The 143229-nt window shown below is 40.1% G+C and overlaps 5 protein-coding genes and 1 long non-coding RNA gene across 24 annotated transcripts; 3 read left to right on the forward strand and 3 right to left on the reverse strand.

The window, feature by feature from the left end:
- Positions 1-15889: 15889 nt before the first annotated feature.
- Positions 15890-17369, reverse strand: LOC140705414 (uncharacterized). Its single transcript, XR_013542883.1, has 2 exons — positions 17234-17369; positions 15890-16189 (listed from the first exon to the last, which is right to left on the reverse strand). It is a non-coding gene; the product is annotated as an uncharacterized LOC140705414 (long non-coding RNA).
- A 3452-nt stretch (positions 17370-20821) lies between these two features.
- CCT8 (chaperonin containing TCP1 subunit 8) lies at positions 20822-46961 on the forward strand. Of its 2 annotated transcripts, XM_020796220.3 has the most exons (16): positions 20822-20976; positions 24634-24724; positions 27856-27935; positions 28408-28557; positions 29963-30143; positions 31378-31439; positions 32758-32895; positions 35820-35998; positions 36812-36878; positions 36960-37047; positions 37146-37261; positions 37543-37614; positions 38427-38591; positions 43656-43775; positions 45038-45136; positions 46762-46961. In XM_020796220.3, the coding sequence occupies exons 1-15, from the start codon at positions 20917-20919 to the stop codon at positions 45128-45130; spliced, it is 1662 nt and encodes a 553-aa protein (XP_020651879.3). In that variant the 5' UTR covers positions 20822-20916; the 3' UTR covers positions 45131-45136; positions 46762-46961. The 2 variants fall into 2 exon arrangements, with proteins under 2 accessions (XP_020651879.3, XP_020651880.1); XM_020796221.3 differs by lacking the exon at positions 45038-45136 and having other exon boundaries at positions 20823-20976.
- Positions 46962-47498: 537 nt separating this feature from the next.
- USP16 (ubiquitin specific peptidase 16) lies at positions 47499-78573 on the reverse strand. Of its 11 annotated transcripts, none has more exons than XM_020796219.3 (18): positions 78443-78573; positions 76655-76755; positions 74837-75015; positions 73903-74006; positions 72809-72912; positions 71240-71427; positions 69762-69857; positions 67995-68125; positions 64623-64710; positions 63465-63543; positions 60410-60501; positions 59460-59516; positions 55497-55658; positions 53752-54424; positions 51816-51910; positions 51060-51146; positions 48029-48185; positions 47499-47912 (listed from the first exon to the last, which is right to left on the reverse strand). In XM_020796219.3, exons 2-18 carry the CDS (start codon positions 76713-76715, stop codon positions 47788-47790), a joined length of 2478 nt encoding a protein of 825 aa, XP_020651878.3. In that variant the 5' UTR covers positions 76716-76755; positions 78443-78573; the 3' UTR covers positions 47499-47787. The 11 variants fall into 11 exon arrangements, with proteins under 11 accessions (XP_020651878.3, XP_020651877.3, XP_020651876.3 ...); XM_020796218.3 differs by having other exon boundaries at positions 47499-47915; XM_020796217.3 differs by having other exon boundaries at positions 47499-47915; positions 74837-75018.
- Positions 78476-86178, forward strand: RWDD2B (RWD domain containing 2B). 3 transcript variants are annotated; one of them, XM_020796223.3, is made up of 5 exons: positions 78476-78609; positions 79787-80024; positions 80117-80184; positions 82874-83236; positions 85805-86178. In XM_020796223.3, the coding sequence occupies exons 2-5, from the start codon at positions 79818-79820 to the stop codon at positions 86037-86039; spliced, it is 873 nt and encodes a 290-aa protein (XP_020651882.3). In that variant the 5' UTR covers positions 78476-78609; positions 79787-79817; the 3' UTR covers positions 86040-86178. The 3 variants fall into 3 exon arrangements, with proteins under 3 accessions (XP_020651882.3, XP_020651881.3, XP_020651884.3); XM_020796222.3 differs by lacking the exon at positions 78476-78609 and adding an exon at positions 78612-78858; XM_020796225.3 differs by lacking the exon at positions 78476-78609 and adding an exon at positions 78612-78858 and having other exon boundaries at positions 79796-80024.
- A 7679-nt stretch (positions 86179-93857) lies between these two features.
- On the forward strand, positions 93858-131286 carry LTN1 (listerin E3 ubiquitin protein ligase 1). Of its 2 annotated transcripts, XM_072994062.2 has the most exons (30): positions 93858-94088; positions 95320-95523; positions 96837-96935; positions 97323-97553; positions 98605-98657; positions 100433-100613; positions 102484-102657; positions 103555-103745; positions 104099-104246; positions 104709-105482; positions 106558-106599; positions 106980-107172; positions 107375-107614; positions 108047-108200; positions 110906-111053; positions 112375-112576; positions 114249-114408; positions 114539-114643; positions 115663-115805; positions 117246-117378; positions 118923-119064; positions 119937-120150; positions 121144-121381; positions 122267-122341; positions 123028-123214; positions 124886-125057; positions 126812-127032; positions 129271-129465; positions 130538-130705; positions 131107-131286. In XM_072994062.2, the coding sequence occupies exons 1-30, from the start codon at positions 94047-94049 to the stop codon at positions 131167-131169; spliced, it is 5292 nt and encodes a 1763-aa protein (XP_072850163.2). In that variant the 5' UTR covers positions 93858-94046; the 3' UTR covers positions 131170-131286. The 2 variants fall into 2 exon arrangements, with proteins under 2 accessions (XP_072850163.2, XP_072850164.2); XM_072994063.2 differs by lacking the exons at positions 124886-125057; positions 126812-127032; positions 129271-129465; positions 130538-130705; positions 131107-131286 and adding an exon at positions 124696-124878 and having other exon boundaries at positions 93917-94088.
- On the reverse strand, positions 120327-138576 carry HEMK2 (HemK methyltransferase 2, ETF1 glutamine and histone H4 lysine). 5 transcript variants are annotated; one of them, XM_072994064.2, is made up of 7 exons: positions 138502-138576; positions 138269-138429; positions 137037-137123; positions 135725-135815; positions 135235-135318; positions 134537-134678; positions 131036-132377 (listed from the first exon to the last, which is right to left on the reverse strand). In XM_072994064.2, exons 2-7 carry the CDS (start codon positions 138397-138399, stop codon positions 132271-132273), a joined length of 642 nt encoding a protein of 213 aa, XP_072850165.2. In that variant the 5' UTR covers positions 138400-138429; positions 138502-138576; the 3' UTR covers positions 131036-132270. The 5 variants fall into 5 exon arrangements, with proteins under 5 accessions (XP_072850167.2, XP_072850168.2, XP_072850165.2 ...); XM_072994066.2 differs by lacking the exons at positions 131036-132377; positions 138502-138576 and adding an exon at positions 120327-120400 and having other exon boundaries at positions 138269-138493; XM_072994067.2 differs by lacking the exons at positions 131036-132377; positions 138502-138576 and adding an exon at positions 130656-130734 and having other exon boundaries at positions 138269-138493.
- Positions 138577-143229: the final 4653 nt, after the last annotated feature.

Here is a 143229-nt window from a genome sequence, read left to right on the forward strand (position 1 = left end):
GCATACCATGCTTATTTGCATGTTGCACAGTTATAATGCTTTAAACTGCAGTCCAGCAGACAAAACTCTGTTCACAACCCAGTTTCAATCTCAGGTATCTCAGTATTTAATTAGCTTGCATAATTAAAGTGTAAGCCGCCCAGAGAGTGATTTAAGCACTATGCTTTATTGTAACTGCTGGAGTAAGTTAAATCACTGGTTCTTAACCTTGGGTTACTCAGGAGTTTTGGACTGCAACTCCCAGAAGCCTTCACCATCAGCTGTCCTGACTGGGGTTTCTGGGAGCTGCAGCTCAAAAGCATCCGAGTAACAAAGGTTAAGAACCACTGAGTTAAATAATTAAGAGTTAGGTCACTTGCGTTTTTGTGTCATCACGTTCACCCTGGAAGAGGACAGCTTGGTTCATCGCTATTTTTGTGACCTCCAGAGCAGTGGTCCCCAACCTTGGGCCCCCAGATGTTCTTGGACTTCAACTCTCAGAAATCCTGGCCAGCAGAGGTGGTGGTGAAGGCTTCTGGGAGTTGTAGTCCAAGAACATCTGGAGGCCCAAGATTGGGGACCACTGCTCTAGAGCATAGGAGTCGCACATTTGGATAGAAACAAAAGGAACAGATGGGCGGATGGAGGAGCCTTTTCTCTTTCCTGTTGTTAGGAACAGAAGAAATTGAACTAAAATAAAGAATTGTCTTACTACTAGCTGGAATCACTCTGCTGAGTTCCCTTTGCTCTGTAATCATACCTGGTTTAGCAACCTTTGTTGCCTCAAAGCTGAAGAACACTTGCTGGAGATTTTTTTCCCCAAGACATATCTTGGTTTCTGCATCTTTTCTAGTGCACCTGCTGGAACTCTTGTCTGTGATACACCTGGGGACTGCTAAGACCTATGCACCCAGTTATGTGCCCTTGCTATTGTCTACTGAGACAAGTGCTTGTTACCCCTGAGATGCTTGTGAGTAAGGACTAAGGAAGCAGACTTCCTCACTGTGTGTCGATTTTGGGACAAGGTGTTATGTATTAGGCTATTATTGTGTGCATTAAGATGACTACTCAGAAACCAAAAGTGGGGAGCTCAAGTCAAAACTGAGTCACAGCATACCTGTAGATACTGAAGCTGTCCCTGGGTTATAATAGATACTAATATTAAATTATTTTAAAAGCTGTAATACAAGCAAGAACAAAAATACTGTGGCACCTTAAAGTCTAACAGATTTATTTCAGTGCAAGCTTTCATGGATTAAAATCCACTTCCTCAGATACATGGACTGAAATATTTAGGCATAGGCTTGTATATGAAGATGATGTTCAGGGACTCTGTGAAGATATACGCAGACACAGAAATGTCAATTCACAGCCCCACAGTGCATTATTAACACAAGTAATGGGAATGTAGATTGCACATCCTGTCATAGCTAGAGTTGTTGTCATGTGCCTCCAAGGAGCTTCCAATTTAATGGTAACTGTATGAATTACTGACCCCTGAGAAGTCCTGTCAGTGACAGTGCTGCTCACATCTTGCAAGCTTCAGGCTGTACCTTCCTTTACTGAATTGGAGCCGGCAGAATAGTTTGTATCCATTGTGGAGCCCGAGAACAGGGACCGGAGGCGTTTATGGGAGTGCCGTCGCTCCCCAAGATTTCTAGGGAGAGTCAGACTTCCCCACCACCTTCCCCCCCCCAAGAAGGAAGACAAGAGCGTGAATATGGAAGAGGTGGCGGTAGATCTGAGACAGGAGAAACATCAACATCAAGGGGTAGACACCAAAGATTTGAAGTCAGGCTTTCAAGGGTTAAAGATATCTACCCGGGCTGGGGAGGTTTTGGCGGGAGAGAAACAACGGCCACTTGTAGAGGTGGGAACTGGGGATATAAAAGAAGCCCAGAACGAGATTCTGGGGGGTTGGGAAACCATTTGGGTGCAAGACTCATGGACTGGCAAGTGGGAGCAAGTGAGGGTCTCTCACGAGGAGGCGGAGAAGCGGAGAAGGAAAGGTCTACCTCAGCCCCCATCTTACTGGGGTGAGACGAGACAAAAGAGTGGAGGCGCTGCTTGTGTGAGGAGAAGGAGGCGATTGCCCGTGAGGTAGAGTCCAAGAGAGCATGGCATCTAGCGGAACTCCAGAAGATGGGATACTTCCTGGACCGTGGCTGGCCAGTCCGGGAGAGGGGTCCCCACTCTGGGGATGGACAGGGGATGAGGAGACCCCACCGCTATTAGCAGCTGAGGGAGAAGAAAACGAACCCATAGAGACAGAGAAAGTTATATCTGGCCCTTGGGACACTGACGAGTTAAACCCCTTTGGTAACAGTTTATGGACACCCTTGCATGCACCGTTCCAGCCGCAAGAGCAGTTGATGACACAATCTGTTGAAGTTCCTGTTCCTGTTAAACAATCAATAAATCAAGACAACGTGTTTGAATTTAAATGGTCTCAGCCTTTATTTGAGATGAAAGAGGCCCCTTTTAATGAACCTTCACATTCATATATTCTTTTGTACACAGATAGTCTTATTTGTCCTATGTAGAATGCAGTACAGTCCTGCTGTTAAATGACACTAACAGATGAAGAAGTAAACAAGACCCTGATTTTGTTGGTGACCTGTAATAGTGTTTTAGAGATGTGAGGGCGCAGTTGGCAATTTGCTTTGTAGTAGGGTTTAGGCTCTATCTCTTTATCTATGTTATGTGGGTTTGCCATCAGTAGTTGATTAACGGGGAAAGCTGTCTGTGGACAAACATGCACCTGCCACCCAGAGTCAGGGAGAGTGAAGCATTACTGCCTGTGTTATCTCAGTACAGAATATGTTGCATATACTTGTTGATACATGTGAACATTCTCAGCGGCAAGCTGTAAGTGAACTGGCTGATACTAAAATAAAGCTGTTGGTCTTTAAGGAGTCATATTTTATTGTTCTTTACATATGTTGAAACAAACTAAAATGGCTACCTCTTCAAAAACTTAGAATATGCTAATTAATCAGTAATTTGCTTTTAACTACAGTTTAAAATATACTGTAACCTATCAACAGATAGACTAAATATTACAGGTATTCTGTCGTGATTCTAAGGAGCTTAAGGGCATCTGGTGGCAATGCCATCTAGTCGGTAAATCCAGAATTACAGGCCCGCAAAGAACTCCACATGGTTTTGGAATACAAAACAAGCTTTTCACCCTTCTCACTCCAAAAGATTCTGCTCAGGCCTGACCTCTTCCTAGGGTCTTGGGTCCCTTCATAGGAAGAAAAGTGGCATACAAATGAAAATAAAAGGAAGGAAGGAAGGAAGGGAGGGAGGAGGGTGCTGGGTTAAAAGGATCAGTATCCTGGCTAGGAGCCTAGCATTCCATTTGTTTCCTGTGTTGTTGTATCTACTGGCCATCTGTAGAAGTTCCAGGTTTACGCATGGAAAGGTTGTTAATTCCTCAGTTGAAAAGATTGCCATCTGTGGAGGTTCTCTTGCTTGACAAACACTGGGTCAGATACTCTTTTGGGGGCTCTACCTGGGCTAGACACTTCGATACAGTTCTTGAGTAGCATTTCCTGTTGGTAACTCTGGTCTGACAGGCCTCTGCATTTAGGCTGGTGTGCAAGCAGCTATCCCAGCATGATGGCGATAACAAGAAAACATTATTTCTTTTTATGTATATGAGTTTTTGTCTTTAATAGTCCTATATGTCATTATTTTCCCAAAATTTAACAAGTTTGGGTGAGTGAATGCTTTCATGAATAAGATCCATCTAGGAGTTTTCACGTACAGTGGTGCCTCGCATAACGTTTGCTTCGTTTAACGTTTTTTTCGCTTAACGTTTATTTTTTCAGAGTCAGATTGTGCTTCGTATAACGTTTTTCCCTATGGGCGATTTTCGCATAGCGTTTTTGGGACCATGCTTCGCTTAACGTTTTTTGTTTTAGGTCCCCTGCTTCACTTAACGATGTTTTTTTTTTCAATTAAAAACGTGTCTTAGAAGGGTCAAAAATGGTTCTAAATGCTTGGATTCGTTAGAGGACCCCTTAAGACATGTGCAAACCTGATTTGGCTTTGATCTGACTTTTCGTTAATTTTTTGTGAATTTTTGTTTTTTGGCCCATAGGAACCAATGGACCTGTCAAAATCTGACAGCTCCATGCTTTCCTATGGGGGAGAAAACAATTTACAAAAAATTAACGAAAGTTCAGATCAAAGCCAAATCAGGTTTGCACACAACTTAGGGGGTCCTCTAACGAACCCAAGAATTTAGAACAGTTGCTGAGTCTTCATTAATTTTTTTGTGAATTTTTCTTCCCCCATAGGAAATAATGGAGCTGTCAGATTTTGACAGCTGTCAAAAGTTGGGGAAAAAAAATTCACCATTAATTAACGAAAAGTCAGATCAAAGCCAAATTAACTTTTGCATCCGTTTTAGAGGGTGCAGAAGCTAATCCAAGCATTTAAAACCATTTTTGACCCTTTTAAGACACACTTAATTTTGCAAAAATTGACTTCGCAAAGCCATTGAAACATATTGAGTCAGCTACAATACATTCCAATGGAGGATACATTGTATCGTTTAACGATGTTTCCTATGGGTTTTTTCGCTTAAGGACGGCAATCCGTGCCTATTGGAACGGATTAACCGGTTTCCAATGCATCTCTATGGGAAATGGTGTTTCGCATAAAGTTTTTTTCGCATAAGGTTTTTTTTTTGGAACCAATTAAAAACGTTATGCGAGGCACCACTGTATATTTTACATTTAATTTCCCCCCAGATTTTTAACAAAGAATTCCTTATTATATTTCTTTCAAAATATTTATGGGGTTTAGTTCTCCCATACCATAAAAAGGCGTGCCAGCCTGCTTGCAAGTCGTGTCCTTCTAAATATAATATTCTCTTGTTTTTTTTTTATTTTATCCATGCCTTAATCCCAGTTAAAGACTCGCTTGATATAAATTCCAGTTTGGCAGATCAAATCCTCCCCTTTCTTTTGCATCTTGTAATAATTTATGAAGAAAACATGATTTCTGATGTTAATGTTCTGGACTTCAAAATACAGTAGGACACCCGCCCCCCCCCCCCCCGCACACACACATACCCATGTGGTATCAGTTCTAAGCCCTGCTGTGGATGCTTATAAACGCAGACTATAATGAATGCTGTTTTAATAGTGAATGCTATACACAGCATGATTTCTGGCTGCCTCTAGTGACCAGTTCTGGTAATGGCATTAAATATACTTCTCTACTTAATGCTATATATAGTATGGTCTCTGGCCCCCTCTAGTGGCTATTTCTGGTAACTTCACCCTTAGATATACATATTTCTAGGATTGTTCTTGTAATATTTTTAATATTTTCAGACTGTGAATAAATGAATTAGCAGATCCTGATTCTGCGGATAAGGGGGTCTTGCTGCATACATATCAGTAGTTTTGCGACTTGTCCCCAAATAAAAAATTATGGGTGCCATTCTAACTAGCCAAGATGGCTGACAGCCTGCTGAACTGACACTAGACCAACTAAAACTGTGCTGAGTCCAAACATTCCCTAGTCAAGGGATGTTGGAAATTACTTTGAATTCTCTCCTATTTTGTCTTTGTGATGGCAGAGTGGCTGGGACTTGTGACAACCCCAGACCTACTGGAGTATGCCACACTCTAATTATGCTGCCACCAACCATTCCCTATAAGAAGTCACACTGACCAGGAATGGATTTTACTAAACAAAAGAACCAGGTTTATTTAAACAACAAACAGGGTAAATAAAAAGATCAAGTAAATAAGATACTGTAACGTGGCTTAGTCTCAATCATACATACAACAGTTTGGTTCACACAGAACACTTTAAAGTAAAGCACAGACCCTGAACCTATCAGTTCTGGCTACCTATATAGAAACCTGAACCTATCAGGTAGGTACTAACTGACACACAGTTGTACCCAGTCTGACACACAGACTCCAACTCCTCACTCTCCACACAAGCTCCAAATATATATACAGTACAGCTCCTCCCCCTGATGTCCCGCCTTCCACTCCCCATAGGATGGAACTTTCCCTCCAAACCCATGACAGACAGGTACCATCAGTGCTGTATGTAACACCTCCCCTCTTTATAAGTTGTTTTGCAGGGGAAAAGCTAAAGTGCTTTTCTCCAAAAAAACAACCAGGATCAAAACACACAAAAACAGTTAAACATTATCATACACAATCCCATACTTACACTCTATGTTAAACATATTACTTATGCATTTAAACATTAACATTTACAATACATTAAGTCACCTTTATTAATACAAACCAAGACTGATCAATAAACAGGTACAATTAACTTTTGGTCACCAAAATATACATAGTCCATATTTCTTCGCCGTCTTCACTCTTCGGGTCTTCTTGACAAGGCGTCAGCAACACAGTTCATTGACCCTCTGACCACCTTCACTTCAAAGTCATAATCTTGCAGGTTTAAAGCCCACCTCATAAGTTTACTATTGTGGGTTTTCATTGTCTTTAACCACTGCAGTGGTGAGTGGTCAGTGCACAGAACAAAATGTCTTCCCCAGATGTAAGGCTTGGCCTTCTGGATCGCGTAGACTATGGCCAGGCACTCCTTTTCCACGGTTGCCAAATGTCTCTCACCTTTCTGGAGTTTCCTACTCAGGTAGGACACTGGATGCTGGTCACCATTTTCATCCTCCTGGCAAAGAACTGCTCCTACCCCGCTGTTAGACGCATCGGTGTAGATGATGAACTCCCGGTCAAAGTCGGGAGCACGCAGCACTGGATAATTGATGAGCGCCTCCTTCAACCTCTGGAACACCTCCTCACAGTCGCGGGTCCACGGGATGCGGTCATCAGTCTTCTTCCGCGTCAGATCGGTCAGCGGAGTCGCCATCTCGCTAAACCTCGGGATGAACTTTCTGTAGTAGCCCACCAACCCAAGAAATGATTTGACTTTTTTCTTGGTGTTGGGTCTGGGCCAATCACGAACGGCTTCTATCTTGGCCTCTAGGGGTTTGATCACTCCTCCCCCTACTATGTGTGTGTGTGTTTAGTCGTTTAGTCGTGTCCGACTCTTCGTGACCCCATGGACCAGAGCACGCCAGGCCCTCCTGTCTTCTACTGCCTCCCGGAGTTGTGTCAGGTTCATGTTGGTTGCTTCGCAGACACTGTCCAGCCATCTCATCCTCGGTCGTCCCCTTCTCCTCTTGCCATCACACTTTCCCAACATCAGGGTCTTTTCCAGGGAGTCTTTTCTTCTCATTAGATGGCCAAAGTACTGGAGCCTCAGCTTCAGGATCTGTCCTTCCAGTGAGCACTCAGGGTTGATTTCCTTTAGAACTGATAGGTTTGTTCTCCTTGCAGTCCAGGGGATTCTCAAGAGCCTCCTCCAGCACCACAATTCAAAGGCATCAATTCTTCGGCGGTCTGCTTTCTTTATGGTCCATCTCTCACTTCCATACATCACGACAGGAAAAACCATAGCTTTGACTATTCGGACTTTTATTGGCAAGGTGATGTCTCTGCTTTTCAAGATGCTGTCCAGATTTGTCATCGCTTTCCTCCCAAGAAGAAGGCGCCTTTTAATTTCAGGGCTGCTGTCTCCATCTGCAGTGATCATGGAGCCCAGGAAGATAAAATTTGACACTGCCTCCATATCTTCCCCTTCTATTTCCCAGGAGGTGATGGGACCAGTGGCCATGATCTTAGTTTTTTTGATGTTGAGTTTCAGACCATTTTTTGCACTCTCCTCTTTCACTCTCATTACAAGGTTCTTTAATTCCTCCTCACTTTCTGCCATCAGAGTGGTATCATCTGCATATCGGAGGTTGTTGATATTTCTTCCGGCAATCTTAATTCCGGCTTGGGTTTCTTCCAGTCCAGCCTTCCGCATGATGTATTCTGCATATAAGTTAAATAAGCTGGGGGACAATATACAGCCTTGCCGTACTCCTTTCCCAATTTTGAACCACTCAGTTGTTCCATGACCAGTTCTAACCGTTGCTTCCTGTCCCACATATAGGTTTCTCAGGAGACAGATAAAGTGGTCAGGCACTCCCATTTCTTTAAGAACTTGCCATAGTTTGCTGTGGTCCACACAGTCAAAGGCTTTCGCATAGTCAATGAAGCAGAAGTAGATATTTTTCTGGAACTCTCTGGCTTTCTCCATAATCCAGCGCAAGTTAGCAATTTGGTCTCGAGTTCCTTTGCCTCTTCGGAATCCAGCTTGTACTTCTGGGAGTTCTCGGTCCACATACTGCTGAAGCCTACCTTGTAGGATTTTGAGCATACTATGTGACCCAAGTATTTTATTTCTGGGCTACCCAGCTGCAGTTTGTTCTCTTTGCAGGGCCTAGGCCAAAGCACTTCCTCCCCTGGGTTAAAGTGCCTCTCCCTGGCTCTCTGGTCATACCAAGTTTTCTGTCTAACCTTCTGAGCTTGCAGGTTCTCTAAGTTTCTCTTTAGGTCATTCATTAAAGAGTCTATATATGTCACAACATCTTGTGGGTCATCCTGGGTGATCTGTTCCCAATTTTGCTTGATTAAATCAGGTGGCCCTTTCACCCTTCTCCCAAACAAAAGTTCAAATGGACTGAACCCGGTACTGGCTTGTGGCACTGATCGATAAGCAAACAAAAGGGATTGCAGCTTCTGGTCCCAATTGTTTGGATTCTCTGCCAAGTAAGCCCTAATCATGCGCATCAGAGTCCCATTGAACTTCTCCGTTAACCCATTACTTTCGGGGTGATAGGCAGTGGTTTCCTTGTGTCTAATTCCACAGATTTGCCATAACCGTTTCATGAGCTTCGATGTAAACGATGCGCCCAAATCTGTGATTATTTCTGAGGCAAATCCCATCCTGGACATATACCCCACCAAGGCATCTGCCACTGTGTTAGTTTCGATGTTAGTCAAGGGAATGGCTTCGGGGTACCTCGTGGCATGGTCCACAATGGTGAGAATGAACCGGTTCCCCCTCTTTGTGGCCTTGGGCAAAGGTCCCACAATATCCACTCCTATACATTTGAACGGGGTGTCAATCACAGGCAAAGGGCACAACTTCGCTTTGGTCCTGTCACGGTTATTCCCCTGCCTCTGACACACATCACATTGTTTACAGAACTCCTTGATCTGCTTCCCTATTTCAGGCCAGTAAAAATTTTGTGTGATTCTCTGCTGTGTTTTGTTCACCCCTAAGTGTGCAGCAAACATGTCAGAGTGCCCCCTTTGTAAGATCATGGGGCGATACTTTTCAGGTACCACTAGCTGACTTCTGATCGCATCTCCCCCTTTTGAGATATTCCTCAGGGTCTCTCTATATAAAATTCCCTTTTTCTCGTGAAATCTCGCTGGGATTTCAGGTGTTAACTGGGTGTCTGTCACCTTTTCAAAACACTTTTGGAGAGTGGCGTCTGCCTTTTGCTCTTGGCCAAATTTGCTGTCTGTGGTTAAGGTTTCCACCACAGCTTCAGAACTACCCTCATCTGCTTCCGCCTCGGGCTCTCCAATACCCCCCTGAACTGTCCCCATGGTAGCTTGTGAGCGTGGAATCACTAGCACCCGTTTCACATGTTCAGCCAGGTCATTTCCCACGAGCACGGCTGCTGGCAGAATCGATGAAATCGCTAGCCGCCAAACTCCCTTCCAGCCTTGATAGCTCACAGGTACCTCAGCTACTGGCAGTGAGATCACCTGCCCCTCAATCCCTGCCACCTTCAAGCTCTCATTCGGGATTATATACTGCCTAGGAATAATGTCTGGATGGCACAGGGTCACCTGGGAACAAGTATCCCTTAGCCCCCTATACTGATGGTCAAGTATTCCTACGTCCACCCCTGCAGTCTCAAACAACTGCGAATCTGTCCTCACTAGTAAGCAGCGCTTGACCTCCACAAGAGGACCATTTTCCCCAGCCTGATCAGCAGATGTAACTGTTCCAGATTGAGTGGCCATGGCAACAGGCTCCCTCAGTGACAATGAGCCTTGCTCTTTCTGGACACAGAACACAGCTTTTGGCTTGGTTCCACTCAAATCATGAGGCAAATTTCCCTTTAGCTGCTTTACTTTCTCACACTCTGAGATTAGATGGCCCTTTCCTTGACAGAAATAACATTTTCTGCTGTATTTTGAGTCTTTCTCATCTGGTTTTGGTTTTCCCTCCAAAATCTGAGGTCTTTGTGTTTTCATGTCTGAGGGCTTCCCTTCAACATGGGCCCCTCCCCCTTGCTGGTTTTTCCCTGGTCCCTGAGAGTACTTGCTGTAGGTTTCTTTGGGTTTACCTACAGATTTCCCCTCAGCACCTAAGGGCTTTCTTATTTGGTAAATAAAATCTGCGATCTCTGCCGCCTCTGTCACAGATTTCGGTTTCCTCTCCCTCACCTGGAACTTCAGTTCCCCATGCAGGACTGAATAAAACTGTTCCAGCGCTATCAGGTCTTTGAGCTGCTGGAAGGTCTCTGTCCCCTCCTGAGACAGCCATTTCTCTAGCAGCCTCACCAGTTGGGCCCCCACTTGGGTAAAAGTCTGCTCTGGTTTCTTGGTGAGTGACCTGAATCTTTGCCTCAGCTGTTCCGCATTTATCCCATGTCTGGCAAACACCAGTTTTTTAAACTCAGCGAAGTCTTTCATCAGTTCCACTGGCATCTCTGCATAGACTTCTGCCAGGCTGCCACTGATTAAAGATCGCATAATGGTCATCTTCTCAGTTTCCCTTACTGAGAAGTCCACAAACGCTCTTTCCACGAGGGAAAAGAACACCTGAGGGCAATCTCCCTTGTGGTACACAGGGAATTTCTTCAGGTCAGTTTTAGACAATTGGCCCACCTCAGAATCTCTATTGTTATTATTGTTCTGATTCATCATTTCCAATTTTCTTAACTCAAACGCCATTTTCTCTTTTTCCAGAGCAATTTTCTCTTTCTCTAATCTTTCTTCTTTTTCCATTCTCTCTCTCTCTAATTCGAATTGTCTCTGTTTCTCCCTTTCCTCCCTTCTTTCTCTCTCTAATCTTTCCTCCATTTCCCTCACCCTCAGTTCATGCTGTTGGGCTAGGAGCATTTTTCTGAGTTCTGGGTTCTGTTCTCCCGTGCTCTCATCCTGCACTGAGCCAAATTCCTCCTCAGAACCTTGGTCTACCTGTGGGTCTCTTACTTCACCCATTTCTGCCATTTGGCTTCAAGTCAAGGGCATAATCCCCCCCCAGAACAGGCTGCCTTCAAAAGTCAAGCCTCAAAATAAAGCGACGACTTTTTTCCTTTTGCCTCAGGAACAGCCTTCTATAGATTGCTGCTGTTCCTTCAGCACTAACTTGCTACTGTTGCCAGGCAGAATCCACCCCCTCTGCTAGGCCTCTCAGCAGACAGGCTAGATCACTGTTACTTCACACAGCTTTGCCTCAGCTCTTTCCCGCCAAAACAGGTTGCCTCAGAGCTCCCTAATCTAGTCCCCAATCTGAGTTGGCACGTTCTTCCACTAGCATACCTCCCCGTGAGGTAAGCCTAGAAGATTACCTACGCGCTCTCAGATTTTCCCTGACTAGACCCCCCTTGCTCTGGGCACGCCTGCCAAGGCTTTGCTGGACCACTGGACAACTGGACCAGTCGTATCCCACACGCTGGACACCAATCAATGTGACAACCCCAGACCTACTGGAGTATGCCACACTCTAATTATGCTGCCACCAACCATTCCCTATAAGAAGTCACACTGACCAGGAATGGATTTTACTAAACAAAAGAACCAGGTTTATTTAAACAACAAACAGGGTAAATAAAAAGATCAAGTAAATAAGATACTGTAACGTGGCTTAGTCTCAATCATACATACAACAGTTTGGTTCACACAGAACACTTTAAAGTAAAGCACAGACCCTGAACCTATCAGTTCTGGCTACCTATATAGAAACCTGAACCTATCAGGTAGGTACTAACTGACACACAGTTGTACCCAGTCTGACACACAGACTCCAACTCCTCACTCTCCACACAAGCTCCAAATATATATACAGTACAGCTCCTCCTCCTGATGTCCCGCCTTCCACTCCCCATAGGATGGAACTTTCCCTCCAAACCCATGACAGACAGGTACCATCAGTGCTGTATGTAACAGGACTCTGGGTGGAGGAGACTTAGGCCTCATGCGACTCAGTTTCTCCACCCCAGCCATTCTCTACCCCTTTCTTGGCTTTTCTGCTAACTGGTCTAAGCATAGCAATTGTGGTCACAAATCTTTCTACTAAGAGATCTCTGAGATTAGCCAGCACAAGAGGTTTCTTCTGGCAAAGGAGCCGTTGTACTGGCACACGAGGCTTCTGTTCATTCCTTATCAACTACACTTGCATCAGTTTTTTCCTTAGGAACTGCACGGCACAACTACGTTCAGCAACATATAGTGCAGTGTTAAGCATGACAGCTGAAAAAAAAAAATAACTCAACATTTTATCTTACAATCTCAGTTTCTGAAACAAAACATGGCTTCCTCTTATATTTATATCAAGCCAGTACTGCTCTTAAACTTCCCCAAATCCATTTCATACTTCGAGAATACCATTTCATACTATTTTCTCATATACCTTTTTCAGCTTTTCGGCTACAGTGAGTCCTGGATCATGCAGAATACTGTGAAATAAGGTGCTTGCCATACTTTAAGAATGCATTATTTCTGTGCTGTCAAGCTTATTCCGATTTAGAAAGCCTTGAGAAGGGTCACCCTATGTATCAAGCACTCAGAACTGGTTTACCAGTCCTCCTTTCTAGTGGCACTCGGGGACTAGGCACCTTGACCAAGGCCACACAGCTGGCAGGGCATGCAATCCCATCATCCCCACAGGCTCTGAGTGATCTTGGCTGCCCTCTTTCCCAGGAGACACAACGGGGATTCACTCCACAGCCAATCACTCCAACCCACTGAGCTACACCAGCTCAGATCTATAGCACTTTATCATTCCTAAAATTTTGCAGATGTTTGTAAAAACATTAAGGGACATTTGTGATATTTGTCAAAATGTGTGTGCAGATGAGGTGGGGATTTCCATCTGTACAGTATTAGATTCTGGCTGGTAAAAAGAGGACAAGTGCCAATAGCCAAGCCTGTGACCTTTGGATGGTCCTCAGTCAAAGCCAACCACCCTGTAGAATATAAACTGTGTAGCTAAATAAAGATCAAGGCCAACTCAAAGTCATGAGCAGACGATGAGCCCAAATAAGCATTCAAGACACATTCCAAGTTTGTGGGAACATATGCTTTTCAGTTATTTTAGTCAGGCATTATTGGGGAGGCATTTTGGAAAGACACCTTGATATTTAAATATGACATCCAAAACCTAACACATCTGTTCAGTTTATTTGATCTGTACTATCTTGAAATGGTAGCCAGTGGAGCTACCCTCAGAGTGTGGTCACATCACACATGTTGCTTTGATGTATTCATTTATAGCAGGTTTTGAGTATAAATTTTATTGCAAACATTATGATAAAGCTCTGGAATATCACCTCAGTTATTTATTTCCTAAAATTGTTCTTGATATTTGCTCACTCTGCTTCCTTGAAAGATAAACAATTGGTGTTAATTGTAAAGTTTCTGCTTCCACTGTAGGTGGAGAAGAGTCTAGAGCAGATAAGTTCTTCCTACTTCTCCAAGAGGGACAGTCCTGCAGTGAATCACGCTTAACTGCCTTTCCTGTGTGGAGAGCGATCACTCTCAGTTCCACAGCTGAAGAAAACATTAACTCAAAATGTGCACTATTAACTAATTCAGTTTTCAAGATATGAGATTCTCTGTATATAGTGTGAAAATAATTAAGGGAGGTGTAGAAAACGTAGCCCTGAAAATGTACACTGTGCTTTAAAAATGAGACTTGAACAACAGCTTACCAAAAGTCATTGTAAAACAATTAGCTCTCCAGCTGAGTCTGGTCACTGTACACAAACATTGCCTTACAAAATAATTTATTTTGTGGTTGACAGTACAGCATGGAAGTAATACTGTACTTCTAGTACAGCATGGAAGTAAATAAGGGTATTGAGATGGTTAATTTGTATTGTGGAGAATGTTGCAATATGTAGTATAACCAGAGATGGTGTAATTTTCTCCACTATTTAATTTTACTTCAATCCACTGAAATCTATAGGCTCTGAAACCGTTAGACAAAAGAATTTCACTTATCATTATAGTGGCAGCTTGCCAGATTCTCACAAGTATGTTGTGTTACAGGAGGTGCAAAAGTAATGGAACTTTCTTTTAAACATTTTCTGCTGGTGCATCAAACTCTATAACTTGCAGGAAAAGCAGACATCTCTAAAATGCTACACTTAAAAGTAGAAAGTGTTATAACTTTAAGTAATCTTTAGCCTTTAAGCATATTTACAACACACACTTTAAAAAAATATGAAATAATGTTCTTAGCCAAGCCAGATTGAACCTATGGAGGAAAATCTTTGTTTGCTTGTTATTAGCATCCACCGTGTTGGGGGCAGGGAGGTGGAGACATCTGAGAGAAATATAAATATGGGGGGAGGACACACATCAACTCATAAACACAACATGCTACCCCTGCCCCGATACTAACCACGATCATGTAGTAGTAGCAGTAACAACAGCAGTAGATGAAGACAATATAGGTTTTCCTCCATAGATTTAAACTGGCTTGGCTGGGTGAGAACATTATTTCATATTTTTTCATGTGTATGCTGCAATATGCTTAAGGGCTAAATATTAAAGTTATAACACTTTTTACTTTTAAGTGAAGCATTTTGGAAATGTATTCTCTACTTTTCAATGTGCCTCTTTAGGCACCTTTAGGGGGCTTAAATGTGCCCCTTTAGGCTATAAGCTCTTGGCTTTTTAAGAGTTTAATTAAACATTCTTTATTGTACTATTTAGGGACGTGGTGGCGCTGCGGGCTAAACCGCAGAAGCCTGTGCTGCAGGGTCAGAAGACCAAGCGGTCGTAAGATCGAATCCACGCGACGGAGTGAGCGCCCGTCACTTGTCTCAGTTCCCGCCAACCTAGCGGTTGGAAAGCATGCAAATGCGAGTAGATTAATAGGGACCACCTCGGTGGGAAGGTAACAGTGTTCCTTGTCTAAGTCGCACTGGCCATGTGACCATGGAAGATTGTCTTCGGACAAAACGCTGGCTCTATGGCTTGGAAACGGGGATGAGCACCGCCCCCTAGAGTCAAGCACGACTGGACAAAAAAAATTGTCAAGGGGAACCTTTACCTTTTATTGTACTATTTATGTTCCTGTTTTTTGGACTGAATTCTGACTCGAGTATCTGCCTGCAACTTAAGTTTAGTTTTCATATATTTCTAGGTATTTGTGCCTACAGTTTTTCTCATAGTTGTAAGAATGTTTTCAATACATTCTAACTTCTTCGTTTTTGACAATTTTTTTGTGCTTGTGGAACTTAGAAGCAACGAAGATAAACAAAGCCTGAAGAATTAGCTAAGTTGAGGTTGCCTGGAATTAGTGCAACAGTGAATAAAGTTGTACCTTGATACCCAGATTAATTTCAATATGATTAGAAATGATTGTCTGATTTCATTCTGGAGTTAACACTGAAATGGGATAAATGTCAGCTGTGATGAACATGTGTTCTGATTTTTTCCTAGAGGTTTGTAAAGTTTTACAGGGTTCTCAGAGGATGTCCAGACATCAGACTCTGTGACACAACAACTTTTCAAATACAAATCACTTCCCATCGCCACTCTAAAATATCACATAGTATAACAATCATGGTGGGACACGTTACTCTCTTTCCACTGCAGAAAAAGAAATTATAGTACATGGTAGATTCAACATTTTTTTTCTTGCAGTGCAACAGAGTAGCATAGAGTGGGGCATGCACAAGCAGCCCAAGTTTAGGATGTCTGGTTCGCACCACGAAAATATGCAGAGTTAATTGATTGAAGACACAGACATGTTCTTCTTCTATAGCAAGACACGTGTATTATACAAAATGTACAAATATACAGACCGGCAGCACTTCGGCGTAGCAGGCAATCATCAGACAAACTGGCATAGAGGATAGCAGCAAGTGATAGAAGAAGAATACATTATGCACACACTGTTCTCTTATATACACTTACAGAGCTTCTTCTGTCCAATCACTGGACACATTACATCATCTTCTCCACCTGGGTGTCATCTTTTCTTGAGACATTGCATCATCCTCTTCTCTGTCACAGTGACTCAGCAGTCACACATCTGTTCATTATGGAAGCTGATAAATATCATATTTAATCCAGGTTCAGGCCTACAAAAATTACAATATCCTGACATAGGAGAAGCCACTTTCTGTAAATCCCAGATAAAATGCATCCACTGAATCAAAATCATCAGAAGTTCATAGATCTCTAGCTATAGGAAGATATGTTTCAAGTGTCCACATGTCACAGAGCGCCCCTCCTTCCATACTTGCTGAGGCAAAATTCAAGTCCTCTTTGTCAAGTTAACTGGATGACTTTGGGCCTGTCACTGTCTCTCAGTTTAAAGTACCCCCATGGCTACTATGGAGACAAAATTGATCACAACTAGTGCTGTGCAGACAGTTTCCATCACCAGCTGGTATTCATTATATTGATGAAATAGTCTTGAGATTTATACCCTACCTGAATTCACAACTGAATTTTCACAGCAGAAGTAGTTTGCAGTTTTAATAGATTAAAAGATGACTGACAATGAAACTGTTAGGCTTCTTTCCATCCCCCACTCCTGCTCAGATGCAGCCTGATTGAACGTTGGTTTAATTTTAAAAAAATGTCAAGAAGGAAGATTCTCATGTGACATGTTTGAGACAGATGCTACTTCCTTTTGCAGAACCTTACAGATGCTGCCCAAAACACAACATTATAAAGACAAGTTCACCCTCTTGTGGCTGCCTGGATGTCACTTTATTAATACAGTAATAACAAAAATACATACAAATGCAGACTCAAGATTTAACATTTTGATAATTTGTGCTTATATTCTATAGATTAATTGCCTGAGAACAAAAATATATTGAGCTTAATGGGACATATTTCTGAACAGACATGTATAGAATTGTAGTGTTAAATATCACTAAATGATCCTCAGTGGCAAGCAGAACAATATCCTGTGCTGGAACATGAGACAATAGACATACTATAAACTAAAATTAAACAACCACATTTCAGATTCAAATGTTCAAAATAAATCTCATTTGAAATATCTACAATTTTTCAGACAACTGCTCATCCCACCACTGCTACCTGTATCAATTTTAGGGCCACATTCCTATACTTACTTATAGTAGTAACTGTGTTCCGTCAAGTCAATTCTGAATTATGGAGACCCTTTTCAGGGTTTTTAAGTAGGGAGTATGTACTCAGAAATGGTTTATCATTCCTTTCTCCTGGGGGGCTGCCTGGGACTGAAGAAGTAATTCTCATTGAAAGCAGTGGGGCCTCTGAGAAGACATGGACACAATTAGTTTTCAGATGGCACACCACTACTGCCTTTGAAAGCGTTCTCATGCAGTGACATAGATTTAATGATACTTAGAACAAAAATACTGCTCTCTTTTTGCTTTAATCTTAAATTACATAACCAACTATAAGAACCATCAGATCCCATCCATGAAACCCTTCGAGAATACAACTACAAGTTTTCTGCGCCATCAATAAAGGAGGTGTGCTTAGCCTGAGGAAGTCAATTTCACCCATGAAAGCTTGCTATTTGTTTAATTTTGTGTGTTTGTGTTTAGTCGTTTAGTCGTGTCCGACTCTTCGTGACCCCATGGACCAGAGCACGCCAGGCCCTCCTGTCTTCTACTGCCTCCCGGAGTTGTGTCAGGTTCATGTTGGTTGCTTCGCAGACACTGTCCAGCCATCTCATCCTCGGTCGTCCCCTTCTCCTCTTGCCATCACACCTTCCTAACATCAAGGTTTTTTCCAAGGACTCTTTTCTTCTCATGAGATGGCCAAAGTACTGGAGCCTCAGCTTCAGAATCTGTCCTTCAAGTGAGCATTCAGGGTTGATTTCCTTTAGAACTGATAGGTTTGTTCTCCTTGCAGTCCAGGGGATTCTCAAGAGTCTCCTCCAGCACCACAATTCAAAGGCATCAATTCTTCGGCAGTCAGCTTTCTTTATGGTCCAGCTCTCACTTCCATACATCACGACAGGAAAAACCATAGCTTTGACTATTCGGACTTTTGTTGGCAAGGTGATGTCTCTGCTTTTCAAGATGCTGTCAAGATTTGTCATCGCTTTCCTCCCAAGAAGAAGGCGCCTTTTAATTTCAGGGCTGCTGTCTCCATCTGCAGTGATCATGGAGCCCAGGAAGATAAAATTTGACACTGCCTCCATATCTTCCCCTTCTATTTCCCAGGAGGTGATGGGACCAGTGGCCATGATCTTAGTTTTTTTGATGTTGAGTTTCAGACCGTTTTTTGCACTCTCCTCTTTCACTCTCATTACAAGGTTCTTTAATTCCTCCTCACTTTCTGCCATCAGAGTGGTATCATCTGCGTATCGGAGGTTGTTGATATTTCTTCCGGCAATCTTAATTCCGGCTTGGGTTTCTTCCAGTCCAGCCTTCCGCATGATGTATTCTGCATATAAGTTAAACAAGCTGGGGGACAATATACAGCCTTGCCGTACTCCTTTCCCAATTTTGAACCACTCAGTTGTTCCATGACCAGTTCTAACTGTTGCTTCCTGTCCCACATATAGGTTTCTCAGGAGACAGATAAAGTGGTCAGGCACTCCCATTTCTTTAAGAACTTGCCATAGTTTGCTGTGGTCCACACAGTCAAAGGCTTTCGCATAGTCAATGAAGCAGAAGTAGATATTTTTCTGGAACTCTCTGGCTTTCTCCATAATCCAGCGCAAGTTAGCAATTTGGTCTCGAGTTCCTCTGCCTCTTCGGAATCCAGCTTGTACTTCTGGGAGTTCTCGGTCCACATACTGCTGAAGCCTACCTTGTAGGATTTTGAGCATAACCTTGCTAGCGTGCGAAATGAGTGCAATTGTACGGTAGTTGGAGCATTCTTTGGCACTGCCTTTCTTTGGGATTGGGATGTAGACTGATCTTTTCCAATCCTCTGGCCACTGTTGAGTTTTCCAAACTTGCTGGCATATTGAATGTAGCACTTTAACAGCATCATCTTTCAAGATTTTAAATAGTTCAACTGGAATGCCATCACCTCCACTGGCCTTGTTGTTAGCCAGGCTTTCTAAGGCCCACTTGACTTCGCTCTCCAGGATGTCTGGCTCAAGGTCAGCAACTACATTGTCTGGGTTGTCCGGGATATCCAAATCTTTCTGATATACCGTATTTTTCGCTCCATAAGACGCACCTTTCCATAAGACGCACCAATTTTTTAGGAGAAGAAAACAGGAAAATATAATCTGTTTTCTTCGCTCCATAAGACGCACATACTTTCCACACCCCTGTTTTGTGGGAAAAAAGTGAGTCTTATGGTGCAAAAAATACAGTAATTCCTCTGTGTATTCTTGCCACCTCTTCTTGACGTCTTCTGCTTCTGTTAGGTCCCTTCCATTTTTGTCTTTTATCATGTTCATCTTTGCGCAAAATGTTCCTCTAATATGTCCAATTTTCCTGAACAGATCTCTGGTCTTTCCTTTTCTGTTATCTTCCTCTATTTCTTTGCATTGTTCATTTAAGAAGGCCCTCTTGTCTCTCCTTGCTATTCTTTGGAAGTCTGCATTCAAGTTTCTGTAACTTTCCCTATCTCCCTTGCATTTTGCTTCCCTTCTCCTCTCTGCTATTTCTAAGGCCTCGTTGGACAGCCACTTTGCTTTCTTGCATTTCCTTTTCTTTGGGATGGTTTTCGTTGCTGCCTCCTGGACAATGTTACGAGCCTCTATCCAAAGTTCTTCAGGCACTCTGTCCACCAAATCTAGTTCCTTAAATCTGTTCTTTACTTCCACTATGTATTCATAAGGAATTTGGTTTAGATTATACCTGAGTGGCCCAGTGGTTTTTCCTAATCTCTTCAGTCTAAGCTTGTTTAATTTTACTGGTCCAATAAAAGGTATAACCTACTGTTTCCCTTGTGTAATGTTCAGGACCACATTGCCTTTCCCATATTCACTCTACAATAAAAGTTAGAAGCATTTATCTTGTCTACAATACATTGCCACTTATTTAATTTTCACATCTCAGTTTAGCACATAGGCTGTACATGTAGTGCACAAGTACATCCTGATCAAGGTCTCTAAAGCAATCACCCAAGGGCTTCTCAGCTAGGCTTAGCCCCACTGAGGGTCCAAATCTCTTTTTTTACTAGTACAGTACTGTAAAGTCTTTTCACTTTGGACTGGTGACTTCTTTTACCAAGGTTTGTTATTTTGCCAGTTTCTCCTCTTTAAACAGAAACCTGAAGTGCAAAACTACCCCTCTGCAAAGTGCAGTGCATTTTTTAAAAAAAATTTAAAGAGACCCCTCCACGTATATAAGATTTTTAAAACCCTGTACGTGGTCAGGCAGCGAGGAGTAGTATATACCAGATGGGCGAGATAGAAATCGAATAAATAAAAAAAAATCCTTCTTTTCTTCTTTTTAAAAGATACAGGCAGTAAAAAAGTCACAAATGAGCCCGAAATCGATGGAGACTTTTCAAATACCATTGACATCGGGACACCTCATCTGTTTTAGGCTACATGTCATATTATATTATATTATAACATATATTATATTATAATTATGTTATAATATATAATTATTATATATCTAATCTAATATTAATGCATTGCACTGTCCCGCTATTAAATAATTGGAGGATTCATTGGACATCCGCTTGGACGAAAAAGGAAAATAGGCACGCATGCTCAAATCTATCCTCTTGCCCCCCCCTTTGCTGCTGCGCCTGCGCCCGCACGTCAGTTGCGCGCGCCGCTGCCGTTGCCTCCGCAGGGGCTCCTGGTTCTTTTGGTGTGTCCGCGCGTGGCCCGAAGCAGCCGAAGATGGCGTTGCACGTGCCGAAGGCCCCGGGCTTTGCCCAGATGCTGAAGGAAGGCGCGAAGGTGAGGAACGGGAGCCCTCGAGAGCCGAGGGGAGGGCGGGGGGGGGAGAGAAAGAGAGGGGAAGCTAGCGACGGAACGTCGAAGATTCCAGAAGCGAAGCCTCCCCGGCCGGGCCCGGCCAGTTCCCTTCCCTTCATAGGGCGCCGGCTCCGCGCGCTCCTCAGGAGGCGAGCCTCGGAGGCCGATCCGCGCGGTTGCTAAAGTGGAGGCGCAACGTGGTTGGGGTCCCTCTTTCCGGCGGGTGTGGGGAGGAGGTCGACAGGCTCCGTCGGCCCCCTTCCCTCCCCAAAGGAAGAAAGGGATACGCCCAGGGCTTTGCTTGAAGCGTCTCCCTACTGACTGACTGACTGACTGGGCCTTTCTCGCCCCCTCCCCGGGGTTGCACCCGTTGCCTAGCAACGGGGGGAACCTCTTGCACGGAAAAGGCAGGGGGAGAGTTTTAGCATTGAATAAAAGGGAGCCCTGTGGCCAGTATAAAATACAGATACAAGAGTAGGCCATTCTTTTATAGACCACTAAAAAAGAAAGAGGACATACAATACGTGAGCTTCGTGGCCTTGATCCAAGAATACTCAGGGATTGTATGTTGATTTTTCTTAGTGGTCTACAAAGGAGTTGCCTACTCTTGAATAATCTTAGCCATACTCGCTTTTGTGTGTAGGCCAACCTGGAGGCATGTTTCAGGCGAGGGGAGTGGGCTTCTTTTTCCTTCTAGGAAGAACTTGCTGGGTCCTGATTCTGAAGTATGACAGTCAGCAGTGGATGAGACACAGACTCCTGTGGTGGGTCTCTCTGGTGTAATGGAATCCCCGCTCCCTCTGAGAGTGTGTCTACTCAGATCCAGTCCTTTGGCCTAGCGTTGAACAAGTATTGTTCCAGTCCCCAGGGTGCTTGGGATGCCTTGTTAGAGAGCCTTAGTCCTTTCCTTTGAACTACAGAATTGCAACCCTGTGGCAGAGAATTCCAAGCATGGCAGAGAATTCCAAGCATGTACCAAACTACAGATCTCAGGATTCTGCAGGAATGCACCATAATACATCTACAGTATCTGTGTGTCCTGTCTACACACTTGCTGTTGGTGACAAGGCTAGCAGTGCCTTTGTGTGGCTTGCTGACTTCCCTTTGACGTTTCCTTCTTTTCTTCTTAAGAGATACAGGCAGTAAAAAAGTCACAAATGAGCCCGAAATCGATGGAAGAGCTTTCAAATACGATTGACATTGGGGCATCTCATCCGTTTTAGGCTACATGTCATATTATATTATACTGTATTATATTATAATGTATCATATTCTATTATAATTATATTATAATATATAATTATTATATATCTAATCTAATATTATTGCATTGTCCCGCTATTAAATAATTGGAAGATTTAGGGCACCACAGGTTGTGAGAGTTTCAAAAGGAGTACCTGCTTAAATCTATTGTAGCAAAAGCAACAAAGAATTTTGTAGCATCTTAAAAACTACAGCCCACAGCATGGGCTAGAAGGTTACAGTACTCAGACCATATAGAAGACATCCTGATAGTCCAAGTCCAAAATGCATACTGTATCATAATCCACAGCTATAAAGGCCATCTTCAGTTCTTTGAAGTAGATGTGGGAAGCATTGAAGCAAAGTGCAACTATGCAGTAAGGGCATTACTATTCATTATACATGGCTTCTGTTAACAATCCGACTGTTAGGTTCTGAACCAGTTCTAGATACTCTCTATAAACAGCATTATATAGAACATGTGATATTAGCAAGGGAAGATGTGCCATATGGCACAGCGTGGTCGGGCAGCAATTGTGTCTGTTAGAACCTGGAGATAATCACTTGGAATCCTGTGAGTTCTTAATTAAAAAGCATGATGTCTCTAAACATGCCCCTGAGTTCAATCATGGCTTTCTTTTGATTATTTCTGTTAAGGGTAATGTGGGGAAGATAAGGGCTAGGAGAACTTTATAAAGCCCTAACCTTCAGAACATTCAGCATCTAATGATACACTTGGAAGAGCTGTGGTGTGATACTATATCCCTATGAGCATGTTAAAATATGGAGTGGCATTGGCACTATGTTATATATTTTTGGGGAAAATATTTAGAGTTTACTTTTCCTAGAGGACGAATGTGTAAAAATCTTGAATATTTTGGATAAAAGTAAATGAGTTATGCTCATCGTCAGCCAACTGAATGAAATTCCAGTATCCATTCTGCTTTTTGAACTCTGAGCTGTAATGGCAGTCATTAACTATCATTCTCTATGATTGCTTGTTTTAGTTCACACATTTTGTTGAAGAATCGACACAGAACTAGACCTGTAACCTAGACGTTCTGTGACATTGCCACCTGAAGAGTGTTAAGCAGTGTTGCAAGGTTTCATCCACTGTTGTACACAATGTTTTTTTTTTCTCAGAAAGAAAACAAATGTATAGCATTTTGCAATGGGGTAATTTTTTGTCCCATCCAGCATCCTTTTTGGGGGGATGGGCAGGCGAGGATAAAGTCAGGGTAGAAGTAAAATCAATAATTGAATAAAACGGAACAAAATACATGGGAACGAAAATGTTCCAGTATTTTGTTTTTATCGGTTATTTGCTCATTAAACCTTCCAATGAGCCCTGGGTGGTATACATGAGTTTTATCTTCCCTGTTTTACCTTGACAATCACTCTGTGAGATTGAGGTTGATTAGACTAGAGTGTGGATGGCTCAAGGTTGTCAGTGCATTGACCTTGTTGAAAACAGAAGTTAGAATTATTAGCAATGTTCCCTCTAATTTTCAGCCCTGCTGGGTGGGACTCTGCCCGTCTTGTGTGCTAGTGGAACCAAAGGGACTGAAAACAATTGCTGTGGGTGCAAGAGAAGTCCTGTGTGAAGGGGGCAGAGTCATGCACATGCAGGCGTACACTTTAGAGGGAACATTAATTACTAGTGGGTTTAGCTAATATCAAATGTGTATACATGAAACTTTAATTGTAGTCCTAATGCTGATTCTTATGATTCATATGGAACAGAAAATACTCCATTAACTCATTCTGTGGAAGGTTTTTCATTCAACTTGGTGATGTTAAAGCAGTTCAGATTAGGTGAAATCAAAATGTGTGTGTTACAAGCAAATTCAAATTGCTTGAGGACCTAATTTCTTCCCCAGCAAAAAGTAATGTCAGTTCTGTTCATCAGCTGTTAACTAAAATTTCTTCAATTTCTCAAATCTGGAATTGAATTTCTGAGTGCTCATTGGAAGATCCTGAAGCTGAGGCTCAAATACTTTGGCCATCTCATGAGAAGAGAAGACTCCCGGGAAAAGACCCTGATGTTGGGAAAGTGTGAGGGCAAGAGGGGAGGACAGAGGATGAGATGGTTGGACAGTGTCATCAAAGCTACCAACATGAATTTGACCAAACTGCGAGGCAGTGGAAGACAGAAGGGCCTGCAATGCTCTGGTCCATGGGGCCATGAAGAATTGGACACGGCTTAACGACTAAACGACAACAAAAGATGGAGACACTTTAAATGCAAACAGATTTGTGGTACTTAAACCAAACAGAGAGAAGTGCTTATGAGAGTAACTTCTAATTTTTATCTTTGAAACAATACGCTTGAAATTTGGATGTAGTTTTGTGTTGCTTCATAATGTCTCTAATTCTCAGTTAATTTTGTGCCTATAGCATTTTTCTGGTTTGGAGGAAGCTGTGTATCGAAATATTATGGCATGTAAAGAGCTCGCCCAAACAACTCGCACAGCCTATGGACCAAATGGTAAGACTGTTATAATTTTCATAAGTACTACCATGTTTTCCCGAAAATAAGACAGGGTCTTATATTAATTTTTGCTCCAAAAACGCATTAGGGCTTATTTTCAGAGGGTTTTTTTTCATGTACAGCCATCTACATTTATTCAAATATAGTCATGTCATCTTCTTTGGGTTGCTGCACAATGGTGGAGGGCAGGGTTTCACTTAACTGGGGCTTATTTTGGGGGTAGGGCTTATATTACAAGCATCCTGAAAAATTATACCAGGGCTTATTTTCAGGTTAGGTTTTACTGTATTTTAGGGGAAACAGGGTATGTCTGATCTTCCTGATTTTTAAAAAGTGACTGCAGTGTATGCTAGAAAACATGCAATAACTTTATTTTATATTTGTTAATGTGTCAGGTAGACAGTGCTGTATCTAGAGTGGATCTGATTTAAATCCAAGTCGATTTAAATCATAATTTAAAATGTAAATACACAATCTTGTTTGTAGTTATAATCTTTAATATTTGCAACGAAGTGAATGTTTCATATTTAGAATAATAACCTGTGAGATTAGTAAAACAGCTATATCAGAACAGATTTGAGTTTAAAAGGTTAATCACTCATGTATGGAGAACTACTTTATTTATTTATTTATTTTTCTTAAACTACAACATAAACATAAAATGCATAAACCAAAGTACAAATCACCTGTGTTTCCCACCACCATAGTTGGGACCTCTTGCAATAATCCTCTTCTTCCTCTATCTTTATTCTTCTTTCTCTATTGTCCTCTTCTCCAGAACTGCATTGATTCTTGATTTGGAGCTTTCCCTTTTCCTTTTGTTAGCACATATTCAAGAAATCTGCCCCATATATCATAGAAATTATTCTTTTTCCTCTCTCATTTCTTAACTTTTAAGTTACAAGTTAACTTATCATTTATAGCAATGTTCCATATTTCATTATACCATTCTTCCATTCAAAATTCAGAATGGAATTTCCAATTCCTAGCTGTTATTAATCTGGTTGCTGTTAATAAATTGGTAATCAATTCTCTAGTCATCTTATCATATTCCACATTCTCAAATATTGATAACAGAGCTATCTCAGGATTAAATTCTATATCTTTTTCACATATGTCATTTAGTTCTTTAATGATTAGTTTCCAAAATCTTTGTACTTTTTTGCATTCCCACCACATATGAAAGTATGTACCAATTTCCTTCTCACATTTCCAACAGACATTCAGATAACTAATGTTAATTTTATTCAGTTTTGTCGGTGTCAAATACCATCTTAAACCCAATTTGAAATTTTTTTCTCTTATTCTCACCAACATAAATTGTAAAACCCTGGTTTTCCACATTTTCCTCCATTCTTCATCATTTATTCTTTTTCCTAAGTCTTGTTCCCACACTGACTTCAATCCTTCTTTCTCAGTCTCTTCTTCTAGATCAAGCAGGAATCTATAAATTTTATTCACTGCAATCAGTCATCTGAATATCTTCATATGATAATAGAAATTGTTCATACGTAGTATATTCTCTACCTTTATTATATTTCTTTATCCACTCACTAGTCCATCTTTCTAATTGCATATAATTCAACCATGATATATTCTTATTCTGAAGGATTTGTTTCATTTTATCTTAATAAAAACTTAACAAGCTAGGGTTGCTCAAACTAAAAGATCAAAAAAGACTGGGTGACCCCAGTTGTATCTCCAGCCATTCTTGATTAGAATTGATGTAATGGGTTTCAGCGTTTTTCTCCACTGTATTGATTCGTTGCTTAAATCTTGATAAATCTGTATTGGGGTTGACCTATAAAATAATAGTTCCGTTTTTTTAGTGACATTGAGAAATTACTCCTTTTTAGCATAGTTGAAAATTTTCAATATTATAGGTCTTGGCCTCTTATTTCTGGGGTTCCCAACAAAATGAATTCTCTATATCCTCTTCAGCCACATGCTGGGAGTTCATAATAGAATTTATCCAGGTCACCACTTCCTGCTTAAGGTCAGCTCCTTTTTGCAGCTTCAAATTCATTATTTTGATGTTGTTGCATCTTGACCTATCTTCCAGATAAATCACTTTCTTTTGCAAATCATCTATCTTCTGTTGGTGTGTCTTTGTTTTCCCTTCATTCTGTTTTGATAGATCTTCCATTTGCTTTACTCTGTCCTCCGTTTTTACTATGCTTGCTCTCATCCCCTGTACTTCTCCCAGGAGTGCTTTTATATCCTTTCCCATCTGTTGACATTCCTTCACTAAAGAGTCTATTTTGGAAAGAATCTGTTCCAATTTTCTATCAATCTGGCATGGTATATCTTTAGCCAGATCTTTCACACAAGTTGTTAATTCCGCAGTATTTTTCCCCATGCTGGCTTCAGTAAGACTGCTCAGAGAGGTAGCCTCTAACTCCTCCTTTCCAGCAGCTTCCCGAATCTCTTTAGAAACTTCTTTAGGAGTGGGGGATTCCACCTCTATTCATCTTAAGTGTTTGAGACTATGATCTGATGTTTTTTTCTCTGATGGCTTTCATGTCCAACTTTTAGAACTCTTATCTCTATTTTTTTCTCGTAAGCAAAGCAAAAAGATTCATAGCACAGAAAACAAAAGTAGTTTTTTACACCTCATTTGCTGTTCAACTTTCACTGGTGTTCTTCTAAGCGAAAGCGAAAGTGCATTCCCCAGATAAGCAGCCAGGCTTTTACAGTTTAAAACGCACTTCTATCTTCTTGACCTTTTCACAAAGAATTTAAGCAGATTTACTCACATTTCAAGAAGGGAAAAGGCATTTAGCAACTTATTTACATTCAGCAGCACGAGGAGACGAAGACTCAACTGTGTATCCCGTCCCGGCAGAAGTGATGTCTCCTTAAATTTTTTTTATTTAACTAAAACAATAACGTTAAATGGCATACATATTCTTTTATGTACTTAAACATCAATGTGTTCATTGTTTGTACATAGATTTGCAGAATAACAATCAGATAAGTCTTCTTCTGAACTTTGTTCATTTTATACTATTTTCACTGTGAAAATCTCAGCTTTGATAACTTGGATTAATTGAATTAGTGTACGAAAATGTAAATACTGCATGAATATGCATAATGGACTTTGATGTTTTTTATTTTACTTATTTTAGGAATGAACAAAATGGTTATCAATCACTTGGAGAAGCTTTTTGTTACAAATGATGCGGCTACCATCTTAAGGGAACTAGAGGTAAGTTTTTGCCTCCCCCTCCCCCCGGAAATCTGTTTGATACATGCTGAATTGTTCATGAGAATGATTTCCTGAAACACTTTGTTTACTGTGCATTACCAGTCTTTTGTGTCTTACATTTTCCCGTGAGAAGGATGTGAAGTGCACTGTTTTGGGCAGGCGAGATAAAAAATAGGACTGCATAGTGGTTTGAAGTTCAGACAGTTGTGTGTCTGCAACTGAATTGAGCTAGAATATATATAAGGAATATGTGGTGATAATGACGGGTACTGAAATATGAAAACACTAATACAAATCTGTTGAATATTGGTGGTAATTGATATTTAGATCTAGCCCAGTATCTTTCAAACATTTATTAGCAACATATTAATAGCTTATATTTATTTAAAAGTGGAATATGTAGTAGAACATGCTAATGTTTGCTATTTACTGCTATTCTTAATAGTTTTTCTTCATGCAACATTTTGCATAGGTTCAACATCCTGCTGCAAAAATGATTGTCATGGCTTCTCATATGCAAGAGCAAGAAGTTGGTGATGGAACAAATTTTGTTCTTGTCTTTGCTGGAGCCCTTCTGGAACATGCCGAGGAGCTTCTAAGAATGGGACTTTCTGTTTCAGAGGTGATTTTTCTTTCACTCAAGATAGTATTCTAGGACAATATGCCTATGAATAACCTCATACGTCTATGTCTCAGATGTGAGGCCCAGTAGCCAGATTTCTGTTACTCTTTTCCAGTTATGCAAAGGGACGTTTGGCACAAATGGTTGTTGAAACCGCCAGTTGCTTAAGGAGGATGTTCACTTTTATTATTGCCTATTTATTTAAAATATTTCTACTCTGCTTTTTGTAAGAGGATTGAAGGCAGCATATAATATGAAACAATATAAAAACTGGAAGGGAAAAAAAACCCAAACACCATCAGACCACTTCTCAGGCAATGAATTACTGAGACAAAGGCTGCCTGAAGAGAAAAGTCTGGTTGTCAAAGGACTTCAAAGTTGTGGCCTCTTGTGGCAGGTTGTTCTATAGCTTGGGAGAAGTGACAGAGAAGACCCTCTCGTGTCCTCATTGAATGCACGTGTGAGGTTTGTGGGACCGAGACGAAGGCATCCCTTGAGGATTTTAACACCCAGGCAGGTTTATAAAGGAAGATGGCTGGTGGAGCTCTAAGCATTTATGTGATCCTAGTAGCCAGCCCCAGTTAACATTCTGGCTGAATCATTTTCAGACCCCTGCAGTTTTCTAAACACTTTCTAAAGGAAGCCCCACATAGCGTGTGCTACAGTAATCCAAACAGGATATAACCCCACTGTTTCCAGGAGAGGTGATCTCTGGCTTATGTGATTGCAAGCTGGAGACCACATGAGATTTCTGCAGCACTTTGCCATTGAGTTAAGGTACTTATAGTTAGAACTGTAGCTGAGATCTCATCCTCCTTAGCTTTTCAAACATTATTGCACTTTGATCTTGTTCCAGTATAGCTTGTACAGGTTTTTTTGACACACTAGTACAGAAATCTATTTGCAAGGTAAAAATATCAAACTGATCTGGAACTCTTAGCAGCAGCAACGTACAGTGGTGCCCCGCATAGTGAGGTTAATCCGTTCCGGATTAACCCTCGCTATGCGGAATCGTCGCTAAACGGGTAGGGAAACGTATTTAAACACATTAAACTTAGTTTAATGCGTTCCAATACCTTGCTTACTTACCCGTTCAGCGAGGATTCCCCTTGCCGGCAGCCATTTTCGCGCCCTCGCTAAGCGAGGGCAGGGCGTGAAAACGGCTGCCAGCAGCCATTTCCGGGCTTCCGGCGGCCATTTTGGAGCCGCCGAACAGCTGTTCGGCGGCTCCAAAATGGCCGCCGCAATACCCGATCTTCGCAGTGCGGGGTTTCCCCATTGCGAAGATCCGGTATGTTTCCGTATAGCGATCCCGAAAAAGGGATCGCTATACGGTGCACTCGCTAAGCGAGGCACCACTGTATATCATAATACATACAGTACATGTTTGTGTGTCTAATTGCAGGTGATTGAAGGCTATGAAAAAGCATCCAAGAAAGCCCTAGAGATTTTACCCGATCTAGTGTGCTGTTCTGCAAAAAATCTTCGAGATGTTGAAGAGGTGGCATCTTTGCTGCAGACTTCAATAATGAGTAAACAGCGTGGCAATGAAGTCTTTCTAACTAAATTGATTGCTGAAGCATGTGGTGAGTACATTTGTATTGTTTTATCTGAACTTACAGAAGGTTTGTTTAGTAACACATGCAATATTTTATTTTCATATGAGCATACATCCCACTTAGTTTTGTAATTGAAGTCCAGGTTAAAACTACTCGCTGATATCCTCTTGACTGTATTTCTTACTGTCAAGTTTTGCATTTCACTTACAGGCACTTGTGTCCCTGCACTGTTAGATCCGCAACAATGGATAAAAGTATCTTTCAACATATAGGATAATACAGTGGTGCCCCACAAAGCGAAGTTAATCCGTTCTGGATTAATCGTCGCTGGGTAAAAATATCGCTAAACGGAACAGAAAACCCCATAGAAACACATTAAACTTAGTTTAATGCGTTTCTATGGGGCCCTAAACTCACCGTTCTGCGATGTTCCTCCATAGCGCTGCCATTTTCACGCCCTCGGTAAGAGAGGGCAGGGCGCGAAAATGGTTGCGGCTGCCATTTTGGGTGTCCGGCGGCCATTTTGGAACCGCCGAACAGCTGTTAAGAAAAACCGCAATGCGAAGATCAGTAAGTGAAACGCTTACCGATCGTCGCAATGCGATTTTAGCCCTATCTAAACATCGCAATGTGATCGCTTTTGCGATGTCGCTATGCGGATTCATCGTTAAACGGTGCACTCGTTAAGCGAGGCACCACCATACAGTATTTTTACTGGATAAATATGATCATTACAGGCAGGGCTGCTGAAAGTTTGACCCCGAGAGAGACCTGCAAAACAGCTACCAGAAATTGGGCCTTCTCGGCAGTAGCCCCACAACTGTGGAATACTCTCCCACCTGAAGTTCACCTGGCCCCTTCACTGGGCACTTTTAAAACCCTATTAAAAACCTAACTATTTAGACAGGCTTTTCCTGAACAAAAACAGCCTGATGCAACAATGCCTCCAATAATATAACATTCAACACACCATCATGTTTTTATGCTTTTAATTGTATTGTTTCCACTGTATTTTATGGTATTTTGTTTTGCGCTCTTTAATTTATTGATGTTGTTTTATTCTGTTATTTTATTGTTTTGTCAAGTTGTTGTAAACTGCCTAGAGTGCCTTGGCTGCCAGATGTTGGCAACAACATCTAAACAAACATTGTTTAATATACCATTAATTGAAGTAGCTAAATTAATAATTTGAAATATTGGAGTTTTATATTGTGGTAGCCTTTTCTAAAATCATACACTTCTGTATTTCATTATCTTACAGTGTCAATTTATCCTGAATCGGGCCACTTCAATGTTGACAATATTAGAGTGTGCAAGATCTTAGTAAGTCATTGCTTGTATTCCTTTTCAGTAGTATCTGTGTAGATCCTAAAGTTGCCCATATTCAGAAGTGTAAGGTTAATTGTGTTTTATTCATTAGAACTTACTTCTTGCCTATTATATTTAAGAGGGCTTAGTGCAACTAAGGTAGGAGTTTTAAGCATCAATATGTGTAAGAAAAACCCAACACTTAAGCTATCAAATATTAGTATTTAATTTAGTTTATAAAACATTTGGATCTTGGTGGTATTCAGATAGAGGGGAAGAGCCAGTGTGATGAAGTGGATAAAGTGTCAGATTAGGACTCAGAAGACCTGCCTTAAAATCCCTAGTGGGTTGTGGAACTCACCAGGTTGTATGTGAGTTTCCACAAAAATTCAGCAGACGGTTACATTTTCAAAATTTTCCTCAAAGGGAAAAAACCATCAAAGATAACCGATTAAGTAACTTAATATGTAAAACAAGGAATATATAGAGAAAGAAAAACTACTGTATTTTTGCTCCATAAGACGCACTCCCCCCCCCAAAATGTGGGGGTGAAAGTCCGTGCGTCATGCAGCAAAGGCAGCAATTTCGTCCCCGATGGCCCCGTGGGGGGGGGAGTGTCGCAAGGGTCCAGGTGAGCCTTCCAGGACCTTTGCGACGCTCCTCCCACGGGGCCAGCGCGGGCGAAATCGCCAGCTTCCAGGTGGGGGAGCGTTGCAAGGGTCCTGGAAGGCTCACTCGGACCCTTGCGACGCTCCTCCCACCCCCGCATGGGACCAGTGTCGACGAAATCTCCAGTTTCTGGGAGTCTTTTGAGGCTTTAGAAGCCTCAGAAGACTCCCAGAAACTGGCAATTTCACTCCCCCTGGCCCCGTGGGGGGTGGGTGGAGCGTCGCAAGGGTCCGAGTGAGCCTTCCGGGACCCTTGCGACGCTCCTCCCACCCCTGCACGGGGCCAGTGCCGGCGAAATTGCCAATTTCTGGGACTCTTTTGAGGCTTGGGAAGCTTCAGAAGAGTCCCAGAAGCTGGCGATTTCACCCCCTCTGACCCCTGGGGGGCAGGGTGAGCCTCCAAAGGGTCATAGGGTGTGTTCCATAAGATGGACCTCTCCATAAGGCTCAGCAATTTTTAGGAGAAGAAAACAGGTTATTTTTTCCTGTTTTCTTGTTCTAAAAATTTGGTGCGTCTTATGGAGCGAAAAATACAGTAAGTGCTGCCAATAGAAAGAAAATGCTTTTAGACTCTGTATTGCTTAGGAAGTGCATGTAGAGTCCAGAAATGATAAATCTATATAAACGGGCAGAAATTAAATGTGGTTTTACTGTATTCTTTTCAGGGTTCTGGTATTTGTGCCTCTACAGTATTGCATGGCATGGTTTTTAAAAAAGAAACAGAGGGTGATGTGACTTCTGTTAAGAATGCTAAAATAGCTGTATATTCTTGTCCTTTTGATGGCATGATAACAGAAACTAAGGTAAGCTATTAGAATATTCTGGAAATTATTATTGTTATTTCTTATTTAAATCCTTTACATCCTAGGAATATCCTAGAGTAGTTTCTAGATCAGTGAAACAATCTTGTTCTCTAGCCTGTGTACAGTCTAATAAGAATTGACAGAAAAAATAAAATTGAAGAGGAGTAAACCGTTAAATAGAAAAACTGTGCCATCCATTCTTAATTTTACTCTTTTTTTGTAAATCACTAGTTATGTACACTATATCATATGCTCTGAGGCAGAGAGATGAGTGGCTAAATTTTTTTTGAGAGTTTATATTTATATATTTATATTTATAGGCTTACAGGGAGCTCTATCACAAGAGATTCCCATTAGCCGAGGGGTGAAACAAGGTTGTATTTTAGCACCTTTTCTCTTCAACTTTTATATAAACAGCCTTATCCCTCAAATGGCTTCCCCCACGTTCTTCCCTCCAACCATTGGCTGTAGGAAGATCTCAATACTGCTCTATGCTGATGACCTGGTCTTACTATCTTTGAATAAAATTGGTCTCAAAAGAATGCTGTCCAAATTTGGGCAGCTCTGTAAAGAGGAACGGCTAACAATCAACTACACCAAAACAAAAATCATGGTCTTTAGGAAGAGAGCACCTAAGTATAACTGGTCAGTGGATGGGCATGCTATCGAGCAGGTACACTCATTTAAATACTTGGGCCTTCAATTCTGTGAGAAACTCTCCTGGAGACAGCATTTAAATGCCACCATCTTACTGAGCACCAGATCATTAGGGCAATTAAAAAGATTTTTCTACAGCAGAGGAGGCCAGCTGGTAAATCCTGCCCTCAAGGTGTTCGTTGTCAAAATTCTAGCACAAATGCTCTACGGGACAGAACTTTGGGGAGAGACAGTCAAGCCCAAATTAGAAATCCTGCAGAACAAATTCATGAGGTGGATACTGGGGCTCCCCCCAGGAACCCCCTCGGCTCACCTCAGAGCTCAGCTAGGCCTACCCTCAATTGCAGCTAGAATCGATCTGGCCTATCTTAGTTAGATATTGGCATAGACTGAACAATTTGGAGGACTCCTCCCTGACAAAGTGCTGCTGGCTAGAACAACTAAAGTCTGGTGGATGGGCACAACAATGTCACCAAAAATTATAGGTCCATAACCTTCCGATGGAAAAGTTCCTTAGTTTAAGCTCTCGCGACCTCAGGAACTGGATCTTCGATCTTGACACTAGTCAGGATAGGGCGGCTATTGTTGGGTCCCGTTTCTCTACCTGGTATCCCCAACTTCAGGTGAATCATGCAAAACCAAATTACTTTGAGTTATTGACTTTTCCCCAGATTCGCAGAGCATTTACAGAACTTAGATTTGGACAGATGGCCTCAACATATCTGGAAGGGAGGTATAAAGGAATCCCAGTTGAGGAACGAAAATGTGTCTTTGGCTGCAACCAGATTGAGGATCTAACTCACTATCTACTGTTCTGCCCTCGCTACAAAAATCCTAGGGAAAGATTTCTGTCACCCATCATTCAGATGTATTTTAACTGCACCACCACTGAAACAGTAGTAAGATTGCTTGCTGATACACAATTGAACATTACATATGCTGTAGCAGAATTCGCACTAGCAGCTAAGAATCTGAGGCTTCGATTAGTGAGGGATCATAATGCCACATAAATGCTGAATACAGTGGATTGACGTTCTGTGCTATGACAATATTCTTACACCTGGCTTTATTGGTTTTCTTAGTTTTATTGGTTTTAATTGTTTTAAGGTTATTACCTGTTTTAATCGGATTTTATATGCTATAGTAGTCAGTACGTTGTAAAGGTCTATGGCCAGAAACAATAAAGTTTATATGTACAGCGGTGCCCCGCATAGCGAGGTTAATCCGTTCCGGATTAACCCTCGCTATGCGAAATCGTCGCTAAACGGGTAGGGGAAATGTATTGAAACACATTAAACTTCGTTTAATGCGTTCCAATACCTTTGTTACTTACCCGTTCAGCGAGGATTCCAATTGCCGGCAGCCATTTTCGCGCCTTCGCTAAGCGAGGGCAGGGCGCGAAAACGGCTGCCGGCAGCCATTTCCGGGCTTCCGGCGGCCATTTTGGAACCGCCGATCAGCTGTTCGGCGGCTCCAAAATGGCCGCCGCAATACCCGATCTTCGCAATGCGGGTTTTCCCCATTGCGACGATCGGGGATGTTTCCGTATAGCGATCCCGAAAAAGGGATCGCTATACGGAAACATCGCTATACGGTGCACTCGTTAAGCGAGGCACCACTGTATATGTATGTATATTTATGGTCAAGTTTCTCTAGGCAGTGATAAAGGGTAGATTTCTATCGTACTTTTATCTAGTGCCACAGAAATTTTGGATATAGTAGAATTAGCACTAGTGCATATTGCTAATTTCAGTTTTCCAATATACAAGGAAGTAGTCTGTAGTGAAGCTTTGGATATCTTTGCAAGATGGGTTGGAGAAGATATTTTGGTACATCTGAAGTCTTTTCAAATTAGACTGTTTACTTCTAGGGGGGTTACATTATAAGCTATGGAAGGTTGCCAGTCACCCCTCCCCCTATTTTGAGGAGATGGAAGGTAAGGGGAATAATGCAAAATCCACTCAGTTGGTCCTCCAGAAATTGGTTGAGTCTGAGGTCAAAGGGAGCTGCTGTTAACAGATTAGATATTTTGGATGTGTGTTATTTGAATCATGATTTTGTCTGCTGTGGCACTTGTCACTTCTGGAATATTCTGTTCTTTCACTCTTCATCTTGCATATGTTGCAGCTGGATCAAAAACAGGATAATTAGCTTCATTTTTTTAAATGGCAGAAATTTGGTATATGTATTTATTTAAAATATTTTTATCCTGCTTTTTTTCTTTAAAAGAAAGTTTTGTGAGTGATACGAAAAACGTATGTTTGCAGGGAACTGTTCTGATCAAGAATGCTGAAGAACTGATGGATTTTAGCAAAGGAGAGGAAAACCTAATGGAGTTACAAGTCAAGGCCATTGCTGATGCTGGTGCAAATGTTCTAGTTACAGGTGGTAAAGTGGCAGACATGGCCCTTCATTATGCTAACAAATACAATCTTATGATAATCAGGTAAGGTTTATAAAGCTCTTAGTTATATGAATGAGTGTAAATTAGACACAGTGTCAGAGTGAGACTGTGTCAAAATCAAGTGATAATGTATGCTGAAATTAGAGAGACAGGAACATGGCACAGGAGTGTTTATTCATTCTCCTGTGTTGTTTACTCATTGATCCCTTCCCCAGACAGTGTGGTGCAAATTTTGTTCATAATTATAAGGCAGATTTTCCAGTGGTAATTGAGTTTTTGTTTGCTAAGTCCAATATATATTTGTAACAGTTAACAGATAGAGTTTAGATTTTAAGGTATTTGAGATGCACTATATGGGGGAAATGTGGTACTGGTGTATACTTGTGTAACATACTATAGTACCTTGAGATGTATCCATTTGCCAGTAGTTCTCCTTTTCTTCAGGAATGTCACAGATATTTATCTACAGGTTGCTGTTTACAGATCAGGACAAGGTGCAGGAAAGACATTGTACTCAGTCCTTTAACTAGAATCCTCCTACTTGTGGTGAACAGGTCTATGAGACATGTGGTGATCCATCAACAGTGCATTCTATCTGTTGCTTGCTAATCATTGGAATTATTGCAAAGTTTGTTTTGATTTAAACCAGGAAGACACCACTTCTGTTCTTTAGCAAAAATATATATTCTTCTTTGTGGTCTCTGTGAATTACACATTCTTTTTATATTATCTCTATTGGCCAGTTAAGTGTGTTAATGAATATCTCTAAAAGTTCAATTCTGTTATGCTTTCAAGAATTAGCAGATTATGGAGAGTGTTTCCCCCTCTGAATGCTTTTTCTTTATATTTTTAAAGGCTGAATTCTAAATGGGATCTCAGAAGACTGTGTAAAACAGTTGGTGCTACAGCCCTTCCTAGACTGGTATGTAAGTAATAACAAAGATTCTTTTAATAAAAATGCACTTTTTGACACAGGCATAATTCTGTTCCTTTTCCTTTCTAGACCCCACCCAACCTGGAAGAATTGGGTCATTGTGACAGTGTATACTTATCAGAAGTTGGGGAAACACAAGTGGTTGTGTTTAAACATGGTATACATTTTTATTATTTTAGTCTGTTAAATTTTTATTAACAGAAATCTTAAATTTGATCATGTTTCAAGAGTCAAATCTTGATATTTATCTTATAGATAAAGAAGATGGTGCCATTTCTACAATAGTAATTCGTGGCTCAACAGACAATCTCATGGATGATGTAGAAAGAGCAGTTGATGATGGTGTCAACACTTTTAAAGTACTCACACGTGTGAGTAAAATTATATCAATAGGAAACATTGTGCTCTAAAATGAGTTTTATTAAATGTATTGTTAAGTGCAAACATGATCATGTGCAATTGCCAGAATGGTAAGATAAATGACACTACATATATTGCACTTACTATACTGTGTGTATCTATTGTATCATCACAGCAAATCCACTGTGTAATTAACATCCTTTAGAAACAAACTCTTCTGAAATTGTTCCAGTTGAAGTTAACAGCTGTTGCCCAAGTTTTTGAAATGAGTTAGTGCCACTTTTTTTTAAAGGATAAACGCCTTGTTCCTGGTGGTGGAGCAACAGAAATTGAGTTGGCTAAGCAGATCACTTCATTTGGAGAGGTAAACTGCAAATATTTTTTCTTTATTAAGCCTTGGTATGCAATAACATTGCTCTGGTCGATGGGGTCACAAAGAGTTGGACACGACTTAACGATTGAACAACAACAATGCAATAGCCTTTGGTTTCAACCTCTTTCACTTGTGCTGCTTCTGAAAGATGAGGCTAATAGCTTGGGGATATTCTTGGCTCCAACACTGCCCCTGGAGACCCATGTGGCTTCTGCATCCAGCAGTGTCTTTGCCCAGTTTTGACTGACCCACCGTTTCGTTACTTCCTAGGAAAGGCAGACCTGACCATAGTGATTCATACCTTAATTATATTTTGACAGACTGCTGTAAGGTGCTGTCTGTGGGGCTGCTCATAGGAGTGTTTGAAAAGAACTGCTGCTGCAAAACACAGAATGTGGTCTGGTTTGTGCCCAAGAGACCATATGTTGATGGTCTTGATCAAACTACAATATTTCCAGTTTGTTCCCTAGTCCAATTCAGGGTGCCATTTTCAACCTACCAAGTCCTAAATGGTTAAGGGTTAGGGTATCTGAAAAACTGTGTCTTCTTATTTTAAGCCTTGCCATAGTTTGCTATATGCATCAGAGCCCAGTTGCATGCCTCACTGTCCAGAAAGGCTAGGTTGGTAGCTGTACAAGATCAGGCTTTCTCTGTAGCAGCCTGTAGTAGTGGAGCTCCTTCCCAAAGGCTGCCAGGTTGGTTCCATCTCTGTTGATACTTAAATGATTTAAGTAGATTTAAGATTTTAATATAATAAAAATGATGTCTGTGTAACAGTGACAACTACCCCCATCTTTATTTAGACTTGTCCAGGTCTTGATCAGTATGCTATCAAGAAATTTGCTGAGGCATTTGAAGCAGTTCCCCGTGCTTTGGCAGAAAATTCAGGAATAAAGGGAAATGAACTTATTTCCAAGCTCTACGCAGTACATCAAGAAGGCAACAAAAATGTTGGGTTTGATATTGAGGTAAGTCTTTAACTTGGCATGATACCAAGCTATAGTAGTTACTTCGGCAGTAGAACTTTAGATTGTTCTTTCTAAGCGGAGGCAATCTCTATATCTTTTTATTGGATAAGTCTTGTTTTATTAACCCTTTTCCAGTTAAAAAATAAACTGAGCCAACCTGACATGGTGGTACACATATACTAAGAAAACCAAAACTAAAATAATTTGCAGAAATTATTAACAGTTGAATTTTAAAGAGTCTTTAATGAAAATTCCTCCTTTTTCCAGAAAAACACTGTAAGCAGTTTGGACTAATAATACCCTATGGTGTGATGTACAAAAACTGTGTGACTGCTTTGTGTGAGCAAACAGATGGCAGGTTTTTTAAAATGTAAAAATCATTGTTCTTCTTTGTGGTCTCTGAATCCATACAATTGGGTTGTTCTTTGCCTGTGCAGGACCTCTCAGAGGTTTCTAGAGCTTAAAGATAATTGATTAGTGGGACTTTCCACTGTGGAACGCATGCTCCACCCACCCAAAGTCCCCTCAGTTCCTTTTAGTTGTTGCTTTCGTTGGACCTATTTCAGAACGTTAGAGCGATTGAGCTTTTTGTGAGTATTTTGTGAGATCATTCCTTTTTCTTCTTCAATCATCTCTTCTGTTGGACGTTTCCCCCTTTCAGATTATTCAAATCTATTTTTTTCTTCCTGCAGTTTTCTCTTTCCACCCACCCCATTACCTCTCACTGCTCCCCTTTTCCTACCTTTTGTGGCCCCTCCAGGGCCTTTCAAGCGGTGCGTGCTTTGCACAAATAAGATCCCGCTCACAGATGGTCACGGTCGTTGCCTCTTTTGCCTCAGAGAGCAACATCAAACACACTCTTGCCCCGGGTGTAAAAAACTTACTAAACCCACCCTTAAACTGCAACTACAAAGACTTAGTTCATACCCCTGGGAAAAATCTCTTAATTTTAATATCTTAATAATCTCAGAAGGACCATTCAAAGTTGGCTTAGAAATCGAGCTTGACATCCATGTCGAAAACTCTGATCTGTCCTGATGACTTTTCTAAGAAAAAGGGAAAAAAAGAGTAAGTAATATTCATAGACTTTTCATCTTCTTTTCAAACTAGACTACATCCTTTCCTCAACTCCTGGCGTCGAATTACTAACGACCAGTGGGTTCTTTCTGTTATCCAAAACGGTTATTTTTATTGAATTTAAACGCACTCCAGCTCCTGGCGGCATTAAGACCATTCATTGGCTCTTCGACAAGAAATTTCCCTTCTCCAAAAACAAGCTATATACATAGTCCCTTCGTTTGCTCTCCATGAAGGATTTTATTCAAGATATTTTACAGTACCAAAAAAGATGGACTTCGCCCTATTCTTGACTTTTAAAATATCAATAAGTTCATTCAACCTAAACACTTCAGAATGCTGATGCTGGACACTATTATCCCTTTCCTTTCACAGAGGAATTGTTTTGTTGTCATCGACCTTCAAGACACATACTTTCACATTCTGTCCATCACCACAAATTCCTCCGATTCCAATTTGACAGTGTCTCATACCAGTTCTGTTCCCTCCCATTTGGTCTCTCTACAGCACTGAGGACCTTCACCAAATACATGGCACCGGTCGCCGCCTATCTCCGTCTTCAAGGTATCACCATATTTCCTTATATTGACGACTGGCTGATAGTTGCCACTTCCTATCACAAAGCCATCAGAGCCACCCAATTCACTCTCAGTGCTCTTTGAGACCATGGACTCAAGATGAACCTTGCCAAATCCCATCTCGAACCGTCACAGACCGCCACTTACATTGGAGCGTACTTTGATTCCCTACAAGCCAGAGCTTTTCTCCCTCAGGAGAGGATCATCAAACTAATAAGAACAATACAACGATTCCGACGTCTAGCCTCGGTATTGCCATATCAAATCCAACACCTTCTCAGGTTCATGGCTTCCACGACTGCCATTATCCAACATGCTTGGCTGAAAATGTGGTCTCTCCAGTTATGGTATCTGTCACTCTTCGATCCCATGAAAGACCTCCCGTCCAAACTTCTCACAGTAACTTACGAGCTTGCGCATCAGCTCATCTGGTGGATGCTTCTTCCACATCTACTCATTGGAAGACCTTTTCCACCACTTCAGCTCACAAAAGTCACCACCGATGCCAGCCTGTTGGGCTGGGGGCATATTGTCGAGATCATAGAATCCATAGTCTCTGGACAAGACAAGAACAGTTAATACACATAAGCCACCTCAAACTTTTAGCAGTCATCAAGGTTTTCCTCACCTTTTTACCAATCATTGCATGGCAAGCTGTACAACTAGCTACAGACAATACAACAGCCCTTTATTATGTGAACAAACAGGGAGGCACACTCTCCCTCTCATTACTATACCTGACTGTCGAGCTCTGAGAGTGGTGTTAGCTACACCACATTTTCCCAGTAGCAGTACACATCTCCACAGACGACAATCTACTAGCAGACCATCTCAGTCACCTCAGCATGTGAACACACGAGTGGTCATTGGACGACAAAGTTTTCAATCTCCTCTGCCACCGGTGGGGTGTCCTGTTCATCGATATCTTCACCTTTGAAACCAATGCCGAGTGTCACAGATATTGCTCCCGTGCCGGTACCAGCAAGAACTCACTCGGAAATGCCTTTATGATAGATTGGAATGACAAATTCCTCTGTCTCTTCCCTCTGATACCACTCATTCAACACACTGTCCTTTAGCTTTTGTCAATTTTGCTCAAATGCCATACTTCTTGCCCCATGGTGACCACAACAACCATGGTTTACCCACCTGAGGTCGAGGTTGACAGACGTCTTCCGTCTCCCCTTGATACCCAGTCTACTCACCCAGGATAACGGGAAAGTTACCATCCAGACATAGACTCTCTGAACCTGACAGTGTGGAGAACACTCCTACCATAAGAGACATACTTGATCGAGCTCAAAAACCTTCGACCAAGCTTCTATATCAGAATAAATAGAAGGTTTTCCTATCCTTTGCCAACTCCCACAACTTACCTGCGGTCCCTATTTCTTTGAGGACTGTACTGACCTTTGTCCTTCATCTCTTTCATCTTGGACTATCTCATTCTACCCATTATATCTCTACTATTGTGGCACACCAGCCACTTCATTCCAATTCCACTTAACTTTTTTCCAACCCAACTTTGAAAACATTCCTCAAGGGACTCCACAATATTCGCCCATCACGTCAGTATCCTCTTCCACAGTGGTCCTTGCAATTTGTCCTCAGTGTACTTACTTAACCGCCCTTTGAACCAATGGCTGTTGCAAATTTTAAACTACTTTCTCTGAAGACATAGTTCCTTCTGAGGTTTGGAAAGGGTCCTGGCAATTTTGCCCCCGCTAGCCCCGCAGGGGGGGCAGGGGTGCCTCCAAAGGGTCCTGGAAGGCATTCCCGGACCCTTCCGAGGCTCCCCCCCATCCCCATGGGCCCAGCGGGCTGAAATTGCCAAAATATTTTTCCTGTTTTCCTCACCTAAAAATGAGGTGCGTCTTATGGAGAGGTGCATCGTATGGAGCGAAAAATACGGTAAATCATTTAGAAAATCACGACTTTTTCTGTGTTTCCATGGCTCTCATAATGGTGCTCCAGCTTTACCTCAAACTATCTTGATTGATTATTCAAACTATCTCACTGGCATATGAAATGACAGGCAAAACACCGCCTGAACATCTGAAGGCCCACTCTACTAGAGCACTGTCCACCTCTACTGCACTTCACCATGGAGTTCAGCTTCCTCACATCTGCCATGGAGGTACATGGTCTAATCCATTGACCTTTGTGAGTCATTACCATCTTGATATCTGGTGAAAAATGATGCTGCTTTTGGCAGAGCTGTTTCGACTTCTCTTCTACTGTGATGTCCCACTATCTGGTAAGTGAGCTTGCCAGTCACCCAATTCTGTGCATTCACAGAGACCACGAAGACGAAAGAGGTTACCTACCTGTAACCACGGTTCTAGTGGTCCTCTGTGAATCCACACATCTCACCCATCCACCCCTCTGTCCGTCACATTGTCTTTTTAAATAGATCTTTGACAGCGGCAGACTCTTTCAGGAACAGGGGACTTTGGGTGGGTGAAGCATGCACTCCATGGGGGGACGTCCCACTAATCAGTTATCTGATTAGTTATCAGTTTCTTCCGAGTGGTCCTGCGCAGATACAGAACAACCCAATTGTGTGTATTCACAGAGGACCATTAGAAGAACCATGGTTGCAGGTAAGTAACCTCTCTTTCTATTAAGTTACATAAATATAATGCCAGCTTTTCATTTTTATAATGAACATTTCTCTGGCTCAGTTTGTTGTTCAAGAGTTGTTTAGGTTTTTGTTTTGAACAAAGGAGAATCACAGTATTTTGGCATGTAACTTAAGTATGACTGGTGTATAATGAGAGAGAGAAGTGTTGGCTTTTTAACTAGTGGTGATTGCTACTGCAGTTTACATCATTAGTGTTATGCTGATGTAACTACAAGGATTCTAATCAGTAAGTCACTTGTCCATTACTAAGCCAAAGTTATTCATTCACTTTTGTGTTACTTTCTTACATAAAGTGGACATAACAGGTTATTATAAGTTTTGTAGCGTGGCTTCAGAAAAACCATTTTAGATAGAATGTTTATATAATTTTAGGTACTTTTAAAACAATAACAAAAATGTTATCTCATTTGTTAGCATTCAGAGTTTACTTGAAGTTTGTATCTTAGTGTAATTTTTGGTGCAAATGCAAAATAGATGTTGCTGCAGTTAATGTTGAAAGAAGCTGATATTAAATGTCTTTGACAGATATTTTTGAAGTTGAGACTTGTGTAGTTGCAGAGTGGAGCATTTCATTAATAGTTGAATTAATGCAACATGACCTATTCATTTTTTTAAAAAACTTGTGGTTATATTTGAATGGTGGTCAGGGAAATTGACAAATGTTGATCAGGGAAAGTCAGGGAAATGAAAAATAAAATTTCAGTGGCAACCCTGCAAGGGCCAAGACATATTTTAGCCCTAAAACTTCAGCAATGGTTTTGACAGGCTGAAGCTGCAGCTGTAAAAGACATGTTGGAAGCTGGTGTACTGGACACATACCTTGGAAAACACTGGGGAATCAAACTGGCTACTAATGCTGCAGTAACTGTACTCCGAGTTGATCAGGTAAGTTGGCATTATAACTCTTGTTTCATAATGATTGATTTGCTATGAAAATAAGAGGTTTATTGTAACACCAATACATGCATCATAGCACTGTTATGATTAGAGGTTCTGCTTTGTACTTAATGTCATACCAGTATTGACAAGGAATCTCTTGTCACCTTAAGGTATATCTAATCATCATAAATACCACATTTTTCCGTGTATAAGACAACCCCCACTTTTCTAACCCCAAATTTGAAAATTTGATCGCTGCTTTCCTTGCCACTTCCTAAGCCCCATGAGACTTGGCAAAAGGAGGGGGAAAGCAGCAATGGAAGTGATGTTGCAGCCCTTTGATCCTGCTTTCCCCCTTCTTTTGCTAAGTCCCATGGGGCTTCGGAAATGGCAGGGAAAGCAGCAATCAAAGTGATCTTGCAGCCCTTTGATCACTGCTTTCTCCCTGCACTTGCTAAGTTCTGTGGGGCTTAGGAAGTGGTGGGGAAAGCAATGATCAAAACGATCCTGCCGCACTTTGATCCCTGCTTCCCCCTTCCTTTTGAAAAGCCCTGCAGGGTTTAGCAGTTGGAGGGGGAAAGCAGGGATCAAAGCATGGCAGGATCACTTTCATCCCTTTCCCCCTCCACTTGTTTTTGTTCTCCTCAGCTTACTTCCATGTATAGGAAGTAAGATAATGCTTAATTTTTAGTCTAAAGATTTTATACAAAGGTATCATCTTATACATGGAAAAATGGTATCTCTGGCTCAGATTATTTAAGAGTTTTATTGTTTTGTGTATTGAACAAGGTTCCTTCTAAGCTGTGCCCCTGCGTGACTCTGTCTGCTTCTGCACAGGGCTCTTCATCCTCCGGGCACCCACAGCAATTTTTTTCAGCCCCTTTGGTTCCAGTTGTGACAGAAACGGGGGGGGGGAGAGTCCCACTCAGGAGGGCTAAAAATTAGAGGGAACGTTTGCATTGAAAAAAGGAGAATCACACTCATCAACTAGCCCACTTCAGATGTCTTATCAGTATGTAGATTAGGGTTGGTACAATCCCAGGTACCGTGGATTACAGCATTCATCAGCCTTTGCTGTATAGCCAGTACTGAGAATTTATGGGTGTTGCAATTGAACATCTAGAGGGCCAAAGTTAAGTACCGGTGACAGTTATTAGGTTTAATGATCAGAAGTACACATAGAGAAGCATTATTGAAACTCATGTTCATATGGAGGGATGTTAAGTGAAATCTGGTAGAAATCTGTATTTGATGTGAAATTTCTGTAGATTATTATGGCAAAAGCAGCGGGCGGTCCAAAAGCCCCTAAAGCAGCAGGACACTGGGACAAGGATGACTGGAAAGATGACCCTGAACAATAGAGTGGAGTAAGATTTGGTGTCATGTCTCTCACTGTTGAGAAAAGACACTATGCATGAATGCGTTTACACTGCCTGAAGCTGATGGGTGGTTTTTTCCCATCGAAATCACATATGTGTGCTGTTACTACTAACAACTTGTTTGAGATGCTAAGTATGTAAGAACATTGTATCAATCCACAGTGTAGGATAAATATTGTTTATTTGTACAGTATGCAAGATTCCACTTACAGTATCATAAGGCAAATGGTCAAGCCTTCAGATTTTTGACCTGACTGTTATCATCCATATACAGTGGTGCTTTGCTTAATGATGTTAATTGGCTAAAAAAACCACATTGCTATGGGAAAACATCGCTAAGCGAAACACCATTTCCCATAGGAATGCATTGAAAACCGGTTAATCCGTTCCAATGGGAACGGATTACCGTCCTTAAGCGAAAATCGCCATAGGAAACATCGCTAAGTGAAACAATGTTTCCCCCATTGGAATGCATTGAAGCCTACTCAATGCATTCCAATGGCTTTGCGATGTCCGTTTTCGCTCATTTAAAAGTGTCTTAACATGTTTGAAACCTGTTTTAAATGCTTGGAATTGTTAGTGCACCTTGTGAAACCTTTGCAAACTTAATTTGGCTTTGTTCTGAGTCTTCGTTAATTTTTGGTGAATTTTTCCCCCCATTGGAATGCAGTGAACTGTCCGTTCAATGCATTCCAATGGGGGGGGAATTCACCAAAAATTAACGAAGACTCAGAACAAAGTCAAATTAAGTTTGCAACTGTTTCACAAGGTGCACTTAACGATTCCAAGCATTTAAAACAGGTTTCAAACATTTTAAGACACTTTAAAATGAGCAAAAACGGACATCGTTAAGTGAAAATCGTCCATAGAGAACATCGTGAAATGATGCGGAAAATTCCTCAAAAAAAGCTACCGCTAAGCGAATACATAGTTAAACGAAGCAATTGCTAAGCGAGGCACCAGTGTATCTTGAGGATAGTAATGCTGACAGTGTATCTCTGGATAGCTAAATGCATAGGATAAGTCACTGCCTTTTCAGGGAAACTCGTGTGATTTTTGTACAGAAACCTCTGCAGAGAATTTGTGGCTGTATCCAGAAACATTGAATTATATGCAACATTGCAACAATTTTTGGAATGTATTGGAATTATTGGATGAAAGCAAAATTGACCATAGCTGGCCATTTAAGTTTTTGTATGAAAATGAAATGGCATGTGAAGAGAAGCTAAAAATTTCCTGTTTCATGAAGACATTGATTTTTGTTGCAAGAAAGCATGTTTTGAAATGCACCTTTCTTTAGTGTTATAGTTAATATGTTAATACACTGTATGTATAGAATAATAGCAAAGGGTTGGTCTGCTCTGCTTTAAACAAATAGTTCTGTTATGATTGCTGATTGTTTTATAAAACACCTTCTTAAAGTGTTGCTAGTCCACCATGTAACTAACATCTATAACAATGAAATAGATTATTAACTACTTAGCTGTTTGTAATACTGTTGCTGACAGTATGTAGGGGAGGACTATAAAATCAAATTATGCATAAATTTGTTGTCGCACCTTAAGTATATGATACATACCGATAGGTACAAGTCTAATTTCTGTCTCTTGCAGATAATTATGGCAAAACCAGCTGGTGGCCCCAAACCACCCACAGGGAAGAAGGATGTGGATGGTGACCAAAGTGATTGAAATGATTCAGTGTAGTTCTTGTGTGGTCTGTGTATCTTCTAATGTGTTACTTTAAATTATGAGACTAATCTTTACTAGATGCTTGTCCTGTCCTATTTCAATAAAGCAATTTCAACTATTCAGCAGATTGCACTGTTTCAAGCTGAGGAGGTTCTTGCACACTTTAAAGCAGATGTAAACAAACACAAATGCATCCAAGGTAATTAGGTAAGAGGCCCATGGGCCTGAATTTACTACCTGATCAGGCAAATCTGTAGATTTTTTTACTTTTTCTTGGAACATCATTGTGGTAGATTTAAGGTATGTAGGCTTTAAGAAAAACCTTCTGTGACCTTTGAAAGCAGGGACTATTTCAGTCCATTTAGAAATGTCTAGTCATGTTCTGACTGAGTAAAAGGTAGTATATATATGGGGGTGGAGTGATATTTGCCTCTAAAATTACAAAGGCCAACAAGTGAGAGGTACAGGCATCTTTTAGATTATTTTGTTATCTTTTTATCCATATGGGGAAACAGAAGCACAGGAAGCAATACCTCTCTCTATATATGTAGTACACTAGTAACCAAACCAATAATAAATATTCGGAAGGTGATCAGGTATCTTATATCCTAGAAACACCATGCATTTCAGAATACTCAAGAGTCTAAAGTACAACAAAGTGCTACAAATACACCTCATTTTTAATGTATATGTACAGGCTAATGGGTACATGGGGCAACAAAAACCAATGAAAGGCAATGAGTGCAAAAATCCTTGTAGTACCTGTAGAACAATATGGAAAATTGATGCCACATTTAGTTCTAAAGATAACTTTTTTATTATTAAAGTACACTGAAGTATGTCTGAATACAGGTATAGTCAAAACCAGTTGACTGAACACAATCATTTTCAGGGGTATAACTTTCTTGGTTGCGAATCAGTTTCTATAAGAAGACTTGATTAGTTCATTTATAGTAGTCGTTCATAAAATAAAAGATATGCTTGGGAATTCAGCACTTTGGATATAGGCACTGCTTGTACATGAGTATCACTGATATGAAACCACTGTCCTTTAGATGATTCACTCTCTGCGACTGCTGAAGAGAAAAAAATGCAAATCAATTTCACTTCATTATTCCATTCTGAGAATTTCATGGGAAATTAGCTGAAGTTAAGTCTTTGGGGATTGAACAGAACTGGTTCTACTTACTTTGTTGAATCTTCCCATGAAGAACAAGATCAGAAAGCTGGTTGGTCATAGCTCTCATCTTAACGTATGCAGTGTAGTGACCAGATCTCATGGTACCACTGTGCTCAACAATACCATACAAGGAATACAGGACCTTTGAATTCCCTTCTGCAACATTCTGTGAAGAACAACAAATCCTCAGAACATTTTAAACAGCTTGACTTCATTCAGAAATGTTGACTCACTGTAAGTGCATCAGGGTAAACAGGTTGCCACTTTAGTCTTTCAGTGAGCCATTGGAGTCAGTAGTGCTTGTATCTCTTGTCACACAACATTATGCTAACTAGTAGGAATATATATTTAGGATGGGAAGGGGAGTTTTAAGGCTAATCAGCTATGGAAGGTTCTGTGTGGTATTCTGCAGAAGGCATAAGACCTATGTATATAAACCACAAGGACCAGGAAGAACTAAACAGTCCAATTCTACCTACTAATATTTCGAGGTATGCATTAACTGTGTTGATTCCTAAGTGGCAATTTGCTAATAAATGAAAGATTTAAAGACTATGTATGTATTGAATTTGTACCCCACACCATCTGGCAACCAGGTCACTCTGGGCGGCTAACAACAGTATAAACAATATTAAAACATAATAAAAATAAATTAATACAAGCCAAATAGGGTAAATTAAAACAGATGGCGATAAAGGTGATAAAAGGGTGATGGAGAGGATGACAACAAGGATGGTAAAAGGGAAGCCAAGATCTTAATGCTCCAGGAAAGCCTGACAAGAGCCGAGTCTTCAATGATTGTTTAAACTCATCCAGTGAGGGTGCCAGGCGGATCTCAATGGGCAGGTTGTTCCAAAAGCGGGAGGTGACCATCAAGAAGGCCCGGTTTCTTGTTCTTTCCCTCCAGGCCTCCTTCAGGGTCAAGGTCCTCAACCGCTCTGCCTGTGAGAAACGGGTATTACGGACAGATCTGGCTGGGAGCACGCGTTCTGATAGGTACCAAGGTCCTAAACCATTTAGGGCTTTGAATGTTGTCATAACATTGGAAGTCCATGCGGAAACAAACCAGTAGCCAATGAAGGGTGGCCAGAGTAAGGAAGATGTGCTGGAATTTCTTCACCCCAGTTATTAATCTGGCCGCTTAATTTTAGACCAGTTGGAGTCTGCATCACCCTCAAGGGTAGCCCCACGCAGAGAGCACTGCACTAGTCTATTCTTGAGATTATGATGGCATGAATCAACGTTGTGAGTGCCCCCATGTCTAGATAGGGATGAAGCTGGGCAATCCTCCGAAGATGAAAATGGGCTGTCTGGACTACAGATGCCACCTGGGTTTCCATGGTGAGATACGGCTCCAGGAAGATGTCCAAGCTGCAAACCTCACTCTTCATGGGAAGAGTCACTCCCCCAAAAGGAGAGGGAGTTTTCCAACCCACGCGCAAAATTTCTGTCTTGTCAGGATTCAACCTCAGTCCATTTGCCCTCATCCACTCCAGAACTGTCCCCAAGAAGCACTCAAGGGTCAGAACAGTATCCACTGCAGTTGGAAAAAACTGGTAGAGCTGGGTGTCATCAGCATACTGATGACACCGGACCCCACAACTCCAGATGACTTCATCCAGCGTAAAAAGGGACAAGCTTAATGTTTCATTGAAAATACTTTTTCAAACCAAATACAAATTCAAATTGTTGAAGTATACATACAGTATACTGAAGCTTTCCTACTATATTTAATCACATTAATTACAAAGCAATATACTGTGCATTAAGAAGTAGAGTTCCTAAAAGAACAGCAAAGTTTGCTTTTGGATGTATTATTTCTGAGACAATAGCCCTATACAGCTGTTTTGCCATCAATGTGGTTACAACCCCATGTTGCTTTGTTCATGTGAGCTGTGGTGCATTTGAAGAAGTTCTTGCCCACAAGTAGGCTATACACATGAGCAAGAACCCTAGAAAATTGATTCCTGCTTTTGTATATAGAACAGCCCTGGAGAGATGTTGCTACTGGCATGAGCAAAGTAATAGTGGGCAAAAGATTCCAGATACCACAACAACTGAATAGGTCTGATAATTAAGCATCAAGTGGAAATACCAGAGAGGTACTTGGAAATGCAAGATGGTGTGTGTGTGTTCTAGCACAGAAAGGTAGTTATATGTAATCTGCATATAATTAGTACTAAAACCATGGACTATGAGGAGGTTATGCTGTACCCATACCCTGAGGGTGTTCAGAGAGTCATGGACAACGTCTTAAGGTTATATATGTGAAGATTCTCAGCCATCCTGGTGAGGTTATCTGGAATTTGAGTCATGGCAACTGGACTTCTTGTTAGGTTGAAATGTTTCACTACGCATCCAAGACTGAAGAAGCTACTTGGATGAGTAGCGAAACATTTCAACCTAACAAGAAGTCCTGTTGCCATGACTCAACTTCCAGATAACATCTTGAAGGGCTTTGACAGTAAGGGAAAAAAATATTAGTTGCTACTGAAAGGGAGAGAACTGGTTCTGGAGCAGATAGACTTAAGAGCAGGAGTGAGGGTCAAACAACTGTGGTCACCATATGAATGTAGCAGTTGTTGGACTGTGTATTTAATACAGGCTTCTGAACATTAGATGGGACCATAGCTTCATCCAGGAAACCAGGGCTTTTTCATATAGATTGATCCTCCTGCTATATACACTGATCCATGTTTTCCTGCTTGGGAGCCACTGCATTAGGCTTAGGACCTCAAAAACATTTTCTTTAGCTTGTCAGCTGCGGAACTGGCTTTGGAAAATAAATCTTTCGAAAAGCTGTAAACTCAGTTCCACACAGGAGTACATTAAAGGAGCTGCTTTGTCTTAAATACCTTGTCAGAGCTACAGCCCACTTGTCTGGTTTTGTACACATATATCCCATATAAAGTAAGCATACCCTTATTGAATGCATGTATATGGATTAAACTTGTAATACATGAAGTGCGTTTTTCATCTTTTTTCAAATCAGAAAGGGACTCCCAAAAATATTGGAAATTAAATTGACTTTCTTGCTTACCTTGCATTTAACTGAGCAGAAAGGAGCCAAATCTATTATTTCAGGAAACATTATATGCTTGTTCACTTTTTGGAGACTATATCCTGCCTGTGAAGAAACCACAGAAAGAAAAAATAAATAAATAAAACACATGGAACAATAAAACCTAAGTGATAAGAAAAAACATCCATATTGAAGGCAGCAGATCAAATAATGTGAAATACCTTTCAGAGATATGGGGATTTTTTTTACAGTTCTTTCCAAAATTCCTCAATCAGCACAGGTGTGGGCCATGCCACCAGAGAATTTTTTTTGTGTTTGAAAGGCCAGAAACAAAAATCTACACAACTCTTGCTTCCTCTCTAGCTCAAACATAAATACAAAACTGCAACACATGAAAAGGTACTGCTTGCTAGTGTCTCTTTCCTGACCATCTTCTTCAGAGTTAGCAAATACAGAGTTGACCCTACCAATGAGCCAGCAGGTGGTATGGAGAGAGCAGCAGCAGCCCTTTTGCCCTTCACCTTTGGTGAAAGAGAAATCTTTGATCCACAAAGGCCTGTTTTGAATCCCATTACCTACTTGGTTGCCCTCAGGCGATGGAAAAGAAACTCTAATCAACAGTGTTGAAAACAAGGTTCAAGCTGGTGCAGTCAGATCCAGTGTAGGGAGCCAGAAATGGGGTGGGTGGTGAAAGCCACTTTGTCCTTTGGCTTAAACAGCAAAATACTGTGCTGCCAGTGCATTAAAAAAAATTGCAAATACAGTTAATTATACCTGTTGAAATCTTTTTAAATGAAGAGTTAGAACCGGGGGAGCGAGAGAAATAAGCATTTGTTTTTCAGCATTGGTGTATACATGCTTCTTGGAATCTGGAGAAGAGAAAGACAAAGTATGATCATTGTCAAATCAGTTTGTATCTAAAGATTCCTACATTTGATAACATCTAAGAACAGCATACAATAAATAACTTAAAACATTTTTTGAAAGACATGAGTGCTACCTGTTCGAAGCTATTCATTTTGTATATATTGGATTATAGACTCCAGCACAATCCTTCCAAATTAAGAATTTTGAGTCCCATTGACTTCTATGTAATGCAATAGAATAGGCAGCCTGGCACTTGGACGACTACTTCCATAAATCTCAGTCAAGAAGAACAATGGTCGGTTATTATGGGAATTAGAATCCAAAATATTTGCAAGACATTAGGTTACCCACACTTGATAACAAACTAAGCACATACTCATCTATCCACAATATTTAATGAGTGTTCAATAAATGAACTTTGACTTAAATGGAAACCCACAAATAAAGCCACCCTCCTTTTACATTTATGATGCATAAAACATTTCTTGCTAGTTACAATCACAATGATCTCAAAAATATTTATGTATACATCGCATACAATGAAGAAGAGGTCTGCTAACACAAGAGCCACTTCCATATGTTCTTTCATATAGGACAGTGGCACTCGAGCTAGCAGCTCACACATGGTTCTGTGATTTGACTCTAGTTTTACCTAAGATGAAGTTACAGGAATTAAACTCTGGAAAGAGTTTTCAACCACAGTAAGTATTCCACCCAGTGAAGTGCATTTAGAGAGACACGTCCCATTCAAGCGCAACAGATGATCCACAGTATATGTATTGTCTCTCAGTTCTAAAGCTACACTCTCCAATTTTCTGTCTATTTCAAAATTACTGCCGCCATCAGGTTCCTGTGTGATTTTCACAGACCCCTCCCCCTGCTCTTTATTGCTTAGATCATAAGAAAAGTGCAGTAGAAGATAGATGGATGGACAAACAGATTCAATAAAATGTTTATATAAATTGCTTGGGCAACACAAGATACAGTAATGTACTGTATATGAGAAATGGCCAGTAGGGCTGGATACAAAAGGCAGTGACAATACTTGGAAAGCTGGAGGCAGGCAGTGCAATCTTATATTAAAGACATGCTACTGTAGGGTGTGTAAAACAGGAAAAACCTTCCTGTGCCAAACACAACTGCCCTTCTGTGAGCAGAAAATCCCTTGTGGTGGCCGATTACAGATATCTGCTGGCAGACGGGCTACTACACTGATTTAGATCAATCAGCAGGACAGCCAAAATGGACTAGAGAAGGGGCAGTATAAAGGAAGAGATGCCAGATCCAAAGCTGCACCCGCTTAGTGCCATAGCCATTATGCTGGCACAGAATTAAGCCAAAGCAAGGACAGTCCTAACTAGTTTATGCCACCCTTTGTCTGGAAAAAATCTAAATTCAACAACAGCTTTTAATGGAGAAAGATGGGACAAAAATATTTTAAATGAATGAATAAACAAAAATAAATTACTGTCTTGACTAGCAAGATTATTCCCTCAGTCATACAGGTGGGTAACTTTAACTGCACTGTTTTCTACTTGAATATTTCATTGGTTACCTGAAGAAATTATATACAGAAGTATGACAAACAGTTTATATTCTGCCATCATCAATACCCTCATTCAGTTCTGGCTACTCATTTTAAGCTGGCAACTACAATTCTTTAGGTTTACCTAAGATACTGCCACATAAAAACCACCTGATAACTCCATAAAAGCTGGGCATGCATTTCTCTTTCCTCCTCTCACTCTACTAAAACAAGTGCTCTGACAAGTCATTTATATTAGATTGGCCTGGTAAGGAAATATGTAAATACTATCTTTAAAAAAGGAAGAATTTAGCATACTTTTCCCTGCTGTCTTTGGCCCGCAATGTTGCCTGCGTGTGCATATATCACAGAGCAGTTTATTGTTCCCACAAAGTTTCTCTTTATGAGTGAACTGATACAAGCAATGAAGGACTGAATTTTCTTCTGTGTTTATAGGTTCTCTGCTTGCAAGAGTACAAAACGCCGTTTCTGGGTCCTCATTCACTACTTCATATATTTTTGTCTCTGAGTTATCAAGTTCGCTGAAACTATCTGTATCGCTCCCAATGTCTCCCTTTAAGGACAGTTTGTTAAATCCATTGGCAATATCCTCGTCTTCTTCAAGACTATCTTCTTTGAGAGGCAGATGGTCAAACTTATTGACACACTCCACTGTAGAATCCAAGCCTTCTGGAGGAACACACATACCAACTTCATTATTTGCTTCCTGGTCAGAAATGTCTTTATCTTCATTGTGGTCTTCTGTATTCTGGATTTCAACTGTTATATTTTGCCCATTCATACTATCTTTTTGATCAACAAATGGATCTTCAACAGGATTTAATGACTCTTCTTGTTTTGGGCAAATTAGCTCAGAGTTACCTTCTACTGTTCCCTTACAGTAATCATTATCAACTTCAGTTTTTTCATTGGCATAGCTATCTGTCAGAGGGATCACCTTTTCCTGAATTTTTTGCTGACGACGCTGATTCTGTTAAGTGAAATATACAATAAATTAAGTACCACAAGAAGTTTAACACTGATTATGTGTAAAGACAAATATAAATTATAGATCTTGTATCATTTAGTTAACATAAACTAAGTATATGAGTCAGTGTTAAGTATAGTCTAAAGACAGGCATGAACTGTGGTTCACCCTGGTTTGGCACAGCGTCTGCACAGGTGTTCCATGGGTACCATGTACTTACCTCCCACGTCTCCTCTGGGCAATGGCTCATTCACTGGCAGCAGTGCACGCTTCCTCCCTGCCTCCTCCGGCAGCCAACCACTCAGATGAGGAGGCGAGGCAGGGAAGCATGTGGCACTGCCTTTAGTGGGCAATTGCCCGGAGGAAGTGGGGGAGGGAAGCATGCAGCACCTATGAAACACCTGTTGGGCACCTGGCCAAACTGGGCCAAACCACCGTTTGTGCCCACCTTTAGAATAGACACCTTCTTGTGTATGCAATATGGCTCCATGTAGACTTAAAAGTCAAGTCATGGTTTGGTTACTATGAAAATAAATAACGGCTTGCCTTAGGCTCACATTTTCCTTCCATCTCTTACATGCTGAATCTTTCAAAAGGCTTACTGTTTCTCAGCATGAAATGCTTGGCTACCTGAATATAGTGAACTAAACTAGACCTATATTTCACAGGCCCCCCCAGTCAGGCTGTCAGAATATGATAAAATCTTGTTAAGTGGACAAATTATTATTTGAGAAATGACAGTGTTATGTGTTTTTATACAACTGAAATCTATGACAAGGATCCAAGTCTGTATTGGAATAAGATTTATGGAACTACTTCCATCAATGGACCTTGGAGTGAGGCAATCTTTCCTTCAAACACCAAATCTCACAAAATTCAACACAGCGATAGTAATAACTCAACCTACTTAATACCATTTGTGTTTCAGAAACAAGTACACCAAAGAAAAAGAAGAAAGCCGTGTGCTCCTTGTACACAATCCAAAAACAAGGGTAGATACTTTTATAAGACTACTAAAATCTCATACTCAAGTATACTAAATTGGCTTATATCTTCTGAACTCCACAGTACTAACCTTTGCTTGCCTTTTGGCCATTTTCTTTGCCTTTTTCTGGAGATGCTTACTTGTACCTGGAGCCTCTTCTCTCTCTTTCAAGTAACAGTCATTTTCTATGCTGTCTTCATCATTTTCTATTTCTTTTTCAACATTTTTCCCACTTGTTTTTCTCTTACCATTCTTAAAAAGAAAATAGGGACAGTTCAGAAAGGTGGGAAGCCAATTTTATAGTATTATACTTCAGGTTTCCTACTGGCATTTCAATAAGTGTAAAAGGAGGGGGGAGAAATCAAGTGACGACTGCTCTTTGTCACAATTGTTTGTTGGGAAGTAGAGTTATCCTTATAGGTTTTTCCTTCATTCAAATCCTGAAACAATTTTCAAAGCCTCCCTATATAAGCAATTTCACAAAAAAAGTTTTACAATGATAATTACTATATTAAGGTTACAATGAAAAGAGAAAATGTCCTGCCTTTATACTCCAACTACTTTTTATTCCATTAGATTTTAAGGACTCTCTTAGCATGATAGACCTGGGAGCAAGCACTCTCTGAAGGGGCAATACATCTACTGCATCTTGAGAATTCCCCTTCAGACCCCTCAGAAAGCCACTTCTGAAAGCTGAAAAGTCTTACCTTCCTCAAGGCACAAGGCACTTTTGCGGGATAGGGAAAAAGTTATCAACTGCTTCACTCTCATTTGTCAATGTTCTGAATACCAGCCAATGAAACATTGTAATTCTTCATAATATAGCAACGTTACCACTTATGATCATCCTGTTCTCAAAATAAGTACTCTAGTTAGCAGGGCTGATAAAGCAAGTCTTTTTATAAAGACTGGTTACTCAAAACTGTAACTCCTTGTGTGGCCATCTGTGAACTTACGCACATAGGTTTTGAGTCTGAACAAAGCCTTATTCAGAATCTTCTCGAGCTCAGTAGCTTTTGAGAGGATCCCCATCCACACTATACATGCCTAGGAACACTCTAATAGCTTTTTCTCAATTGCAGTCCACCATCAGCAGAAAAAGAGCAGTGTGATGGACTATGTAAAGGAGCATGGGGGTAGTGTCAGTTCACAAATGGTCACTCAAAGTACCAGTTTCAGATAAGCAACTTCAAAAGAATCTGGATTAATTTAACTGGGTTGAAAGAAAAAAGAACATGGCATTCGGAGTCTAGACCTCCCAATCAAGGATAAGATGAGGATGAAACCATTGAAAAACAAACTGCAAGAATTTGAAAGAAACATATTGTAGCAGTAACGGGAGATTTTGATTACCCTAATACCTATTAGGAAGCATGTTCCGCCAATATGGCCCTTCCAAGAAATTCCTGGCTGGTGTGGCTTATAATTTTCTCCTGCAAAAAGTAGAGGAGAAAACCTGGACTTGATTCCAACCAACAGAGATGACTTGATGGATGCAGCGGCAGTAAGGGGAAAACTGAGGGAAAGTTATGTTATAAGCAGAGTTTAGCCACATGCATACACTGGATTTTAGGAAAGCCAATTTTAATAAACTCAGAACAAGGATAAGTAATATCCCAAGCCAGGAGATCCTAACAGGAAGAGGAATCCAAGATGGATGGGAATTTCTTAGAAAGGAAATTCTAACGACACAACTACAAACAATTCCAACAAAGGGGGGGGGGGGAAAGGAAGATAGAAAAGAAACAAAAACAGAAATGTGGTTTCACAAAAAGTTCAGAGAGGACATGAAAACAAAAAAGGACAAAAAAAGAGAAGAATCTAAAGGTGAGAATGAGCTGAGGTTAGCAAGAACAAGAAAAAAGCATTCTTCAGGTACATGCATAGGAAAAGACAGAAAAAAGAAATAGCTCAGCTACTATGGGAGGATGAAGAAATGGTAACAGATGACAAAGAAAAAGCAGAAGTGCTCAGTTCTTATTTTAAGTAACTTCCCCCCCCCCAGATAGTCTATGATTCTCCAGGCAAAAGTAAAATGAAAATGGAAAGGACCGCACTGTCAAGGAAAGAGGAACTTGAAAGCTACAGATCAGTAAGCCTGACATCAGAATTGGATATCCTCCTATGGAGATAATGGAGTTGTGTGCTCACAACTGAAGAAAGCAAAACTCTGGTGTCACTCCTGGTGTCAAAGAACAACTTTCAGTACCAGAAGATGTAACTTCAGAAGAATGAGGTGATTCTTGAATTGGTCTCAGGATTACTGAGTTGCAAAGCAGAACCCAGAATCAATAGTAAAGAATGAAGGCCTGAAACCAACACAGTGACAACTTCAACATTGTGACCTGTGCAGACCAGGTCAAAAGAGAATAATCTATGGGTCTCTTGCACTGTAGTTGGAATGGATGTCTGTCTTGGCTCTTCAAAGATCAGTTCCTCAATTATTTATTAGATTGAAGCCACTTATCCTGATGCAGTTGGACCAAGACGTCCATAAGGGCCAAGGCAACTAGGATCAAAGCCAACACAGATGGACTTACTGGAGTTGGAGCAGCAGACAACTACAACTCTTTTATAGTATGTGGAAATATTTTCCCTTGTCCTCCCTTTGCTCTTTCTTTACTTTGGCTGCTCTTTAGATATTGCGTGAGATCTTACCTGTAAAGAAACTATTAGATCTTTCAGAATCAACAATAATTTCTAGAGTGAAGCTGACTTCAAGGTTGAAGCCAAAATCAAAGTGTCCAGTAAATGGCATATAACTGAAGAAGAAAGTGAAATTCAAGTTCCAGTAGCTTGCTGAGATGTAACTGCTGAGTCTGCTGCAGCCACAAAACATCTTTTCAGCAGGACTTGCAGACTGAAGTAGGTACAGTGGGTTATTCTGAGTGTCCAAATTGAAGCAATTTTTCCCAGAGATGTAATTTTCATTTCAACGACCTGTTGTGAAGTGCTGGCTTTAGTAAATCCTTGGCAAATAGCATGCTGCTGAAAAAGATGACCTTCACTGAGCTTAAATAAGCACTCTGGGTGCCTATATCCAAGGGGCAATTTCCCCTCTCAGGTGACACACTTCTTGAAGGCCACAAAAGCCATACACAGAAGAAATTCAAGTTGCAACTCTAATTGGTATTATATATTAATATGTGAATTTGCACATGTACTGTGCGTACATGTGCATCTGCTACCTTGGGTATTGGCAGAAACAACGATTAAAAGTATGTTAAACAGAAGAAGAAGGGAAGATGAAAAATGGAAAAAGCTACCTGATATATGGGGGGGGGACACTCCAAAATGCTCTCGTTGATGCTGTTAAAGTGGTGGATGAAAAGGAAATGGCATTAAAGAAAAGCTAAATATCAGTGATAGGACAGGTAAGGGAAAATCACCAGAAGTCATTCTTCTCTAGAAAATTGTGAATGATTGCCAAGTGTATGGCCCATTTATCTGAGTTGCAGAGATTATAAAGAACTTACTTTGACTTTTTTTGGGGAAGAAAGTATTCATTTCTGCTTCTTTCAGAATCTTGATCATTCTTGCTGTTTTGAATTTTGCTTAAACTCTACATGCACAGAGTTTAAAGTCTCTCCAGAGTAGACCACAGCTTTTCTGTCATCAACTGATGGTCACAGCTATAACTCACTGAGACGTTGATAATGGAAGGTTTCATTAACTCACAATTAGAGGTCAAAAAGAGCATACTATACAAAAATGCTTACACAAACAGGCCTCAACAAACTTACAGCCTGCTTCCAGGAGTCTCCTGTGGACTACACTCACATAACTGCATACTAATTTTAATGATCAGCAGACTAAATAGAAAGGAAAAAAGACTCTTAAGCTAAGACTTGTGGTTTGTTCCTTTCCTGTATCTTTAAAATCAGAAATAGGAAAGGAACAATTGGCTACTGCTGGACTGACTGACAGTCACCCCAGCTCAGAAAGGATTTTCCCAGCCAGACCTACTGAAGACAGCTTATGCTGAAATGACTCCAACAAAAAGAAGGTATTTTTTTACAGTTTAAAAACAAAATCAAGTTCCTTTATATTTACCTTTTCGTTTAAAACTGGGAGTGAGAGATCAAGGAATGACTCATGCACTAAAGAAACCTGAAACAAACATTGTAAACTATTATTAGAAAAACTGTCTGACATTAAGATATAAGTTAGATCTCACAGCCAAGTTACGTGAAAATAAATGTACCGAGGAACAGAACACACAGTCTCTCTCTCTGTGTCTGTGTCTGTGTCTGTGTGTGTGAAGCCATTTTCTGTCTATCCAAAGGGAGGGAATTTAAAGCTAAAATTAAGCTCTTAATTAAGATTTGAAATAATATCATTCATTAGGTTTAAGCTCAACAGAACATAACACTTTCATTTTTTTACTACTTATACTGCACAGACCTATGTGCAGGATAACACCTGATAAAGTGTCTGTTAAATTATTTACTGGTATGACATTTGGACTAATTGTCTATTGCCAGTTGATACACTTTTTATCAACTTTCACTCTGTTCCTTCTCTGTAACATATACATATATTTGAAATCATGATAATACACTCCATATCTGACCAAGTGGATTGTAAACCATCAAAGCTCACGCTACCACTTGGTGTTTAAAGTCTCACTTTCCATGTCTGATAACCATTCATAATGATAAACTTTGAATACTTTTTAAGTTGACATTCACTTAAATTACAAGATAAAATCCTGAGCCCAAGGAATACCTCATTATGCATAATTCTTTCTGCTCTGACTAGTCAAAAGAAGGGAGAGACATAAGAAATTATCTTGGCTACCAATTAATGGAAATTTTCTTTCTTAACACCTCTGAGCCACCAACAAGCACAGAATTAGCAACTGCATGATGACACAATACACTTCCTTTGCAACAGTGATAAATGAAGTCCACCTGAGAAAATCCAAATTAACGGAGGCATTCTCTTGACACTGTTTGCCATTCAACACTTTATAGTCTATACACAAAAGCCAATCTACTTACAGTTCGGCACTCTTCACACATTATAGTACTCGTCAATTCGCCCCCAAATATACGATCCACAAAGGTTTGTGTTAACTTTCTCTTTTCATAATCTGAAATATCAGACAATATATCAATAAAAGCAGCTGAACCTTTTAATCTTCAATTTATCAGTTACATGTTATCATGTTGCCAACTGTGGTCTATATGCCACACTAAGCCATAGTTTATGTAAGTCTCAGTTTGTTGCCTCAGGCGTGAATTGTTCTGCAGACAACCAAGCTACCACATGCCACTGACCACACTTCCAGCAAAAGGCAACCAGATTTATAGTTTGGCTAATAAGTCTCCAATATGGCCAGTGAAATGGAAATTAAAAGATAGAAGTGAATCCTATCTCTCTGTAATGTCAACTACAACTGAAAGAATGGAGATTCTGAGGCAGCTAAGAGGTGGTGAGTGGTGTGCACAAATGCAGGGCAATAGGGAAAATAAATAAGGAGTGTGCTGGAGGAACAGACCAGTATCACGACTACAAGGCCAGGTAAGGGGGGGGGGGTCAGTATCTGGCTGTAGGACCAGTTGATGAAAAGCTTACTGCCATGTCAAAGAGTAACATGGTTGTCAACTGGTGCAAACATCTTTTTCCAATGTGGCAAAGGCTGCTGGCAGGTGGAGTTTGATGCGAGACTCACCACTGAGCCTGGCCTTGATTTGCATTCAATAGTGGAGGCAGCAGCTACAGTATCAGCTGTAGGATCAATGTCTCTGTTTTACCAGCAAAGTAAATAATGGTGGAAAAACAAAAATGAAAAGACTGTGGCTTCAAATTTTTTTGTCACTATCAGTGCCTCAAATGAGGTGGGAAGCCAAGGCAATACAGCAATTTAAAAATAGCCAAACTGGATTTGCACATTAAGTATACATTACATTTCAATCAACATTAAGTATTAAATATATGTTTTATCTATCTATCTATCTATCTATCTATCTATCTATCTATCTATCTATCTATCTATCTATCTATCTATCTATCTAACTAACTAACTAACTAACTAACTAACTAACTAACTAACTAACTAACTAACTTATATGCTGCCCACTCTACCCAAAGGTCTCTGGGCAGCTTACAACAATTAAAGTACAATAAAAAGATAGATGCCATCAAGTTGGAAATGACTTATAGAAATCCCAATAGGGCTTTCCAGGTAAGGAATGGTTTTATTAGTTCCTCACCCCTGGTGAGTTTCTGTGGATGAGCAGGGATTCAAACCCACGGCTCCTGTATCCTAGTCCATTACTCTATCCACTATACCACACTAGGTCTTCCATTAAATATATATTTTAATTTAGATATTAAATGTCAAAGTATAATTTAATTAAGTTTAAGGTAATAAATAACACTAAAAGCCATATTTAATTTGATGGATGTTTCGGTTAATACTAAAAACAAAAAAGGAGACTCACATGTGTCAGTCTAAAAGATCTGTTGGCTGAAATCCTGTTGCACCATTCTGCATTCACAAAGGCAATGGCATCTTCACCAGTGGTAAATCGCGGCTGATTAAAAACTTCCTTTGATGATTTAAGGTTACACATTGTGTATGAGTCATGTACACCCTGAAATTTCTTTAATCAGTGAGAATTTGCTTTTAATCAGCAATGATTTGCTGTTGATGCCATTCTGATCATGCATGTGGACCTGTGAAACTGGATTTCAGCTAATAAAGATTTATTAAGCAGTATTCATGCAATGTAAGAATGTGCTGACCTGTATCTTAATTGTGCACTGAGCTTATTTCTGGAATATGTGTTATTACACAAAATACTTCTTGTTAAACTTAAGTATCATGATCTCATGAATGTAAATAAAATTCAGCAAACTGAACTGTCATTTGGCAAATGAAGTTGACATTTGACTAATGGGATGCCATTGAAGCAAATAAAGCTAGACTAACACTCTAAGCACAGTTTGTTTCTCCTACATCTACTCCCCACCCCTTTTGCTAGCTCCTGTTTCAAGGTGGGTAGCTAGGAAAACAAGCATAGGAACAAGCCATTGTTCTGGGTATGGACTAGAGGCAAAGGTGGATATCTGTGGTCCTCCAGATGCTGAACATCCATAATTCCCTATGACTGTCTATGCTGGCCAGAACTGAGACTTGTTTCAGTCTAGCAATATCTGAAGGGCTGAATTTGACTACCTCAATTTAAATAAGCCAGAGTTCATATGCCTAAAACAAACTTTGCTTTCTAATTGTGGGTAATAAATCAGTTTGTTTGCAGGAACAAATTTAGACAGAAAACACTGGTTCTGATATACCATGTTACAGATTTTTGTAAACTGCTTTAAATTCTTTTATTCCTGCCCTGCTCAAAAATATTTAATATAGGGCAGGATATGACTATTTATATAAATAAATAAGTCAGAATTGAATAAATAACATTGTGGCTTATCTTTACATATGAACTTGGGATCTGACTAGAGACAGCTGTACTCCTCAGCCAGGGAACAGAATGAAGACACAGCTCCTAACCAGGAGAAAAAAGATGAATGTTGAGAGCAAATGGTTATAAATGACACTCTGTATATTAGTCAGATGTTTCTCCTTTTTCAACTCATGTGACAGCAGCTATACAGAGGCTTTAGTGATGCAGAAAAGGTTGGCAGCACCTGCTGAAATGATTTAAGAACAAAATCAGCCCCATGTACCTATCACCTTATTAGGTGCCTTGAAAGCCCAGAGGTGGCTGGTTCTAAGAAAAAACAGTGAGCCGTATAATTTTAAAGTTAAGAAAATGTGAATGAGCTGTACAGTTCAACGTTTTGATGATTGTTTATGGAAAAAAGCATATATATCAAGCATAACATCCTGTATGCACAGACAATATCTATTCAGTCAACGAAACATGAATAAGGTAAACTCACAAGCGAGGGGAGCCACTAGCCCTTCTCATTTTATCCTGTTGCTCTCTGTGTAAATGTGTTTCATAAACAGATTTTGGGTACCAGACTAAATTTATACACTATATTTCCATGGAATTCACAAGGTAACGAACATATAGAAATTGTTACCTTTAATTTTCTTTTTTAGTTCTTCATTTTCTTTGTCAGTAGAACTATTCAATGCCTTAAAAATTCCAGCACAAATCCGCTAGAAAGTGTAATTTCAAATATTTGTAAACAAGGCAAGTAATCCAGTTTCTTAAAGGATAATATTATACAACAGTAAAACAGAAATCCTGTCCTACAGATTGTTATACTATATAGATTAATCATCTGTGAATGATTACATGCAGAAGTCCTCTGTCGGTGCATTTCTCTCCCCCCCTCCCCACATATTAACTTGTACTGAAAAGCTGTCCCTTCCCTGAAAGAAGTCTCACTAAACCAGCAGAGGTTTCCCTCAGCAGAACACAAGATTTGGGATATTTCTTATGCTTTTCTGAGAATTTTCCTAATGTCCAGAGAGGATTTGCACAGAGGGTGCAGGGAGGAGTGGCAAATCACTGAAAACCACCTCTTTTCCTGTTCCACTAATGGAGGTTGATATTGGAATGAGATGGATTGGATAAAACTCATTTATCCAAACTTGGGTCAATGTTCCTGGCTTACATGCAGATCTCTAAGACATAGTATCATTGATTTCATTGGGACATAATTGCAACTAATTTGGGAAATCCAGTTAGGTCCCATTGAAATCCCCAAATTAGTTGTAATTAGGTTCCATTGAAATCAGTGATATTACTGTTGACAACAGCTTTCTTTGTACTTTACAGGGAAGAAAACACTAACAAAGTGCTGTATTTTTTGAAATGGTATAGAGTTGATATGGGTTTCCTTTGCACAAAGTAACTAGATACATCATTACTTACAGGAAGTGGCAGAGGAAATATTCTCTGTTGCATTTGGAGGTACATTACTACTGTACTTCCAATACTATTTTTTGTGTACTGTATACTGAAGTTCAGTAAATTACTAGATGGAAACAAAGTTACGGCAACCCATTCCTATACATGCTCACTCAGAATTAAGCACAGATATATTCCCTAATCAGCATATGTTGGATTGCAGCCCATTCACTGTTATCACAAGGACTTAGTCATGAGTACATTTTATTGACTGAACTTCCCAATGAGCTAGGATGCCTTGTTCTTTTTAATGCTGCCTTTGCACCAAAGAGGCCAGAGAGGACTAACAACCACAGTATTCATTCCATGGTAAGATAATTACCTGCATTTCTTCTGTTCGCATTCCATCTAGCAAATAACGAAGCAGCTCCTGACTGTCTTGCTGCTGATAGCCTTTAAAACGTATGGCTCTACGTAAGCAAAAAAAAAAAAAAGTTAAATTGACATGAATTAAAATAGAATCATAGAATCACAGAATAATTGAGTGGGAAAGGACCAATAAGGCAATTTAATCCAACCCCCTGCTTAATCCAAATCAAAGCAAATCTGACAGATGGTTGTCCAAAATAGGTACAACCATGGCCAGAATTCTGTAGGCATCATGCAGCATTAACCAGAAACTGTGTAAGCAATTTGCATCAATATGCTGGTTGTCACTGTGTGCTTGGATATGTTATTGCTTCCACAGTCTGATACAATATGGATGTATGGCAAAATGTGGAAACCACTGACATGTGTTTGCAATATTTCACATTAGGCTCTAGAAGCCTAATGTGAAATGTAGCTCTAGAAGACTAATTCTGCCATAACATTCTCACAATACTGAAAATATTTGTTTTATTGTATGATTCCCATATAGCCGCTAGAGTTTTTAACAGTATTAGATGTGCCTACTTAGAAATGCCACTTACTCTAGTGTACAGCAGAGATGGACAACTTTATGCTCCTTCATCTCAGAGGGTCCCTCTGCAGCCACTGACTTTAAAACACCCACCCACTCTTTACAGAGCACGCAAGCTAATTTTGATTGATTAAAAGCAACAGCCACTAAACTGACATTTTAGTTGATTCCATGCACTGTTTAATCTGTAAAGCTTGAAGGGTGAGTTTCAAAGTACAGGTTGCACACACTTTAAACAGTTGAGTGCTGAAGCATTATGGAAATAGTTTTGCAATATCCAGTCCCCAATTCATGCAATGAAGGTAAAAGAGACAATATGTAATTTATGGAAGCCAAAGAAGAAAATGCTTTCAAAAACAACATATTTGTTTTAATGACAGAAAACCAGTAGTTAAGTCACAACTAAAGGAGGCCTACTGAATCAGTGAGGATTTGTGAGTTCCACAGATTCAATGGGCTTGCTCAAATATAGTGGATTTCAGCCACTATATTAGATCCATTACTCTGTAGTGTACCAAAGTACTGTACTTCTGTTATTGCTGATTGAGATGACAGCAAAGACTGATGGGGGAGGTTTGATTCAACAAAATCCAAACAGTCACAGGTTTCCCTGCCCTGTCTTCTGTATGACAAACGATGGCCTAAAATACCTAAATAGTTCAGATTCACTTTAAACAAACCCCATTGGTGCATAGCTTTACACAGTACAATTTGGATGTCATCAACCAGCAATATAAATCTTTAATTTAATTTAATTTAAAACTTCCTATCTCCCACTTCAGATTCTAAGGCTCCCTTTCACCTTGGAGAAGCCTTTAGAAGCCTTGAGATGGGGGTGGGCATGAAAACTTTAATACTGGAAAACTGCTGCCCGCTAGATCAGTTTATCCGCTAGATCAGTAAATTTAAGCCAACAGGACTTAAGTCACTATACTCCACTAATTAAGCTTTCCCAGTACAGTATTAAGACATAAGACATAAGACATAAGAAATTTATTTGTCATTGCGCTCACAAGTGGGTGCAACGAAATGAGGTGCTCTTCCCCAAGGTAAAACTGGACAACACTACAAAAAAAAGTTAAAATATACACAACTTTCACCATCCAAATATAGATACCCCGTTTTCTCTCAGCAATTAAAATCCACCAAAAACCTATGGCCCCACATTTAAACTCAATACTGCACTTGGGTAAAAACTGTTCCTGAATCTGCTTGTCCTTGCTTTCAATACCCTGAATCTCCTTCCTGATGGTAATAGTTTAAAGAGCTGATATCCCGGATGAGAGGAGTCTTTCAGTATGTTAGATATCTTCCTCTTACATCTGTTCTTATACAATTCTTCCAAAGAGGGGAGTGAACAGCCAATGATGTTTTGGGCCGTCTTAATCACCCTTTGAATTGCCTTTTTCTCTGCCACTGTGCAGCTCGTGAACCATACACAGAGACAGTAGGATAATATGCTCTCAATCGAACTCCGATAGAAGGTGATTAACAAACTCTCAGTCAATTGTTGCTTTCTAAGAATCCTTAGAAAATACAACCGTTGTTGTGCCTTCCTGATTAACGCAGCGGTGTTTGCACTCCAAGTCAGGTCATTTGTTATGATAGTCCCAAGAAACTTACATTCAACCACCTGTTCCACACAAACTCCATCTATATACAGTGGCTGAATGTCTGCTCTTTTTTTCCTATAGTCCACTATGAATTCCTTGGTTTTTTGGATGTTAAATAAAAGATTGTTTTTTTTTGCACCAGCGGGATAGCTGTAATACCTCGTCCCGATACGCAGACTCATCATCCCCAGAGATAAGTCCTACTAGTGTAGTATCGTCTGCAAATTTGATAATCCTATTACTGGGATGGTTATTGGTGCAATCCGATGAATAAATGGAGAACAGTAGTGGACTAAGGACACAGCCTTGTGGAGTGCCAGTGCTGAGTATCTTGTCAGTAGAGATGTAGTCATTCAGTTTAACCCTTTGTGGACGATTTGTTAAAAAATCCAAAATCCACAGACAGATAGAATCTGGAAAATCAAGATCTTTAAGTTTGTCTATTAATCTGTGGGGTATAATGGTGTTAAAAGCAGAGCTAAAGTCCGCGAACAGCATTCTTACATAATTCCCTTGTGTTTCCAAGTGGGATAAAGCCATATAAAGCACAGTATTGATCGCATCCTCGGTTGATCTATTTTCTTTATAAGCAAACTGAAGCCCATCAAAGGGATGAGGAAGGCAGGAGATAATATATTTCCGAACTAACTGCTCAAAGCACTTCATTAAGATTGAAGTTAGTGCCACCGGCCTGTAGTCATTCGGACTGTTTGTAGGCAACTTTTTAGGCAGTGGAACGATGATGGAAGCCTTGAGACAGACGGGAACTGCGCATAGTGTCAGGGATCTATTAAAAATTACAGTCCATATCCCGGCTAGCTGATCAGCACAGTCTTTTACCACCCGACCAGGAATTAAGTCGGGTCCAGCTGCTTTTCTGGAGTTAACCACTTTCATAATCTGTCTCACATCCTGCTCATTCACAATGAAGGGGGGACTCTGCTGAGTAAATGATGGCAAACGAACAGTTTCAGTTTGATCGATCTCGAATCGAGCAAAAAAGTTGTTCAACTCCTCAGCCACCTCCACACCTCCGCCTGAGGAAACCTTTTTTGCTTTGTAGTTTGTTAGTTGTTGAACCCCCTGCCAAACTTGCCTCATGTTATTGCTGAGAAAGCAGTCTTCAATTCTCCTCTTGTATTCGGCCTTAGCTTGCTTAATGCCTCTCTATTATACTCACTTCTTACAGACTTGTGAGAAGAGCTCTTTAGGGGTCACTGTTCCTTTTTTTGTTTCTTGCATTTCCGTCAGAAATTGGCACATTGCTGATGTCAGGGGTCTTGGCTGATCAAGTTTAACTACCAGGAGTTCCTGAACACCACATAAAGAAAACATATGTCTATAAGCATTAATTTTGCAATTTGCCTACCCAAGAAGATACACCAAGACAATTCAGATCTTCTATGTAAAATATGTGTTTATTTTTTGTAAATGAAATGGGTAGCATTTACACTGATCGGCAAAAAGCAAATAGCCCAGGAACTGCACTTAAAGATCCATAATTTATATTGGCTAAACCACAGTTGAGAACAACCTTCTGAAAGACAGAAGATAGGGAAGGCTGTTCTTAACTGTGGTTCAGCCAGTCAAGTCAGTTTGAAACAATGATTCATGAAAATAGTTTCTTCCTGTAAACCACAGTTAAGACTAAGCACATTTTATCTGTTCAGATATTAGTCCATTAAAAACAGGAGGGGAATCCTGGTCTCCTTATAATTATACTACAAAAGAAAGAAGTACACAAGGCTGGGAGATGTTCATGGAATGCTAAATGACAGCCTCTGTGTTATTTGTCCTGGCAGCCTTCTGACTCTTGATATTCACCTAGGAATCTATAAAATAGACTTAACTGCTGGCCTGTTTCTGAGCCCAGTTCAAAGTGCTGATTATGACCTATAAAGCCCTATATGATTTGATCCAGGCTTTCTGAAGGAAGGCTATGAGCCTTTCTGGCTTGTAAGATCTTCAGGGTAGGTCCCTATCTCACTCTCATTGCCTTCACAGGCATATCTGGTGACAATGGCAGAGAGGATCATCTCTGTAGCTGCTTCTAGGTTGTAGAATTCTCTCCCTCGAGAGGCTAGGATGCCTCCCCAGCCTGTCCTTCTGGAGATAGAGAAAGATCATCTTTTTTAGACAGGCCTTTAATAGCAAAGATCTTGGATCCTGGCTCTGGATATTATCAATATACAGTGGTGCCTCGCTTAACGAGCGCACCGTATAACGATTAAATCGCATAGCGATCCGTTTTTTCGGATCGCTAATGCGATCGCACAATGTTGTTCCCATAGGGAAAAATTCGCTTTGCGAAGACCGGTAAGCGTTTCGCTTACCGATCTTCGCAAAACGCCCCCCGCCGATCAGCTGTTCGGCGGCCAAAATGGCCGCCGGAAGCCGGGAAATGGCCTAAAATGGCCGCGCGCAGCATTTTCGCGCCCTCGTTAAGCGAGGCGAGGGCGCGAAAATGGCTGCCGGCCATCCTGAAGCTTCGCTGAACGGTGAGTATTTGGCCTATTTGGAACGCATTAAACGATGTTTAATGCGTTCCAATGGAAATCGCTGCCCCGTTCAGCGATGCTTCAGCATAGCGAAGGTTAATCCGGAACGGATTAACCTCGCTATGCGAGGCACCACTGTATAGGTATTTTAATAGGTTTTGAAGTGTTTTTGTTTTAACTAAATTAGTGCTACTAGTAGCTGTTTTTAATACAATAAATTTCCATGTTTTAGTCGGTTTGTTTCTTTATAGCATGTGAAATGTCTTGGGTCCCTTTACTGGTACAAAGAGCCGCTTAGAGTGGTCTTAATCGACTAGATAGGCGGGATATAAATAAAATAAATAAATAAATTTTAAAAAATAAAATTAGTGAACTAATTGACTAATTAAAGCAAAAACATGTTTCAAATACTGAAGCTCCACTCTGAACAAATGAAACATATTACGTACTGTTATTGGGAATTCTGATGGCTCAATCGTAAGTGTAGAGTCTGGCATTTTAACCTCCTTCAGTAGTTCTCTCAGAACTGGTGTCTGTGATAAATTCTGCAAAAAAAAAAACACACACAAAAAAAGCCTACTGTTGCTGCTGTACGTAGAAACCTCTTCTATTATGTTCAAAATACTGTAAAACCACAATGCTGTACACTGAAAAAAAGAGTAGCTGATAGGATTAACTTCAAAAAACAGTATATTTTGATCACTATTATTCTCCTATGTGTCCAGTTCTTTTAAACAGCATACTATTTAGCAACTATGACAAAGATAAAGCTAGTAGGTTGTATGCCTAGATCAAGCCAGCAGCTGATGTCTGAAATGGGATAAAAGTCGGGGATACTGAAAATGCAGCAAAATGATCCAGCATATACTGGTCTTTATTTTTCCTTATTGCATTATTTTTGCTGAAACTACATGAGGAACAAATGTTTGTCCATCTATGAATATATATTACTCCATTATTTATTAGTTACACTGAAAAACTGTATTTTCCTTCAGTGTAAGCACACATTGTTTTCCTCTTCTCTGCTTTATGTAAGGCAGACCTGTCCTTAGAATGCTTTCTATAAGACTGTCCTGAAGATTGTTTTTGTTCTCTAGCTGGTGTATGATGCAGTTATCTACTCACTCTAACAGCTTGACATATAGAATGACCTAATCTGGGTTTTATCTGCAGTAGGCTTTGATCAACTACTGAGATTGGTGCAGCATACCTGAGAGAATGTCTTCTCCAACCTGAAACCTACCCTGCACAATAAAACCTGCACATGCAGCTTTGTTCTAATTCGGTATGTGCATCTTGTGGCCAAAGCAGCACCTTTTAAGTGGTAGCATGGCAGCTAGGAGATGTCCTCCCTAAAAGAAGTTTTTATACCATGTCAAAATATTTTCTAAAAAATTATATGAACAGGTGGATTGAGATTTGTTGGTCTCTAGTTTTGATACTATTGGTCCTTTCATATCGTTCTGAAGAAATTTCATTTTGATTTGGGTGAAGGGGATTGATCTTCACTGCACTGTTTTAATTTTCACACTGCTCTGTTGGCAGCCAATGTGGTGTGGTGGATAGAATGTTGGATTAGGACTCAGAAGATCTGACTTAAAATCCCTGCTCAGCCATGAAACCTCAATGGGGATGGCAATGGTAACCCACTCCTTAGAGATTTCACCAACCTAGAAAATCCTGTTAGGGTCAGAAGCAATTTCACAGCACATAACAGTAACAAAAATCTTTTGTTATCTTCCCAACAGAAAGGACAAACAAGATGGAACACACCTATACTTAAAAGTAGATTTTATGAAAAGGCAGAGCTGCATTTAATCAAAATATTTGGTCTTTTTGCTGTTTTCTCAAAAATATTAATCTGATGCTACTTCAGGATAAACATAAAAAGAGATACAGGGCAGCTATGTAAATTTCAACATCTTACCTGCAAAACAGCATTAAAGAAACATGTATTTCCGAGGTTACTGAGACCCCTCACTGTTACTTCTGCATTGCCATTCAAATGAAGCTTGTTATCTTTGAGCATGATCTCCTTTTTCTCCTTCTCTTCCTCGTTTCTGTGATCTTTTATTTTTTTATTTTCATGTGGCTTGTTTTCATCTTCTTTATATGCTGACGTAAAAAACAACAAGTTTTTGCTTTTTGAAATAAGTAAACCAAGTAGTAATGAAAGCTGGCTGGCTCACCAATGATGGAATGTGACAACTGCAAACACTACCAAGAGCAAAGCTAGATATTAGGAAATGAAATACACGTTTGCTAATAAGAACAGCAAGAATTTGTTGAACATGCCTCCATACTTTCTTCTCTGAAAAGATAAACACAGAAGTGCACTGTCCACTGACCTTGTTTAAAGGGACTGAGAAGCTGAGTGCATAGAAATCAAGAAGACTCATACACTTATTACAAGAACGTAAAATCTCCACCCACAGAGGAAAAGAAAATGAATGATCCTCCAGGCTTCAATTAAAAAATATCATTCACGGGTAGTTTATAAATATATTACTAGGCTTTCGAATCCGAATGAGAACACTTTAATATGTATGAACACAAACAGAAGTCATTTATTTATGGCTGGAATCTGTCCCTCTGTTGCCAACTATAATACAGATGGAAATATTCTGCATGCAGTTTTAAAAGCAACTATCTAAATGTGAAATCACAGCTGCTGATACTGAGAAGAAATCAGATATCAAGAACACATGTGAAACTACCATATTTTGATCACAAGGTAGAGACAGAGATAGAGGAGATTCCAGGAATTTTTTTTACATCATTAAAAAAATGTGAGAGGTGGATAAAAAAGATAATTTATGAAGACAGAAAGAACCATATTAAGGTTTTCAAGGCTTAAATTACTCTGCTATTCCTAACAAAAGTAGATCCACTGAATCAATGGGTTTTACAGAAGTGCTCATTCACCATTTCATTCAATAACAGTATGCTTTTTGGGACTAACAGTTGGATTTAGTCTTAATTGTCCAACACACTACTGTTGCTGAGACATCCACTGACAGGGCTATAATAATTACAAAGACAAGCATAGCTATGAGATTAATCCCAATTAACTGAAACACAGATACAGTTCAGATTTTCTGTAACTCGCCCTTCCCCCAAATCTTTCAGGTTTATCCACACATACAAGATATAAATCAAATCACTTTGGCATTTCTGATTCATCAGATTTGGTACATCAATGTTAAAAGCAATAGCACTAAAAACTGTCTAGCCAGAGTCCTGTTCAACATTTATGCCATTGTAACTCAACTGGTGTAAATTTTGACAATGAACCATGGCAAGTTAAGAAGTCAGCACAAGGTTGACTCAGATGGAATACCAAATGCCTATGCTGACTTTCTTGACATACAGCAATTTACTGTTGAGATTTATCCTGACTTCTGCCATTAGGAATAATTATCTTCTTAACTCCAATATCACTTACAGAAGCTAGCACACAAGAAGGTAGGCTCTGCCCAATATTCTAGCAACTCACCTGGTTTCCGGAGATTCATATGAGCTTGTTTTCTAACATAATCCACCAGCTGGCCCAGTTGAGTAGAACTGCCATACTGGACCTCATTATCACACAAGTAGCACCTGTTCCACAAAAGTACCAAAGTAGATTGATGAAACACGAGGGGCTTACACTTTAGAGTGTGGCTAGCACCAAACCTCATAGTTGTGATACTGTGCCAGCACAACAAAACATGCACACATATTTTTAAAAGATCTAGCTATGTGCTTCTAATGTACAGCTGAACTTGTTAACTAAAACTTTTTTTTAAAAAAGATGGCTTCTTTGCAGCTCTCTAAGGCACTGGTTCTTAACCTTGGGTTACTCAGGAGTTTTGGACTGCAACTCCCAGAAGCCTTCACCACCTGCTATGCTGACTGGGGTTTCTGGGAGTTGCAGTTCAAAAGCATCTGAGTAACAAAGGTTAAGAACCACTGCTCTAAGGCAAGATATCTGACGTCTAGAGGTTGACTGTCAGACCTTACTAGCATCCTAGTTAGTCACTTTAGGAGTAATACAGTATTAGGCTCAATTACTTTTATTGAAAAGTATTCAGTTACTGATGGAAGTAATATTTATGGATAAGTTTATGAAACAATAAGTTTCATAAGTTACCGGAATTAGAAGTCTAAGAGGACATTCATACTTGGCACTGAATACCCTTTTTCAGTGGGAAAACGCAAAAAAGGTGGCAAAACATAGTGCAGATTTTGATATGCAAAAATTCATTCTATTTCAAGTAAATCCCACTGAATCTGGACATCCATGAAAAATGCTGTACATGTGGCCAAGATCGGGACTGAAGTATGCATGAGCAGCACTTATACATTACTTATTCTAATGCAATTTAGACATACCTAATCAGAAATAAGTCTATTGTTCTCCATGAACTCTGAGACTACACACAAAATTAACTGTAGTAATAAGAAAGCCTAGGTATCATTAGTTAGGTAGTTATACATGACAGAGACTAAACTCTCTGTATTAAAAAATATTACAGAGGTGGTAATTAAAGCATGTTACACAAAAGATCGCACAGGCATTCTACAAAGCAAGAAAAATGAGAAACTTACCACACACTCCAGTTGTCTAAGCTGAGAACCAAACAGTGAGGGTCTGATCTTGGTGTTTCATAGTGCTTTAAAGCATGTTGTTCTTGAGAATCTCTGCCACAGCCCTGTAATATTGACAATCACATCCTTTATATGTCTCTGTGTGTATATGTATGCATAGTTCACAAGCACATGTGATGAAAAGACTCTAATTTAAAACAAATTTGCCTCTGCCAGCGGGAGCATTGCACAAGCAATATTCCACTCAGAGGACTCTTTGACTGAACCCAATAATTTTTATTTTTTAAAAATGCAGACAATTTTGTATCATGCAGATAGGATAGTTCGATATGAAAAAGAAAATATACTGTATTTGTTAGTCTGAACACTCCTAAATACGTGTCTATTGCATTCTATGGCATTTAACAACAAAAAAACCTAACTTATGGCAAGATCTAGATATGCATAACAGCCCCACTATTAAAATTAATGCCAAGGATATCTAAAGGACCACCTCCTTCCATATGAACCTACCTGGCAGTTAAGATGTAGCCAGGGGGCCCTTTTGAAAGAGCCATCCCTCAAGGAGGTAAGAGGGATGGCTTGTAGACAAAGGGCATTTTCGGCAGCTGTCCCCAGACTATGGAATGCCATCCTAATTGAGATTTGTCTGGTGCCGACGCTGATGACATTTCAGCACCAGGTCAAAAACTTCCTGTTCCATAAGGCTTTTAATTGAAATAATATCAACTGTGGGTCCTGATGGTAATTTTTAGAGTATATATTTAAATTGCATTTTAATTGTTTTATCTTTTTTACTCTAATTAATTGTTGTAAACCATCCAGAGACCTTTGGGTAGTGTGGGTGGCATATAAGTTAAATAAATAAATGCTAATTAAAATCATACCACTTTTTCCAACCCTGTTATGCCTTTAATAAGAAAAAAGAAAATACCCTATGACCACATTTGAGACATAGCCATATGGATGGTCTGTCTAGTTCTTCCTCTTCCAGTTTCTCTTCTCTACCATTGTCTGGTATCCGGCAATCCTCACAGGCTTCCCAATCCATATTCTGCAGCACTTTTTTCAGGCTTTGGTCCAATCCTTTGCGTAGGTGTTTGCACACAGGTTCTACTAGAAAGTTTTTAAAAGATGAGTCTAAAGTTAGAGGGAATAAAGAGGCGTTATTTGCAACCCATCTGGTATTGAACTGAAGAACCCTGGGCTGAAATCTTGTCTCTTCAGTCGTAAACCTCCCTGTAAGGCCATGGGGCAATTATTGTCTCTCAACACAACCTCTGTCACAGTACTTTTGTGAGAACAAAATTTGACTATATATGCTTCACAGACCTACTTGGAGCAAGGACAGGACAAACAAGTCACATCCAAGAAATTGTAGGCAGAAAGAAAATAGCTATTAGAAGCATTCCGTAGATGTTTTCACAAGAGCTTGTACAGCTCTGTGTATCTAAGATGGGAAATGGTAGGAGATGGAGTACATCAGTAGCTGGAAAGTCACAATTTTCCATTCCCTCTAAGTTCATGTGCTTTCACTTGCACAAGACCTTGGAGTACCTGTTTACATCAAAAATAATGTTTCTAAAGGCATTTGACAAAAGTAAAGGCATTTTAAAATGTAAACATAAAAATCCAGTATTAACATCTGTAATACAATAATGATGTGCTATCAATTCAATTACATTTTTTGTGATTCTTCTCAGGGTTTCCCAGGCAGAGTACTCAGAAATAGTTTACCACTCCCTTCTTCTGGGAGTACTCTTGGACTGTGCAGTTTACCCAACGCTATACAGTCTTGTTCTTCTCCCAGGAAGAAATCAAACCTCCAACCTCTGGCTCTGCAGTCAGGCACCCAAATTACTGACCTATCTAGTCAGCTTATATTAACACACACATAGACATAATTATTTATTTTGCTGAAAGGTTTTCATGCTCCTGAGCCTTATGCCAGTATTCTGATTTTGTTATACAGTGGTGCTTCGCAAAACAAATGCCTTGCAGAACAAAAAATTTGCAAGACAAATGGTTTTGGCAATGGGGTTGATGATTCGCAAGACAAATGTTCCTATGGCCGTGTTTCGCAAGACAAATGTTTTGTTTTTTTGTTCCTGCCTCATGTTTGCTGATTTTTAAATGTTTTTCTACGATGTATAAAAAGTTAAATCCTTTATGCAGTGTAGAGTTGGTTTTATTGTTACAAGATTGTGTCCTCATAAAATGATGACTTGCAAGGCACTTTGTGCTATGTTGTAGGTGCTGAGGTTACAATGATGTGCATAGGAAAAGTGTGTTTTGCAGTACATGCCAAGAGATTGCAGCATTTATAACGGGTTGTGAAAAAGAAACTAAAGGGGCAAATGTTTGTTATTTTAAATACATGAGAAAATAAAGTTGTTTTTTTAAAAACTAATGACAAAAATAACTGGCAAATGTTTTGGGGCTTGCAACTATCATGGTAAATACAGTAATTACTTGAGAGATTTTCAAGTATTACTTTTCCCTATTTAAATTGTTCCTGGCCAACTATAAAGTCGTTCACAGTTACACCTGGGATTATACCTCAACCTTGAATGAGAAAAATAATATTTATGAATATGCACTGTTGCTCTCCAAGTTGAAACACTGTAAGATAAACAAATCCCTTCAATAATGACATTGATCATGCTACCAAGGAAAAAAAGTAGCTTGCCCAAAATTCATTTTCCCCAGAGCTATATAAATGACTGATTCTATTTATTCTTATAAAGCATACCTGGTCCATCTGGTGAGTTATCTCGCAGTGTGTTTTTTCCCTTTGTTCGCCTCTTTCCCATGTTAGTGATGGAAAGTTTTACTTCTCATAAAAAATCTGGCCTGAGAGGGAGGGAGCGAGAGAAACAGATATTATTCTTTCTGGTCAAAGAAGACCTCAAAATCCAAAGGTAGCTACCACACATTAAACTACAATGCTACCTTACTACCTTGTTGTAGTTTTTTTCAGGCAGTTTGGTTGTGTTCTGAATGTTTTACTTCCTAACATTTTGCCAGTCTCTGTGGCTGGCATCTTCAGAGGACAGGAGTTAGAACTCTGTCTCTGTTCTGGTCCCAAGGATCCCAAGAACACATAACTAGCTTTATGTGCCCACTGGAGATCTGGACTTTTACTTCTTGAGCAACTTCCCCAAGGCCGCAGGGCAAGCTATAGTCTACAGTCACATTTAGATCTTAGTAGGATGCTATGATTAGTGCAACAGATGGCAACTAAGTGGCGAGGGGTGTGTGTGTGTGTGTGTGTGTGTGTGTGTGTGTGTGTGTGTGTGTGTGTGTGTGTGTGTGTGTGTGTGTTGACAATGACCAGGGACATTCACAGCTACCTATAATTCTGTTTTCACTCACTTTGGGGGGGGGGGGGATGCATGAAGATAGGAATTAAAAGTTCCTTGCACTTAAATTTTTGTTTAAAAAAGTACAACCTATTTGTTAGACAGATGAGGTAACTATTCATATGGACATAGGTAGACAGTTTTTCTCCTTTTCTTCTGTAGGCCAAATTATTAAGGATTGGGGAGCCAACGACACAGCCACCTTTGTTCTTAGGGTTGCCAACCCAACTCTTAAGAGTTTAACTCTTAAATCCTAGGTACCTTTATTTATTTATTGACTAGTTATACTGATGTCCCCTACTTCTTCCAATGGACTCAAGGTGGCATAGAAGATTCTCTTTCTCCCTCACACTTTATTTATAACAACCTGTAAGGTAGGTTAGTCTGACAGACTGCAAGTAGCTCAAGGTCACCCACAGAGTTTCACAGCCAAACGGGGCCTTAAACCCAGCTCTCTGATGTCCTAGTCCCTCCTATGCTCCGATCATCACACCACTTCGCTTTGGCTGACCTTTAGAAACCACAAGGTATAGAAATTAAAGTGGTGGTGGTGGGAAAACCTATTAAAGTTTTATTGCCAGGAAAAGGCTGACCTGTTGAACTTGTTCAGTTACAACCTGACAGGATGAGAAGTGGGAACTCCACCAGCTGTTTGGCAGCCTTGAGTACTCCTTCCTTTCCAGGCAGGGCAAGAGGCGTTAAAAAGCTGCCTTAACCGACCAGCTTCTCAGAGGGAGGGGGGGAGGCATGAAGATGCAAACTGTCAATACAGCAAGGGGCTCGGGTGTCAGCTGCACCTAAAAGTCACCCCTCGGAAGCAGAAGAGAGCGAGAGCGAGAGAGAGAGCGCGGGCGAAATATGACTTTTCCAGGAAAGGCCCGGACCGACTTCTCCTCTGCCCTCCTCCTCCTCGAGAAACAAACGGCTACTGAGGCTTCTCCTCGCTTCGCATCTTCCCGGCTCGAGGCACTCAGCCCTCCTTCGATTGGCCATTTCCAGGCCTCCGCAGCCCGCCTCTCTCCCCTTTACAGACAGGAGCCCACACCAATAAGAAAGCACCCCAAAGGTCTTGTCCCAGGGAAAAAGAGGAAGCCACTTCTGCGGCTACCAAAGGGGAGAAAGAGCGTCTACACACCGTACGGCGGCGGAAGCCCAAGAGAAGCGCTGTCGTCCCTCACCTGGGGGCAAAGGACTGGCCTTTCCAGGTATTCCCGCAGTCTTGCCTGCTTTCAGTGGACCTTTCCGCCTCTCGGAAGGCCCCGTGCCGCACCGTAACGCGATTCCGGTCCAGTGACCATAGAGATCTTCCTGTAGAGCGGCATTTTTTTCTCGTCAAAAACTTCCGGTACGTTGTATGCCGGGAATGGAATCTGCAAAGCCACGCACATGAGAGGTGTGCGGAAGTCGGTGGCGACCGGCGGGGGGGGATTTTAAAACTCCTTGTTAACTGTTTACTTGGAGGCTCAGTTTGGTCAGCATTTTTCCTCCTTTAAAACACAAGCGAGAGCATCTCCTCGTGAGCCCCTGGGACTCACGTGTCCCCTAAGAAGGGTGGAGGGCACGCTTTTTAGGACTGCTAAAATGCTACGTGCAGGTGAGCTGTTGAGAAATAAGAGAAGTCCAACATTATCCTGACTGGATGCTGCAATGACAGATAAACTAGCTAGTGAATCTAGCCTGCAATGCTGTATCCCCTCACCTGGAAATATATCCACTGAATGCAGTAGGGATACCCAGCGGGCATGGGCACAGTGAATTTCACTTTAAGGCTGAAATACTCTATCAGTTCGGTTTGGAGTTTACTGACCATAGTGAACATGGGGAAAGAGTGCTGTGCAAGTGTGCACTCGCCTGCCACTATTTGGAAAGAACAAAGCTGCAGTTAAATATAGTGGGCATCCATATATATTGTGAAGTAGGGGAAGCTGTATTGTTTCCCAGTGGTGTAGCAGATGAAGTGATGGACTAGGACTCTGGCGAACAGGGTTTCGATGCCGACTTGGCCATGGAAACTCACTCACTACGGGTGTGAAACTAGTAAAACAATGCCTTAAATACCTCCCTTTCCTTGCAAGCCCTATTAGTAAGGTCACTATAAGTCAGTTCCAACTTGATGGCACAGAACACACATAAGCCATCTATCTTTCGGGACTGAGGTTTGAAGTTTGGTTCCCTACTGTTCCTCTGGGAGAAGAGCTAGCTTATGTAGTCTTGGACAAACTGCACAGCCCCAGAGTGCCCCCAGAAAAAAAGGAATGATAAAACACTTCTGAGTATTCTGTATCTTGAAAATCTTGGAAAGTCAGGATTGACTTGATGAGACATTGTTTTTATTCAGCCCCATTGAATTTGTTGGGATTTACTTCCATGTAAACAGATGCAGGATTCAATCATCAATAAAATAGTAGCATCCTCTAGTTTCAAACCTTGAACATCAGTTACTGAAACTGTAGCATTGTATTTTGGAACCACTTGAAAATTCTCTCATCCAATATAGACAAATATTAACCTATTTTTTTTAGCTTGTTTAGGAATCACATAGATGTATACAAAATGAGCAATCTGGAAGAGGCTGAACTACAACTTTCAGAATTAGATTTGCTTTCTAGTATGTTTCCTAATGAAGATGAATTTAAGCTGATTGACCAAATAGCTTTGTCAGAATTGAAAGATTATGTAGAAAGAAAAACTTCAGAAAAGCCGTCTTCAAAAATACAGTTCGTGCTGAACGTAGAATTAGAAACTCCTGATGGGAATGAGGTAATATATAATTATCTGGAAAAAAACTGTATTTAAATTTATATATTTTTAGGATTCTCTGTTTTAACTTTTTTTTAAAAATCTCTTTGTAGGTTATACTTCCTTTGTCTTGTGCATTTCCATTAAAGTATCCAGGTGTTCTTCCAGACATCACTATCAGGTACTAAACCATTTGATATTGAAAGGAGTGGGCTAAATACTGGAGTCTGTTATAGCATAGCATAATGTCTTGATGAAGAATAATGATCTAGGAACTACGGTAAGACTTCAGGAATATAAATATATCAGGATCAAATTAACTACTTCTGTTCAATCTCTGCTTATTATTTTAAAATAGTGAATTCAAGTACCGTATATACTCGAGTGTAAGCCGACCCAAATATAAGCTGAGGCACCCAATTTTACCACAAAAAACTGGGAAAACTTATTGACTCAAGTATAAGTCAAGGGTGGAAAATGCAGCAGCTACTGGTAAATTTCAAAAATAAAAATAGATACCAATAAAATTACATTAACTGAGGCATCAGTAGGTTAAATGTTTTTGAAGATACTGCCCTTCTGAGCTGCAAGACACACTTCACCGCCTGCGGAGGGAGGACTCATACCGGATGCTGTGCTTATCTACTGCTGCGTAACAAGATGGAGGGAGAAAGAGGATGGAGGAAGAAGGTGGGAGGAGGAAGGTGGGTACATAGAATATGTAGGAGGAGAAGGATGGGAGTGTCCTGGAAGCGGAAATGCAGTGTACTTAATCTGAGTCATTGGACCACCCACAGAGACTGCAGGCACCCGTAAATGAGCAGGAGAGTCCGGAGAACACCCGCACTGCAGGGGAACATGTAATTTTGACATTATGCTAAAAAACTAGGCTTATACTCGAGTATATAGAGTATGTGGTAGAGATAAGTGAAAGTTTAACTCCTTTTTTAAAGCAATCAACATCACTATTGATTTCTATGTGTAGGAATCCTTAAGTCTCAAGAGACTGTGGTAATAGTGTCTAGTGTGGCTGAGAAGGCCAATTCAAGGGTGACAATCCCTTCCACACTGATTTCTAAATTCAGTAGAATTTTTATGTAAATACTTTTTTATTTTTAAATCTTTTTTTAGTATAGTTGTGATAGTCTTAAAACATTTTTCTTTGTAGTGCTACAGAACTTTCAATTCAGCCTGTCATTCAGTCCATCCCATCTAACATTATTAACTAATTTTGGTGAAAATAAACCACTCTACTACCACACCTGTTCTGTACTTCAAAATGTTCTTATTTTAGTTATTTGCCCACCCCATGAATTCATAATTAGTTACACAACTGTATGTGTCAGAATTACTTTTATTATGTTATCTTGAGCATGGCTGCCATTTTCTGTGTGATGTTTCTATCACATGCACCAGTATGAATTTATCTGTGCCTGAGGAATGCAGCTCAGGATAAAAAATTAGCCATTCTACATTTACAAGACAGCCTCCCATTGCATAAACCTGAAATGGAAGAGAAATCACATGGTATTTCTGCCCTGTCATATGACCAGACTTGCAGTCGCTGTGAGAATGGGCATATGACGGAGAACCTACTGAGGGGACTGCTGTCTTACTCGCCTTTCCAATCTATGTTTCTGCAATGTGATGCCAGCTATTATCTCCCTGATCTAGCTGTGATATTTATTCACCAGTGTAACAGCCTAAGAACAGAGACAGAATTTTCATGTTGCATATGGAGAATTCAGTTATAGTAATTCATTATTTTATCATTCACGTTTTCAAGATTTTGGTGGCTCAAGAGAGAGTTTCCTGTGCTGGTGCTCAAGGGAAAGGAACAGGGTTAAAGACAGAGAGTGTGGCTCAAAATATAAATTTAATTTTTATGTATGCTTTTGAAATTTTAATGCAGCGGTTATAAATATATAAAGATTACTACAGTACAGTGATTTCTAACTGAAAAATAATGAAATTATTATTTTTTTAAAAATAAAATAGAAAAGGCTCCCTCAGACAAATTAGTTAAGCCAAATTCAAATTGGAGCAAGTATGACAGAGGTCCCCAACCTTTTCCAAACTGTGGGGACATCGTCATCCATGTATGTGGGGCAGGGCACCCATACACGGGGAGGTGGGGCACCCATACGCGTGCACGCAGGTGTGTGGGGCACCCGCGCATGCATGCATGCATGCGTGAGTGAGTTGGGCACCCATGCATGGGTGGGTGAGTGGGGGCACACGTGCATGCATATGCAGATGGGCGGGGCACCTGTGCATGTGTGGGGCGGCATGCATGCTTATGTGCATGTGGGGGGTGTACGTGTGGGGTGGTGGTGGAAGATGTGTCTCCGCTGCCCGGTCCTGTCAAGGCCACGGGCCGGTACTGGAATGGGGGTTGGGGACCCTGGAAGTATAGGACTTCCAGGGATATTTGGGGGCATGCCAAATAGCATAATTGCCCCATATACTCTCTAGATGGCATAAGGCAGTGGTCCCCAACCTTGGGCCTCCAGATGTTCTTAGACTACAACTCCTAGAAGCCTTCACCACCACCTCTGCTAGCCAGGATTTCTGGGAGCTGAAGTCCAAGAACATCTGGAGGCCCAAGGTTGGGGACCACTGGCATAAGGGATTCCTGACTGTATTATTTGAAAAATAATAATAATTTGGGGGTGTTGGTATGCAAGGGTGGTACCAAATACCCCTGATAGTTTGCATGCAACTCTTGGGCTCCATGTTCTCCAGTCCCAGCCAACTCTATGGCCAAGGCTGGACCCAATTTACTATCTTCAATTGAAAAGAATTAAAGCAAATAATTTTTATTTTTTTTCTGTCTAAATGCCAAACTATGCAATGTTTCCCTGTTTTAGATCTCCATTCATAAGTCGTTCACAACAGGTTCTACTGAATGCAGAACTCATAAAATACTTGGAGAAACATTGTGCTGGCGAAGTCTGCATATTAAGTGCAAGAGAATGGATTAAAGATCACGCTGCTGCCTATATCAGCAAGGAACACCAGTCTTCTATTGTTCAGCAATCAAATCTTCAGAAATTGGAGAATGTTTTCACTAGACTGTGGATTTACAGTCATCACATTTATAACAAGCAAAAAAGAAAGAATATCATTGACTGGTCTAAGGAACTCTCACTCTCTGGATTCAGCATGCCTGGGAAACCAGGTATAATTTGTGTAGAGGGCCCACAGAGCAATTGTGAAGAGTTTTGGTCAAGGTTTGTTTTCCATACATACTATCTTTACTTTAGAGCTTTTTCTTTATATTTTTGATTGGTTAGTTCCAGTGGTAAGGAATACGAAAAATTAGTATATTCCCAAATTATTACTGTAGACCCACATGCCTCCTTCACATACCTACAGCTGATCAAAGATTGAGTTCAGGCTTTTAGATCCAAATTCATCATTACTGGTGTGCACTATATTTTATAATTACTAGAGAATATGTAGATTACATATAACACAAGTATATGGATAGAATATTCACATGAGCCGTTATAATCTTTCCCTCTTAAGCAAATTGTAAGCCTTATTATCTGCTAGGATGTTTAGTATCTTCTTTCCTCACAAGTCTTGTCCCATTGCAGATTTTATCCCTTTTCCCACTATAATCTTGATGTGACACAACCAATAACAATTTCAAAAACAAGGATTTACCATGACAAGAGGATAGACAGCTTCACAGGAGTTTATAGGAATGGAAGTAGGGTAATTGATTGATATTAATAACCATACAGTAATAACATAACTTTATATGTTGAGTCCAGGGCAAGCTCTGTGATGTTGCAGTCCCAAGATCTTATTAGCATGATCCATAGAGTCCTTTCCAGCACTGCAGTTCTAAGATTATTATTAAAATAAGCTTTCAGGTTAATGTAGCCTTGAGGCTGTTGTTGTTGCCTATATGTTTCTTGTGGTATTGTGGGAAGGGCAGTATTAGAATACTCGGAGAGTATTACCCAGTGGTAGATTACTCCTAGTTTTCAGCAGTGGTTAAGCAATATGATCATCCAGGATTATCTTATCTCTCCTGTACAACTCTCTTTCAAGAGGGACTACTCAGCTTTAAGCTAATAGGGAAGCATTCCCCATCCACTGGCATTGAGATCTGACAGCATTATAAAAACTTTGTGTACACTAAGTGTACTAAAATGTTAGATAAATGATGTTCAGTCATTTAGAGATGAACATTTTTTCTGTGATCTATATGCATTTTAATGCTTAGAATATTTTAATAATAATAGATTTAGGTGTGTTATAATGGAATACTGTGAGATGATAAGGAAACAAAATACTTTGCTTCTACAAATACAGTGGTGCCCGCTTAACGATTACCCCGCTTGTCGATGAATCCGCTTCATGGCGATGTTTTGTGATCGCAATTGCGATCGCAAAACGATGTATTAATGGCCTTTTTTCGCTTCCCGACGATTGGTTCCCTGCTTCGGGAACTGATTCTTCACATTACGACGATCAAAACAGCTGATTGTCGGGTTTTGAAAATGGCCGCCAGCTGCTCAAAATGGCTCCCCGCTGTTTTTAGGAGGCATTTTTTTGCTGCATAGGCACCCAAAAATGGCTGCCCTATGGAGGATCTTTGCTGGACCCTGAGGTATTTCGCCCATTGGAATGCATTGAACGGTTTTCAATGCGTTTCAATGGGCTTTTTTATTTCGCTTGACGAGGATTTTGCTCTACAGTGATTTCGCTGGAACGGATTATCCTCGTCAAGCGAGGCACCACTGTATGTATACTGTATATTTTTTAAAAAATGTTTTTTAATGTTTACTTATGCCAGATAGCTCTGAAGGTCTACTTAGTGAGATAGTATCAATAGAAGGACTGAATCCAGATGTGTCTCTATTCTACAGATTTCTATGAGATTTTCTGCCTTTTTTCTTCTCTCTCCTAAGATTTGGCAACCACCAAAATGTCCTCAGTTTCTTCCTGTATAATTTTCTTTAATACTTTGCAGGAATTGATGCTATTCTTCCCAGGGTTCCTTATTGGTACTTAGATAAACCTTGTCTACTGCAGTGCAAGGAAACAATGAATTTTAATTAGATTGCCTCTGAGCATCAGTCAATATGGCCCCTTACTTCACCATTAAGAGCAGAAAAGCAAACAATGAAGGTTGTGATAACCCTTATTTTGCAGAAGCAAATCTACTTAGTTAACAATCCTTGTTTCCTGACTCTTCCTGCAGGGAGGAATTCATTTGGTTGTTATGGCATTATATTATCACATAGCAAATTGAATTTATGGTTATGTTACCTGTCTGCTCGTCTTTAAGTTTCAATTCAGAATTATTTTTACAAGATTAAGTCTGGCTGTTATGCACTGCTTATGCAAAAAGTATTATCCTCTGCAAGATTTTTCTACCTTTGTTGCTCTTGTCAATTTCCTGCTCTTGTTCTGATTAGTGTCAAATGGTTGTGTACCATCCCATGCAGGGATGACTAAGGATACAATTTGACTGAAATTGACAAGAGCAGTAACGAAGTACAAAAGTTCTAGAACAAGAAGTAGGACAACTGTCAAACTTAATCCTGTGCAGGAGACTGACAAGAAAAACACAACAAACAAAAAGCCCAGTGATCAGCTTCTTTCCCTGCTGCTGTTCTGGGAAATCTTTGGTCTCTGCAGTGTTGTAATAGGATTCCCAGCCAGATGAAATGTCAACATTTACAAGAATTATATCCCTAAGTACTCATGATACCCCTAACTAGGAGTGACTGTAGCTGGCTGAGATTTTTCTCAATTTGGTATATTTTCATTGTTTTTAGGATCAGAAGATTGTCATGGCAGCGAATTTTAATCCGTCACAGAGAAGATATATCCTTAGAAGGAGCTGAAGATAAAATGGAGAATCAAAAGAAGTTTTCAACTTTTGAGGAAAAAATATTTGATGCACATGGTTCCAGAGGAAATCACATGGATTTGGGACAGTTATATCATTTTTTACTTGATAGGGGATGTGCTGATATATTTCAACTGTACTTTGGAGTTGAAGGACAGTGAATCATATTTTGTCAAACCTCACCCCACCAAGAAAAGCAATAGATTGTCAAAGACTTTGCTCCTTTATACCTGATATGTCATGGATACACAAACAACTTTAAGAGGATATTTTAATGTTAATTAAAAAGATTAGAAATAATTTATTTGTCCTAATCATCATTTTCCATTTATTAATTCTGACCCTAAGCACTTGTGTAGCCTAATCTTTAGGTGTGCCTAAACTTTGAGTATTGCTAACATGCACTGGATTATGGAGAAAGCCAGAGAATTCCAGAAAAACATCTACTTCTGCTTCATTGACTATGCAAAAGCCTTTGACTGTGTGGACCACAACAAACTATGGAAAGTCCTTAAAGAAATGGGAGTGCCTGACCACCTTATCTATTTCCTGAGAAATCTATATGTGGGACAGGAAGCAACAGTTAGAACTGAATATGGATCAGTTCCATATGGGGAAAGAGTACAATATACAAGGTTGTATATTGTCTCCCTGCTTATTTATATGCAGAATATATCATGCGAAAAGCAGGACTGGAGGAATCCCAAGCCAGAATTAAGATTGCCGGAAGAAATATCAACAACCTCCGATATGCAGATGATACCACTCTGATGGCAGAAAGTGAGGAGGAATTAAAGAACCTCTTAATGAGGGTGAAAGAGGAGAGTGCAAAAATGATCTGAAGCTCAACATAAAAAAAAAAAAACCTAAGATCATGGCCACTAGTCCCATTACCTCCTGGCAAATAGAAGGGGAAGATATGGAGGCAGTGACCGATTTTACTTTCCTGGGCCCCATGATCATTGCAGATGGTGACAGCAGCCACGAAATTAAAAGACACCTGCTTCTTGGGAGGAAGGCGATGAGAAACCTAAACAGCATCTTAAAAAGCAGAGACATCACTTTGCCGACAAAAGTCCACATAATCAAAGCTATGGTTTTCCTGGTAGTGATGTATGGAACTGGACCATAAAGAAGGCTGACCCCCAAAGAATTGATGCTTTTGAATTGTGGTGGTGGAGGAGACTCTTGAGAGTCCCCTGGACTGCAAAGAGAACAAATCTATCCATTTTGAAGGAAATCAACCCTGAGTGCTCACTGGAAGGACAGATCCTGAAGCTGAGGCTCCAATACTTTGGCCATCTCATGAGAAGAGAGGACTCCTTGGAAAAGGCCCTGATGTTGGGAAAGTTTGAAGGCAAGAGGAGAAAGTGACAATAGAGGATGAGATGGTTGGACAGTGTCATCGAAGCTACCAACATGAATTTGACCCAACTCTGGGAGGCAGTGGAAGACAGGAGGGCCTGGCGTGCTCTGGTCCATGTGGTCATGAAGAGTTGGTTACAACTTAATGACTAAACAACAACAACAAGCAAGTTTGGGTTTTAGAAATATATTTGAAATACCATTTGTGTGTCTGATATATGCATGAAAATCCTGTACATAGAACCTACTCTATTCATTGTAATAATAATTGTGTGCCATCAATCAATTCTGACTTGTGTTACCATTTTCAGGGTTTTTTATGTAGCGAGTACTCAGAAGTGGTTTGCCATTTTCTGGGGGCATCCTGGGATTGTGCAGCTTGACCAAATCCACACAGACTGGCTCTTCTTCCCAGAGGCACAGTGGGGAAACAAACTCCTAACCTCTGGCTCTGCAACCAGAAACTTGGATAGCTCAGTGGCTTAGGTCTCTGGCTGCGGAATCAGAGGCTGGGAGTTTGGTTCTCTGCTGTGTCTCCTTGAGGGGGATGGATTCAATTATCCATAGGGTTCCTTCCAGCCCTGCAGTTCAAAGGTTATTATTATTAACTCACTCAGCTATTCATACAGCTGCTCCATACATCGTTCGTTCATTTAGTCGTTAGTCGTGTCCGACTCTTCGTGACCCCATGGACCAGAGCATGCCAGGCCCTCCTATCTTCCACTGCCTCCCGGAGTTGGGTCAGATTCATGTTGGTTGCTTCGGTGACACTGTCCAACCATCTCCTCTGTCGTCCCCTTCTCCTCTTGCCTCACACTTTCCCAACATTAAGGTCTTTTCCAGGGAGCCTTCTCTTCTCAGGAGATGGCCAAAGTATTGGAGCCTCAGCTTCAGGATCTGTCCTTCCAGTGAGCACTCAGGGTTGATTTCCTTTAGAATTGATAGGTTTGTTCTCCTTGCAGTCCAGGGGACTCTCAAGAGTCTCCTCCAGCACCACAATTCAAAGGCATCAATTCTTCGGTGGTCAGCTTTCTTTATGGTCCAGCTCTCACTTCCATACATAGCAAATATTAAATGTCCTCTCAACCCACTCAAGATTTATATATTCAGCATTACCGTTTCCACTTCAGATAAAGCAAAACTATATGGGCAGTTTTGTGTTTTTGTCACTTAAGCAAAAATATCTACAAGGTGGATTGCTGCTATACCTCTTACAATAGCTTTTTTTTTTAGTTTATTGTAGTTGTTTTGTATTATCCATGTATTTGTTGTGTTTTATTGTTTAATTTTATATTGGAAGCTGCCTAGAGTGGTCCATCGGTCCAGATAGGCGGGATATAAATCAAATAAATAAATAAATAAATAAATAAAAATAAATAAATAAATAGCTCCAGTTCTAGTGTATGGGCCTTCAAATACATGAATATATGATGTGTAAATCCTAATCCTGTTGAAAACCTTTCAGCATAAAATCATGCCAACACTTCAAACAATCTTCAGCAAGATCCCAGTTTTTAACCCAACCTGCTTGCACATATATAGAGACAGGAGGAGGTAAAGATGAAAGAAACAACCCACTACATGGGTGAGGGAGAGATTCGTCTGGATGGGAGAGTTCTCTGCCCCCAAGGGAACTTGCAGTTCTGACACAGAGGAATCAACAGAAGTTGAGGAAAGCAGAGGCATGTTGGAGGGGGTGGCTAAGTTGTTTCAGTTACATGTACTTGAGACGTATATCAGATGTGTAGGTAAACAGAAGAATTCAGAAGACGACTGATAGTAGGAGAGGCAATAATGAAGGGACTAGAAAAGATCATCAAGCATAAGGATGTGACACAGAAGACCAACACCACACTCTTGTCTTTTCAGTCACCATGTATGAGTGTGGAAGCTGGACAGGTAAGAAAGCTGATAGGAAAAAGCATCATTTGAAATGTGGTACTGGAGGAGAGTTTTGTGAATACAGTGGTGCCTCGCTTAGCGATGTTAATTCTTTCTAAAAAAATCGCTGCTAAGCGATTTCATCGCTAAGCGAAACACGGTTTCCCATTGAAATGCATTGAAACCTATTCAATGCATCTCAATGGGGGGAAAAATACTGTACAACAACAAATTTAAAAAGAGTCAGAACAAAGACAAATTTGGTTAACAAAGGGTTTATTAAGTGCACTTTATGATTTCAAACATTTTAAACAGTAAACTTTAACTTTATAAATAACAGAAAAACATTTAAAAAAACAGCAAACATGAGGCTGCTTAAACCATCGTTAAGCAAAACAGGGGACCCCAAATTTAATTGCTATGCGAAGCATGGTCCCAACCATCGCTAAGCAAAAATCACCCACAGGGACCATCGCTAAACGAAGCACAAAAACGCTCCAAAAAAGTCATCGCTAAGCAATTTCGTCGCTAAACGGAGCACCCGTTAAGCGAGGCACCACTGTATCCTGAACTGCCAAAAAGACAAAACAAATGGGTTCTAGATCATTTAAAGTCTGAACTATCTCTGGAGGCCAAAATGTTGAAGCTGTGATTGGCCTACTTTGTGTACATCTTGAGAAGGCAAGAGTCTGGAAAAGACAGTAATGCTGGGAAAGATGGGAGGCTGCAGAAAAAGCAGACTAAATATTAAAAGGGTTGACTCCCTAAAGGAAGCCACAGGCTAAAGTTTACAAGGGCTGAGCAGGGCTGTTCGGGACAGGACATTTTAGACATCAATACAGGACCACCATAAGTCTGAAGCAACTTGATGGCATATGACAACACAAAATTGATTAACCCTCAACAATGGGTACTGTTTTGAGTTCACTGGCAAAATTAAAGAGAAGGTAAATGCCTTATTGAATTAATTCAATAAATTTTCATACTTAGTAAGGTCTTTTTTTTAGGCATCCTTCAGTCTCCAGATACTATGGTAACATGCTCTGAATCGAGGTCTTGGTACAGCCTCTGGTATGGCTGAGAAGGCCAATTCGACAGCAGCAATGCTTTCCAAACTGAAGACAAATACAATCTGTCCCCTGTGTAGCTCCCTGATTTTGAAGGTTTTGGGACTGGGCCTGCTGAACAAGGGTCTTGTTCGAATTGGGAGAGGCCATGATGATGCACCGCCTGCCTCCAGGATGAAAGCGCAGATGTCAAAGTTTCCCATCTGTTGAGGTCCATTCCTAAGGCCTTCAGAAAAGAAAAATTAAGACAAAAACTTCCTGGCACTTTTATTAAAGGTCAAGAGTTAACATAAGAGACGCAATTCTGAAGGGAAATAATCCCGAAATGAAATGATTGGGGTGAAGAAAGCACTCCTTCATGGATTGCTGCCTTGTCGTGGCGAAGGGGCTTGAGTAACTCAGAGAAGCTATGGGCTAGGCCGTGCAGGGACACCCAAGACGGACAGGACATAGTGGAGAGTTCCGACTAAACGCAATCCACCTGGAGTAGGAAATGGCAAGCCACTCCAGTATCTTTGCCAAGAACGCCCCATGATCAGAAACAAAAGGCTAAAAGATATGACGCTGGAAGATGGGCCCCTCAGGTCGGAAGGCGTCCAACATGCTACTGAGGAAGAGTGGAGGACAAGTACAAGTAGCTCCAGAGCTAATGAAGTGGTTGGGCCAAAGCCGAAAGGACGCTCAGCTGTGGACGTGCCTGGAAGTGAAAGGAAAGTCCAATGCTGTAAAGAAAAATACTGCATAGGAAGCTGGAATGTAAGATCTATGAACGTTGGGAAGCTGGAGGTGGTCAAACAGGAGATGGCAAGAATAAACATCGACATCCTGGGCATCAGTGAACTAAAATGGACAGGAATGGGCGAATTCAGCTCAGATGATTATCATATCTACTACTATGGGCAAGAATCCCGTAGAAGGAATGGAGTAGCCCTCATAGTCAACAAAAGAGTGGGAAAAGCTGTAATGGGATACAATCCCAAAAATGATAGAATGATGTCAATACGAATCCAAGGCAGACCATTCAACATCACAATAATCCAAGTTTATGCACCAACCAGCATTGCTGAGGAGACTGAAATTGAACAATTCTATGAAGATTTACAACACCTTCTAGAACTGACACCAAAGAAAGATGTTCTTCTCATTCTAGGGGACTGGAATGCTAAAGTAGGGAGCCAAGAGATAAAAGGAACAACAGGGAAGTTTGGCCTTGGAGTTCAGAACGAAGCAGGACAAAGGCTAATAGAGTTTTGTCAAGAGAATAAGCTGGTCATCACAAACACTCTTTTCCAACAACACAAGAGGCGACTCTATACATGGAAATCACCAGATGGGCAATATCGAAATCAGATTGATTATATTCTCTGCAGCCAAAGATGGAGAAGCTCTATACAGTCAGCAAAAACAAGACCTGGAGCTGACTGCGGTTCTGATCATCAGCTTCTCATAGCAAAATTCAAGCTTAGACTGAAGAGAGTAGGAAAAACCACTGGGCCACTCAGGTATAATCTAAACCAAATCCCTTATGAATACACAGTGGAAGTAAAGAACAGATTTAAGGAACTAGATTTGGTGGACAGAGTGCCTGAAGAACTTTGGATAGAGGCTCGTAACATTGTCCAGGAGGCAGCAACGAAAACCATCCCAAAGAAAAGGAAATGCAAGAAAGCAAAGTGGCTGTCCAACGAGGCCTTAGAAATAGCAGAGAGGAGAAGGGAAGCAAAATGCAAGGGAGATAGGGAAAGCTACAGAAAATTGAATGCAGACTTCCAAAGAATAGCAAGGAGAGACAAGAGGGCCTTCTTAAATGAACAATGCAAAGAAATAGAGGAAGATAACAGAAAAGGAAAGACCAGAGATCTGTTCAGGAAAATTGGAGATATTAGAGGAACATTTTGCGCAAAGATGAACATGATAAAAGACAAAAATGGGAGGGACCTAACAGAAGCAGAAGACGTCAAGAAGAGGTGGCAAGAATACACAGAGGAATTATATCGGAAAGATTTGGATATCCCGGACAACGCAGACAATGTAGTTGCTGACCTTGAGCCAGACATCCTGGAGAGCGAAGTCAAGTGGGCCTTAGAAAGCCTGGCTAACAACAAGGCCAGTGGAGGTGATGGCATTCCAGTTGAACTATTTAAAATCTTGAAAGATGATGCTGTTAAGGTGCTACATTCAATATGCCAGCAAGTTTGGAAAACTCAACAGTGGCCAGAGGATTGGAAAAGATCAGTCTACATCCCAATCCCAAAGAAAGGCAGTGCCAAAGAATGCTCCAACTACCGTACAATTGCACTCATTTCACACGCTAGCAAGGTTATGCTCAAAATCCTCCAAGGTAGGCTTCAGCAGTATGTGGACCGAGAACTCCCAGAAGTACAAGCTGGATTCCGAAGAGGCAGAGGAACTCGAGACCAAATTGCTAACTTGCGCTGGATTATGGAGAAAGCCAGAGAGTTCCAGAAAAATATCTACTTCTGCTTCATTGACTATGCGAAAGCCTTTGACTGTGTGGACCACAGCAAACTATGGCAAGTTCTTAAAGAAATGGGAGTGCCTGACCACTTTATCTGTCTCCTGAGAAACCTATATGCGGGACAGGAAGCAACAGTTAGAACTGGTCATGGAACAACTGAGTGGTTCAAAATTGGGAAAGGAGTACGACAAGGCTGTATATTGTCCCCCAGCTTATTTAACTTATATGCAGAATACATCATGCGGAAGGCTGGACTGGAAGAAACCCAAGCCGGAATTAAGATTGCCGGAAGAAATATCAACAACCTCCGATATGCAGATGATACCACTCTGATGGCAGAAATTGAGGAGGAATTAAAGAACCTTGTAATGAGAGTGAAAGAGGAGAGTGCAAAAAACGGTCTGAAACTCAACATCAAAAAAACTAAGATCATGGCCACTGGTCCCATCACCTCCTGGGAAATAGAAGGGGAAGATATGGAGGCAGTGTCAAATTTTATCTTCCTGGGCTCCATGATCACTGCAGATGGAGACAGCAGCCCTGAAATTAAAAGACGCCTTCTTCTTGGGAGGAAAGCGATGACAAATCTTGACAGCATCTTGAAAAGCAGAGACATCACCTTGCCAACAAAAGTCCGAATAGTCAAAGCTATGGTTTTTCCTGTCATGATGTATGGAAGTGAGAGCTGGACCATAAAGAAAGCTGACCGCCGAAGAATTGATGCCTTTGAATTGTGGTGCTGGAGGAGGCTCTTGAGAATCCCCTGGACTGCAAGGAGAACAAACCTATCAGTTCTAAAGGAAATCAACCCTGAGTGCTCACTGGAAGGACAGATCCTGAAGCTGAGGCTCCAGTACTTTGGCCATCTCATGAGAAGAAAAGAGTCCTTGGAAAAAACCTTGATGTTAGGAAGGTGTGAAGGAAAGAGGAGAAGGGGACGACCGAGGATGAGATGGCTGGACAGTGTCTGCGAAGCAACCAACATGAACCTGACCCAACTCCGGGAGGCAGTAGAAGACAGGAGGGCCTGGCGTGCTCTGGTCCATGGGGTCACGAAGAGTCGGACACGACTAAACGACTAAACGACGACGACGAAGAAAGCACATGTCAGGAAGCAGTGACTTTCCCTCCGCCTTCAGAGAACCCTTTCCCCGCCTTTTTCCCGCCCTAGGCGGGGCTCCGCCGGCGGTCGTCGGGACGGGAGGGGAGGAGACTCGGCTCGTTTTCGCTTCCTTCGCTCACCCCGGAAGCGCCATTTCTTTGCCCCTTCTCTCGCGCGGGGCCGGCGGGGTCTCGGTTGGGCAGCTGCTGCTGCTGCTCCTCGTTCCCGACGTCGTTGGCGGTCGCCCGCCGCCGCCGCCGCCGCCGCCGCCGCCATGGGAGGCAAGAACAAGCAGCGGACGAAGGGCAACGTGCGGGTGGGTGAGCGAGGCAGCGCCGTGGGTGGCGGGGGAGCTGTTGTCTCTATCGGGGGCCGGCGATCGCCTCTTTCTCCTTCGCTCCCGCCCGCTATCAGGCTTTGGGGGGTTATTCTTGTCCCAGGCCAAGGTGACAGCATTTGCCGCGAGGCAGGACGAGGCTCATATTTTCTTTTTTTTTTTTACTGACACGAGTCGGAATTGGTTCGTCCAGCCCTTTACTCCGCGGGTGTGTGCTTTTCTTTAAAACAAAACAAAACAAAACAAAACCGTGTTCTCTAAATCACGGTCTAAATCACCACGCGAAACTTTCATGAGTGAAAAAAAAAAGCCTAGTAAGGTTTTGGGCCCTTCTTTTGGCTAAACATCTGATCCGGAAATGGAAAATGTATTTATTATCTTTGGGATCACATGGTTTAAAAGCATAATGGTCGGAGGGGAAACTGACAGGTTTTTGGTCTGGTGATCTAGGAGGTTGTGGCTCACTGGCAACTGTATGGTACTGGTGGCCCATACTGTACATGGATTTGTACTTTTATAGTTTAGTAGACTAGCTTTCCTTCATCTTTCTTATACGAGTTTGGCTGCCCACTTTGTCATAAACATGCAGTGAAAATAAAGGACTTGCCTTAGCCACAGGCTGTCTTTCCCAGATTTTAATTGTGAGTTCAAATATATGTGTTGGTGTCTGTGATTATGATATTTTGTGGAAAGTCTGGCAAAGAAGAGTGCTGGATAAAAAGAAGAAACCAAGTGTGCCTTCTTAGTGTTTCCACCCACTGGACCTGTCAACCAGAAGGGGTTTTTGGATCTTGTATTTACCCATGACATGCCCCTGATCTGTCCTGGTTTTGTCACTGTCTGCAGTGTAGAGGTAAGGGCCACAGAAGTTTCTACAGTCTGGTTGTTTCTTCCATCTTTCCATGGAATCAGTGGCAATTTGGGAAATGCACTTACAGTATATGAAATCCTGATGATCCAGTGCATTTATTCTGTTTGGCCCTACTAACACTTGGATTTAAGCCTGAGAGGTTAGATGCATAATAGCTCCAGTCGTGAAAGGGGTGATCTTACCTGCCCTGTAGTCCCAGGGACCGTAGGATTGCAGTGTTGGTGCCCTGCATAAGAGATACTGGTGGAGGTATTTTTTGGTGGCAGATGTTGGATTTATATCTGTCAGAAGAAGGATGTTCTGTACAGTACAGTATTCCTTTCTCTTTCTTATAAATAGCCCTCCAGCAGTGGTAGAGCAGCAGAACTTCTGGCCAAAGAGAGAGGAACTGTTCCTGGGTTCATTGGCTTTGGCACATCGGCAAGTGACCAAGGATATGTTCCTGCAATTCAAGGAGCTGAAGAAATAGATAGCCTTGTAGATGCTGATTTTCGAATGGTGCTGAGAAAACTTTCCAAAAGAGATGTCACAACCAAGTTAAAGGTAGGTTTGTTATATTTTTGTTTTAGCTCCAGCACTTATTTGCCATAAGTAGCACTTACAAGTTGTTGTTTTAATGTGTCGGGTACTCTTAAAGCATCTTTAAACAATGTTCAATGAATATGAATACTTTGAAGAATTAGCTAGTTACTTTAAGGTAATTTGAAAGAAACAATGTTTCATTGTTGGCACTGGTATTTCGTTCAATTGGGTTAAGCATTACTTTTGCACTGTGGGAAGTAAATTGGATTGTTACTGTGTTATTATTTGCACACAACATTTATCAGTTACTAAGGATTTAAAAGAAAAAACAATGTAGGTTTTTTAAATTCTGTTTTTATTTTTGAGAGCAGTTCAGTTGTATGTTTGTGTGTGTGTGTGTGTGTGTGTGTGTGTGTGTGTGTGTGTGTGTGTGTGTGTGTGCACGCATGCACAAATACCCATAACACTCATTCCTCCCAGGCTTTGCTACTGAGGGCGGCCTCTCTGAGAGAAGCGAAGAAGGCCTCAATGAGGATCCAGACCTTCTTGGTGGCGGCCCCATCTGTATGGAACAAATTTCCAATAGAGGTGCCCCAGGCCCCCTCCCTCTGAGTATCCAGAAAAGGCAGAATTTTTCAAAACTGACGTTAAGAATATACTGACATTTGTGGGGAATGCCTCCTTTCAGCATGGTAGTAAGACCATTGTTGAACAAAAAACACCCTTCCCTGCAAGATTCCCTCTAAGCCACACACGTGTGCAACTTCACTTTCTTCCTCTTCTGCATAACGCTCACTTCCAACCTTTTTGGTTCTGGTCACAACAGACCCCAATGTGCAGGGGGTTGAGTTATGTTTGCATGCAAAGGCAAAGTCATGCTTGCGAGAGGCGGAGTAGGGCTGAACATTATAGTGTATGTTGCTTCCATGGATCCCATAGCATTGGATAATTATGGGACAGTCTCCAACATTCCATTCCTGGACAAGATGCTAGCTAGAGGGAGCGACGTGCTGGAGGGGACAGGTGCCAAATTGTGGATTGGTAGAGAAAACCACCAAACAAATTCAAATAAGCAGATACTATTCCCACAAATATCAAACCTATTATATGCTTAGGAATGGAGAGGTTACTAGCTCATGATGTTTGACCAGGAAAGATTTCTATAGGATGAGTCAACAGTATGTCTAAGTACAGTTAAAATCATTGTCACTAAATTGCATAGGAACATTCTTAATGGAGAATAAGTTCCACTTAATTTGGACTGAAGACCTCTTGTTGAACTTGGTTGCAATGACTCATTTCATGTTCTAAATTTTTACTATTTTTAATTTTAGGCTATGCAGGAATTTGGGGCAATGTGTAAGGAGAGAGAAACAGAAATTGTTAAAGGTGTTCTACCTTATTGGCCTAGAATTTATTGCAAAATTTCTGTTGTAAGTACTGAAACTTCTGGATTATGACAAATATTGACTGTGTTTTGCCTCTCAAAACTGCTACAATAATGATCAAAGGAATTATTGCAACTTTTAATTTTAATATGAGAGAAAGAACAGTGTTTTAAAGTGTCTTAAACCTGAATTTTAAAGTTTGATATAGAATATCTGCATTTTATGATTTAGTTGTACTTAAAGATATGTGAAAGCAATTATATTCAAGTTGTCTCTGCATTTAATTAATTTTTTTATGTTAAGAGATGGATTCTGGTAGAAAAATAGTTCTCATTTGTGTGGCTGTGTAATATGCGATAAAATGTGTGCATATGTACAGATGTGCCGGTAAGTCTATACTGTCATCTGTATAACTTGCAGTATTTGTTATAGGATCACGATCGACGTGTACGAGAAGCAACACAGCAAGCTTTTGAACAACTTATTCTGAAAGTTAAGAAACATTTGGCTCCTCATTTAAGAAGTATTATGGGATATTGGCTCATAGCACAGTGTGATACTTACTCTCCTGCTGCATCAGCTGCTAAAGTGGCATTTGAAAAAGCATTTCCACCAAGTAAACAACCCGAGGCCTTAATATTTTGCAAAGATGAAATTCTGAATGTGAGTTTTCTCTTTTGTATAACTATATTAAAGTTTTAAGTAGATAGGGTTTTTGAAGATTTTACAAATCATTGAACAGAAATACATTATGTTTGGAAGTCTATATTATTCTGTTGCTGATTATTTCAAATATAATTTATATTATAGCTTGTATTTTCTACAGCACTGGAGGAATAGACTGTTTTGTAATAAAAGTTGACCATTCTGATACAGCAGACATCAGTGGCTTCACAAATTCAGTTATAATTATTGGCCTGTATAACAGCTCTATCAACAGAAAATTGTTCACTTTATTTGGGTTAGTTCTCTGATGAAATGGACTTGTCCATGAAAGCTCACATTAACAAACATAAAAGTTAGTCTTTAAGGTGCCATCATGTTTTTGTTTTTCTTTTTTATTTTCTGTTTCTATTTTGCTTTTACCTACAATGTTTGCACAGACTAACATAGCTACCCTTTCAACAAATCCATCAATAATTTCTTACTCCCAATTCTTTTATAATAGCAGCAACAAAATGATTTGCTCTAAGTTATGTTGCAGGGTATTTTTCTAAAGCAGTTTTGAATTGTATATCCTTTTGGTCATAGAATTCAGGATTCCAGCAAAAAACAAAGTAGTGCAGATCCTACTGGATATTTGCATACACTTGAGAGGGATCATGGCTAATGATGTGGCTAATTGACAAGATGCTGAACCTATGCCTGATGTGCAGTTGGTCATGGAACCAGGCACATGAGTGACATGCAACTGGCACCTTGTCAATTAACCACAATAATTACTGCAAATTCTATTATGCCTGTGTAAATATCCAGTAAGATTCTGGCCTATAGATCTTGCAGAAGTCTTCCCATCCCAAACTTACAGTTTGAACAATTAGAAATAGAAATATAATGTTGTGCTTTGCCATCTTTTTTATAGACAGACAAAATGTTTATTGTGCAATCAACAGATTATTACAGTACATCTCTTTTATGACTTCCATTAATTTCTTTTGTGAAAATTACAATTTTCCCCAGTTAAGGAATTTAATATTTTTAAATTTTTGTTCAGGTGCTACAAGATCATCTTTTGAAAGAAACACCTGATACACTGAGTGACCCACAGTATGTACAGCTATGTATGCAATATATGTATGTTCTACAGAAAGTAATAAATTTATATCCGTTTACAATGGCTATGTAAGACTAAGGAATAAAAATGCTCCGGATCTGTCATGACAGAGAACAGCACTGCGTCTCCTAGTTCATGGCTTTGTGTGTATACATTGACCTTTCCGTGTGAGCAGACTTCCTCAAATACTTCAGTGGAAAAGGTCGGATCAGCTCACATCTTCTGTGCATACTGTTTTTTTTTCCACCTGTGCATGGGAGATCCTTAGAGTTGTAGCGGTTCGAAAGCATGCAAATGCAAGTAGATAAATAGGGACCACTTCGGTGGGAAGGTAACAGCGTTCCGTGTCTAAGTCGCACTGGCCACGTGACCACGGAAGATTGTCTTCGGACAAACGCTGGCTCTATGGCTTGGAAACGGGGATGAGCACAGCCCCTAGAGTCGAACACGACTGGACAAAAATTGTCAAGGGGAACCTTTACCTTTACCTTTTAATTCTGTGCACAGTTCATATCTCTCTTGCCCATAGAGAACTGCTGGATCAGAGCAGTAGCCTGTTCAGTCCAGGGCCTTGTCTCTGCTGTTTCTGTGTCAATACAATGTGAGTTATAAATTTAGACTGCCTGTGTGAGACATTGTACATGATGGATTGTTTTTACGTGAGGCGTATTCAACATTCAGAGTGAACTCACAAATGAACTGCCTCAGTCAGTGAAATATTGATGGTCTACTACCCACTGTGGTCAGTGGATGGAGTGATGGTCTAAGGCTCTGGAGTCCAGATTATAAATGAGAGATGAAATCTCAGGATATAGAAAATAGAAAGGTCTTTATTCTGTATTTCTTTAAATGAGTCATTAAAAGGCTCTCTCTCAACGCGTTTTGGCGAAGCCTTCTTCAGGAGCTAAGCATAACACAAAACCACGCATTAGATATTGAATCATTCACATTTTCTTTTAAATATATATACAGTAAGATAACTAGCCTGGCAGTATTATCATCATAAAGGGAGAAAGTCTATTTCCAGGACCATACAATAAAAATTTTGGTTTCTTGGGCCATGGACATAGTTCCTGGAAACTGAAAGGCCTTTACTAAAAAGGGAAATTGACTGGATCCTGAAATTGAACACCCTAGTTGTACCTCTTGGGTCAAACAAATAGACTTTCTCTCTTTATTATTATGATAATACTGCTGGGCTGGTTATCTTGCCACCCTGTATATATATATTTAATAAAATTTTATTTTATCAAATATATGTATAAAAAGTGAATGATTCAGTATCTAATGTGTGATTTTGTGTTATGCTTAGCTCCTGAAGAAGGCTTCGTCAAAACATGTTGAGCGAGAGCTTTTTAATGATTCATTTAAAGAAATACAGAATAAAGAACTTGATTCTGTTTTTTACATCCTGAGACTTCATCTCTCATTTATAATCTGGACTTCCATAGATGTACCAGTTCCTTTTGTTTTGTTTCTAAGACTCTGGAGACCAGCATTCAAATTCCTGTTTGGCCATGGAAACTCACTGGTGGGTGGAACTGGTGAAACCACTTACCTTGAAAGCCCGATTAAAGTCAATATAAGTTTGGTCTGGCTTGATGGCACATAATTAATTAGCCTATCCTTATTTATTTGTAACAATGTTTCTCATAGACCTCTGTGATTGTTTCCTTAATATATACATGCAGTATAAGATAATTAAATGTTAGAGAAGGTCTAGTTTTCAAGTGAAGTTACATATATTCATTCTATCTTCCCTGCCCAGAACTGTGCCAGAGGAAGAAAGGGAAGCCAAATTCTTCCGAATTCTTACCTGTTCTTTGCTAGCTTTGAAGAAACTGCTTTGTATGTTGCCCAGTGATGAGAATTGCTCACTAGAGGAGAAGCTTAAACCTCTGTTGGCTCAAAACAAATTTTGGAAGTATGGTAAACACAACACACCACTGGTATGTTGAGTTTTGTATTTATTTGCACCCTTCCCACACAAAAAAACAGAGCTGAAAAAAATAATCAAGAAGTTCTGTAGCGAAAGACCTGTTGTAATCTCTTTAATTTTATTCACAACATTTTTGCTTTATTCATAGCCATTGCAGCTCTATTTCGGCGCTAGCCTCTCTATATTTATGAGATTTAGTTCAGAGTAGCTCTTAACAACTCTCACTCTCCTCCCCATGGGGGTGACTGTTAAATTAGTAATGTATGTTCCTCTTTGACCTGCTAAAAATTGCATTCCATGTTTTTTTTAATATTTTGTTGTTGTTTAGTCATTAAGTTGTGTCAGACTCTTTATTTATTTGTTTGTTTGTTTGTTTGTTTGTTTGTTTGTTATAAATTTTTCTTGAACTTGTTATCCTTTATGTTGTAAGCCGCCTAGAGTGGTCGAAATGACTAGATAGGCGGGGTATAAATACAATAAATAAATGAAATAAATAATTTATATCCCGCCTATCTGGTCAGTTATGACCACTCTAGGTGGCTTACAACGTAAATAAAATATACATAAAATATACAATTGAATATAAAATTATTAACATGATGAACAATAGACAAATTCAACAAGATGGAAAATGAACAGTAGGGGAAGAAAGGGAAGGAAGACATCAGGGGTTAACTGGGGGGAAGGCCTGCTGAAACATCCACGTTTTTAGTTGATTTTTAAAGGTACCCAGCGAGGGGGCCGAGCAAATCTTCGGAAGTAGGTTGTTCCAGAGGCGAGGAGCCACCGCCGAGAAGGCCCGTTTTCTTGTTTTTTCCTTCCAGGCCTCCCTCGGCATCAGGCTCCTCAGCCTCACCTCCCGACTCGCACAAGTGACACGGGTAGAACTGGGTGGGTGTAGGCGTTCCGCCAAGTATCGAGGCCCTAAACGGTTTAGGGCTTTGTACGTAAGCATCAAAACTTTGAAGTCTTTCATGATTTTATTGTATACTTTAGTGGTGTACAAAACTTATAAACATCGTGCTTGAGTTCTTAAAGCATTTTGCCAGAGTCCTATTGGTTAGTTACACTGGCATTAGTGTAGTGGTATAAATTGCAGTAGCAAATTGCAGTTATGGAAGAAGTTGCCTCTTGTATTCTTCATCATGTACCAACACATGGGGTGGCATATGATATAAGATACAAACAGCAGTCTGTTCACTAGTGGCAAGTTTCTACAACATTTGTGCTGGCATAATTAAGCAGGAAAATTCTGGCCTTTCTCTGGGGAAAGTTCCTTTAACTTGAAAAGGTTAAGAGCACTGCTGGTGATTGTGTTGCCTGTTTTGTTTAAGGATTGCAAAGCTCTTGAATTTGTCGTCTGCAAAACATTTTCTCTGGAATATCATTACTAATGTCAAAGAGGTAGCTTCAAACAAAGTGCTTTGTGGATTGTAGTTCTATGAAGAGTATTCTGTTTTATGCAGGAATTCTTCATGCTAAGTCTAGACCTTCCTTAGAAATTAAATCTGTTACCAACATCCTTTTAAAATTATATTTAAGTGTTTCTGGTGCATGTTGCCTTGTAGCTTTAAGTAAGCTTTGGGTCTGAATTTTCCTTCTCTTTGCCCCCTATCATTTAACAAGCCATGGTTGAAACCTAAAAGAATTTCCAGAGTTCTTCAGCTTCAGATCAGGAGAGAGGGGGCAGAACCTCAGAATGTTACTGTGCATATGTATACACAGGCTTTTGAGATCTCAGGTCTTGAGGATGTATAGATGTTAGTAGGTTGCTAAAAAAAAAGAACGGTACAGGGTGTCCAGTATGGAGGGGATAACAGTATTATAGGTCCTTGGCTTTGCTTGAAAGGATCTATGTTTTCCTCTTTCCTCTCTTTCAGGTTCGTTCAGCTTTTTTTGAGCTGATTTCTACTTTTTGCCAGCACATCCCTAAGTCCATGAGTGCTGAGGCATCCAGAGTTTGCCCATCAGTTCTTCTCAGTATTGATGACAGTGATGCAGTGGTGTGTCCCGCCCTTTGGGAAGCTGTACTTCATGTCCTTACTACTATTGAGGTAATGTAAGAAACTTATACGAAGGCATTATTCTTTAGATTTCTTAGTCATCTTTCTGATTGTACTTCTGCATAAAAAAGTAATATTGTTTAGCGAGCAAACACAAGCCTGCTTCTAACATGTGTTGTAGTCCAAGATGTATAAAAATTAGCAGGTTAGGAAAATATTGCTCTGGAATCACCTGCACATAAGGAAGTTTTGAAACTTTAACTCACATAAATTACATATTGCTTTAAATAAGTAGCTTTAATTTGGCTGAAGTCCTGTTGTGCAGTCATGCAAAAGTAGTAACTTTTAGCAGCAAGTTGTAGTAAGTTAATAAATCTCCATAGGCATTACCGATTGCATGCTGAGTCATGTGGCTAAAAGTTACTTATTTTGCATGACTACACAATAGGATTTCTGCCCTTGATTCTTTGGTTATGAATGTTTATTTCACTGTTCCTCTTTCTAGGGTTATGGTAAGGAGACATTTGGTGATTTTAATAATAGTTGTGTAAAGTGGGCATTTTGGTAGATAAACTTGCTTTGCAGAAATATGAAAAGTAGTATTTTGCTAAAATGCCTGTATTTGCAACATTCCTAAATGTTTTACTGGAAACCTGAGCATCCTTGCATGTTATGACCCTCTTTCTTGAGCAGTATAGTATGAAAACAATAGTGATGCCCTTATTAAATGTATCATGTTTGGAATACACCCACATCTGGCTTCTATCCCACTCATTCAAGACTGATGGTTCAAAAGGTGCAGTCCTGCTCATATTAGAGGATAAATTTATGGAGAGGTTTTGTTGTAATTTCTTTGTCTGAGGAAGAGCATTTATCTTTAGGCTCAATATTAGGTTGCCTAGCCTCCACATTCTGTAATTAACTTCTACACCTTATAATATTCTGTAGGATTGCTGGAGTCATGTGAGTGCAAAAAAAGGAGTTTTGCCAAAATTGTGGGCAGTGCTTCGCGAAGGAGGACGAGGTCTTGCCACTATTATATATCCTAATCTCCTGCCATTTATTAGCAAGATACCTCTTGGTGTTACAGAACCAAAACTGGACTACTGGAGAACATTTTTTACTTCAATAATTCAAGGGTATGAAGTACTATTTTTTTTAATTGTTCACTTAAGTAGACTTGTATGTTTATTTGGAAAAGGAAAATGTATCATATTTTCACAGACCTGAAACTTGAGAAGCCAAACATCAAGGTTTTGTTTGCATATACCTGTCTGTAATAATAGTTTGATTGGTTTTTTTTTAAGATTCTATTTTATCTTTTTCTGTTTTTCTAATTTCAGTCTGTGTTGTAATTATATATGCTTTAGCTTTGATTTTCATCTATATTGTCATATCTGACTTTCTAACTTGTGTCTTTTAAAGCTAGTTACAGCATCATGATTTAATCAGATTTAAAAGAGGAAATGAGTAAGAATGTTTGTTTGTTTAGGTTACTAACTGAAAGAGCTCTGGCTTGCCGTTCAGAATGTTCAGCAATCGTATCGACAATTATGGAGTGTTTACAATTTACAATATCACAGAATATTGGTGAAGAAGAAGAACAAGTCAAAATACAAGAAATGCTTATAGATGATCAGGTATTTTGTTATGAAGATCTTAGAATTGTGTCTTGATTGTTTTTAAAACTAATTAACGTTTAACTTTTAGTTAATTGCCGAAATATTTGTCATAAAATGGCTGAAATGGCGAGGATTTTCAAAGGGAAGACCAAAAAGTCCCATTGAGGCATGACTGTGTGATTACATTGAACTAAAGCCAATGTAGTCAAATCTGTGGCTTTTAATGGGTGTCAGGATGTATCATGCAAGGAAACCTGTGCAATATGTTGAGGCAATCAGGCTATATTTGCCTTGCTTTTCACTGATCATTGTGTTTCTGTGACATAGCGAGTGAGGGAGCGTTTGCCTGGGTGCTTCAGCAACCTGGATACAACTTTGCACAGTGGGCAAATTGTCTTTCTGTGCCCCTGGAAAAACATCAATTGTGGATCCTTTTTTTTGTGCAGCTCAGCACTCAACCCACTATTTTTCTATTCATAGTTAATTGTCCTCATTGACATGGTGATGAAGGAGCCCAAGCTACAAAATGGACCTTTGTTTTATGAAGTAACAAAGACTTTACATTTTTGGGAAGGAAGAGCAGAAATTTCAAATGGCAGTGAAACGGTTCACACATTCCAGAGACTATTGTTGAACTTTTGGGAAAGCCTTTCGAATATCTGTGTGCGACATGTTGATGTAGTAGATCCAGATGAGAAAGCTTTGGCTGCTATATCCTCTTTGTTACAAATCCTTAAGAATTCTGAAAACAAAGCAAAAGCAAGCCAGAAAAAAACTGTGAAGATCAGGTTTGCTGAAGAGGACGAAGCTGAAAGCAACACTGAACAGAGTTGTGTTGATATGACAAATAACAATGAGCTCAGTCCTCTTATTCCTGAGATTCGTGGGCAGCCTCTTTCCTCTCTACGGAAGGAGCCTTTGGAAGATTTAGTTTGTAAACTTGCAGAACTCAGTATTGTGTATACCAATGAACAAAGGTCCGATAAACACTTAAAGTTTCTTTCTGCTCTGCTTAGTGATTTTGCTTCTAGTAGAGTTTTCCAGGTTCTGTTAGAGGATAGGAGCAACATTCAGGAAGATGTAAAGCTTCAGTATGAGAATCCATCTATCCAATTTCTGTATGACCGCCTAGTTGATTGGCTGAAGGAAGACACGAGAAAAGAGACCGATTTCTTGGTTGATATTTTGTATAGTGTCCTGCAGTGCTGTAGCACTGCCACAGAAAGAGAAAACATTCTCAATGACTTAACAAAGGTACTGCTCCTTTAACTTTATTTTAATTTTTTATTTTAATGTGGACTGATTTTGTGGACTGTAGTTAAAAAACAAATAAAACAATTAAAAATTCAGTTTTATGGTAGGGATAAATTATTTTGCATATTTTAGGTTAGAAGTGGAAGAAACCTAAATAGATTTTTGAGTAGCCTTTGAAAATTCAATTGTCGCTGGTCATGTTTATTTGTCTGAGCGAGTATTCTGTTGCAATCTCCAGAAAGTATAGACCCGTTGGCTGAAATCCTGTTTCACATGAAGCTATAGAGGTGTTAGCAAAAACTGCAGCAGGGCAAAAGCAATATTCATGAATCGCTGCTGCTGTAGGCATGCCCTGCAACAGTCCTGACAATATCATGCGACTAGTTGTGCAGCTGCAACATGAGCTACACAGTTGTGAACCATGCAGTCAGTTGTGGAGTTATGATGTGAACCTTCCTATCAGATGTGCAACACTGGCTGCTTGGGCTTAAGGCAGATTTCCTCAGCTAAAACAGGATGTCAGCCATTGTATCAGTTGTTGAATGGTATGCCAGCACTTACGTAGAATAGCTCAGTGGTTTAGGTCTCTGGCTGTAGAGTCAGAGGCTGGGAGTTCGGTTCCCCACTGTGCCTTCTTGACAGGCGCTGGACTTGAGGATCCATAGGGTCCCTTCCAGCTCTGCAGTTCTAAGGTTATAAGATTATAAGTACATTCTGTTGAGTGAGTGGGTTTATTCCTTTTTGGGCCAATGGTAGAATATTGGCCCTTACCAATATTTGATTTCCCACCAAAGATAGTCCTCGAGTGATTTACACACAAAAAAAATACCCTTTAAAATTCAACACAATGAAATTAACAAATATTAAACTAATACTATACAATTCCTCCAGGGCACCACAGTGTATTAGTGAAATTGGCAACAGAACCAGCATTTTAAACAAAACCATACCTATCACAGGTGATGCCTGTAACTAGTATTGAAGACCCATGGAAATAACTTACATAGGAATAAGTAAAAAAAAAAACTTGAGTGTTCACACTGTTGAAGCTTTCTCCTTTCCTTGAATGTTTCAGATGAATCTGAAATGGAATATACTTCTTCAGATCATTCAAAAGGTAGGTTAGACATTTTTATTCTTGTTTTTTTTTAATCTGATATTTTTGGATCAAGAGAAGCACAAAGCTACTTCAGACATAGGTTTTGCTTTTGATATTTCCCTCATTGTGGGAACTCCATAGTGTTCCACTCCTTGTGGAACGGGTGAAGAGCAAGTGATGGACAGCAAAACCAGCTGGTGCTCCTCCTCCTCCATCCATGCACAGAAATTTATACACATATTATCTGGCTCTGGCATACTGTATCACCCACTTTTCTCTTGGTGACAGTTAACATGATGGGTACATGTTGACTACTTCCATAGATGTTTATAATGAGCTGTGGAGTTTATTTGAATACTTTGGAAAGAAAATCTTTGGGTATTTGTTTATATCATTAGGCCTGTTCAAGCCCAGAGAAACATTCCTTAACTTCCAACTGGCTAAAAGGAGATGTGTTGGGTGAGAAGCTTGTAACTCTGACAGATGATTTGTGCAACGTGAGCTTGAAAACAACAGCATCTTCTGCAGAACCCTTTCATTCAGAAAGATGGGCGCTCCTAAGCTTGGTGTTATCTCAGGTGATTAAAAATGGTAGGTGGCCTTGGTTTTCCTGATGAGGTGGGAGGAGGATAAAGAAATGAGGGACTTCTTTCTTTCTTTCTTTCTTTCTTTCTTTCTTTCTTTCTTTCTTTCTTTCTTTCTTTCTTTCTTTCTTTTTCTGGCTGTGGAAATGCTTGCTGAAGGCCTTCTTTAGAGAGGATATAACTTGCAACATATCTCTTTCAATCAATAGAGTCCTTAATTGGTGAAGTTTACGTTAAAAGGATTATTGATAAACTTCAAGCAGCTCTGTCTAAAGCTAAAGATCTTTCAGAAGCTGGAAATACTGAGCCATCGGTGTCTTTCATCTGCGACATAGCCTCTAACTTTTTTAGCTCGGTGAAGGGATGCTTATTGATGCCATCATCAGAAGATTTGTTGTTTACCATTTTTCAGTTATGTGCACAGAGCCAGGAGACAACCCATTTGTCAGGTACTGCACGATAACTATTGTTTAGCCAAATAACACACACCAATTCATGTGTATTACTTTTTTCCCCTTACTGTGATGTAACTATGTTTATTGATTCACCCTATGAATTGCTGTATGTTTAGAGCAGGACAGTGCTTTCAATTGAGTATTTGAAAGCTGTATGCTTGTCTAAGTAGGGTAGATACCCGTCCTTCCACATGGCAATAGCATGCCAAAATAGATAATATTTAATGGAGTACACAACAATTCCCAGGAGGAACTGATGTTTATTTGATAATAAAATTGTTTGTGCTTACATGGGTTTTCCTATCAGTACAACACAACCCTCTTCATAAACAACTTTGAAAGATACGATTCTGTTCTTAAATATTAACAGTATTCTTAATGCTTGCATTACATACAACTTGGTATGTTCTTTTTTTATTACCACAGATTTCCTTGTAAACAAGTTGAGGCACACTTGGTTGTGTGGCTTAACTTCCCTTGTATGTCAGCTTAGTGACATGCATAAAGGGAGCACCTTTCTGCAAACATCTGCATTCTGGGTCAAGAACCAACTTCAGTCTTCAAAATTGAATCTTAAAAGGTAGGTGTACTATTGCACTGCTTGAACAAAGAGCTTTTTTTAAAGGCTCTAGGATCAGGTAACCAGGTTCTCTCTCTTAACCAAGATTTTACAATTGGGTATTGAAGTTGGCTTAGAAGTCTAGTTTAACTTGTTTGTGATGAAAGTCAAACTGTAACAACTGTTACAGTAAACAAGCAGGCTTGAGAAGTGAACGAGTGTGTGATCATACCCCAACCTCTTGTTAGAGGCTAAAAGACAGGTGACTTTGGTTCAGTTCAGCAAATCCATCAATCATGTTTTGTGCTAATTATAGTTTAGAAGCCAGAATATGTGTTCTCTTTGGCTGTGTTCCAGGAAGTCTGTTCTGATGCAATGTCATAGCAGCTTTCAAACCGTAGTTTGAATAGTTTGCTGACTTTCAGTGTAGTAGCAGATATGATTTCCCCCCTTGTTTCCATAGAACACAACATTCCCACCATGATGAAGAAGAATCCAAAAGCAGAAGAACACAAAGGAAAAATCCATGAGCCTTTGCATGTGTTCAAACCTCTACAGATCATACAGTGGACCCTTGACTTACAGATGGCTTGACTTACAGACTTTTTGAGTTACAGACTTCTCTGGCCGCAAAATTTAGATTTGACTTGCAGACCAGAAAAAAACCAAAATGGAACAAAAATGGCCTGTTACGGGATTAATCAGTTTTCAATGCACTGTAGCTCAATGGAGACTTGACCTACAGACTTTTTGACCTGCAAGCACCGTTCCAATACGAATTAGTTCTGTAAGTCAAGGGTCCACTGTACTGCCTGGACTGTATTTTCCCTGCCTTCCCTGAACCTTTCTTGACCTAAGAAAAAAAGAAACAAAATATCCCCCTCTAGTGGTTGAAGGCAGAATAGCAGCTTCCCATTAGTTTCTATGGACTGAAAAGAGCAGATACGGATCAAATGGTTTTCAATGCATTCCTATGGGAAATGCAGATTTGACCTGAGAACTTTTTGACTTGAGAACTGCCTTCCAATACGGATTAAGTTCTCAAGTCAAGACCCCACTGTACAATCTTAAACAAATATCCCCCACCCTAATTCCATAGGAACAAAGATTTCATTCATATGCTTTAGAGCACTGGTTCCCAACCTTGGGCCTCCAGATGTTCTTGGACTGCAACTCCTATGCTGGCCAGGATTTCTGGCAGTTGTAGCCCAAGAACATCTGGGGACTTTGTGAGTGGGTTCTCTGTCTTTAAGGGGCTTTTCCTTACTTGGAGACACAAGAGAGGATTCAGAAGTATTTAACAAAACATTTTTATTGATAAGATCACTTGCCATTTCTTTGTTACTAACATTTGAACCATGAACAGACAACGAGGGAGGAGAACTCTCCCAGAACCATAATAACGATTTATCTTCATCTAACCCTTTTAGTAGTAGGTTCTTGTTTTCTCTTCCTCTTCCGTGGGTAGTCTCAGAAAACTGTTGCGAACAGCGCACAGGGTCCCGCAACAAGGGTGGCGGGCCCAACCCCCCTCTCTCGATATTTCCTTCTCCACTTCTGGGGGAATGTGATGCACTATTCGAGCAGGACCACGCTTCTTCGGAAAGACCAATACGGTCCATTCTTCGGGACTCAGACTGGGAATGATTGGTCTTGTCGTGCCGGTCTTTCCCTCCTCACTTCCACCTTCTAACAGGGCTTGGGCAGATCTCTTTACTGGAACTGAGAAGGCTTGAACATCTTCAATTGACTTTCCAGACTCTTTCTCTTTGAATACAGACACCTTCTCCGTCTCTTTAGAGATCTCTCCCTCTTCGGTAGTTAGGAAAACATCTATCTGCTCTCTTTCACCGTACACCTTGCTTCTCGCACCTTCTCTTTCCTCTCTCAACCGTTTCAACTGACTTTCTCCCGCGCTCCTTTCCTCCTCTCCCGCGCGCCTTTCCTCCTCTTGAGCTTTCTCTACTCTGCCCGCGCGACCTTCCTCTATCTCCTCTGCTTGTTCTTTTATTCCTGGCTTCACTGATATCTCTGACTCCACAATCTATCTGAGGGGACGGCTCACTACTTGTTGTTTCTTTACTCTCCTCCTCACAGACTTAAGATTTGGGAACCACTGCTTTAGAGTATGGAGATCAATACAGTTTGGCTACTGTGCCCCTTAAAATCTTCCCACTAAGCACGAAGACAACACATGTTGTCTAGCCATTATAAAATAGGAGGGATTTGGCTCAGTGCCAGTAAATGCTTTATATAATGAAGATGATGCTGAGCAAAGGGACCGGACAATAATTATGTAAAGCTTTTACCAGCACTAGCCAAATCCCTCCTGTATTATAATGGCTAGGCAAAAGGTGTTGTCTTTCTGCTCCATTGCAACTTCTCATGGTTAATAATAGGTGCTGGGTAGGGATCTGGACGGTACTATGCTGGCATAGAGTAGCCAGATATATTGATGCTGTCAGAAATGAAAGTGGAAGTTTCCAGTCGCATGGTAAAACTCGGGAAAGAAAGGGGAGACAATGTTTGTGTCTGAGGCTTGCTGAAGCCCAGTCTCATAATGCTAAACCATGATTTAGTGGCATGTCTGATGTGGCCTCTGGATCATTTAAACTGTGTGTGAATTTTGAAATGGAAACTGTAGAGTCTTGAGTGTGTTCTCATATGGAGAGCCATGAATTTTTTTCCTGTTATTTTTTTCAAGTAAAATGTTGGTTTCATCTCAGTTTGCAGGTTTTGAGCTCTGCAGTCAGTGACTTGGTGACTAAATTGCTGGATGCTGATGAAGTTTCTTCTTTGTTGAAAGATTATATGGAATTGCTTACTCCGAGCAAGTGTGAATGGGAAAAGATGCGGGAATCTCTATCCAATGAGGTATATTTATAACCAGAGAATTCCTGTATAATAAATTGCACTTTGTAGTATTTGTAGCATGTTTCCTATCTAGCTTACTATTTCAGAAATTCTGTAGTAAATTGGCATAAGAACTAAAATTATTCCAAGAGGTAAACATAGGGTGGTGTGTTTTTTTGGTCAATATAAAGTATACTTTTTTATTAACTACATTTCATGTAATTAAAAGGCATTTTAAATGCTCTAGTTTTAAACGAAGGGTAAATTTGATTCTTAACCATTTTATTAATGGGTTGAAAAAGAACTGACTCAAGGCAGACTCTTCTTTGTATAGGAATAAAATCTTATTTCCTTAATGTAGGAAACAACCCATTAAAAAACTCCACTCAGGCAGCCAGTCATTCAGGGAAAATTTGACTTAAATGCTTTCTATATAAAGTCTTGTTCTTGCTGTAACAAGTGCTATTATATATAATACAAAATTATCCTTATACATACAGTATGAACAAGCTAACTAAAGTACTTTCTGAACACTTGTGTTGTATATATAATGTTAAATTTTTTTGCAGATAGTTCCATGAGCTAGTTTTAACTATGGTTAATGAGACATAAAATCTTGATGTGATAGTGGTTATGAAATACAGTGGTGCCTCGCTAGACAGTTACCCCACATGACAGTTTTTTCGCTGGACATTGACTTTTTGCGATTGCTATAGTGATTCGCAAAACAGTGATTCCCATGGGGGAATTTTGCTGGACAATGTTTGGTCCCTGCTTCGCAAACTGATTTTCGCTAGACAACGATTTTGACAGCTCCCTCCACGCTCACAAAGCAGGTGTTTTCAGGACCTAAGCTTCACAAGACAGCGATTTAAAAATAAACAGCTGATCGGTGGTTCGCAAAGCGGCTTTCCTATGGCCGATCTTCGCTGGACAACGACAGTTCTTCCCCATTGGAACACATTAAACAGGTTTCAATGCATTCCAGTGGGGAAATGCTTTTCGCTACACAATGATTTCGCTAAACAGCTATTTCAGTGGAATGGATTATCGTCTAGTGAGGCACCACTGTATTTGATACTCAGTGCAGTATGGTGGTTTGAGTGTTGGACTAGGACTCATGGGCCTTGAGTGTGAATCTCTGGTCAGCCATTGTAGCTCACTGGAGGAGTGGAACTGGTAAAATCATAAATATGTTATTTAGCTTGAAAAACCTATTAGGGTCACTATAAGTTGATTCTCACTTGACAGCATATAACGTAACAATGAAATATTTAAGTTATTCTGTGATCTTAGAGGGTTTTAAAAATGTTTAACTGCCCCCCCTTTTTTTTGGTTACAGTGGTTAAGGAAACCACTTTTGGAAGGAAGGTTGAGTATGAATTGCGAGATTCCTGAAACAGATCAGAAGCTTTGCATCTCGGCTAAACTTCCAAGCCATTTGTGTACTGCAGCTCTCTTAAGTAGAGTGGCACTACTGGTATTAGAAAAGGGGGTTGTATTTGAAAGCCAAGAAAAAGAAATCAGCAGATTTGAAAATATCGGTAAGTGAAAGCAACCTCTTCTACAATAATCACGGTTTTTGAATATTTTTACAACTTAATTTTCTTTTGAACCAGCTATTATAATAGTTGTCAAGCAGAAAGGAAAAATATTTCATATTCATGTAAATATTGTAGGTACAGTAAACAAGAGAAGAGTGAGTATAGTTCCGTGGATTGGAATACATGGTTTAAGAACCAAGGGCCAAGAGTTCGAATCACTGGTGTGCCTCCTGGGAGAGGGGCCAGCAAAGATGATCTGGAGTAGGTGACAGTGATGGGGTTTTGTGCCCTGCCAGTTTTGTAGCCTTAGGCTGCCTGAGTAGTTCCAGAGTATTGCCATAAGGAGGAAGCGGTGAACCACTTCTGTGTAATTTACACCCTGGGATAGTTGCCACAAGCTAGAATTGATTTGATGATACATAGTTACTAATAGTTGCAAAATGTAGTTTCACACCCTCCCAAATCATAATTATTATTATTTCCATTTTTAAAAAAGTTAATGTGTTTGTTTCATGTTGAAATTAACAAAATAAATTACTTTTTTTAAAAAGCAGGGGTCATTAAGGAAATGTTAATAACACAAAATGCACTCTTACATTGAAAGCTAGAGCTGCTGACAGGTGGGAAAATGCCTTCTCCTCCTGTGCGCATCATCATTACCCCAACAGCCTCAAAAAAAAAAAAAAAAAAAAAATCACAATGCAGCAGTAAGGCCACAACCCGTTCATAGTTATAGGCCATAGCTATAAAAATGACCTTAGAAAGCTATTGCTAAGCTCCAGTAAGGACATACTGTGTGAAATCCAGTATTAAGTCACAACTTGAGTAGGCCCAATGAACCAATGGAACTTAAGGAGTAGGAGTTAACTCATCCAATCTCCACTAATTCACTGGGCCTATTCTAGTTGTGTCATTTTTTAGCCAATCAGATTATAATGAAATGGAATTTGTGCCATATTTTCTGAGTTATGTTCCCATAGGTGTGCTAAAGATGCACACCTATGGGAACATAATTGTCCCATGTACAGGGGTCCCTGTTTATTTCAGTGGCAAGGCACAAAACAGCTCCACTATTAATACAAATGCCAAATTGTGTGTGGAAGTACACTCTGTGTTATTAATGTTTCTTTATGAGCTGCAAACTCCTGCTGTATGTTTACCCATCCCAATGTGGTCTGCTGAATACTGCACTAGATTTTGAGTTAAGAAGTGAAGGCATTGTTTATGCAATATCCTTTTGGAATTTTCTGTTTTCTGTCTGGAAAATAAAATCATAGGTCAGTTGTGAGGTTGTGGCAGGAATGTAAAGCATCGTATGAGATGAAATAAATGATAATAAAAAATTGCTTCCAGTGACCAGAATCCTAATGTGACTTTGTACTGGCATAAGTGTAGTTGTGTAAATTGTGGTAATGGATCGTCATTTACATTCGTCGTTGTGTGCCAAGCTGTACAGTTGGCATGTAATAAGGAATGTGAGTGGCAACTCATTCATTAGCAGAAATCAGCTGCTTTAATTTGTCTTATTACACTTGACAGTGTAAGTTCCCAGCAGGATTCTGGCCGCTTCCACCTCTCACATTTTAGACTGTGGATATAATACATTTTATGAAGTTTTAACAAAATACGTATATGCTGGATTGTGCTAATAACATATGGCTGGCATTTTCAGTTGCAGAATATATGTATGCCTTACAGTGGATTGAAGAACTAGCAAACCCACCTTGTTTGCTTCTTGAATTTCTTCATCATCTTCAAGTAATGGATATTTCATGTGACAGATTACATAAACTCTGTAATATCCCCTGTCTCCTACAAATATTATTCAATAAGTAAGTTTGTGTTTTTTGGGGGGAGATGTAAATACCTTTGGGTGTTTTTCGCTGTGAATAAATAGAAGTGAATTTAGGTAGCCTGTAAATAAACCAGATTAATCACAGAAGCTTTTTAATCCTTTCATAGGTCAAAAGAGAGTGGACGGCTTTGGGCCTTAACTATGGCTAAATTGATACATGCAGTGAATATTGCCTCCTGTGAGATAAAAGCACTATTTATTACAACAGAAAGGTATGATAACAGGCTAGTACTCCTACGACACTGATTGTAGATAATGCTACCACACTGATGAAAGCAGGGAAGTAGACTGCACTGATTTGCAGAGAAATTATGTGCCTTAGTACTGCTACAGCCAAAACTGGACAGTAAGAACAAGTTTAATGATTATGTCACTATAACATTGAACCATGGTCCTCTCCTTCTCTGGGCAGGAGGAACACATTTATCATATGAATACAAAGTGGTGCAGCTGCTGCATTGTACTTAGTTCTAGTGTAAATCAGAAGTTTTGAAAAAGTACTCTTTGGGGCTATAATTCCCAGGATCCCACAACCAATAATGTTAACGATCATTTCAGCTTGCTGATTAAAGCACCTCTTCCAAGTTTTGATCTAAACCTGGATGGCATACATGTATATAGCTTGTTGGATATCTCAGTAGGTAAGGTTGTTTGGCTGCAGAGACAGAGATTGGGCATATGATTTCCCACAATGCCTCCCAGGGAAAAGAACAGTCCCAGAATACCCCCCAGGCAAAGGGAATGGTAAACCACTACTAAGTACTGTCTGTCTAGAAAACCCTGAAAAGTCAGAATCAGCTTGGTGGCATATAATTGATTAATTTTCTATACTCAAATCTCTGAATGAATGTGCTTGAGATAAATTTACCTTGCAACAAATAGAACCAAATATAGACTCTGGGGAAAATTTGCTTTGTTTTTAGAGAGAGGGAAATCATAATTGGAATTGAGGAGGTGTGATAATCACATAGCCAAAGAGAAGGTCGTATGCAGCAAAACAACTCAGAAGCCTCGATGTTTTTGTTGCCCTTGTGATTCCCTGCGCTGTATTTCTGTCTCTTTCAAATAACGTCTGTGCCTGTTCAGTATCCTGACTGCTTGTGGAGGCGGAATTCTTCTTTAGAAAATTCTGTAATAGAAGCATCTTTCTTGATTGCTTGGCCTTCCTGAACTTCTTTGTATGTAGTTCAGTGATCGATTCTGTTTTTTTATCTCTCCTTTCTATGAACAGTTTTTTCCCTTTAATGGAAGGAAACTTGCATACACTTCAGAATTTGTCTCCATTTCTTCTTGAGGAAGACAAAGAAGAGCTTGTCATTCAGTGTACTGCTAAACTAATGACATGCAATGAAGCCGAACTCTTCAGTACTGACGGTCAGTGTCAGTTAAATGTTCTCTTCAGTGCTACATTAGCTTGTAAGAGGTAGGATTTTCAGTGGACAACATGTGATCAGATGTTTAGTAGCATCTGAGAATTGCTGCTATTATTTGTCACAGTAGAACATTTTCATGAAGTATCATGATATGTATCTGGAAAATCACATTGATTGTTAAATTTTACCTGATCATTTTCTTCATCCCTACATCTTTCTTTCTCTTTGTATTTTAACTGTTTGAAGAATATGGGCTTCTACAGAGAGAAGCACTATATGGAGCTTCCTAGAAGTTCTCTAGATAAATAAATATCCCAGGGTCCTCCAAGCCACTTTCTTTCTGGTGCTTAGAGAAATGTGCCACTTAGTAATTGTAGATGCCACTGAATATTACTGATGGATTTTAGTGAACCAAATAATCAACTGCAATTAATTATTCCATTTTAAAATAACAATCCTGGAGTGTGAATCCTTAGATATTATTCCATGTCAAGGTTCGGGTGTATGATGTAGTTTTCATGTTCTTGAACTATGGCAGAAATGGTCACATTCTCTATAATAATAACGAGAGAATGTAACCATCTCTAGACATGCTAAACAAGTGTTGATAAATATCTTTTACTACCTTTTTAATATTTAGATACATAAACAGAATCTGTTGGATTAAAAAAAAGCTTTGAAGCTCTTACACTTGTATATTTAGATTTTTTTAACCACATGGATAAGAATCCTGTTGCTGTATGTCATGTTGGAGGAGATAGGACATGGAAGCCAGGGGGCTGTCTCTGAGTTGGTATCTGCTGGAGGAGGTGGGGCTGGGAAACTCCGAACACCTCTTTGGCCGAAAAACAAACAAGCACAAACTGCCGGTCCATGCCCGTCTCCAATTCAGACCACTGCTGAAACAGCTGAGATAAAAGATAGCGGACATCCGTATACAACATCGGCTAACAAAGAAGGAAGGACATTGAGTGCAGAAAATCACAGACTCAGTGCTTTTTTATCCAGACCGAGCTGGAAAATTTTCTTCCCTGACATCCTGGCAAGCCATGCAGATGGGCTGAATGGATTAGAGGCCTGACTGTATATATTAAGCAGCTTGCAGTGTTGTTCAGTTTTCAGATTTGCCTCTGCTACTGTAATGGTTATGCTTAAATTAAAATTTTACTTTTAGATAAATCTGTAGTAGAATAAAAGGGTCTTCACTATGTAGCTCGCCCTTGGCTGTGCAGACACCTATAAAATAGAAGTGGGAACATCGCTAACCTTTCTGAAGTAGGGCATTAGGAACAATTCAGCTCAGTCTTTCTCTTCTCTTCTTCTCGGAGCCTATATTCTCCCGAAAGTGTTCACTCATTCCACTGCTCTTGATTTAATGCTTTTCTTATGTCTGTAAACATTTTATGAGGCCCTTTTAACTTGGTCTATGAATTTATTTTAGGGGCTTTTGGATTTCTTTCTGTTCTGAATTCCTGCCTCAATCATGAGAGCGCTGACTATGGAGAACTAGTGTCTGGAATACTAAAAATCATCATATCTTGGCGAAATGATTATGACATCTTTCTTTTCAGTTGGTGAGTATTTTGCTAACGTTTGGTTTTTTTGTTAATTATTGGGCAGCATTGAGTTTTTTAAATAGTTGTGTTTAATTTCTGACTGCAACACAGTAAAATAATTTTAACCTGATAAATAATATGAGTTTTAGCATATTATCTCAGTGTGCTTAAAGGTAAAAACCTATTGGGCAAAACCAGAAGACAAATAAAATATAAAAAAGACAAAAAATGTTGTAGCATCTTAAAGGCTAATGTGAGCTTTTGTGGACAAGTCAACTTCCTCAGACGTAAGACTTCTAAAAGCAAAAACAGTATTTCTGAAACAAGAAGCAGGTTGCTGCAGAAATTACAGGTGGTGCAGAATGCGGCGGCCAGATTACTCAGTGGAGTGAAAAAATTCCAACATATTTCGCCCACTCTGGCCGCATTGCATTGGCTGCCCATCAGGTTCCGCATCGACTTCAAAGTGTTAACGATTACGTATAAAGCCCTAAACGGTTTAGGGCCTCGATACCTGGCGGAACGCCTACTCCCACCAAGTTCTACCCGGGTCACACGGGCGAGCCAGGAGGTGAGGCTGAGGAGCTTAACGCCGAGGGAGGCCCGAAAAGAGAAAACAAGAAATAGGGCCTTCTCGGCGGTGGCTCCTCGCCTTTGGAATAACTTACCTCCTGGCATTCGCGGAGCTCCCTCGCTGGGCACCTTTAAGAACCTATTAAAGACTTGGATGTTTCGGCAGGCCTTCTCTCCAGATTACTTTTGATTTTCTTCTCTCCTTTATTGTTCCCCTATTTTTAATTGTTGTTGTAATTAGGCTGTTTTATGTTATTGTATTTTATCTCTGTTGTTGGCCGCCTAGAGTAGTCCACCACGACTAGATAGGCGGGATATAAATTAAATAAATAAATAAATAAATAAATAAATAAATAAGCACATTTTCTTCTTTCTTAGATGGTTCACACATTACATGAGAGCTAATTATCCTCTAGAGGAGAGAAAGAATCATGCATCTTTAAACAGTACTTACCATTTTATTTATTTATTTATTTATTTATTTATTTGATTTATATCCCGCCCATCTGGTCTAGTCGACCACTCTGACCATCTACAATTGTTATGAGTGCTTATATTGAAAACAACTTTTAAAAATTTTTTTGCTCATTGATTATTTGGAGACTCCTTTTTCTTTGATAAAAGATTTAAAAGCAAATATTCGAACTAAGTTTGCTGTTCTGGTAAATTTTTAATTGAATAAAAATTGCAGTCCCTACTTACAGGCCTAGTGTTATCAGTTTTAAAAGGCTATAGCTGTGACTAGCACTGGTTACTATTATTATTAAATAGTAGTGGAATGGAGATAGGTCTATGCAATATATAGTAATGATTGTTGTGATCTGTAGGTTAATTTGCTTTATATTTTTGATATATTTAATTTTTCCAGATTGCTCATGAAATTAATTCATATCTGACAGAAAGAGATGGTTTTGTATCTGTTGCAGTATAAATTAAATGGTATGAAATTATACCTTTATGTTCTTACCTTTTGCCCATTTTATCTCAAGCAATCTAGAACCACAGAACTTTCAGCTGCTTGGTATCAATATAGAAATGATGCGTTTTATTTCTCTGCTGCTGAATAACCCTTCCACACTGCTGGAGAGTGAATGGGATTTTGTCATGTGTTCCATGCTGGCATGGTTAGAAGTAAGTAGTGAATGTGAACGTAAAGAAAACTGCAGAAAGATTCAGCTACTTTTCTCTTTGATTCCACTGGGTGGCAGTTCTTGCCTTTTGTAAATCTAAAATATACTGCTGTGGCCTGTGATTCTTTCCTATCACTGGTTGTTACATTTTTCTGGAATAAAATTTTCAGGAGGTTTAAAAAAAATCTGAACTCACATTAGTATTACTAATTGTTGTATACTTCGGCATGTTATGTCAACACTTCATTTTACCGGAATATATAATTAGTCATGCCTTTCCAAGTAAATTTCAACTTATGGTGACCTCCCCCTGGGTTTTTATTAAAGATGTAAAACACTTGGAAGTGTTCAGTTCCTCCTTCTAGTGGTGCTTCGGAACCGTGCCACGTGCCCAAGACTGCACAGGCAGCAGGGCACATCACCTCATCAGCTTCCTACACTTCCCATGTTCTTCCTTTGCCTCTGCAGCCAGAAGTTGTAGAAGATAACTATTGTTAGAGAGTGAACGAAGGAAGCGGTTTGTTGACAGGTGGAAGGGTGTAGCCCCTCCTTCTGGTGGTGCTTTGGAACCACGCTTTAGAGGCATTTACTTTGCTTTGGCTTGTTACAGAAGGATGATTGATTAGAACAGTGTTCTCCAACCTTGGGCCTCCAGATGTTGTTGGACTTCAACTCCCAGAAATCCTGGCCAGCAGAGGTGGTGGTGAAGGCTTTTGGGAGTTGTAGTCCAAGAACATCTGGAGGCCCATGGTTGGGGACCACTGGATTGGAAAGTAAAGAGAAAGTGAGGTGATTGTTATTGAAATCTGTGTTATGTGCTAGTGAAATCTGACAAGAATTAAAGACTCGCCCCATGTTCTTTTTCCTCTCCAGACAACAAGTGAAAGCCAGGTAGTCTTTGCTTTTCCACTGGTGCAAGTCTTTGCCTGTGTGAGCTGTGACCTCAGCGCTGCCGTGAGTGCTTTTTTCCAGGCAGCAACTCCTGAAATCATTGAAAAGCTTCCACCAAACCTCATGACAGAATGGCAAGAGTTCTTTTCAGAAGGCATTCATAGCTTACTTTTACCTTTGTTGGTAAAAATCACAAGTACGTGAGCTAACAAATTTACTATGGCTAAGTAATTGATAGCTATTTTTGACATGCTGTTCAGCAATGAAGTATCTTTCCACTTGAACTTCATTGCTGGGGAGGCACAGATAGAAGCTAGGGCCACGTTTCCAGAGTAATGATGCACAATACTCAATGGGATGTACAGTATTCAACATACACCATCAGGGCATTCCTTTCCTTCATATTCCAGTTTCTTTTCCTGCTGTACTCAATTCACTCTTATTACCTGTGAGGAAATACTTTTGATTATTATCCATTTATATTTCTAGGAGTAAAATATCTTACCCATTTTTAAAACCCAAAATACACATTTCCTTAACTGATTGATATTATGCCTGGTTTACAAAACCCATGGATGGAAATATGTAACAGACTTCCATAAATCTGTACTTTTTCACAGCTTACAGGACTTGCAGTCTCTCCCCATTCTAAACAGAATGTCTACTTTGTCACAGCCCTTTCCTGGCTGTATAAAATACTAATTTTGCTGATACTGTAAGGTGGAAGGATACTTCTTTCACCTATTCCCTGTTGACTCCAAAGTCTCCCATTTGATCAAGAGTCCAAACCCATTGCCTAAAAATGATTTTGCTTTCATAATTTTATTTGAGCAGTGTAGTGCAGTGCAGTATTATACCCAAATACCAATGAGTAGCTGTTTGAACCAGTTAACAAAAATTAGAGGCTAAGTCCAAAATTAGTTATAACTTGAAGAAGATTTGTGGAAATAAAAGAGACTTATATTACTGGTGGTCATTTCTGTAGATGTCTCCCCCCCTCCCCAGTCTAAGGTTGGTTTTAGCCATAGACTTCTAGTACTGTTCTGAAAATACTCCATGTTAATATGAGAGTATGCTGTCATATTTGTATATAAATATTTTTGAATGGTTTTACTAGGTAGATGTACTAGTCCTGCCTGCCAAACTGAATAAAAAAAATGTGAATTGTCTTCTCTCTTCTGCTGAATAGGGAAAGAAAAAGGTGCTCTGGAGACTTCATTTCAAGACTCCATGTTGAAATCCTTGGGCAGAGCTTTGACATATACATCAAAGGATCAGTTACTGAACCATAAACTTCCTCCTAGATTTGTTGCTGGCCAGAAGACAAACCTGCCTGATAAACTGCAGACCTTGTTAAACGTACTGTCACCATTACTGCTTTTCAAAGCTACACCTGTTCAAATTACGGTATATCACATGTTAAATAAGTAAGTTTTTCTCCCCTCACAATTTTCAATCACTTTTTGTATTTTTTAATCAGTGGCAGTTTTATTTGAAGAAAATAACTTATGAGCATAATGACCATTACTATTCAATATGTTCTACAAATGTAGTGATATGTAATCTATAAATTGCAGCAGTGCTAGCTGAAGTTGAGCAAGACTGAGTGCCCAGCCTCCATCCCAAATGCGGGTCCTTGACTTTCAAGACCCACTTTGTTCAGTGACCACTGCTGTATGTTTCTGAAGCTCAAGTTTTGAGGGAAATCTTGGGGTGAATCAGATTGCTGCAATTTCATTATTCCATCTCTTCTTGAAAGGGCTGGCAACCATTGCTGTCTTGTCATCACCTAATAGATCTCTCTACCTCTTCCCTCATGAGTGGTATCCTGTAGAGCAGTGGTCCCCAGCCTTTTCCAAACTGTGGACTGATTGGGGGGCGGGTCTGTGCGTGGGTGGGTGGGGGTGCTCCACGTGCACGGGGGGTGGATGGGGTGTGCATGCATGGGCGTGCAGCGTGCATGTTTAAGTGGGTGTGGCACATGCATGGGTGGGTGGGGCGTGGGTGGAGCACCAGTGCATGCGGGAGATCTGTCTCCATGGCCCGGTCCATTGACAGCAGTAATGCTGTCAGTAGAATATGATTGGATTTGGCTCTAGTATATAATCAGAAAATATTTATGTGTCACCAACATCTATATGTAGGAGTAAGGCAGTTTACTTCTCTATAGTAATAGAATATGATTTGTAGAATTTCTCCATACAGATGAATATGATTGTATATTCATTTTTAACAGTATGACAACCATTGGGTTGCAAGAATGTCAATTATTATTTTCACTTATTCCCCCCCCCCTCTTTCCAATACCTTAGGTTAATGTCTGATTTACCTAAATTTGACAATGAAGACCTCAAATCCTATGGTGATGAAGAAGAGGAAGTGCTATTGTATGTTTCTTTTTTCTTTTTTATCATCAATGTTGTCTATCTTCGCAGAACTTTCAAAACTGCTTGCTAAACTTTCTATTATTACCCATTATTACACTATATTCCACTATGTCTGTATCAGAAGGGATACAGATAGGAACCTTGCAGAAAAGTGCACAGTCATTTAATTCCTCTTCAGAGTTGAAACAGAGGTGTTTTCAAAGACAGAAGTGCATCTCTGGTCCTCAGTTTGGCGGTCCTTAAGAGGCATCATGCTGATAGAAGCTCCTCTTCCAAGGGGTTGGTCAGTTTGTGCTGGTTCCTTTCTGGTGGCTTTCCTCTTAAGCAGTTAAACAGCATTTGGTCTGGGTATTATACACTGTTTCAGTTCCTGACTCACCCTGAGGGGCCCCAACTGCCATCTGCATATTTGTTAATTATGGTGTAGTATGTGGCTCTCTCTGCTCCCTGTTCTGGGTACAATCAAATAGGACAGGTTTAATATCCAGGTTATTAGCATTTGAGGTGTTGTTTGTCCTTTGGTGACATTGTGTCCTAGATGCTTGGAAACTTTCCTTTTCTCTGTGGGAAAAATTAGCCATCTATTGAATTTTCTGATGTAAGGTAAACTGCATTGAGTGGGTTGACATGTTCAATATAATGGAAATAGGTCTGCTTTCTTCTTCTGCTTCCTGTCTTCATTTTAGGTCCCCACCAGCAGCTCTTATGACTGTTCTTGCTACCCAAGAAAACTTGCTAATAAACATCCTGGAGTGCGTTCCAGTTGGGGAGTTTGCAGTTGTTCAACCACTGAGTGAGGAGTTTTGCCTTATTTTAGGGTATCTTCTCACTTGGAAATTAATACTAACTTTCTTCAAAGCAGCACCTTCTCAGGTAAACTGTTCTCACCTCTCCACATCTTTTTAGGGACAAAACAGTTCAGCTTCAGTACTGTTCTGTGCATAGCTGTTTGTGATAATCCTGTTGTAGAGCTGTTATGAAACCAAGGATGCCTTGTTTTGAAAACCATTAGTTAGAATAGCAAGAATGTTACAGCTTTCTTTGTCCTGAACTTGGAGCTTCAAACTGTCTGTTTTACTGCATTCCTGTTAGATGCATGTGTTTTAAATATTCTTATCTAATCTGTTGTAAATCCCACTGAATGTTTTCTCCCTCTTATTATGTACATTCCTTCAGTTCTTCACCTTCTGAAAACAGGTTTTATTGGGAATAATTTTAACATGTATGGAAAAAAAGTACTTCTAAATATAAAGAGAATAGGTGCAACCCTTTCTATTCCTGTTTGAATAAATAGTATTGTTCTGAACAATCTGCATTCATACAACTCATATTTTCTTGAAAGGAAAGATTTGGATACTCACACACTGTTTTCTTTCCCATGCCTGGCAGCAGGAAAGCAACCGTGCATAAATGAACTCTCTTATCGTCTGCCTCATAGCTAACGTACTATGATTACCTTGAAGATAGCATTGGCTTCTCAAATTGATAGAGAAATATGAATTATGAATTCAGTATTTGTGTTCGCGAAGGCTTTCACGGCCGGGATCTAATGGTTGTTGTGGGTTTTTCGGGCTCTTTGGCCGTGTTCTGAAGGTTGTTCTTCCTAACGCTTTGCCAGTCTCTGTGGCCGGCATCTTCAGCTACATCAGCACAAAGTGCTGTCCTCTGAAGATGCCGGCCACAGAGACTGGCAAAACATTAAGAAGAACAACCTTCAGAACACGGCAAAAGAGCCTGAAAAACCCACAACAACCAATTCAGTCTTTGTAAACACTGAAAATATCTATTCATATTTAAGAAGATGTATAAGAATTTATCTTTATGCATCAGTAACAGTTATGGGTGTTAACAGAGGATAGTTTTGATACCTGTGCCTAGGCTGGTGATATGTAGTGTTTTCTAGTACATGGATCTTTTATACAAAATGTTTTTTGCTCATGATCCTTTCTCTGTTTGTTTGTTTGTTTGCCTTCCTTCACATTAATCTCTGGATATGTGAGTTTTGGTGGGCCTTACATTGCATGGCATAGAAAGCTGTCACTTTGCCAAGAGGTTATTTCATCTTGACTTTGCTAAATTATTTATGGAAACATGTGCTTGAGATTTTGATCTTCCTTCTTAAATAGTTAATGAGGTAACATTAGTTTATTTAGAAATTCATGTCAGGATTTGATATAAGCACATTCTTATCTAATCTGTCATGAATCTCACTAAACCTTTTCTTCTTATTACAGTCATGGCTAAAAATATTGGCACCCTTGCAATTCTGTCAGAAAATGCAACCCTTCTCTCAGAAAATTGTTGCAGTTGCAAATATTTTGGTACTCACACATTCATTTCTTTGGTTTGCATAGGAACAACACAAAAAATAGAAGAAAAGTCAAATCTGATAAATCCCACACAGAAACCCCAAAATGCACAATATTTTCGCCATAACTGTATGTACATTGTGTACATTCTTTCATTTGTTTCTGAGAATATATATTTACTAGAAAGTACTCTAATCTCCCTTCCCCCCCCTTTTTTTCCTTTTTAAACTATCAGCTGCGGGCTCTCTATTCACAGTACCTTCGAAGAAGTAAGAGTTTAAATAAACTGCTATATCACCTGTTCAGGCTTATGCCAGAAAATCCAACTTTGCCAGGATCAACAGCTGAACTTCCAAATAAGGATGTAAAAACGTACTTTACTGAAGAGATAAATTTAGACATTGAAGGTTGGTCCAAATGTTCTAAACTTTACTGGAAGCCATCTGAATCTTTAAAAAAGTTAAATGTATTTTCTTGTAAAATAGCATTGTTTGAAACCTTGTTGGCTTTTTAGCTTTAGCTTATGCTAGCCGTTGTTGGGAAATGATTAACTTGCCCTTTAGGTCATTTATTGCAAATAATGGCTAAAATCCAGTCATAATATATTTATTTATTTATTCGACTTTTACCCCGCCCCTCTAGACAATGTCTACTCGGGGCGGCTATAATAGAGTAGGCCCATTGAATCAGTGGGGAATTTGGTGAGTCAGCTTCTCTGCAATGTCCATTGATTCAAATGGACCTATTCTAGTTGCAACTTATTACTCTAAAGTAAGCCACAGCTAGGTAAACCCATTTAAATCAGTGGAACTTATGGAGGAACTGACTTGCCAAATTCCCACAGATTCAGTGGGACTACTTCAGTATAACTTACTACATTAAGCAACAGGATTTCAGCTAATACAGAGGTGCCTTGCTTAATGAGGATAATCCATTCCAGCGAAATCACTGTAGAGCGAAATCCTCATTAAGCGAAATAAAAAAATCCAATTGAAACACATTGAAAACCCATTCAGTGCATTCCCATGGGCTGAAAAACTCACCGTCCAGCAAAGATCCTCCATAGGGGTGGCCATTTTTCGGTGCTTGTAAAGCGAGGAATCAGTCCAAAAACACAGCAGGGAGCCATTTTACACAGTGGGTGGCCATTTTGAAACCACCGATCAGCTGTTTTAAAAACGCTGTAATGCGAAGAATCAGTTCCCGAAGCAGGGAACCAATCGTCGCAAAGCGGATTTTGCCTATTAAAACATCGTTTTGTGATCGCAAAAGCGATTGCAAAACAGTCATCGTATAGCGGTTTTGTCATTTAACGAGGCAATCGTTAAGTGAGGCACCACTGTATATTGACATAGTTTATGTTACTTACCAAGCAACTCATTAAAAAAATTGAATAGGCTTCACATCCCACTAAAATTAATTTCAAAAAGTCCAATCGTTAAAGCATGTCTGTACCACACTTATTCCAGGTCATAATTGGAACAACTGGAGCAATTTGGACCTCCCACACTGAATAGTTCCTAAATAAAAGCTCCACTTCAGTGTATTGTTGTTGAGAAGCTCAAGCCTCCTTTGGTAGCTATCAACTTTCCTGCAGTAATCATTTGAGAGAGAGTAACGAGGCATAGAATGAAGTGGTATGCTTCCCCAGAGGTAGATGCACACTAAGCTGCCATTTAAAACAGATGCCTGCAGTGCTTACCTACACTTCCTTTGCCGAGTGCTTAATTTCTTTTGTTAACTAGCTCATTTGTTCTATGCCGCGTTGGAGGGAGGAACAGGTAATGTTTAAGAGAAAAATTGACATAAACAAGGAACACAGGTTCCTCCTCTTTGCATATCATTATGATAGGTTTCAACTTTTTTCTCCCTGTAATCAGGAGAGCAGTTCAGATTCTTAAAGAGTAGAGACAAGTTTGTAATACAGCTGACCATCAAAAGATTCTCCCCGCTAGAGTATGCTATACCTACTTTACTAAAAACAAATGAAACCTTGTTCAGCTGGGAGCAGGTTCCACAGAACTCAGTGGGACTTATTTCCAAGTGGACACTATTGTGCCTTCAATGTCAAGAAATGATTTTTTTAAATTTAGAGTATATGTTTAAGAAAGATGCTTTAAAAATTGCTCTTACTTCCATACTTTCCTTATTTCTTCTCCAGACACATCAGCACTGTCATCTCAAATCCCACATTTGGCTTGCTCTGTTTACTGCATGACGCTGAAAGATCTGCCAGCCATGGTTCGCCTTTGGTGGAATAGCTGTGAGAAACGAGTCTTCAGCATAGTAGATAAATTTACAAGCAGATATGTCAGCAGCATACTTTCCTCGCAAGAGATAGCTTCTGTGCAGACCAGTACACAGTTATTTAATGGCATGATGGTTGGTATTGTCTTAGCTATACGTTTATGCATTTTACTATCTATTTATCTTCTGCATGTTTGTAGCCTCTGGGTGCAGGATTCAGGGTGTCTCACAACACGAATTTAAACAGATATCACTAAAACAAGCGATAATTTTTTTTTAATGAACTGTATCAGTATTAGTAAAAACAAGTTTGAATTAAAACTATTTAAATCCATGTAAAAGAGCAAAAGAATGTGTACAATACCCCAAGCTGTTCAGTAGCCAAAAGCCTCTCTAAATAAAAAGGGTTTTGCCTGCCAGGAGGAGGAGCAGGGGAGCAGAGCGGAAACCAACCTGGCCTCCCGTGGAAGGGATTCCCACAGCCTGGGAGAGTCACTGACTACGCTGCCTCTTAGGCCTTCACTAAGCATGCCTTTGAGGATGGTAAAACAGGGGGAAGGATTTCTCAAAGATCTCAAGACCTCGGCAGGCTTGGGTAGATACATTATATCTTTGTATTGTAGGTCTTACATTGTAGAAAACGTAGTAGTGGTGCCTCACATGACGTTAATTCGTTCCGCAAAAATCGCTGTCGAAGGAAAACATCATTAAAACCCAATTAATGCATTCCTATGGGCTTAAAACTCACCGTCCAGAAAAGATCCTCCATAGCGCGGCCATTTCTGCTGCCCCTGCAGCGAGGAATCCGTCCCTAAACACAGCGGGCGGTCATGTTTTTCACCCGGCGGCCATTTTGAAACCGCTGATCAGCTAGCCGAAAATCATTGCTTTGCGATGATCGGTTACCAAAACAGGGAACCGATCATCGCAAAGCGAAATTTCCCCATAGGGAACATCGTTTTATGATCGCTTTTGCGATCGCAAAATCTTCAGCGTAATGCGATTTCGTCGTCAAACGGAGCACTCGTAAAGCGAGGCACCACTGTACTGCAAATAAAGTCTATATCTAGTGTTTGATTGGAAATATAATGTGAAACGGTATCCAAGTGCACTTCCAGAAAAATAAATTTGTGTGACTGGTGGTGTTAGGCATCCTTCAGTCTCGAGAGACTATGGTAACGTGCTCTGTATGGAGGACTTGGAACAGCATCTAGCATGGCTGAGAAGGCCAATTCGAGAGTGACAATCCCTTTCCATGTTGTTTCAATGCTGTATGCGAAGCTGGAGTGTCCTCTCCAGAGCATGAAGCCTGGGTAAAATAATATGGAGGATAGGCTATTACCCAAGCAGCAAATCCCCCCTCTCCACGTCGCTGAAATAGTCCAATGGAAAGGCAAGAGCCAATACAATTGGTTCCAGCGACGTCCCAGGAGTTGGCAGAATGACACAAATTGCCTCCGGGACTCCAGCTCCGGATGTGCGACTAGTGGTGTAGATTAAAGCACCACTTCTGTTCATTAGAGACAATCCACAGCTGAGCAAAATGAAATCTAGAAATGCCTTTATTTGTGATGGCACAAATGGAACATAACGATTCCAGAATAGTGTTGCTTCTCTGAGAAAAAAAAATTGTGACTCAAACATACACTCCTGTAACCACAGATAGGCCAGTGTCCTTGACCATTCTGTCTACACAGTATTTTTCTGACATTGCACAAAGAGGAATCCACTACTTCCTTGTGCCAAGCATACAGCCCTGTTCATCTTAATGGGACGATCTCTGGCTTATTTAATAGCAAGAAAGAGATAGCACAGACCATTGCTCTGGTGGAAGTATTCACATTCACTTCACATTCCTAAACAGGATACTAGCCATAAAAATTAATACAGTACATAGGTTTGTATTGTTCTGTCTTTTGACTAGTAGGTCACTCCTTTAGTTGGATATTTTAAGTTTCTGTCTTCTAACCAGCGTTCCTGATGTCACAGTAGGAGTCAGTTTCCCACAGTATGTAAGGTGTTAGTAGCAATTTCTTTTTACAGTTGCTTCTGAACCATCCTTGTTAAACCTTTGTAGTAATCAGTGGGCTCTGTTTGAATCACAGTTTACTCGGTTGAACACCCAGTTTTGTTGAGGGAGAGTTGCAGGTATGTTATTGCACATTTCTAGCTTTTGTTGCAGAACTTGGAAAAGATACATTTTTTTTCCGACTGCAGCTACTAGAACGTGGATCATGTTGGCCGAGGGATTCTGCTGTTGCAGCCCAAAAAAGTAACTTCTTACAGCTCTGCTTTTGTGTAGTTGCTTGGTAGCATTTTTCTGTTGAAAGTAAAAAGTTTTCTGCCCACTCCTTTCCTTCCCCACCCCCACAGGTGAAAGCCCGACCTGCTACTCGAGAAGTCATTGCTACCTACTCTGTTGATGATATATTCATTGAACTGATCATACAGCTTCCCCCAAATTACCCTCTGGGCTCCATAGTTGTTGAGAGTGGAAAGAGAGTTGGAGTAGCAGTTCAGCAGTGGCGCAATTGGATGTTGCAACTGAGCACATACCTCACCCATCAGGTTGGCTTCCCATAAAAAACATTTTGTTTCTTATTTTGTTAACCTGAGTTTCAAAAGGATCTCCGCTCTTGCTTTAAAGAATGTTTTTGTTCAATTTGTTGTAATAGAAGTGATATATCTGTTGGTTGGTTGTGTTCCTCAGCTGCATATTTATAGCTAGTTCAGAGAGCATTATAATGTGCTTCAAGGAGCAGGAACAGTATTCTTAGACAACATCAAAACTCTGAGCGTAGTAACTATCTTTTGTTGTTTAGCACTTTTCAGTTTTTCTGTTCAAAAAATATAACTTGTTCTTACATTTGTACTGCTGTGTGTGCTTCCCCAAGAATGTACTATAAAACCCAGAAAGGTAACTGCTGATTCGTTTTCCTCCTTATTTCAAGTTCTATTTGGCTTCTAAAAAATAAACAAATCAACCTGAAATTTTATTGAGAGGTGGGACACTGACTCTCTGGATATTTTGGCCTATACCTCCCAGTTGTCCTGATGAGGGATTATGGGAATGATAACTTAAAACCATCTGGAGGATCAGAGCTGTCCATCTCTGAATATATCTTTTAGGATTAATGTGAGTTTAGTGGAATATGAAATCGAGAGCCTGGCTTGTAACTAATTATTTATTCATTTTGAATGAAAGGCACTTGAGTTTGACTTAGTTTCCTTTTCACAAAAGAATTCTACATATAGCATAGCTGCTCATTAAAAATGGCAGCTTAACACCCGTATTGTATGGGAAGTAACTGCAATAAAACTCCAGGAGTGGAATGGTCACCTGACAGAGCTAAACACTACAGAGGTAACTACTGTAAACTTGGTTCATGCATGAAGCCTAATGAATATTGCAGTACTTGGGTAGGTGCATATAGCTCTGAGGAAGAACAAGCATACAGATCCATTCCCATCTGTGTACTCCGGAGTACTCTGTTTAGACATAGTGCTTCAAGAGTGCCAGCTTCATGTTCCATGTCTTAAAATGTTTCCTGTAAAACTTTGGTAAGTACCACAAACCAGTATATTGGAAAAATGCATTATTGGGTTTTGAAAGGAAGGGTTTTTTGTTTGTTTTTTTAAGAATGGAAGCATTATGGAAGGTTTAGCGCTTTGGAAAAACAATGTGGATAAACGTTTTGAAGGTGTTGAAGACTGCATGATCTGTTTCTCGGTTATTCATGGCTCCAACTACTCCCTCCCTAAGAAAGCATGCAGAATGTGCAAGAAAAAGTTCCATTCAGCTTGTCTGGTAAGTAACTGGAGTAGGCAGATATTAGCCTAAGATATAAAGGAAATGAATACGTAGAAGTAAATTATACAAATGTCCATTTACCTGTACTAAAGCTAAGGATCTGAATGCTGAGCAGCCATATTAGAACTGGGTAAAAACTAATGTAAATATCCAAAGCCAGCATTTCCTAACGTGATACACTCCTGGTATCACAGACTGCAACTTCCATCATAGGTGTACAATATCTTGAATTCATAGGCTTTTAAGGATCCTTTGTGCGTGTGTGGATACTTCAGAAATATATTTATCTTTAATTTTTATCCAAATATTAAATAAACCTTGGCAGTCTAAGTAGCTAGCAATTTAATATTGAATGTCTGGCAAATGAAACTTTTTCACACTGTTTTTCACTCTTCTAGTACAAATGGTTTACATCTAGCAACAAGTCAACCTGTCCCCTTTGTCGAGAGACCTTCTTCTGAAAGACACCTTCTCTGCTTCAGTGAACTTCTCAAACAAAATGACAATCACGTATGGATCTAGCTGTGTAAGAAGCCAATTTAGTTCTAGCTTTATCTGCAAATAAAAATCTTACATTCCTTGGTGGTCAGCATGCTGTACAAAATCATACATGGGAATTTTTATATTAAGATGTCTTAATTTATTCACTATATTAAAATATTTTGACACTTGCAATGGAAACACTTTTGCGTAAAACATTTAAATGTGCCCAGCTACCCTTTTAGGAAATGACATCAAATCTATTAGAGAACATGGTTGTTATTGTTGAAATACAGTTTTTATGGACACCTTTCCCTAGGTGACCAGACTTTGCTCTTTAATTTCCACTAGGCCTGCTTGTACATCCACTCTGATAATGTAACCCTGTGTAACAGCTTGCGTTACCAGTAGGAAAGATTACGAGTTTTTGCAAGTGTTGCTATGAGTGCAACTCTGAGAGAAATCTTTTCACTTCATTCTGGTTACCGACCACATTTACTTGCAAATACAAGTATAGTAACATCGGTTAAAATGATTAGGGCTGATTAATTTTGCTTAGCTTTTCAACTAGGCATTATTTGCTGGTTTCAGGCCAGTCTTTGGTGTTCAGCCCTAGTGGCTCAGTCTTCCTCACAGGCAATTTTATTTATAGAAGCACACAGTAGTCTGATCATTAAATTTAAGGAGACAGCAGGAGGTCCAGCAAGTGGGCTTGGCAGCAACATGCTGCGATTACTCTGATAAGGGCCTTTGCTTTCCATTAAGTAGCATCTTCACCTGGAGCTGGAACAGTGGGAGAAGCAGCAGAGAATGAATTCCATGGTGCATTTCTGCAACAGAGGAGGTTTATCGGTCTTCTGTACTGTATGGCTCTCTGTTTCACCATCAGCTGTTTGGTTGCTCACATCTCAGAGTGGGGGAGGAAAAACAAAATGGCTACATGGTGTCTGTCTTGCAGTGGAACCCACATCATTAGCAAGGAGTGTCCTCTCACCACCATTCAGTTTGCCACCATTGGGATACTGTACCGAATGTCTCTTATGTCTTGAATTTAGCAAGACAATAAACAAGAACAGTCCTCTTCAAGACTTGCAAAACTTGAGTACTGAGAGGTTCTCTCTTCCTGCTTGTCTGGAAAGTAGTTTAGAGCCATTTAAACCACCCTTCTCCAAGTTTTTGATAATTTCATCTGGAATTTTTTAAAAAAATGACAGTTTGATTAGCCTTTCTTTTGAATAAAACCTATTGCCAACATTTTTAAAAAATTCTTGCAACATTTCCCTCTCCTCCTCCTCTGTATTTTATCTGGAAAATAAACAGGGAAGGAGAAAAATGTACATGTGGAGGATGGTGAAACTGCTTTTAGGAATAGTTTAAAAAGGCTTCCATGTTAGTCTGTGTGAGGATATCATGCAAAAACAAAATAAAAATGAAGAAGACAAATATGTTCTGGAAACTTAAAGACTAACTACTATATTTTAAAGTGGCCTTTGGTGAACGAGTCCACTTCCTCAGACGTAAGAGTGGGACTACCTGGCAAATATTCATACATGGCCCCAAAACAAAGTTGTTGATAATGCAGAATTTCACATTTGTTTGAGTAAATTTGCATTTGTATTTAGGCAGAAAACTAACACTCACAGATGCAGTGTTATCTAATGTTTCCATTCTTCTATTTATAAAGACCATAAACATGCATTTAAATTAAACAGATAAGTAATTGCTATGAACCATTTTAGCTTCAGCTTGCCTCTTGTGGGAAAAATACCCTGTACCTCTATCTACTTTTCAGCTTACCTTTACTAGAGTGTCATTCCCTGCCTTTTTTCTGAATGACTTAAGATACCTATAGAAACTATGTGCAGGAATGTCAAGGCCACAGCTTAACTCCTAGGTTTTCCTACATATAATCAATAAAAGAACAGTGATAACAACAAAATATTGCAGCTTCTGAGAAGTTATTTTAGTTTAAAACACCAGCCTGGAACCATGGCTCTCAGTATGGACTGGGGCAGAAGGAAGAAATGGAAAACACATATCCTGTCTCTCCTCCCCCAAAGCCTCAGAAAAGGTGTCCCTACTCTTCTGTAAAGCACTAGGGATTTTAGACTGAGAACCAGCCGCTAGCTCTAAATTAGAGCACTTTATTTGTATATATTGCTGTGGTAAGGTTTTTGAGAGCAGAAAACATGAACTTTTTATTTCCCTCTTAAAATATCCTTCTGGAGTGCCATAGGAGCTGTTTAACCATGCCACCCTTTGGTGTCCTAATCTGCACCTCCACAATATTTATTTATTTATTTATTTATTTATTTATTTATTCATTCATTCATTCATTCATTCATTCATTCATTCATTTATTCATTCATTCATTCATTCATTCATTCATTCAATTTATATGCCGCCCACACTACCCAGAGGTCTTAACTATAGGGTTACCCAGTTCCAGGCAGGCCCCTTCTCTCACCCTGCTCTTCCCATTCTTCACGTTCTATAATTGACTATATATATATATAACCAATATATATATATATGCATACCTTGATACTCCCAGTGTCATGTAGAAACAACTATCTTATCTGTGAGTAGTCCCATTTCTTATTCGAGAGAGCCAGAGTTGAGCCACTCCTCTTACTTACTGTGTGAATACTGGCAGTGGGGATGAGAACATTTATATGGGAGATGCTCAAAGCTTAGAAACAACTCCAAAATCACCATTATCATCTTACGAATGCAGAGCTGGAAGGGACCCATAGATCATCAAGTCCAGTCCCTGGTAAGGCGGCACAGCGGGCAATTGAACTCTCAAACTCTGGCTCTTCAGTGTCATTTACCTGATGTTATTTTAGGACTGGTGGCAAAGTTATTATTTTGAAAAATAATGCAACAACCACTTACGTTACGTTTGGATGGCTACTTATTTCTTCAAAACATTGGTGCTGAGTTATTTTTGTACTTTTAAAAGATAAGTTATGAGCTATGTGAGTTGTCCATGTAATGAACAACATGCTGTTTTTCAAAAGAATAACAATAACGTTAGCTTTTCCATAATAGGTTCCCAGACTCTGATAATGCATGAAGGGCCCTCTCTACGTATCCGCTTGAGGGCTGTTTTTGGTGGTGTTAATCCATGTGCAGAGAAATGAGAGCCCAGTGTGGCATAATGCCATCCTCAGATTACAGGGATTGTGACTCGTTTGTTTGGAATAATTGCTGTGTCTGAAAAGATTTTTGATATAATAACATCCAATATAATAATAGTGTCATAAGAGCAATATTTACAGTTTGAAGGTTATTTTTTTTAAGAGATTCAGTGAACCCACGGTTTTAAAAGGAAACTCTTTTTACCTGGATTATTTTCTTTGATTGTAACTAAGTAAAAGTATCCTTTGGGTGAAAGCAAGTCTGGTACCAGTGGGAAGAGTCTGTCCATAACTTCTCTGCCATTTTTACCTCCAGCCCAGGCTGCCTGTATTCCATGATTTTTTACCTAGAATAAATGACACAGGAAATTGACCAAGTGGCATTTTTAGAAGAAATAATTTGACCTCTACCATGTCTGAAGTCAAAGATACTTGTATTGAGTTCCTTATCTCATTCACCTATTTGTGTAGCTTTTAAATTAGGCTTTTATAGCAAGCTGACCTTACTAGCAATGATGACTGAAGAAGCAGGTTTCAATGAACCTGTTTGTGATGTAAAGCCTCATAAAGGTAGAAAACCTACATCCATTGCAATGTGAACAAGTGCCAACAGACACAGAAGGTCTTATTGATGAGTGAATGTGCACAGAAACAGGCTACAAATATGCAGAAAATCAGGTTTTCAGAAAATATACAAACACTTAAGCACATTACCTAGATAAATGCAGAGTTATTGGGAACTGCTGCAAGTAAACTAGAGAAAATAAAGTTCAAGTAGCCAATGGCCATTCAACCTTTTCTTTAGCATTTTCAGACAAATAAAGCATTATGCATTCAGCGGATAACAAATATTTAATAGGTTGGTAACTGATTTTCTCAACTGAATTCTCATACAGTTCTTACCTCAACAGAAGGAGTTACCACATAGGGTGGATTAAATACTAGCAGATCAACTTTCCCGTGTAATCGTGGCAACAATCCTGTGACCTAGACATATGTAGAGGTTAAATAATTTAAAACTGTGAAAAATACAGCAGAAGTGAAAGATATCTGTATATTAACCTATTTATGGAAAACCAGTCTTCCAGTAGAAGCCAGAAAATGCTGTTCGCTTGCTTTATATACAGGCTGCCATCTACAAGCTCGCCAAAACCATTTACTGCTAATGTCATGAAAGCTGGCCTAGGCAAAATCATGTAAGAGACTCCTTCCAGGGAAGGATAGTAATACAAAACAGACAATCTGCATTCACATTGTGGGAATTTGTTTTTTAAGTATTGTACTGTGATTTTACTAGATTTGATGTAAGGCATGCAATATATTTTAATGATAGTAGTAATATATGATTAAACTGGTGACCTGCCAGAAGAATCCATTATAATTTGATTCTTACCAGATCTGTTATTATGGGTTGAATATCAACTTTGTTACGTATTGCTGTCTCCACTGTGCACAGACTTGCCACAGGGTTGATATCAGTACACCTGGAAATACAAAACAAGTCAGACTCGGATAATACAAGCTATCTGGTCAACTGAAGAAAACAAGAACAACATTAATATGATTTTGATGAGATGGTACTGAAACTATACTACAATTTATATCAAAAAGCTGTAGTGCCTAGAAAGACATTTTTTCTAGTGCAGTTTGCAACTATTAAGTCATATTAGCTGTCACTTGTCTGAAGAATTCAGATAGTCCTAGTTTGCTTTCATCCATCGTTATTTATTTTTTACATTTATACTCTGGCTTTCCACTCCAAAGCAACTTAGTATTCATAAAAAGGAAAACTAAAAAACCAAATGTAGCCACAAAAGCATCACTAGTCTTTGAAGCAACTCAACCCATGAAGACACTTTCTCAACAATCTAAAGTGGTGCCTCGCTTAGCGATTGCCTCGTCTAACGATGTATGCGCTTAGCAATGAGGTTTTTGGAGCGATTTTGCGATGTCCATTTAGCGATGTTCCCTATGGGGAAAATTTGCATAGCGATGTTCGGGACCTTGCCTTGCTTAGCGAAGACAGTTTTAGGTCCCGTTTCGCTTAGCGATGTTCCGTTTTCGCTATTTTTAAAGTGTCTTAAGAGGTTCAAAAATGGTTTAAAGTGTTTGGGATCGTTAGTGCACCTTCTAAAACGTGAGCAAACTTAATTTGGCTTTGATCTGACTCTTTGTTAATTTTTGGTGAATTTTTTTCTCCCCCATTGGAAAGCATTGAACTGCAGGTTTGAAAGCTGTATGCTTAGCGATGTTTCCTATGGTGATTTTCGCTTAAGGATGGCAATCCGTTCCCATTGGAACGGATTAACCGGTTTTCAATGCATTCCTATGGGAAATGGTGTTTCGCTTAGCGATGTTTTTCCATAGCGATTTTTTTTGAACCAGTTAACATCGTTAAGCGAGGCACCACTGTATTTTGAACTAATTGTGCAGCCTAAAGCATTTGTTGCAATAATTAAAAAAATAGTATGTATCTATGGTTCCTGTATTGGAATCTGTGTTGGGAAAGAGTTTTTTTGCAAACCATAGTTTAGTATTAGGTCCAACAGTTACACATACTGTTCTGCCTTCTGAAAAGATGAAAAACAAAGGTAGACAAACTTATAAGCTGTGGTGGGGGTGGGGTTAAGTACCATATACACCAAAAGGTCAAATGCACTCCAGTTTCCATTTACTCTACATTACTTAAAAGAGAATCTACTTACAGGTATAATGCTGTGGGTCCAAAAATGGAAGCCAAAAAAGTTGAAACTACACCAGATCCACATCCTACTTCAAGGCAGATGTCAATGCTGCATATATATTTTTTGCAAAAAAATAAAGGTGCAAAAAGATGAGCATGAAATTGGCATTGTTATGTACCCTTCAGACAATAGTGACCGTGTAGCTTATTACATTTCTGTATGCACACAAACTTGTTGAAATCCTGAATACTTTAGAACTACACTGCATAGCTCATTAATTTAGATCTCTGGCTGCAGAGCCAGAGGTTGGGAGTTCAATTCCCTGCTGTGTCTCCTTGACTTGATGATCCATAGTGTCCCTTTCAGTTCTCCAGTTCCAAGATGACGATGATGATTAACTTATACTATAAAACAGATGCTAAAAGTCAGTGTAAGCTTTACTTAAAGGCATATGGAGAGTTACAGTTGCCCATCCTCAGCTCTTAGAGTGCTATAGTCACAGGGAATATTAACAGATTTTACATCAGCAAGTACTTGCCACTGCTTCTAACTGAGGTGGCATGCTGTCTTCAACACAACTGTTGTGTCACATCTTACAAATGTGTCTCAAGAAGAGCATAAAGCAGTGTGGCCTTAGAGATCTGCTGTAATGGATGGCACTTAGACCATGTCACTCAGTATGGTTTTTTTTATTTTATAATGAATGCAAAGATTTAGTGTGGGCTGCATTTAAATGGGAAGTATATCAGTTTCCAAGATACAGATTTCTGGAAGTGCTGTGATAGGAATTAAAGTGACCAGCTGCAGCCACCTGTGGCCAATGCTCAAATAATAATGGCAGCTACAGTTCAAACATCTGGAAGGCATTAGAATGGTCAGTGGTCCGTCCCCAACCTTGGCCCTCCAGATGTTCTTGGACTTCAACTCCCAGAAATCCTGGCCAGCAGAGGTGGTGGTGAAGGCTTCTGGGAGTTTCAGTCCAAGAACATCTGCAGGCCCAAGGTTGGGGACCAGTGGTTTAGGTCTCTGGTTGTGGAAATTGAGAGTTCGATTCCCCCACTGTGCCTACTTGACAGGGGCTGGACTTGATTATCCATAGGGTCCCTTCCTGCTCTGCAGATCTAACATGATGATTGTCCTAACAAGACGATAGCTGCCTTGCAATCCACGTGGGTGCCCTCCCTGCAACACATGCCCTCCTCCCCTTCACCAGGGACCGCCCTCCCAGGCAAGGCTCGCCCCCATCCCCTCACCAGGCGCTCCTCAACACCTCCGCGTCGCCCTCCAGGCCATCCAGGAGGAGAAATGTGTCCTCGGCGGGCTCGTAGACTTCGCTGAAGGGCCCCTGCGGGCCCACGTGCTGGTGCCACGGCGTCGGGATCATTCCGGCCGCTCAGCTCTCGCAGCAGATTCCCTGCAAGGCAAAACTCATCATCCCGTCCCCAGCGTCCCCCCCCCCCCCCCGCCGCGTGGAAGGGAAACGCACCCGCTCTTCCGGGGCTTCTTTCATCCTGGCGTCACGCTCGGCTAAGTCGCCTGAAAAGCGATCCCAGAGCAATGGATTGACGACGGAAATTGCGGCGGAAAGGAGGGGAACTAGAGATACCCCGCTGTAGTTTTTAATCAACATTTCCGAGCTATAAATTAACCTCTCCAAGCGTAAATCCCCGATTGCAATTAGGGCGGTCGGCATAACGGTGTCAAAACCTCGATTAAAAGCAATGCCGCCCTGCATCCTTGGATTGCGGTCTGCGCATCACTGAGCTGTCATCTGTTAGTGCGGTGAAGTTTTTGTTGCAATCCGACGACGTGAAAACGGCCGCTCGTCATCTTTATTTTTACGAAGATCTGGGAACGTGTAGAAGCATCAGCCCTTTGGGACGACTCTTTGCTTTTTAAAACCCTGTTGATAAATAGAAATGAATTAAATGGGCAAGTGCTTTACCTGTTGAATTCTAGCCAAGCGAGAGCCTCGGTAGTCATAACTTTTAATCGGCTTCTTTCAAAGAATCCTCTTGTACGCAAAACAGAAGAAAGCAAAGCCCCGCACAGTTAGAGATGCTGTTGAGAGTAATGGAAAGAGTGTCTGTGCATAATAACAACAGTGTTGTCCAGAAGACTGGAGTCCTGTATACTGAAAACAGCTGAAAACAATATTATTAAGAACCGAAAAATGCACCTGTTGATATTTTGTTAGCTAAATACCTAGAAGCCACCCAGAACAGATTTATCTATAGGCCAAAACAAGCAATTCAAGTGTCACTTGAGACTATATGGATGTGACACCAAGCCACAGAATCTTTATCTTCTGGGGGAAAAAAACAAAAACCAAACCAAGCACTGTATTCTGGGAAGACTTTGAAAAGGCAACTTCCAAGTAACCTAAATATGCCACACATACTGTTAATGTGACTAGATGTGAATGATGCAATAAGCTCCAAAACTTATAAAGAATTCTATTTTCAATACCTATTGGGGGAACAGGGGGAAAAATGAGATATTCTGGAAAAGAACCCAGAACAGCAACATTTGAGTAAGCCAGTCCAAATTCACATTGCAGTGATGTAATAAGCCACAAAACGTGTGCAGAAACCACATCCACATCCTCAATGGGCATAGGAACACGCACAAAAGAACCAAAACAGACCAAAAAAAAGCCCGCCCCCCCCCCCCACAGACCTGCATCTCGGAGAATGGCCCAGAATCACAACTTCCAAGCAGGCCACATTTCCTGGCCACCCATGGGATAGGTGTGATTTCAACATCTTGTAAAATATCCATAAAATCCTTATACCAGAGCCCATCCTGGGTGAAAAATATATAAAGTACTGTATGGGGCAATCCCAAGAATAATAAACTCAGTACGGCTAAGCAAACAAATTCACGAATGATGCATAAGTGATGATGTTATATAAATAGCTTCAATTAAATAGCTTCAGTTACAAACTTAGAACTGCAGAGATGGAAGGGACCCCATGGGTCGTTCAGTAGAGCCCATGTCAAGCTGGCACAGTGGGGAATTAAACTCACAATCTCTAATCTAAACCACTGAACTATCTAGCAGTATCGGAGTGTCAGTGTGTGCCATTGATTTGCACTCATGTATTGAAAGATTTTAGTCTTCATTTTTGAGATCTGTCATGTTTCCTCCCAAATGTGAACCAGGAGCAGTCCTTGACTTGAAGGCAGATTTATTCTCATTAATAAGCTTGATCTGGAGGCATTCTCTGCTGTTGGAATTGACTACACTGCATAGGAAAATTGAAGATCCCTATGTCTACTTGACACTGAGTGACCTATACGTCTCCTCTTGGAAAAAAGCTGCGATTCAAAAGATTTCATTGGTTGACCTTGGTTGAGCAGAGCTGTGCAGATATAACAGCATGCAATCCAAATCTATGATAAAGCAGAGAATCTTTGATATGGGCAGGCGCAGTTTGCTACTAGTATCTAATACACTTCCTGTCGTATAGTGTTAAGATGAAATATTTTCTTTAGCAACAAATATGATCCTTATTTTAAAAATCTGACAGTCCCTAAGTAGAGGGAAGCCTTTTTCTTGGCAAAGGTTAGTGCTGAGCACTCAGTGCTGATGGAAGGACAGTCATGACCAAAGATGTCCATGTGGTACAGGAGTAGTTGAGTCCATAGCACATATGTTTATAGCAGTTTTCATGAGGGTGCAGGGAAGCCGATTCTGATACAGGTTCCTGGTGTATCAAATGTAGACCTTTTGGAAATATTTTAACATGGGAATAGCTGTGTTGTTGTAAATGTTACACAATTTAAAAATATTATAATTGGAACTTGTCCCAAACATGCTCCAAGCGATGCAGATCATGGAGTATTAGGTTATCTAATGACCTTTTTGAAGTTGTTTTCTATCTGTGTGTGTGCTTTTATGATCAACAGACCAATAAACGTTTGTAGTAGTAATAAATAAATAATTATGTTATTTATGTAATGTTCACAATATTGGTATTCCTTCAGATCGTGCAGAGGACTTCATTATTCTTTGCAAAATCATAACAACAAGTGCTGCCGAGTAACTTTGTGGGCCAACATTGTGCTGTTGCCAAGGACAAAGATCAGGTCCAATCCTTCAACTTGTATTTGGGTGGCCAGGAAAAATTAGCCTCAGCTAAGGTTCATGCATGCAGATTTAAAATTAATCAAGGTCCTTGCAGAAGAACGTTGGAAAATTGTCCTGGCCAAGAATGGATTCCTATTTATGAAATTTTATAGGCATATGATTTTGTCTGGAGCCTGATCTCTCATTCTGGTGCAAAAATTGCTCAGTTGAAAGGTTATGGCTAACAGAATAGAATAATTCTGCATCATGACATAAATAATAGCACAGAATACGTATAGCAATACTCATCCCTTACACTAGTAGTTTTATTGTACTTTGTAATACTAAAACATGCATAACACCTCCTACGTTCTTTTCTGTGATATAGACAAAAAGGAAGATGTGCTTGTTGCAATAGTACCTATGTACACTTGGCTTTTTCTGAAGTGAATCTGGGAAATTATGGACTTAATATTAGCATAATTATTATTGAGAAATAATTAATATAAGATACTGCCTAAGCTTGGGCCTTAAGTCTTCTTGATTATGGAAAATTCTTCCCTCAATGAAATCAGTGACATTCAGAAGTACCTATTAGATATTGCCTCAAATATGCAATAGATATTTATTAGCTTATGAAAACATCATTATGATCTTGCAGGATGAATAATATAATGATGACTTTTAATCTGGATGAAATATGTGTTGCATCTAATTATTGTATTACTGATTTAATTCTGCTTTTTGCACCACTGTTGTCATTGTGTGTGTTAGTCAAAATTGAAGTATTTACCAGCTACTACATGGCAAATTTTGTACCAGTTCAAATCCCATTGCTTTTTTCTATTTCTGGCATATGTGATTTCCTGTCGTGGTCCCAAGGGACAGTCCTGGGTTGACACTGGGTTGACACTGATAGTGATATTTTCATGGGGCATTGTATTATAGTAGGATAATTCCCTTCAGCTGAGTGCTGGTTGTTTCCTTTCCTCTGAACAACTTGTCTATTTTGAAAATTATGCTTGCCAAATGTAGTGATATATCAGATAAGTGTCTTTTTTTCAAATACTAAAAATAAAAATAAAGGAAGAAGAGGAAGGGAAGGGATGGCGAAGAGGACAGTATTAATAGGGTGAGGCTCTGTTCCTGGTGGAAATTGAACCAACTGGGAAGTGCAGTGTAGATTCTTGCAAAGGGATTATATATTATCCATGGACAGATTATTGTCCAAAAAGAGGGTACCATGCTCTGAGCTGTCAGAAATCTGTTAAGCAGACATAGGTACAGAGGGGCTGAGGTATTTATTAATGAAATGCAAAAAGTTCACAAAGTCTGAGACTGAGATGTTTCTCTGCAAACCTTATGTGACATAGATGTCATATTTGCAAGAATATTAGTGGGTCATAAGATTAATTTCTCGGCTATGTTCACCTTATTTAACATCTTTATATAGAAAGAAATAATCAGCTTCACATCTCAGGGAATTTTGCACTAAGTTCTACAGTCATTTCTTCAAGTTTGCTTCTGTGTCAATCCATTTGTTAAAACTTAAGCACTGTTTACATTTAGATCAACAGAAAACTGGCCTGTGAGATAGCTGGTTAGCAGTTTTAGGCAAGAGAACTAAATTTTAGGAAAGGTCTATGAGGAAATAGACCCCTCCAACAAGGTGTTGGAGCAGGCTGTGGCTGGGCAACTCCAGGCGCTGCTGGATGAAATGGATTTTCTGGATCCATTTCAATTGGGTTTCAAGCTGGGCTTTGGTACGGAGACTGCCTTGGTCGCCCTGTACAATGAACTTTGCCAGGAGAGAGATAGGGGGAGTGTGACCCTGTTGATACTCCTGGACCTTTCAGCACCATTGACCATGGTGTCCTTCTGGATAGGCTGGCTGGTTTGGGAGTTGGGGGCACTGCTTTATGGTGGTTCCACTCCTTCCAGACTGACCATGTCCAAAACATGATGCTGGGGGACAGTTGCTCTGCCCCATGGCATTTATGTCATGGGGTTCCTCAGTGCTTGATACTGTCCCACATGCTGTTTAATATCTACATGGAACCACTGGGAGAGGTCATCAGGAAGTTTGAGCTGAGGAGTCAGTAATATGCTGACGACACTCAGCTCTACCTCTCGTTTTCCACC

The sequence above is a fragment of the Pogona vitticeps genome, chromosome 3, assembly GCF_051106095.1.
Source record: "Pogona vitticeps strain Pit_001003342236 chromosome 3, PviZW2.1, whole genome shotgun sequence".
Classification (NCBI taxonomy): Eukaryota; Metazoa; Chordata; class Lepidosauria; order Squamata; family Agamidae; genus Pogona; species Pogona vitticeps.

What these genes read in the sequence shown, in the direction of transcription:
- CCT8 (XM_020796220.3), top strand. Translation starts at nt 20,917, where the DNA reads ATGGCGTTGCACGTGCCGAAGGCCCCGGGCTTTGCCCAGATGCTGAAG. An exon ending in TGGGACTTTCTGTTTCAGAG is followed by an intron (nt 28,558 to 29,962) that starts GTGATTTTTCTT and finishes GTCTAATTGCAG; the next exon opens with GTGATTGAAGGCTATGAAAA. An exon ending in CTGTACTCCGAGTTGATCAG is followed by an intron (nt 43,776 to 45,037) that starts GTAAGTTGGCAT and finishes AAATTTCTGTAG; the next exon opens with ATTATTATGGCAAAAGCAGC.
- USP16 (XM_020796212.3), bottom strand. Translation starts at nt 76,715, where the DNA reads ATGGGAAAGAGGCGAACAAAGGGAAAAAACACACTGCGAGATAACTCA. An exon ending in TCTTTAATGCTGTTTTGCAG is followed by an intron (nt 69,858 to 71,239) that starts GTAAGATGTTGA and finishes TTTTTTTTGCAG; the next exon opens with AATTTATCACAGACACCAGT. An exon ending in TCCCAGTTTTAAACGAAAAG is followed by an intron (nt 55,659 to 59,459) that starts GTAAATATAAAG and finishes TTTCTTTTTAAG; the next exon opens with AATGGTAAGAGAAAAACAAG.
- RWDD2B (XM_020796223.3), top strand. Translation starts at nt 79,818, where the DNA reads ATGAGCAATCTGGAAGAGGCTGAACTACAACTTTCAGAATTAGATTTG. An exon ending in AAACTCCTGATGGGAATGAG is followed by an intron (nt 80,025 to 80,116) that starts GTAATATATAAT and finishes ATCTCTTTGTAG; the next exon opens with GTTATACTTCCTTTGTCTTG. An exon ending in CTTCCAGACATCACTATCAG is followed by an intron (nt 80,185 to 82,873) that starts GTACTAAACCAT and finishes TCCCTGTTTTAG; the next exon opens with ATCTCCATTCATAAGTCGTT.
- LTN1 (XM_072994062.2), top strand. Translation starts at nt 94,047, where the DNA reads ATGGGAGGCAAGAACAAGCAGCGGACGAAGGGCAACGTGCGG. An exon ending in ATGTCCTTACTACTATTGAG is followed by an intron (nt 102,658 to 103,554) that starts GTAATGTAAGAA and finishes AATATTCTGTAG; the next exon opens with GATTGCTGGAGTCATGTGAG. An exon ending in GATAAATTTAGACATTGAAG is followed by an intron (nt 125,058 to 126,811) that starts GTTGGTCCAAAT and finishes TTTCTTCTCCAG; the next exon opens with ACACATCAGCACTGTCATCT.
- HEMK2 (XM_072994064.2), bottom strand. Translation starts at nt 138,399, where the DNA reads ATGATCCCGACGCCGTGGCACCAGCACGTGGGCCCGCAGGGGCCCTTC. An exon ending in GAGGTGTTGAGGAGCGCCTG is followed by an intron (nt 137,124 to 138,268) that starts GTGAGGGGATGG and finishes ATATATATGCAG; the next exon opens with CATTGACATCTGCCTTGAAG. An exon ending in TGGTAACTCCTTCTGTTGAG is followed by an intron (nt 134,679 to 135,234) that starts GTAAGAACTGTA and finishes CATTTATTCTAG; the next exon opens with GTAAAAAATCATGGAATACA.